This window comes from Eptesicus fuscus, chromosome 8 (genome assembly GCF_027574615.1).
Source record: "Eptesicus fuscus isolate TK198812 chromosome 8, DD_ASM_mEF_20220401, whole genome shotgun sequence".
Taxonomy (NCBI): Eukaryota; Metazoa; Chordata; class Mammalia; order Chiroptera; family Vespertilionidae; genus Eptesicus; species Eptesicus fuscus.
In genome coordinates this window covers 27,081,025-27,225,203 of record NC_072480.1, presented here as the reverse complement: position 1 = coordinate 27,225,203, position 144,179 = coordinate 27,081,025, and the positions used below count along the sequence as shown (strand labels likewise).

The following is a 144,179-nucleotide window of genomic DNA, read 5'->3' as shown; positions in this document are numbered from 1 at the left end:
CCACACAAGCCATAAACCGTTCTTTAATTGTACACCCAAAGGGCCGTTGTTTTGATTTTGTGTCATACAAAAGGGAAGCTGGGTGGAGACCCCTGTGTATTTATACATTCTTGCCCCACCCATGGACCTCCTGGATGACCAAGGTGTTTGCTATTATTAGTGACTACATTAGTCAGGGGATCAGCCCACGTAAGGGGTCTTACCCATGAAGGGTCAGCAGCATAAGACCAAAATACTTACCCTCTTGTCCCAGGTAAAATTAAAGTACATCTGATGATAGATAGCGTGGCTAGAAAGGCGTTCTCAGGCATTCTTGGGTTTCTGGTTACCTCACAATTTCTCCACTGGGTTTGACATTCTGATTGATGTTTCTCTGTTTCTGGAGCTATCTTTTCCCTATCAGTTTATGTTGTTCATTATATTCCACAAATGAGTGAGATCATGTGATATTTATCTTTCTCTGTCTGGCTTATTTAACTAAGCATAATGTTCTCTATCTCCATCCATATTGTTGCAAATGGTAAGAGCTCCTACTTTTTTACCGCAGCATAGTATTCCATTGTGTAGATGTACCACAGTTTTTTAATCCACTCATCTGCTGATGGGCACTTAGGCTGTTTCCAAATCTTAGCTATGGTGAATTGTGCTGCTATGAACATAGTGGTGCATATATCCTTTCTGATTGATGTTTCCAGTTTCTTGGGATATATTCCTAGAAGTGGGATCACTGGGTCAAATGGGAGTTCTATTTTTAGTTTTTAAAGGAAACTCCATACTGTTCTCCACAGTGGCTGCACCAGTCTGCATTCCCACCAGCAGTGCACGAGGGTTCCTTTTTCTCCACATCCTCGCCAGCACTTGTCATTTGTTGAGTTGTTGATAATGGCCATTCTGACAGGTGTGAGATGGTATCTCATTGTTGTTTTGATTTGCATTTCTCTAATGATTAGTGATTTAGAGCAGGTTTTCATATGTTTCTTGGCCTTCCTTCTGTCTTCTTTCGAAAAGTGTCTATTTAGATCAGTTGCCCATTTTTTGATTGGGTTGTTTATCTTCTTTTTGTTAAGCTGCATGAGTTCCCTGTAAATGTTGGAGATTAAACCCTTATCGTTGACATCATTGGCAAATATGTTCTCCCATGAACTGGGCTTTCTTGTTGTTTTATTGATGGTTTCTGTTGCTGTGCAAAAGCTTTTTATTTTGATGTAGTCCCACTTGTTTATTTTCTCTTTAGCTTCCATTGCCCTAGGAGCAGTATCAGCGAAGAAGTTCTTTTGGCATATGTCAGAGATTTTTCTGCCTGTAGATTCCTCTAGTATTTTTATGGTTTCCTGTCTTATGTTTAAGTCCTTGATCCATTTTGAGTTTAATTTTGTGTATGGTGTAAGTTGGTGGTCTAGTTTCATTTTTTTGCATGTATCTGTCCAATTTTCCCAACACCATTTATTGAAGAGACTGTCTTGACTCCATTGTATGTTCATGCCTCCTTTGTCAAATATTAATTGAGCATAGTGATTTGGATCGATTTCTGGGTTCTCTATTCTATTCCATTGATCTATATGTCTGTTCTTGTGCCAATACCAGGCAGTTTTGAAAACAGTGGCTTTGTAATATAGCTTGAAATCTGGTATTGCGATCCCTCCTACTTTGTTTTTCTTTCTCAGGATTGCTGTAGCTATTCGGGGTCTTTTTTTATTCCAGATGAATTTTTGGAAAGTTCGTTCTAGGTCTGTGAAGTATGCCATTGGTATTTTAATGGGAAGTGCATTGAAATTATAGATTGCTTTGGGTAGTATGGACATTTTGATGATGTTGATTCTACCAATCCATGAATATGGTATGTTCTTCCATCTGTTTATGTCTTCCTCTATCTCTTTTTTCAGTGTTGTGTAGTTTTCCACGTATAGGTCTTTTACCTCCTTAGTTAAGTTTATTCCTAGGTATCTTGATTTTTTTGGTGTGATAATAAATGGGATTGGTTTTTAGTCTCTCTTTCTGTAAGTTCATTATCGGTGTATAGAAATGCTATAGATTTCTTAGCATTTATTTTGTATCCTGCTACTCTGCCGAATTCATTTATTAAGTCTAATAATTTTTTGATGGAGTCTTTAGGGTTTTCTACATACAGTTTCATGTCATCTGCAAATAAGGACAGTTTTACTTCTTCTTTTCCAATTTGGATGCCTTTTATTTCTTCTTCTTGTCTGATTGCAATGGCTAGTATTTCCAACACTATGTTGAACAGGAGTGGTGAAGTGGGCATCCCTGTTTTGTTCCTGTTCTTAGGGAAAATGGTTTTAGTTTTTGCCCATTGAGTATGATGTTGGCTGTGGGTTTGTCATATATGGCTTTTATTGTGTTGAGGTATGATCCTTCTATTCCCAGATTGCTGAGAGTTTTTATCAAGAAAGGGTGTTGAATTTTGTCAAATGCTTTTTCTGCATCAATTGATATGACTATGTGATTTTTATCTCTCAATTTGTTTATGTGATGTATCGTGTTTATTGATTTGCAAATATTGTACCATCCTTGCATCCCAGGGATAAATCCTACTTGGTCGTGGTGTATGATCTTTCTGATGTACTGCTGGATTTGATTTGCTAGAATTTTGTTGAGGATTTTGGCATCTATGTTCATGAGGGATATTGGCCTGTAATTCTCTTTCATTGTGTTACCTTTATCTGGTTTTGGTATTAGGGTGATGCTGGCTTCATAGAAGGAGCTTGGAAGTGTTCCTTCTTGAATTTTCTGGAATAGTCTGAGGAGGATAGGTTTTAGCTCTTCCTTGAATGTTTTGTAAAACTCCCCTGTGAAGCTGTCTGGCCCCCGGGTTTTGTTTTTTGGAAGCTTTTTGATGACTGATTCAATTTCTTCCATAGTTATCAGCCTATTGAGATTTTTAGTCTCTTCCTGAGTAAGTTTTGGAAGGTTGTGTTTTTCTAGGAATGTGTCCATTTCCTCCAGGTTGTCTAGTTTGTTGGAATAGAGTTGTTCATAGTATTTTTTGACAATCCTTTGTATTTCTGTGGGGTGTGTTGTTATTTCACCTCTTTCATTTCTGATTTTGTTTATTTGGGTCCTTTCTCTGCTTCTTGATGAGCCTGGCTAGAGGTTCATCAATCTTGTTTATCCTTTCAAAGAACCAGCTCTTGGTTTTGTTGATCTTGTGTATTTTTTTTTTTTTTTTTTTTTTTTTTTTTTGGTCTCTATGTCATTCATTTCTGCTCTGATCTTTATTATTTCCTTTCTTCTGCTCACTGTGGGCTTTTCTTGTTGTTCCCTTTCAAATTCTTTGAGTTGTTGAGTTAGATGATCTATTACCATATTTTCGTGTTTTTTGAGGTAGGCCTGTAGAGCTATACACTTCCCTCTCAGGACTGCTTTCATTGTGTCCCATAGGATTTGTAATGTTGTGTTTTTATTGTCATTAGTCTCCAGGATGTTTTTACTTTCTTCTTTGATCTCATTGATAACCCAATCATTGTTTAGTAGCATGCTATTCAGTTTCCAAGTGTTTGAATTTTTTGGAATGTTTTTATTGTAGTTTATTTCTAATATTATGCCATTGTGGTCTGAGAAAATGCTTGATATGATTTCAATCTTTTTGAATTTGGGGAGACTTTGCTTGTTACCCAATATGTGGTCTATTTTTGAGAATGTCCCATGTGCACTTGAGAAGAACGTATATTCCCTGGCTTTGGGGTGAAATACTCTGAAGATGTCAATTAGGTCCATCAGATATAGTGTGTCATTTAGAATTGCTGTTTCTTTGCTGATTTTTTGTCCAAAGGATTTATCCATTGATGTCAGTGGTATATTAAAGTCCCCTACTATGATTGTATTGATGTCGATCTCTCTCTTGATATCTTCCAGGAGATTTTTTATGTATTTGGGCACTCCTGCAGTGGGTGCATATACGTTACCAGAGTTATATCTTCTTGCTGGATTGCTGCCTTTAGTATTATGTAGTGGCCTTCCTTATCTCTTATTATGGCCTTTACTTTGAGGTCTATTTTATCTGATATAAGTATCGCAACCCCAGCTTTTTTCTCATTTCCATTTGCCTGAAAAATGTTTTTCCATCCCTTCACTCTCAGTCTGTGTGAATCCTTTGCTCTAAGGTGGGTCTCTTGTAGACAGCAAATATATGGGTCATGTTTTCTTATCCATTCAGCTACCCTATGTCTTTTGATTGGTGTATTTAATCCATTTACATTTAATGTTATTATTGATAAGTACCTGTTTGTTGTCATATTTTTTTCTTAGTGTTTGTTTTTCTTCTTGCCTTTCTCTTTCTTCTTTTTACAGCAGTCCCTTTAGCATTTCTTGCATTGCTGGCTTGGTAGTGATGAACTCTCTTAGTTAACTGTGAAGCTTCTGATTCCACCTTCAATTTTGAATGATAGCCTTGCTGGGTATAGTATTCTTGGATTCAGTCCCTTGTTTTGCATCACTTTGTATATTTCATTCCATTCCCTTCTGGCCTGGTGTATTTCTGTTAAGAAATCAGTTGATATTCTAATAGGAGATCCCTTGTATGTTACTTTCTCTCTCTCTTGCAGCCTTTAAGATTCTTGCTTTGTCGTTGGTGTTCATCAATTTAATTATGATGTGTCTTGGTGTCAGTCTTTTGGGGTTAACTTTGTTTGGGACTCTGTGTACTTCTTGGACTTGGATAGTTTTTTTCTTGCCAATATCAGGGAAGTTTTCTGTCATTATTTCTTCAAACAGGTTTTCTATTCCTTGCTTCTCTTCCTCTCCTTCTTTTATCCTTATTATTCGAATGGTGTTTCGTTTTGTGTAGTCACATAGCTCCCTTAGGCTCTCCTCTTGCTTTTTAAGTCTTCTTTCCAGTTGTTGCTGTGTTTGTGTGTTTTTTCCTACCTTATCTTCTAATTCACTGATGCGGTCCTCAGCCTCTTCTACTCTACTCTTTAGGCCTTCCATTGTGTTCTTTATTGCAGCTATGTCGTTCTTCATCTCCTCTTGGTTTCTTTTCATGTTGGTGACATTTTCATTCAGCTCCTTATAGTTCTCATTGAGTTGTGTGTATTTGTCATCCATTCGCTTAAATATCCTTATACCGAATACTCTGAATTCTTTCTCTGTTAGGCTGCTAGCCTCAAGTTCATTTAACTCCCTTTCTGGTGATTCTTCTTTTTCTTTCCTTTGGGAATTTCCTTTTTGTCTCTCCATGTTTTCCTGTAATGTTTTAATTGTTGATCCTGTTGCTTTGCTGCCCAGGTTCTTTTGGGGATGGTGCTACTGGATTAATGTCAGTTTTCCTGGGTTTGTTAATCTAGTGTAGCTCCTACTCGAGCTATTTGGGTTCTTTTGATGTAGGCCTGCGAGCTTGAGAGGCACAACTGCGGCGTCTAGATGTCAGCAGCTGTGGGTGGGAGTGTCTCAATTTTTGCTGTCTTGCACCCTTAATTGTAATCACACATGCCCAGCAGGGACTCACAGTGGCCCCCAGCTACTGTCTGTTGGGGTATTGGGGCTCAGGGGATCTGATCTTTGAAAGGCGTGGCTGTGATGCCCTGAGATCTGCAGTCATGGGGTGAGCAGACCCAGCTTTTTCTGTTGCACCTCTGGTGGATAGGTGCTTACTCCCAGCAGTGTTTTACAGGAGCACCCTTGGTACTTTTGCCAGTGAGGCACACTGAAGGGCTCTGAAGGGCCCTGGCAGTGTAGCCGGGTAATTGGGGTGCCTGTGGGCTGGTATCCACAGTAAGTGAATTCAAAGATTCTACTGCTGGAGGGGCGTGTGCCCCCTGCTTGTTCAAGATCACACCCAAGGAGAGCTCACAGTGGCTCCCACTAGCGCCCTGTGGTTGGTTTGGCTCAGTGTGTTAGTATCTGTGGAGGCACACTCTCTGGTCGCAGAGCTCTGATGCTCTCCGAGGGGTCCTGGCACTATGGTTGAGTAGCTGGGGTTAATGTGGGCAACCCTCCAGGAAGAGGGAATTCAGAATTTCCACTAAGGGGCCGCGCGCCCCCATCTGAGCAGAATCACACCCTTGGGTGCAAACCCTGAGCAAAGTGACCTGGGGCTGAGAACGTGCAAGTGAGTGCGCAGCTGGGGTTAATGTTGGCAACCCTCCAGGAAGAAGGAATTTCCACTGTGAGGCCTTGGGCCCCCCGTCTGCACAGAATCTCACCCTCAAGTGCAAACCTAGAGTGAATTGTCCTGGAGATGAGAGCGCACCAGTGCGTACACAGCTGGGGGCAGCTGGGGGCAGCTGGGGTTAATGTGGCCAACCCTCAGGGTTGGGGGAGTTTGGAATTTCCACTGAGCACTCCCCTGTCTGCGCAGACTCACACCCTGGGGTTTAAACCCTAAGTAAAGTGACCTGGGGCTGAGGACGCGCAAGTGCGTGTGCAGCTGGGGTTAATGTGGGCAACCCTCCAGGAAGAAGGAAGAAGGAATTTCCACTGCAGGGCCGGGGGTCCCGTCTACACAGAATCTCACCCTCTGGTGCAAACCCGGAGTGAAGTGTCCTGGGGATGAGACCACATGAGTGTGTGTTTGTGTGCACGCGGGCGGGAACCAGGAGTTCTGCTGTTGGGGAGGGGGAGTTGCACTTACAGCTGTGGAAAGCTGTGTCTTTGGAGGTGGAGGTCCCAGGTTCCGAGAGTCTGCAGCTGGGGTAGCAGGATATTGGCTGGAGTGGGTGCTGGGTCGCGGGGCAGTTCCAAGGCCTGTCTTGTTGGTGGTGTTGATGAGTTTCTATGTAAGGCCGTTCTCCGCTCAAGATGGCGTGGGCTCCCTCTGTGGTAGGGTCCCACCGTCCCAGGAGTGCCCGCAGCAGTGGTAGTCTCTCTTTGTCAAGGAGAGGCTTTCTGCCAGCCCCTGCTGCTCCTGCGAGATTTAACTTTCCCTCACTCACTCTCACACACCCCACGCACAACCACACACTCTCCTTTTATACCCTCACTCACTCACTTCCTCTCTCTCCACTTCGTCTTGCCTGCTGCCATCTTCCCATCTCTGAAGTTTTTTTCAATAATACTCTCTTTAAAAAAAAAATCTTTTAAAATCCTTCCCAAAGAAGGCCAAACATATTTTAAACAATTACAACTATACTCACAATTTCCTTTCTACAAGAAACTAAAGAAATTGATCACTTCACTTCCTCTGTTCTAACTGGCAGTTTTATCATTTGATGCTTATTTAGGTATAGTATACTATTTTTGAATGGCTGTCTGTAACTTAGCAGACAGTGTAAAACAGACTTACACAAAATACCTATCATTGGTGTTACAGAATATAAACATATTTTAAAAGATCAAAATCATATCATTATCCTCTTCTTTTCCTTATTCTTAGCTTCTGAGAGGTCAGACATCCAATGTGTGGTCACAGGGACAAGTTCCTGCTTTCTTCTCTTTCCCACATTTCTCCCTTGGGATTCCTTCCTCTACTCTACTATCACACCCCTGCTCTGCATTCTTTTGTGTTCCATTTGGCCATGAATATGGAGCTTCTACATATCTAGCTTTAATATGATTTAAATCAGACAAGATGCTGTAATAGTTCCTTTTGCTGTTGGTGTGAGTGTGTATAAGAAAAAATAACTTACAGTGTCTTCCTAGTAAGGTTATGTGGGAGATAATTCATGAAACATTGAAGATAATGTTTGAAAATGCCCTATATTATTTTTTCTGTTTAATATATGAATAATTTTAAATGTGAGTTTTACATTAGCTAAATTAATAATATATATTTAAACCAAAAATGCAAGATTTTCCAAATTCTTGCTAAAAAACTTTAAATTTCCAATAAAAATTCAAATGCTTTTAATTACATTATAAAGCCAGAATTTTCTGACCACCTCCCCCTCCCCCCACAAAAAAAAAGAAGTGACCCTAAGTCATTGACCCATTACTTGTACTTTAGAGAAAAAGTTCCTGGATAAAAACATTGTCTTCTACACATTCTGGCAATGTTTGCTTGCTCTTCCTGTCTGTACCCAGCCAATATCCTATTCAAAGATTTCTCTGTAAATCATTCCATAATTTAAATCATACAAGATGTGACAGCAGTGCTATTTCATATACTGATGACAACCTATGTAAAGATGAGAGTAAAGATGTAAAGATCATAGTACACTTTGATAAGTGTTTCTGGCACAATTAAGGTGCCAACTTTTTTATTAGGTTTTAAATTTTTTAATTTTAGAATTTTTCTTTATATTCTAGAAATGTCAATGCAGACATTTCTCTGCACTGACCCTGGACATATTTCCTTTGAAAACTGAGAAGGTCAGGGGAAGATTAAGGACTACAATTTCAAAAAGACTTCAGAGAAATGGTGCGCTTCTCATTAGTGTCGAATATCACACCTGCATTTCTCCTGGTCCTTTATTCTAGTTTTTATTCGTTGACTTATTTTTTGTTTCTTTGTTTGTTTTTCAGTTTTTACTGTTTTTATTCTTGATTAATTATTTTTTTATTTTATTTTAGTATTGTCTTAAAAACATTTTTGTTAGGGAAATTTTCAAGTATACACAAAAATAAAGTAGTATCATGAACTCCCGTTTACTCATTAGCTATCTTCAATAATTATTAATTCACGGCCAATCTTCTTTCATTTATATCCCTAAACCATTGTATTTTTTTAAATTTATCTTTATTGTTCAAAGTATTACAGATGCCCCCTCCCTTTTTTTTCCCATTGACCCTCTCCACCTTGCACTCACCCCTCCCAGGCCTTACCACACTATCATCTGTGTCCATGGACTCTGCATATATGCATATAATTTCACTGGTTGATCTCTCCCCACCCATCTCCCAACCTCTCCCCCCACTTCCCTCTGAGATTCCTTAGTGTATTCCATGCTTCTATGTCTCTGGATCTACTTTGTTCATCAGTTCATTTTGATCATTACATTCCCCATATGAGTGAGATCATGTAGCGACACATTTTACAATAGCTAAAGTCTGGAAACAGCCCAAGTGCCCATCAGTAGACAAGTGGGTAAAAAAAATTTTGGTACATTTACACCATGGAACACAATGCAGCTGTAAAAGAGAGTGATCTTTTACTCTTTGAGACAGCATGGAAGGACCTGGAGAATATTATGCTAAGTGAAATAAGCCAGTCAGAGAAAGATAAGTTTTTCTTGACTCTGGCATATTTTCCATTCTGCCTAGTCTCCTCTTTACTGATTTCCTGCCAAGTTGATTATAAATGTAAGTTTTAATCCTTTTCTTTTCCAAATTCCTGATGTTGACATTTCTCACTGTGACCCATGTTAAGCTATCTATTGCCTATGCATTCTTCCACAGGTCCCTTTTGTCCCTTATATACATACACCAGTCATCCTCACTGATTTAAGATGAACCAAAAGGGAATATTTGAGAATGACTACAGAAAGGAGTGGGGAAACTCACTGTGAGTATCCTGCTTATGGTTGTGATACACAGTCACAATATTTGTCTGCTAATGTCTTTACTATGTTCATGTTCCAGCTTCTTTACAAAAAATGTTACTATTGATTAAAAGCAATAGGGAAGAAGTGAGACCATTAGGAAAAGTTGTATATGACAGTATTCCTACTTCAACTTTAAATTATTTTATAGGTAAATATTCAAAATAGTCATTTAAAGATTACCTAGAATGTAATTGAGTGTTTTACCATATACAGGGTAGGGCAAAAGTAGGTTTACAGTTGTGATTAGGTAAAACAGTTTATTCTTATATTATTTATTAATGATTGTATTAGTTTCCATATAGACAACTGTAAATGTACCTTTGCCCCATCCTGCATTGAAGTTTTGAGACATTTAATAGATCTGAGCCTAAAACAGCCTTTGACTAACAAAGAAATTGAATGTGAAAAATTGAATTTATAAACTGAAAAAAGCCAATATTCTTTCTACTTTATTTGCAGGGGAGAACTGGTAAAAATGTGGACTAGAGATTTACCTTCTGCCTTATTTTTTTCCAACATGATTTTTTAGCCTCAGTTGTATAATGTGGTAATTTTTACTAAGGTAATTCAACCATTAGAATGTGCATTCTGGAGGTTTATTTGTTTTTCTTTCAGCAGTTTAAACAACACTTTACAGGCAATAGAATCACCTTTACCATCTCCTCACTAGTTTGAAACCTAAAACAACAACAAAAAGATTAAACCATAATGGTAAAATGTGGTAGAGAAAGCAATATAAAAAGTCAAGTGAGTTCTAACATGTGCCGAAAATGTAATATTCTTTGAGTCCATGCAACTCAAGCAGACCATAATAACCTGTTGGGGTTAGAAAAGTTCATGCCAAAAACGAATGATTTCCCTAGAGCCAATCAAAATGATGGAAACATTGGTGCAAAATCACAGCTGAGCAGGTTTAGTCCTCTCTTCACTAGCCACAGATGGCATGTAATTTAGGAATGCCCATTTGGTGAAATTTACCAGTTCCTCTAGAGATCACACATATGGGTTTGCATTTAAAAAGCAATTGCACCACCAATAGCTTTTTAAACAACAGATGTAAGCATTGACAGTAAAAGGATGTCCAAAAAGCAAAGTCTGTCCACATAAGATAAAAGAGAGCTAATGCTATACCTCACAGTACTTTAAGAGGCCTCTTAACTTAAAAAAAAAACAACAACAGAAAATAATTATGAAATCAATGCATACAATATTTGTCAACCCATAAATTAGATACGATATTTTGTCTTCACATTACATTACTTTCTGGTATTTTACTCCTTTTTCCACCTTTATACTATATTGCAAACACACTCTTCAATCCCACAAGAATACACACGTGCCTTAAGAGGAGTTTGAAATCTTTGAGTCAATCTGAGCTCTCTGATTTTCACAGCATTTTTATTTTGTTATGTTTTTTTTTTTACAAGAAATTCACAATGGCTCTGTGAAAACTCCATCGTCATTTAAAAATTGAATGCCCTTGTGTAAGCATACACAAAGGGAGCTATATGTGTTTGCAGATGTGTGCACTAGTTAGTAAAGGATATTAGTTATAAGTTGTGAGGTTTCCAATTGCCTGTCCTTTATTGCTTCCTTTAAAGAAGGAAATTAATTGTGTGAAATTGCCTTGCTAGTAAAGTGATTCCAGATTGCAATGGCAGCATTGACCTAATCTAGCAGTAAAACAGGCAATCACATCCTCAGTGAACACTCATGGAAATATTTAATTTCAGGAGTGTGCCGGACCAAAGTTTCCCTTGAGAAAAACACACATATTTTCTATTCTTGTATTCAAAAGTAGTTGTGTTGTGGGTTTCTCCTGTATAGTGCAGACTCTTCTTGTTTTCATTGAAGGATAAGCCTTTGTACCTCACAGTGAAATCCCATATGGGAGGAAATTATAATTACAAGGTTAGGTTTGGACATCAGGCTCTTGACACTGATTGTTTCTTGATTGAATAAAATATGATGTTACTTTTTCTCATTCTCTGATGCAATAATGCAATAGAATACTAATAGCTATGCAAATGGTGACATTAACAGGAAGATTCCATTTTTTTCTGGCTGCTTATGACTAGCATCAGGTGAAAAATTGTGGGAGATTGGATTGCTTTTGTTTGGAGGTGCAAAGATGGGCAAAGTACTATCCCAGGAAGCAATGAAAAATGAAATTGCTTGTACAAAGGGATGAAAAGATTCAGATTAGTACTCAAATATTCATAACACCATTAAATGAATGTAGTAAGAATGCAGAATATGGAATGCCCATAAAGTATATATTCAAATAAGAGAACTGTTATTATCATGCATCTTTTTCTATATTCAGCTTTATTTTAGTACAAAGAAATGACATTGCTCAAGCTGTATTAAATTTGTATATTAAATTAATTCAAGTGTTTTCTTATTTCACAGAAGAGACTATTTTCGAAGTATAAATGCTTGTATATACTACATAGTTAACCATAAATGGAATTGATTATTGTATTCCCACAGTATGCTACCTGCAACTGTGCAGTTAGATAAAGGGCTCTTATTTTAGAAATTTACAATTTGAGAATACAAAGAAACTAAATGAGGTTTTTTTTTTCTTTAAGTGCAAAATTATCAATTGTTTTCATTAGATACAGAATAATTTATAGATAATTTCTTACATGCAAGAATGTGCATTAAAGCCAGTTTTGGGAGAAGAAAATGTCTAGAGAGAGGCAGACAAACTGATCATTCCAGGCATACAGAAAATTCTGGATTATATACATAGACCAATCGAATGAATACTTAGGGAGGAGAAATGGAGGTGAGAACAGCTATAACATAGTTGTTCCACTGTGCTCCATATGCTGCAAGGGACGTGGTGGAGCATTTGAAGGTCTGATTTTTCCTTTACTTTGATTACTCTGGGCTCTCTCCATTGCTTAGAGGCAGGCTGTCAACGAAAACGTGAATACAGCATGTACATTTTAGAAATTTTAGAAATCAAAACTGGCATAAATACAGAAAATTAAAGAGGAAATAAAGGTGCTGGCGTGTATCCCTGAGAAGAGATCATGCACCCGACCACCGTGGAGAAGGGGAAACCATGGCTCAGGAAAGTAGAGTATAAGGAAAGACAAGTAGAGGGCAGCCTCGCAGAATCTGTCTGCTCCTTGATGGGGAACAAGGAGAGAACCTCTTGTTTTCATGCCTGGATGCAGCCTTATTTTCTCATATCCTTTCAGCTAAGATAAGGAAACTTTGGATATTCAGACATTTGCCCCCCAGGTCACATAAATACTCCGAAACTATTGATGAAATTTATCCTTAATCAACTGGGGAAATTCTCATCCAATTGAATTTATGACAAACAATGATAGTGTAATATTGTTTACTATACTACAGTGTATGGTATAGGCCACTAGTACTGTGAGCATTTGGAAAAAGGCATAATAGTAAAGATTAGAGTTCACAAATGACTCCTTGGAAGTTCTGAAAAAATGGCTACATTTTTATTTTTTTAAGTATTTTTGATGATGGAAGAAGGACAGAAAAAGGATCGCAGGGAGACTAAACTGTATTGACCATGAGGAAAAGTACCATGCCTTCTATTAGACACTGTCATCAATACTCAGTCTCAGTCTAACATAAGGTGGGGGGGTGAACACTCAATGAAATGTATTTATTGGTTGATGCTAAAATATGATCACTATAAATTCCAACTACAATGGAGTAGTACAGGATTCCTCGAGGTCTTCACCACTAACATTTGGGGCCAGATAATTATTTGTGTATGCAGCTGTCCTGTGCATGATAGCATATTTAGCATTATCTTTGCTTCTGCCCACTAAACACAAGTGACAACTAAATGTCTCTCTGAAATCATGATAATACAAAATGCCATTGCCAAATGTCTCTTGGGAGGCAAGATTGCCAACCCATTGGCCTGAATATAACCTGGAAAGGAAATTAGGAAATGTAGTATGATTTCAATCAAAATTAGCTGAATATACTTTCATAGATACAGGTTTACATGTTTTATTTGACCTTTATTTCTTTAAAGGTCACTGCTTTATTTCTTCAATGTGGCAGCATTTATTGAATTCATAGTCTGTCAGGGCATTTTATTAAGTGACTTATACTAATTATTTAACCTCTGAAATAGGCATTACTATCTTTATTTTTTCAGACAATGAATTGCCAAAGTCACACAGTTAAGATTTGCACCCAAATCTGTCTCACTAAAAAGCCATATTCAACAGTAGGCTATACTGTTGGTCTGTAGTACTATAAGCTTATGGTATTGTTAGATTTTTAGATAATATGTTTATAAACATATAGGTATATCTATAGATAAATAGATGATAAACAGATGAGCTTATCTGTAATGAGTTGTGTATTTCAATTATTACCTGAGCCATATTAATCTTGCTTTATTAAATTTTAATACAGTGTTGACTAACACTTCAATTAGTTCCAGTTTGCTTGATTTCACACCCCATAAAAGTTAATGCTGGCTGTGTCCACACAAGTAAAGTGGAGATAAAGTGGTTACTGCAATATCATAAGTAGCAAACACATATTCTGTTATTGAAGAAAGGTAGCCTGATAACCCTGAACTATTCAGATTGGCTTTCCACATTCAGGATATAATATTAAAAGACAGAAATATGTTAATTGACTCTTGGTGATCCTTAGTTGCATTGTATTTATTTCAACAACAACAAAAGGAAGAAAAAAATTAAAGATTATTTCCCATCCTACCTTACAATAATTCTTCAAGTAAAACTATACTAAATCTCCTATTAAAATGAAAAAAAAAAGGAGTTTTAAGAAATGAAAGTGTTTAGAAGTCTCCCTGAACTGCATAACCCTGTTTTACTCCTGAGCTGCATTGAGCAAGATGGCTGCTGACTCCTTCAGTTACTTTGAAGACAATGTCTTCAAGATCCTCAGGCCTCAAGGTCAGAAAATTTAGTGTTTTGATGCAGAGTGACTACGTAACATTTTTTGTATAAATGACACAATAGTCATTTGCATTGGAAAGTAAGAAAATGGTACTGGGCATTGCAGCTCTCTGACTTGAGTTCAGAGGGCTCAGTGATGCTGTCCTTGAGTCCTTTACTTAGTTCTCCAGCTTTTTCCTTCAAGCAGTGAATTGGATCAGCATTTGTTGCAAACTCCAAAATAGCCACCTTATTTATCATTCTGCTTTTATTTGCCTGTTAGTCTAAACTGGTTATCATGTTGCTAATCTTCTATCACCTCTTCCATAGCAGTAGTCATACAGAGTTTCACTGGGTAGATCCAATGGTGGGTTCACCCTCATTATTTGTATACTAGAGGCCTGATGCATGAAATTCATGCAAGGGGCTTGGCCCACGCAGCCCCTCACTGCCTCAGCTAGCTCTCAGAGCCCTGGTTTTGTCCGGAAGGTCATCCAGATGGTTATTCTGCTGTTCAGTCTAATTAGCATATTAACTCTTTATTATATAGGATCTTTGAGCAAGTTATAGAAGCTCTGAACTTCAATTTTATTCATTGATATGATTAAAGTACTAATAATACATAACTACACAGGAATATTGTGAATAATAAGTATCTGGATAACAACAAAGCACTTGTAACAGTGCCTAGTATATAGTAAACCTTTCCATAGCATTTGATATTTTATATTGTATTATCCTATATAACAAAAGCCTAATATGCAAATCTACTGAACAGTGGAACTACCAGTGGAATGACCAGTGGAATGATTGTTTGCTATGACACACCCTGACCACCAGGGGGCAGATGCTCAATGCAGGAACTTCCCGCATCCCCCAGGCCCCAGGTCAGCCAAGGTGAGTGCCAGTGGGGACTCCTGATTGCCCCACCAGTCACCCCGCTGAGGGAGGCAACCAACAGCGGCAGGGGGTGGGGCCAGCTGGTGAGTGGGCTGGCACTGGCCCCTGATCACCTTGCCAGTTGCCCCACAGATCAGCTCTGATTGCCAGCCAGGCCTAGGGACCCTACCCAGCCACGAATTTCATGCATCAGGCCACTAGTAATATTAGAAAAATAGAAGTTCTAGGGCAGAGATACATAAACAACTGAAGAGCTAAGAGGACAAATATTTCACATTATAAGATTACTAAGCTTCAAGCCCATACATTATTATCTTTTTCTTTCTATTCCAACATATTTGTATATATAAAACCATTTTATAAACTTTAAAAGCTATGAAAGTTGATTCAAAAATACCAATTATTTTCAATACCCTAGAAAGTGCTAACACCTCACATTCATTTTTTTAAACAACCACTTAACTGACATAAATATACCTCCTTCATATTCTTCCAAATGCCTTCAAAAGATGTATTTTTAGGCAAAGTGAATAATATAGGTATTTTGTTATTTAATAAACTGTTTTTATTAACCGCGTTCTTTTTATTCAGCTCACAGTTTCTCTAAAACCCATTTATGAAGCGTAAATTACAACACTTTTTGTTTTTGTAAGGAAGTTCCCAAGGTTACTGGTCTATAAAAGAGGAGACAATTTTCTTATTTATGAAATAAATATGTGAGGAGCTTTCATAGTGCATAAGAATTCAGGCACTTAGTAACTCCAACTCATGGCTTGCTTATATTATTTTGATGCTGTTATAATGAACTTAGTTATTAACAGCAGGAAAGGAGCAAAGGGGGAAGCCAGGTATTATAGGTATGTCATTGAGCAGCTTCACAAGGAAGCTACAACGTCACCCTCCCAGGAGTCCAACAAAGGGTAGATAGATGCATACCCAGTAAAGTTGGTGGGACTAGTGAAAGAGCTTACTGTCAGTCACACCTGAGACAAAGGTCATTGGCTAGAAAGGGCATGGCCACTGCAAGGGCACTAAATTTGGGATATTTAATCCTCTGAACAAAGGTGATCACGCTCTTGTTCTCTTGTGCTTTCATGAACATTGGGAATCTTTTTTTTCTTTTCTTTTTTTTTATTGTTTAAAGTATTACAAATAGTAGTACTTATGTCTCCTTTTTCCCCCATTGACCTCCCCCCAGCCTGCCCCACCCCCCAGCACATGGCCTCATCCCCTAGTAGTGTCTGTGTCCATTGGTTATGCTAATATGCATGCATACAAGTCCTTTGGTTGATCTCTTACCACCGCCCCCAACTCTCCCCTGCCTTCCAGCTGAAGTTTGACAGTCTGTTGCATGCTTCTTTGTCTCTGTATCAATTTTTGCTCATCAGTTTATGATGTTGTTTATATTTCACAAATGAGGGAGATCATGTGATATTTATCTTTCTCTGACTGGCTTATTTCACTTAGCATAATGCTCTCCAGTTCCATCCATGCTGTTGCAAATGGTAAGAATTCTTTCTTTTTTACAACAGCATAGTATTACATTGTGTAGATGTACCACAGTTTTCTAATCCACTCATCTGCTGATGGGCACTTAGGCTGTCTCCAAACCTTAGCTATTGTAAATTGTGCTGCTATGGACATAGGGGTGCATATATCCTTTCTGATTGGTGTTTCTGGTTTCTTGGGATCTATTCCTAGAAGTGGGATTAATGGGTCAAATGGAAGTTCCATTATTAATTTTTTGAGGAAATGCCATAATGTTTTCCATAGTGGCTGCCCCAGTCTGCATTCCCACCAGCAGTGCATGAGGGTTCCTTTTTCTCAACATCCTCACCAGCATTTGTCCTGTGTTGATTTGTTGATGATAGCCACTCTGACAGGTGTGAGATGGTATCTCATTGTTGTTTTGATTTGCATCTCTCAGATGATTGTGACTTTGAGCATGTTTTCATATTTCATGTTTTCTTGGCCTTCTGTATGTCCTCTTTGGAAAAGTGTCTATTTAAGTCCTTGGCCCATTTTTTGATTAGGTTGTTTATCTTCCTTTTGTTAATTTGTATGAGTTCCTTGTAAATTTTGGAGATTAAACCCTTATCAGAGATAACATTGGCAAATATGTTCTCCCATGCAGTGGGCTTTTTGTTGTTTTGTTGATGGTTTCATTTGCTGTGTAGAAGCTTTTTATTTTGATGTAGTCCCATTTGTTTATTTTCTCTTTAGCTTCTATTGCCCTAGGAGCTCTATAGGTAAAGGTATTGCTATGGCTTATGTCTGCTATTTTGCTGCCTGTGGCTTCTTCTAAGATTTTTATGGTTTCCCATCTTACATTTAAGTCCTTTATCCATTTTGAGTTTATGTTGGTGCATAGTGTAAGTTGGTGATCTAATTTCATTTTTTTGCAAATATCTGTCCAATTTTCTCAGCACCATTTATTGAAGAGACTGTTTTGACTCCATTGTATGTTCTTGCCTCCTTTGTCAAATATTAATTGAGCATAATGGCTTGGGTCAATTTCTGGGTTCTCTGTTCTGTTCCATTGGTCAATATGACTGTTCTTGTGCCAGTATCAGGCAGTTTTGAGAACAGTGGATTTATGATATAGCTTGCTATCTGGTATTGTGATCCCTCCAACTTTGTTCTTCTTTCTCAAGATTGCTGTGGCTATTCGGGGTCTTTTTTTATTCCAGATGAATTTTTGGAGAGTTTGTTCTAGGTGATTGGTTGGTATTTTAATGGGGATTGCATTGAATCTGTAGATTGCTTGGGTAGTATGGACATTTTAATGATGTTGATTCTACCAGAACATTGGGAATCTTGTTGCTTGGGGAGCACTCCCCTGCATTCACCCAAATGGTTCACAGCAATGTGTTCCTCACTCACAATGGACTAATGGAGGGTAACTAGACTGATACTGAACATGGAAAGGAAACTCTGGACATTAGCTTTGCTTCTAGCTCAAGAAAGGAAAAAAAGAGGTAATATAAGTAGTATTTGTATTCATTCTCCATTACAATTATACAATAATTTAATAAATAATAATATAAGAATAAACTCTGTTTTTTTGTACTCACAACTATAACCTATTTTTGCCCCACCTTTGTATATCTAAAATCCTTTTATATTAGTCATCTTTTTTTTATTTTACACAGGATCTAGCATATTTCCTTAAAACTCAATAAATGCTTTGCATTTGTAGTAACTTGAATAGTAAAAAGGATGTCCTAATACCTAATAATCAGCACTATCACTTAAAAAGAAATTAATATGAGCCAGCCACTATATTATATGTACCTTATATACCAAACATTATCACTTCTATCTTCAGAGTAGCCTAATGAACTAGGCACAATCATACAAATGAAAAAATATAACTCAGATAATTTAAATAAATTGCCTAAATTCACCCAATTTGCAAGAGTTTGAAATATATTGGCATATATATCTCTCTAATTTCAAAACCTTAATAGATGATCTCTAATTATACATCTTACATTTGAACTAGAGGCCTGGTGCATGAATTTGTGCACAGGTGGGGTCCCTTGGCCTGGCTGGTGATGAGGGCCAATCAGGGCTGGCCAGCCAGGGGGAGGGACCTTGGGAGGTTGGCCGGTCAGGGGGCAGGACTGCAGGAGGTTGGCTGGCCATGGGAGGTTGCTGTGGGAGTGCACTGACACCAGGGGGCAGCTCCTGAATTGTGTGTCTTCCCCCTGGTGGTCAGTGTGCATCATAGCTACTGGTCATAATGGTCACATAGGCTTTTATATATATACTAGGGGCCCGGTGCACAAAATTTGTGCACTGGGGAGGGGTCTCTCAGTCCAGCCTGCCACCTCTCACATACTGGGAGCCCTCAGGGGATGTCCTACAGATGGCTTAAGCCCGCACTCCATTGGGAGTGGACCTAAGCTGCAGTCTGGCCTCCCTTTGCTTGAGGGAACTGAGCTGATCAGGGGAAGGTGCCAGCCCCATCACCCTGCTGCTGCCAAGGTATTTTCATCAACACAAATTCCAGTCCCTTCACCATGAAAAAATGACAACTTTCTTTAAGCATTTTCAAGATGTGTCTTTCATAGGATATGACATTTCTTTCTTTATTTTTCTTTTTATCCTCACCTGAGGATATTTTTTCATTGATATTTTCCCCTTCCCTCCAATCCCAAGCTCAGCCCCTTCCCAAGCCATAAGCCTCCACCCCAGGTTTAGGCTTGGGAAGGGATCCTGCCCGCCCCCCCCCCCCCCCCTCACCTCCGATCGCAGGCTCGGCCGCTTCCCAAGCCTAAAGCCTCCACCCAGGCTTTAGGCTTGGGAAAGGGTTCCCCCCACCCGACCTCCAATTGTAGGCTTGGCCCCTTCCTAAGCCTAAAGCCTAAAGCCTCCACTTACCCCCCAGGCTTTAGGCTTGGGAAGGGGTTCCCCTGCCCAGAACCTCCAATCACAGGCTCGGCACCTCCCCAAGCTTAAAGCCTCTGCCCAGGTTTAGGCTTGGGAAGGGGTTCCCCCTAGGACCTCCACAAGCCTAAAGCCTCCACCCCAGGTTTAGGCTTGGGAAGGGGACCCCCAACCCTCCGATCGCAGGCTTGGCCCCTTCCTAAACCTAAAGCCTCCACCTGATGGCTGGCTGGGAGTGACCTGGGTGCCGAGGAGGTTCCCCAGACCGAGGTATGTATGCAAATTAACCGCCATCTTGGTTGGGTTAATTTGCGTACTCACTCTGATTGGCTGTGGGCATAGCAAAGGTACGGTCAATTTACATTTTTCTCTATTATTAGGTAAGACTAGAGGCCCAGTGCACAAAATTCGTGCATGGGGTCTGTGTCCCTCAGCCCAGCCTGCACCCTCTCCAATCTGGGGTCCCTCGAGGGATGTCTGACTGCCCGTTTAGGCCTGATCTCGGTAGAATCGGGCCTAAACGGGCAGTCGGACATCCCTTTTACAATCCAGGACTGCTGGCTCCCAACTGCTCGCCTGCCTGCCTTCCTGATTTCCCCTAACCACTTCTGCCTGCCAGCCTGATCACCCCCTAACCACTCCACTGCCAGCCTGATTGATGCCTAACTGCTCCCCAGCCAGCCTGTTTGCCCCCAACTGCCCTCCCCTACCAACCTGGTCACCCCTAACTGCCTGCTCCTGCCAGCCTCATTGTCCCTAATTGCTCTCCCCTGCAGGTCTGGTCCCCCCCAACTGCCCTCCCCTACAGGCCTTATCACCCCTAACTACCCTCCCCTATAGGCCTGGTCCCCCCCAACTGCCCTCCCTTGCAGGCCTGGTCCCTCCCAACTGCCCTCCCCTGCTGGCCTGATCACCCACAACTGCCCTCTCCTACTGGCCTGGTCCTTCCCAACTGCCCTCCCCTGCTGGCCATCTTGTGGTGGCCATCTTGTGTCCACATGGGGGCAACCATCTTGTGTGTTGGAGTGATGGTCAATTTGCATATTACTCTTTTATTAGATAGGATAGATTAGAGAAACTTTTGGATGAGAAAAAAAGGAAAATAAATGAGCATTTTAGGACATCCTATATAATAAAAGGCTAATACGCAAATTGTCCCCTCGGGAGTTTGACTGACCGGAAGTTCGACTGCTTGCTATGAAGTGTGGTGACCACCTGGGGGTGGTGCAGAATGAAGGAAGGCTCCAGCCAGCAGCCGGCAGCTGGCAAAAGGAAGGCCCCAGCCGGCAGCTGGCAACCAGGGGATGGAAGGCCCTGATTGGCCCTGAATGCTGGCCATGTCTAGGGACCCTACCTGTGAATTTCATGCACTGGGCCTCTAGTATTACATAGTGAATGTCAAATATATTTATTGTGCTCGTTTGCCTCTAGCCTAAGTGATAGGCCTTGTGAAATAAATATATGTATATATTCTTATAGCTCAAAATACATAAATATGCAAATTCAATATTTGTATAAACTAATTATATAGAAGAAAAACAAAAAATTAAATGTATAGGGCAAAGAGAGAAAAAGGAAATATGCACAAAAATTTATCTCATAAACAAGATCCCATGGCACCAAGACAATGATAGCGAGGTTATAATTTTTATAGCATACAATATTTGATAGAAAACCTAACTCATAACACAATGCACTTGTTTGGAATAAATTTTTTTTTTCCTAAAATGTTCTCTTAGGAACAACCAGATCTGTTTTCAAACACTGCCACCCACAACCAAACATATCATCTTCTCTGCCAGTGTTTTTTTTTTTAGTTTTTTGCTTTGTGTTGTTGCTTTGTTTTTGGTCATCATGTAGACCATAAAGAACCAATGTGTATGCACCCAGATATCAAAAAATTATGTATGGCATATAAGACATAACTTCAGAAAAAGGAGTTTCAATCAAAGTGTAATTGGGGAGTTCTTTCCATATTCAGGACATTTGAATTCACTGCTGGTTACCAAGTTTCTTAGTAAGATGAAGTAAGGCCCTGTAGAACCTAGATAATTAATTCAAACAACACACTTGGAAAACATGCTAAAGTATCACTTCCTTTTTAAGGAAATCATTTATTTCTTTGGGAAAATGTCTGTCTTCTTGGAATAACTCTTTAACTCCAGTTTTAGCACATCGTTTTGGCAGTTTATTAAAACTTTTAGTGGGAGTCATGCAGATTAGTCTCAATATCTTATTTTGCTTTAACACTAAATTTCAGTTAGAACAGTTCTTTATATGCTTTCATCATTTGACCGTGAGGTGGCTGTAAGCCCAACACAGTCAACACTTGTGGAATATATGGTAATTAAGAGTAACAGAAAATTACATTTTAAGGGTTTATCAAAGTGAGAATGAGAGACTTCACTACCACTTCTTACTTTCTTGTTAGAAACTTTGCCAAAATGGAGAAATTTAAAGATTTGTTAAGCAGCACCTTATCTCATTGACCTTTCTTCATTTGGAAGATTTTCACTTCACCTAAACTCATTCTCATGTTGTGGAGATTCCCTGGACGACACTAGTTTGCTTGTTTTTAACTGAATTATAGATAAAGGGAACGACTCTACTTACATTCATGAATTCAAATACAATTGCTAATGGTGAATCAGTATTTCATTATCTTTATATAGCACATTCTATTGCATCTCACAATTTAATGCTTACGTTGTGCATTATGAGGAAAATATTATGAGGAACAGGATAAGAAGAACAAAAAGAATTTGAACAAAAATAATCTTAAATAACAAAAAGACCACCACAAAATCCTTCTATAACAGTTTCTCTCATTTAGGACTCATGGTCTCTGAGATATGTAGATACACCTGTATCCATAGTTTCACTTACTATGGTTTAAGTTACCACAGTAAATTGCAGTCTGACAATATTAAATGAACAATTAATAAGTTTTCAATTTGAGCTATTCTGACTAGCTAGCATGATTAAACTTCATGCCAACTCCTCTCAGTCCTGTCAAGGATCTGAATCATCCCTTTGTCCGGAATACCCATGCTGTATATTTTACCTACCCATTAGGCAGTTAGTAGTATAGCTCTCTGGGTTTTCAGATCTGGTGTTTGTGTTCAAGTAACCCTTATTTTACTTAATAATGTCTCATTCATCTCACTTCCTTTATCATGTAGGCATTTTGTCATTTCACATGACAAGAAGCGTGAATGCAATACAACATGATACTTTGATTTTTTATTATTTTTTATTTTTTGAAGTATTACATGTCTCCTTTTCCCCCCATTGACCTTCCCTTGTTCCCACCACACCCTCCAGCACACGCCCTCAACCCCCTAGTGTCTGTGTCTATTGGTTATGCTTATATGCATGCATACAATATGATACTTTGAAGGAGTGAGAGAGCACAGAGCACATTCATATAACTTTTACTCCAGTAATTGTTATAATTTTATATTTTATTATTGTTTCTCTCATAAGCCTCATAACTTGTAAATTAAACTTTATTATCAGTATGTATGTTTAGAGAAAAAAAGCATACTATATATAGGGTTCAGCACTATCTGCAGGTTTAGGCATCCACTGGGGTCTTCAAACATATTCCTCACAAATAAGAACAGTCTACTATGGTTGAATATCAGGACATTTTCTACCAGAACTTTCAAAGTGTAGGCTTTCAGTTTTAAAATTGTAGAAAATTTAGTTATTATATTCATTTACTATATTCTATTTTTATTATATTATATTTATTATTATATTATATTCATACTATATTTATTGCAGTACGCTAAAGAGGAAATAGAGACAGGATTGATAGGTAAATAAAACTTTCATCTCCAATGGCATCAAGGTATGTATACTAATGAATGTTTTACAGTAGATCAAAAAGAGATAAGTGGTAAGAGATTTATGACACTGTACGATGCACAGTAGTTTAGCAATGCCGAACTTAAACCACCTGTGGTCAGTCCCTAAACAGAGCATTGTTCCATATTCATATTCACATTTCAAGTGGCAATTTAGTTTCAACAAAACACAATCATTCATCATCTTAAATTAATTATAGTTAATTTGAGTTTTATTGGATTTGCATCATGTTTATATACAAACTATATTTGTTTCCATTTAGCAACCACCAATTATGGAATTCGCATTCAAGTTTTGTATTTATTCTTGTACACATTTAATTAACATAATGTTACAAATAATTTGTTAATGACAGGAAACTTCTAGATAGGTTTTTCTTTGAGCAAATAGAGGTGCTCCAAGGGAATACAGAGAAATCTTCCTTGATACCAGACTTGCCAAGAGAACATTCAATGGGCTAGTAATTTTTTATAGCAATTAGTCATTCTAGTACAGAGTTTTCTATTAATACCTAGATTTTTAAACAAGTCACTATCTTTCAGGCATCCGGGTTTGTATGTGCTGTTTCCATTTCCTAGAATTCTATTCTTTATACCAATTTCTCCATCTCTCCATTCACTATACAGACTTCTACTTAACCTTTAAAGCAGCTAGGTAGTTACTTCCTATGGCAACTCTTGCTGAATATGATTTGGAGAACATCTTATACATGCCTTACACTCAAAATTAATTCAGGTTACATTTCTCAATATGGTCCTTAAATGTCCTAAACCAAAACTGCCATTAAACAAATTGGCCTTAAACACTGGCAATATTAGGGTACATCACTTGCATTTGTTATAAATCTCCAAAGAAACATAGCCAATTGGAGAGAGAGATAGATGATAGATAGATAGATAGATAGATAGATAGATAGATAGATAGATAGATAGATAGACAGACATATAGATAGATAGATAGATAGATAGATAGATAGATAGATAGATCAAATATTTTGTGGAATTGACACAAAACATCATAGTCTTTTATATATTATTAAACATAAAAATATTATGAAAACAATATATTGTAAGAAAATATAATAATTATCATATTCTCTCCATAATCAATTTGATCCTTTAAAGAATATCATATATGAAAATTACTTCAAAACTTCTTATTTTCATACCATTGCTTTGCTAGTGTTCTTTATTTTATTTTTATTTTTTCCTTCTTTATTAAGGTATTACAAATGTATCCTTATCCCCTCATTGCTCCCCCACCCCCACTCATACCCTCACCCCCCTGTTGTCTGTGTCCATTGGTTAGGCTTATATGCATGCATACAAGTCCTTACCCCCACCCTCTCCTACTTTCCCTCTGAGATTTGATGGTCTGATCGATGCTTCTCTGTCTCTGGATCTGTTTTTGTTCATCAGTTATGTTGTTCATTATATTCCACAAATGAGTGAGATCATGTGATATTTATCTTTCTCTGACTGGATTATTTCACTTAGCATAATGCTCTCCAGTTCCATCCATGCTGTTACAAATAGTAAGAATTCCTTCTATTTTACCACAGCGTAGTATTCCATTGTGTAAATGTACCACAGATTTTTAATCCACTCATCTGCTGATAGGCACTTAGGCTGTTTCCAAATCTTAGCTATGGTAAATTGTGCTGCTATGAACATAGGGGTGCATATATCCTTTCTGATTGGTGTTTCTAGTTTCTTGGGATATATTCCTATATCCCAAAGCAATCTATAGATTCAATGCATTCCCCATTAAAATACCAATGGCATATTTCACAGACATAGAACGAACTCTCCAAAAATTTATCTGGAATAAAAAAAGACCCCAAATAGCTGCAGCAATCCTGAGAAAGAAGAGCAACGTAGGAGGGATCTCAATACCAGATATCAAACTGTTTTACAAAGCCACTGTTCTCAAAACTGCCTGGTACTGGCACAAAAACAGACATATAGACCAATGGAATAGAATAGAGAACCCAAAAATGGACCCAAAATACTATGATCAATTAATATTTAACAAAAGAGGCATGAACATACAATGGAGTCAAGATAGTCTCTTCAATAAATGGTGTTGGGGAAATTGGACAGATACATGCAGAAAAATGAAACTAGACCACCAACTTATACCATATACAAAAATAAACTCAAAATGGATAAAGGGCTTAAACGTAAGATGGGAAACCATAAAAATCTTAGAAGAATTCACAGGCAGCAAAATCTCAGACATATGCTGAAGCAATATCTTCACTGATACAGCTCCTAGGGCAATGGAAACTAAAGAGAAAATAAACAAATGGGACTACATCAAAATAAAAAGCTTCTGCACAGCAAAAGAAACCATCAACAAAACAACAAGAAAGCCCACTGCATGGGAGAACATATTTGCCAATGTTATCTCTGATAAGGGTTTAATCTCCAAAATTTACAGGGAACTCATACAACTTAACAAAAGGAAGATAAACAACCCAATCAAAAAATGGGCAAGGGACCTAAATACATACTTTTCGAAACATGCTCAAAGTCATTAGTTATCCAAGAGATGCAAATGAAAACGACAATGCGGTACCATCTCACACCTGTCAGAATGGCTATCATCAACAAATCAACAAATGACAAGTGCTGGCAAGGATGAGGAGAAAAAGGAACCCTTGTGCACTGCTGGTGGGAATGCAGACTGGTGCAGCCACTGTGGAAGACAGTATGGAGTTTCCACAACTAAAAATGGCACTTTCATGTGACCCAGTGATCCCACTTCTAGGAATATATCCCAAGAAGCTAGTGTTCTTAAGTCTACTTTACAGGGAGATCTAGCATTGGATGTACCATTTACATCTTACACTGATCTCCCAAATGTAGACTCATTAAGTTTTCAAGTACTTAAAATTAAGTTGTGAACTGCATGTCAAATTTAGCTCTTTTTTTTCTTTGAGATCTCTGAAATAAAACAGTAATGAGAATTGAATAGGTATAATTTCCTGAGAAAAACCTAAGCCAAGGAACTGAAATGGAATAAAGTAAAACAGCAAAAGAATCTAAACTTTATTGAAAGATAGCATATGGGATTTGTAGTAAATGACTCATATTGTCAACATATTTAGTAGAGTCTGTTGGTGGATATTTAAAGTGCAATAATATGCAGGGTCTTTTTTTGTCAGGTAAGATGGGGAACTCTGATTTTACTTTGTAACACAAACCTCTCTGTCCCTCCCCTCAATATTCAATAATGCCTAAATATTTTCCGTTGGCAGAGATGAGAGCATTATAAGAATGAAAGGAGAGTATTTGGGGGAATATGGGTTTTCTTTGGTAGTCTTTTATTTATTTATTTATTTATTTATTTATTTATTTATTTATTTATTTATTGGATATCTTGAGATTGAACTTGAAGGTATATGCATATGTACATGGAGACATTTATTTTTTAAGAACAATTTAATCTTAAAAGAAGTAGAAAGAGCTACTTAGTGAGTAGAAGTTTTTTCTAAAAATAAGTGTGTTCTTAAATCTAAATTATGCTTTAACTGGTTTTGCTCAGTGGATAGAGCATTGGCCTGGGACTGAAGGGTCCCAGATTCGACCCTGGTTAAGGGCACATACCTAGGTTACAGGCTTGGCCAAGGTTGGGGTTCATGTGGTAAGCAACAAATGATGAGTCTCTCTCACTATGTTTCACTCTCTGTTTTTCCCCCTCCCTTGAGCTCTCTCTAAAAATCTATGGAAAAAATATCCTCAGGTGAGGATTAACAACAACAAAAAAAATCTAAATTATGTCATATTTTCAGAAGGTTATTTTTTATATTTGATCTACTTTTTAAAATACTATTGAAGCTGTATGGTTGCATTACATTTTATATTTGTGTTAAAGAATCTTCAACTTAACTAACTTTTCATTTTTATTTAAAGTAAGTCACATAAATTGCCCCAAGATGAGCTATTACTATAATTTCTTCTGTGGTATCCTAAATTTCAGGTGTGCTAGAAATAATTTTTATGGGCATTTTGTTATTTCTGAATAAGATTATACACATTATTTTACTTTCCTTAGAAAAACACAATGAAACAAATGCTAGCTTTTAGGATTTGGGGGAATCAAAAATCAAGTTGCCTTTTCTGGATTAGATACTAATATTTTTTAAAATAATGCTTACTTACCCATGGAAATTAACTTAATCCTATGCCATTGCTTTATATAGTCATTTAAAACAGTTTTAATGAGCTTTGAGAGATAGGGTAACTAAGCACTTGCATTTTTTTCCTGGAATTTTTCCTCCCTTAGCATATTTTCTACTTCCTTAAAAGTAATTTCATTGACCTCCGAGAAAACTTACTAAGCTTTTTCTTTGGAGCTATTTTTTTTAAGAATTGAAAATAAAGAAATGTTCATTTTACTTTTATAAATTGTCTCTTTCTTGAACATTTACCCTCCTCATTTTCAATTCTAAGCAGGTGTTTTCAAGTTGTTTTCACATTTGCCACCTCATTCATTTGTGATCCCCTTGCAATTTCCAGGTGCTGGGTTTCATTGGTTGCATATGCTACACAAAAATGAAATCATGTATAATCAAGTGCTTAATGCAGTACTTTAAGTGGAACACAATTATATGTGATTTTGAAAATAATCTGAGGAAAGGTCAATTCATTATTTTAAATCAGAAATAGTTACAGTGGTGATACATAGTTTTCTAAAATTTCATTAAAATAATATTCTTTTCTGCCTGTTGATTTCACTTTTTTAAAAAAACAGCATGGATGGAACTGGAGAGCATTATGCTAAGTGAAATAAGCCAGTCAGTGAAAGACAAATACCACATGATCTCACTCATTTGTGGAATATAAAGAACATTATAAACTGATGAACAAAAATAGATAGAGGCAAAGAAGCATCAAACAGACTGTCAAACTACAGGGGGAAGGTAGGGGAGGGTTTGGGGGGTAAGAGATCAATGGAAGGACTTGTATGCATGCATATAGGCACAACCAACAGAAGCAAGACAGTGGGGAGGGGGGGTGAAAACAAGTGTGGCGGGGGGAGGGGAGGCAGGGGAGGAGGTCAATGGGGAAAAAAAAGAGACATATGTACTACTATTTGTAATACCTTAAACAATAAAATAAAAAATTTAAAAAAGCTATAGTCTTAGCAACTATCTGAGTTATATAACAAGATTCAATTACACCAGGTGGTATTGATTAATGTATTTAATGTTGGAATGAAGATGCCAACCATGACAGAATTGTTTAGTTCTATGTTATGGCAAAATGCCACTTCTTTCACAAAGTTGGCCAATAATAAGTATTGCTTACAATGTGATGAGGCCTGTCAAGTAAGTTTATGGTCTGCACAATTCTAAGCTTTCAAGTGTTCCTTTGAGATTGGCAGCATGGGCAGCCTATAGTGTGTTCCCTGTCTGTATAAGAAACAAACAAAATGGAACGGAGGATGGGCTGGCTAGTAAGCAGTCCACATTATAATTGATTAATTATGAATATTTCATATTCTATATCTATATTTTCTCTAGAATGTTCTTTTTTGGAGAGTTCTATATTTCCCATTCAATTTTTATGTTTACTTGCAAGCATCTCTGGCCACACATTTCAAAGAGAGTCTGTTGAAGGGGAAATTAGAGGCTGTGATTCAGAATTCAGTGAGTCTAGTCCCTGCAGAAACTTGGCTGAGGATAGAATCAGTTCTTGGGATGCCAAATTTAGTGGCCCTGGGCCAGAGGCTAATTTTGAATGCATGGCACACATCACTTTGTTTCCTGATTAAGCCATGTCTGTGAATCCCATGCAAGCAAAGGAACAGATTTTAGTCAACACATGTATTAGCTTTAAGCACAACATAGACTTAATTCTGGCTTTACACATGTGACAAAAATTACTTCCTAACATTATAAATTCCTCCTCTGAAAAAAATGAATAAGGAATACTAATTGACATTTTTATGTTAATGATTCCTTATTTGAATTTCAAGAATACCAATTGTGCTTATTTCTTATACTAGTAAAGGCATATTCAAGAAGAAAGAAGTAATCTTACATAAATATAAAAGTTTAACAAATAGTTAAAATTATTTTCCCCTCCACTTCTTGCTTCTCTAATATATATTAGGTAGAAATGTATTCATGAAATTAGATTTATTTTTTAAACTAATTCAGAAGTATTAAAAAAGACAGAAAAAATATGGAGCAAAAAAAACTAAATATCAATGTATAAGATTGGATGAAAAGTTTTATTTATCAATATATTCACCTTCCTTGAGTCATACTGCTATTTTATCATCTAGATACCTCACCAGAATGCTTTCCACATTGGGAAGCGAACCTAAAGCTTTCAGTGTATCAGAGTCTGCAGAAACACGACCCTTTCCATAGAAATACTTGTGGCATTGTTCTAGGTTGAAGTCATTTGTAAATATACGTACATATGTATGTTAAATGTAGAAAAATAAGTTACTAATATAGATTTTTATAAGTGGGAGCTGTTGCTACTGAGTGATAGAAAGGATTAATGTGCTTCCTTAATGGACTGACCTTGAGCTGTGCCAACTTGCTTTGTTTTCAGTCCTGATTAAAAAGACCAGGATGAATCACATTCAGCTGGCTCTAAGAATTATAATGAAATACAATATTCTTGTAAATCTATTGTCTAAGAACTGTATACAACAGCCTTCTATCTATACTAATAACTTTTTTTTAAAAAATCAACCAATGTATGGGAAACCCTTTTATACAGAGAAAAAAAGTCTACTAGTTAAATGATTGATTTTGTGCTCAATGTTTGTTCTCTACAGCATTTTATTTTCTCTCTGTGTTCCTTTTTAGTGTGTTCATGCAACTCTGAGTATTTATTCACCACTGGATACTTAAAAAAGAAAGGAGAGGAAAAGGCAAGAACCAAATTAGAATCCTTTTGAATTGTTGGCTCTTGTTCCAGCCAATCTTCTTCTGAGTCGGAAATGATATTGCTCTTTTTGGAATTAGAGAGAGAGAAAAAGAATTCAGTGTAAATTATATTGTTATTTTACAACAGGCTTGCATTGGCCTAAGGGAAACACAAATTGAAACAGAAGAAATTTTGAAGCACAGGATGAAAATAAATCTTGTTTTCACCCAACACGGGTTTGACTTTGAGTGAATCTGCTGTAGATTGTGGGTACCATGGTTGTATATAATGGAGATGAGATTGGGGAGGCCTGACATCTCTTAATTTATGTAGTCTGCCAGTGTAATGCTAGCCACCTCCTGTTTTTATTATACTAGTTTAATGCCAGCCATTTCCTGTTTTCATTAGACCATTGTAATGCTAGCCTCCTACTGTTCTCATTAGTGCAGGACTGTGTAATGGCAGCCACCTCATGTTTTCATTATAACAGAGCTGTATGGTGCCAGCTGCCACTTGTTTAACTTTACTGAGAAGCATTTGACCATGGACAACATAGTCCTACAAGCTAGTGGCAAACCAAGGTAAAGGTGTCCAGAGTTCTGGTGAAATAGTGGTTACGTGCTTAAGTGACTCATCAGCTATTAAACATGCAAGGAATATAGTTGCTGGTTAATATAACTATTTTGTTATCACTGTTGTTTTGTTGTGTTGTGTTTTAGAATCATTTGTCTGACAAAGACCTTTAACAGGATATTGAAATTATCTGTTGTGGTTATGTGTGGAGATTTTTATATTACTGAGAAGAGTCAATTTGCAATAATGAAGAGCATTCATTGAAGAGCATTCATTGTGTCCAAAATGCATCTAAGCTCTTTATGTATTATCTCATTTATTTCTTATAGTTATCTTAGGAGTTAGTTACTCTCATTCACATTTTACAGATGGAGAAACTGAAGTACGTGGTGGTTACATAATGCAGGGCTGGCAAATTTCCTCTGTAAAGGAATGGACAGTAATTATTTTCTGCTCTGTGGGCCATACAATTTTGTCCTAACTACTCAGCTTTCCTATTGCACTGGAAAACAGCCATAAACAGCATGTAAATGAATGAGTGAGGCTGGCTTCCAACAAATCTTTATTTCTAAAGTAGGCTGGGGGCTGGATTTGGCCTGAAGTCCATAGTTTGCTCACTCCTGATAAAGTCCCAGAGCGAGAGAGCAGTAGTGAGAGGTGTCACTCTAAGCAAATCGCTAGTATTCAGTTGCACAGCCTAGGGTTTTCACCACCATCCAGTACTTCCTCTGTGCAACTTCTTAACTGGAAATACTTCCAATTCCTTTTATTTGGAAACCTTTCATTGTGCTGTGATTAAAGTTTTCAAAAAGAAAAACAACTTTGCCTAATTATGTGCTTTTAAAACTTTTTTTTGTTTTATTATTTATATTTTCATAGTTTTGTCCTTGATGCTTTTATTTATGAAGCATCTAATACTTCTTTTGAATAATAACCTAAATAGAAAATGAATTATGGAACATAAAAGAAGCATTTTCTATGCACAAAAAATAAATTTTCAAATATATTTTAACCTACATTTTTTCTTTATGTGAAAATGTTATGGGATTTTTTTTTTAAATCCAGCACTTTGTCACCCTCAGATTGCTGTATTATTATCTTACTGAATAGGGTAATTGACAGATGTGTACAGTTTGTTGAAATGATTAAAAACTGTTGAGAATTGTAACCTGTCAGTGTTCCCTGGGAAACAAAGTCCTATCCATCTGTTAGGGGACTCTCTAAATAACTGTAATGAGTCACCTTTAAAATGGCAGCTGTCACCCTAAGATTTGAGCCTTGAAGCACAAAAAAAAAAAAAAGGAATGCGTTATATATAATGATGCATGTGCTTCAACAAAAAGGGGAAAATATGTCCCCAGATTTCATGTGTTTGATCACAGAAGGGGTCTGAAAGCAATGCTTTGTTTTATTAGTCTGTGATCCACAGTTTGTACTCCTGTCTGAGGCCAGTAAAGACAGGCAAGCAGGAGTGACGCTGAAGCTGGGTGAGGCATTCTACCTCTGCACATACCTTCTCACTTGCCTTTAAGATTTCTCAAAATGAATACACCCTCACAATGAACTTAGCACAGCTCAGCATCACCTCTGAAAATTACTTTTATTGAACTGCAACAGTGAAGACTTAGGAAGAGGCAGAAGATTGAAGCAGAAAGCCAGTACTAGTTGTGAGAGTAGGAAGCACCTGAGTGCTTCCTGTTCTCTTGGGCTGCTGGGTTCACTGTTGCGAAGTGGGGGTGGGTGGGTGAGAAGTTTCTTACACTTACTCTCTCCTTTCACTTCCTATTTTCTCAGTTTTATCTAAAATAGGGCAGGTGGAGTCATAACATTTGCTGTGAAATAAAATGCAAATTCCACTATGCAAATAGACCATTAGAAAGTAAATTAGCTTGAACAGTAGTGGTATTTCAGCAATTATGCTGCTTTTTAATATAGAAAGATTCAGCATAAATAAAACCCAGCAAGTCTGTGTATGTGCTGGGGAGGTCACTGAGTCTCCACGGGAAGAAGGACCGATAAGGCTGTGGCTGTGGTTCTCTCTTCTCTTGAATGCTTTTCTAAGTGTTCCTGGCCTGCTGGCATCGCCACCATTTACTACAGTGCATAACAACGATATTTTTTAACACATTTAGTGCATATTTAACCAAGTTATAACAAATAAGTTCTCTAATGTGGATTGGCTATAGTAATTATTATTTATATTAATTAGCCTGTCACCGTGCAGACTTTCCACTTTGCTACTGGGGTTCCTGTCACCCTTTTAACACATTACCATTATTATTTTTAAACCAGAGTCATTTCAAGTTCAAATTCATAAAATGTGCATTGGAACCACCCACCCTGTATTACAGATGGGTAAAACAGAATATGTGTCAAGAGAAATAAAACTTTTGAGAAACCATTTGCACTCACCTTCCCCTCACCTCATTTAGAAAGTCAATTTGACATTTTTGGGAATTCCACATATTACTTTGAAAGGATTAAAGTCAGTACTTATGGCAGGAAGAAGCCTGAGAGATCAATAGAGACATCCATTCTTCTGCATACAGGCATGTTTATGGTCATCTAGCTTCTGCTCAAATGTTGTCATTCCTTGATCTACCACGTTCCCAACCATCATCACCTTGTCCATTCTGGCCCCCACAGACTCCTAATGTCATGGTAGACACAGATTCCGCATACACATTAAGGACAGATGACTTGAGGTTGGAGGATGTGTTGATCCTGTGACCTCTAAGGCAATAGTGGACTAGACTCTCAAGATAGTCCCAGAGGCAGACTCTTCGCCTCCCTTTATAGCTGGGGAATGTGTTTCACCTGCCCTCCTTAGGGAATTAGCTTTAAACTGCTTTGGTGGAAGTGAACAGCCATCCCAACCAACACTTTTCCATTCCATGGAGATTCTTCCAATGCATGTGCTATTGGAACTGATTAGAATCTGAGATAATATTTTCAGCTGCAAGAAGCAGAATATACCCCCAAGAAGTTGGAAATAGCTCCTTATGCTAACTAATTTAGAAGTATTTTTAGGACTCCTCCCAAAACTCTGGAAAAAAACATGTCAATCCATTTAGTATCCAATGCCCATTATCTAAACCCAAATGTTATTCACTACTCTTTTTTAAAATATTTTCTAAGGCAGGATTTTTCAACATGGACATTATTGACATTTTGACAGGATAAATCTAGGGGGGCGGGGTGGGAGCTGTACTGTGCATTGCTGGATGTTTGGTTACTACTTGATGACAGTAGCAACACAGCACCCCCACCTCTTGACAACCGAAATTGCCTCTAGGTGCTGACAAATATCCCTGGAGGTCAAAATTGCCCCTGGTTGGAAATCATTAATCAAAAGTCATTATTCCCAATTTTATTGCCTAAATAATCAATAATTGTAAGCTCCTCTACTGATATGCATAGAACATTATGGAAGCATAAGATAGGACACATTATCATCAGCCTTTGGGTTCCTGGGACACTGAATACCATGAAAAAATTTCTAGGAATCAAATTATTCTGCCCAACAGACTTCACATAGCAGATACCAGGACATGTTTGGAGAATCTTGGAATATTAAAGAAACAAAACTCTTTTTCAGAGATGAAAATCATCCATACTCTTGATCTGCACTTTTTTCTTCTGTCTCGCTTTGCCTCCCAATGTTCCGAACACGATTACAGATTTCAAAGGAAAAATTATTTCTGGGAAGCTGGAAACATACACATAAATACTCTGCTGAAGGCTTGAAGCTGAGAATTGCAAGATTCAGCAAAGTTGGCATCGCCTTTAGATAGTTGGATGCAACCCAAGAACAAGGTGCTATTAGGCAGCATCTTATAAAGAATGGCTCACCAGGCAGCAGCAAGCTGTCCTAGTGTGATTTTCCTGAATTCACATTCAGCTTGGCAAGCCTCTCACAGAGCTCCCCCAGCTAGTGAGCCTAATTCAGGTGTTCCCGAGTCTCTTCTTCCTTGGAATAGGCATGTGTGTGACATCTCATCTCAGAATTTGGTACAATTTCCAACTGGACCTATCACACCATTCAACCCTCTCTAATTTCTGACCAGAAAATATTCTGACTTATTTAAATGTTTTTGCACACACTGCCTCTCTTCTTCCCGAATGTATTTCCTGTATATCTCCACTGCCAAAATCCTGTCCCACCTTAAATGCTCAATTCGAATGCTGCCTTCTCTAAGAAGCTGTTACTGATTCCCTCAGCCACCTCTCGTTTCCTCAGCTGAAAGGACTTGCTCTCTCTTTTTTTTCTCCCACTGCAAGTTGTACTTCTCTCACAGTACCAACTACAAACTGTACTTGTGTAAATATATTTATTTCCCAGAATATTTAAAATTCTGTAGAGACAGAGGCTGCATTTTGTTAATATGTATGTGCTCCATTGTATTAAAAAACACAATGCATGCTCCATAAATTACTGTTGAATTGAATTGGATGGAATTGGATGTCACATTCCCAGAGAAGCCACATTTAACCCATTCATTTATTTCCATTCTTCCTCTGTATTATAAACAGAAAGTAAATTTTAGTAGTTATCCAAAATGAAAGTAATGATGAAATATGTATAAGCTGAAATTGAGAAGTGGCCAGGGAAGAGATGCAGATTGAGAAATCATGAGCACATAATCAGAGTTAAGAGGCTTTTCTTATCTTCGATCAACAGCAAATATTTCACATGATAAGATATTAAAATGAATATTTCTTAACATATAGAAATTTATGATAGAGTAAAATTATTCACTTTCAACCTTTCAATGAAGTAGCTAGCACTCTTGCATAAAGATTTTAGCTAAGATCCTGCATCCTTACCTATTTACCCTTTGCATCCCTCTGTTATATCTTATTATGCATTTTGTTAATTTTAATACTCCATGTAGGTTATACCTAAAATATGTTATTAATTTTCCTATAGGTTAATAAAACAATTTGGACATTTTACACCTTATGTAATTTTGGGGTGAGACCTCTAACCTTAATATTGATCCATAAGCCTAAAGACATATGGAAATACATATAAACATGAACACCAATAATAGAAAAATAGATAAGAAAAACTACATAATAGTTGATATTGAGATAAAATTATTAAATAAAGGTAAAATAAGAAAATAGTTACAAATAAGACAGTAGACAAATATTATAGAATGATTAACATTATTAAATGGATATAGATAAAAACCTGATTTTAAAAGAGAAAGGATAAGATTAAAAATTTAAAAATCATTATCTCTAACCTAATTATTATATTGCAAACCTAGTCTTTCAGCTGCAATAGTAGGAGAAAATATCAAAATATGATTTAATTTGCTAAAACTGTAGAAATGAGATATTCAGCCAATCAATAGAACAAGTGAATATCACATCCCACCTATTTGAATTTAGATTTCCAAAATATAAAACTAGCTAATTACTGTTAAAAGAACTTTTGAATTTATTTCTGGATTTCTTCAGAATAAGGTTGGTTTTCTGTAAACTGTAAAAAGAGATATGAACAATGTACTAGTAAGTTAAATTTAGGCAGAATCAGAAAAAAATTCATTAACCAGCCTGAAAATGGCATAACTGACAATTGTGATCTCTCATTTTCATAGGATCATTGAAGAATTGAATGATGCAATATTGTATCCAATGTAGTTGGGGCAGGTTATAAATTTTTTAAAAATATGTTGTTCATTCCTTAGCCATATTACTACTGCTGAAATACCCACTCTCCTTAATTTTATGATACTGGTTTTTGGAATATTTGACTCTCATGCCTGTATATGTAATATTAAATCACATGTAATGGATGTAATATTTTAAAGTTTCTTCAATATTACTAGAGTTTATGTAATTCTTTCTAAGAAGCCAATTAATAACCCTATTAGTTTAATATATGCCAAATGATGATATAAAGGAATTCCATAAAGTCTATATGACTGCTTTCAGGTGAAAATATATCAAGTTGATGGAAAAAAATAATGTTTCATAATATCATTTTAGAATATTTTGGAGAACATAACACCAATGTAGAAAAGTTGAGGGAATCCTAAAGGAAGCATGATTCTTATGTCATTACATTTTCTTGGAAACTGTCATTCCTTTTCTCTGCTTTTTAATTTCTTTACTACTGTTATGAATGATTAACATAGAGGCTAAATTCTATGATGTGACTTAATTTATAGGGGGAGGAATATTACTAGCATAATATAATTTTTCAGACGATAAATTTAAGACACTAGAGAGGCAAAATATTAGATAGAACAAGATTGCAGATTCATAAAATCTGAAACAAACACAGCAACAGGACTTTCAGTTCAAGTGTGGTCTTAAGGCTTCCTAGCTTAATGTCCTTGGATAAGTGCACTTGCCTTTTTGAACTTCAGAATCCTGAACTCTGTACTATCATAATTTTGTGAAAATGCTCTGTAAACTGGAAAGTTCTCTACAAGCAGAATTTATCAGTATTAATTTATATTTGTGTAACTGCCTGGTGCTGAAAACCCTTAGGGAAGTAAGAATGATTTTCATGTAAGCAATGATGAATACCAATATTTTCCACAAAATATGACAATCTGTATAAAGTGAACAGAGAGAGGGTTCCAAATTTAGTTTTTGTTTTTTAACAATCATAAAAAAATATTTTGAAACAATTTGACTGAGTAACATAACTTCAGGCAACTGGATTTTTAAATATAAATCATACTCCAAATTTCATTTATTAAAATGCTACAGGTAATTTAATGTGTATAAAAAGGAGTGGAATAAATATTAGGTCCCTCTTAAAGTGAAGTGTTTTATTTGTAAGACAAAAATAGAATAGTTATCTTGATCTAATGGGTAGTGTTAACTGGTGTGATACAGTTTGCAAATGCTCCCTGAAATCTTCCCCCCTTAATCCATCTTTGGATGTAAGATACTCATTACCATTTAAACTAGTTTGGGGAAAAACAGTAATATTTTATGACTCTAAAATACTAAAAAGGGAACCCTCCTTTAAGAATATTGAGAATTTAATTTCTAATGTACAGTGGCTCGTCCAGTATTACAGTGTCTAAAATGAGCAGAAAATGATATATTTCCTTGGTGAACCATGTGCAACCATCTCAAAAACACATACTGAAGAGGTTTGAGGATCGTCCATTAACTTGCTGATTTATTTCTGTGTGCCATATCGATGAACTTTAAGAATGAGTTCTGTTCATATTTTACAAAGAGTCATTGTCTACAATTATCGATTAATTGTAACTTGTGAACATATCTACTTAAAAAAACATAATTGAAGGGACTTCCATAGATCATTGCCATGAAGTAAGCCTGTAATATATATTTCATTCATCACTTCCTCCTGATTGTAGCATGGCCAGGTAGGTTCTTTGTTTCAGCAATTCAGTGCTCCCGCAACACTGATCAGATGGTTCAATTGAGTCAATGAACAGCTTGTTCTCAGTTCACTCTTGAAAGCAGTGAATGGCATAATAGGCATGTGGTTTTTGTTCTTCTTAAGAATGAATTTATTTTAATTATGCAAAAGTAATGTTGTCATGGCAACATAAGGTCAATTTCTATTTTAGTGTATATCACCTAGGCACAAGCTATAAGTACTCGGAGGGTAAAATGTAATTGGTTTAGTTCTTTGTACCTCAGGGTCTTTGTGAAGCACCTGATACCTAAGTGTTGCTCAATGAAAAAGAAATAGAGAGGTTGACAAACAAATGAGCAAAAGACTGAGTAGGTAAGCCATGTAGTCTATCCCAATAACTGTAAAACTTAAACATCTTCTTAAATATGAAAAAGCAATGCACTTTTCTTGATATAAGTTATACCCTCACAAGAAAATTAAAAAAAAAATATATATATATATATAAATGGGCAGACTATTATGTTGATTTGTAATTTAGGAGATGCCCCTCACTGAGAGTTAGATTGTGGGGTAACTGAGGAAAATGCAAACAACTAAATCCAATTTATAAACAGTAATGTGTATTAGAATTTATGTATTTGTTTCTCTCACCAGGCTGTGACCCAGGCATCAATCCTTTTTTACTGTTTACTCTTGGGGCATAACAGCCCAGGGCAAACACACAACAGAAATTCAGTAAATGTTTGTTGAATGAGTAGAAAGAAACACTTATTATTTTAAGTTGCTAAGATGAACATGTATTTGCTTTAAATTGTCATTTATAAATACGTACTTTCATCAATAATGTAAGATTATGAGAGGGCTTATAAAAATGACTTTTCTAATGTCCTGGAGTAGTAGGATCTTATACCAAACTAGAGGCACAGTGCACGAATTTGTGCACAGGTGGGTTCTGGCTGGCCCTCCCCGATTGCGGTGGGGGTGGGGGGGCTGACTCAGGGGGGTGGGGCTGGCTGGGGGAGGGGCTTTGGGTGGTTGGCCAGCCACCCCTGCCCCCTGTTTGAACTCCCAGTCAAATTCCTGGTCGAGGGAAAATTTGCATATTAGCCTTTTATTAGATAGGATTACCCTAAAACCAGTTCTAAATATTAAAAACCACAAGTTTCTTTATAGTATGAATCCCTGGTAATTATTTGATTAGTCAATTTATCTAAACAATCTGGATGACTGTTAACCATTTCTGAGAGAACCTAGTGACATTATTGGTACATTTTTTTTTAAATCTTATTTTACTGTCAAACAAATAACTAGCATAAGCAGTTGTGCTGCCACAGTTGCTTTCCAAATTAATTATGACCAGGGTCCGTGGGGGCATGCAGTGTGTAACACATCACTTGTGTGTTAATGAATCCAAGGGAATGCAATGCCACTATTAGTAATAGCTTTTTATTCGGAGTCCTCATTTTCCAGATAGGTCACATAAACACAGCCATTAAACAATAGCATTGAGATAAATCCATAAAATGTATGCTGCTTTTGATGTTGTCTTTGTTCACCAATCACTGGGTGCAGCTAAGAACCTTATGGTGTGATGGAGTTGATATATGGGAATAGCCCACCTTCAAAACACTGGGGCCAGGAAAGTCAGGTCTCATTCAATTATGTTTCAAAACAACACATCCTGATAGCCAAAACTCTCATTTGAATTAATGATCTAATAAATGCTGTCTGTTGTCAAAATAATATAATATAATTAGACAATAGTGAGTGGGCATATATTATGCCAGACCTCAGTTTCCCAGTTGACCTCAGCAACTTCTACTCCATTAGGCAACGAACAGTTTTTAACCTGGTTCTAATAAAGCATACTGTTCTCTTAATACATGGCTATATTTTTATGGTGTCATTTTTTAAATCAAGCAGTGCCTAGATCTTTTACAGGGAAGTCATATTTTACAAGATCTCTGCTAATTTAGGGAAACAAAACAAGTCAATTTCCAAACCAAGAATTCAATTAATTTATAGAGCAGTGAGCCAATCTTTGTATACTGCCTGCAATTGGATGTCAGGTTAAGAAATAATATGAAAGCACTGTTTGAAATTGTGAGAAATGTCTCTTTAATGTTTACTTTGGTATAGTATAACTAAGACTGATTCTTACTACTTTTAACTTTGATGAAAAGATCTTTCATCATTAGCATGTTGTGGAAAGATTTTGTTAGTGATTTTCTTAGTTCATCAGTAAACAATTTTTAAAACTTTGACTTTCTATGAAAATTTATATAAACTATTATTCTGTGCTTGACATCAGTTATTTAAGAACCTAAAAGAAAAAGTATCATCAAAGTATTCATTTTGAAAGTGTGAAGTTTTTTTGAGGGTTAGTTAATGGAGATGTGAATTAATTTTTTACATTCTGAATGATGCTGAAACCCCTTGAAACATCTCTGTTTGATTGTGTATCACCTCTTAGAGCAAGTTGCTCCACAAAAGGGTGATTTTGGCATCTCATAGACTTCCTTGGAAGTCAAGCACCAGAGGTCTGTGATAAAGGTAGTTGCCAGCCAAATGAATAAAAGCAAGATTCTCTCAACTCAATTTTAAAAGCTTAGAGTCCTGACTGCTGAATTACCACCAACTTGAAAATAAATAACCACTACTAAATGCAGATAACATGTTAAACAGCTAACACTAGTAAATCACTGGTGACAGAGAACCTAAAGGGAAATCCCTCACACATTGGCACACCAATTCTTAAAGTCTTATAGCATTGTAATGTCTTCAGACACATATACTAAATTGAACAACAGGTTACTCAAAGTTAAGAATGTTTTAAAAATAAACCCTACTCTCTTTTTTTATGTCATTTACATACTGCCTTAGATTTTACTAAGTGGCTATCTGTCTAGTAAGAGAGAGGCAACACTTGGTAAGACTAAATGGAAATCCATCAAATGTCTGCTATCAAGCTAAATCAACCTGTGGTCTCCCAGCATAAAGTAAGATCATATAACAGAGACAACACATTTCAGATACATAAATTGTCCAAAATATAGACCGTCAATTCAGTTTCACATGTACAAGATCCCTTCTTTTCTAATTTAAACATTTACAAATGATAAAAACCAATAGTAGAGCTTTGGAAAGGCTGTTACTAGGAACCAAATACAGTTCTCCAGAGAATAAGGCTGATGGGAGTTGTTCACTCTTCCTTTCAAAGCAATTTTCAAAGGAGGTACAGTCTAAAATCTTGACAGCATTTGAGGGAAATATTTTCAGTTGAATTTGTTGAGGTTTAAAATTACAAAACTTAATTGAGTTCAGTGTTTGTTTTTACTCTTGTTTTTGTTAATCTAGGACTTTATGACATTTATGCTGTTTCTACACTGGCTTGGTGGCCAGAAAAGAAGGCACAGAATTCTCCACCAGTTTGCAAATAATGCATTTTTCTGCTCCAGTGCATAAACAGCCTTTATGTAACTCAGCGCCACGTTTTCTAAGGTATGGGCTGGAAGCTGTTTGTCATGAAGCTGTAAAATGCCAAAAATTTTTAACACTGAAGGAAAATGTCAATCAAGGCATTTTCCCATCTGCTGCTACTTCTGCAAGTGCTAATTTTATTTTTCCCAATTCCTGAAATTTGAGGTTTCCTAGCCTCACATGGAAGTAAGTTTGAAACTTGCTAAATGACACAAGAAAAAAGGTGCAAGCAAATGAAGGAATAGAAGGTGTATTTTTCTCAAAGGACACCAATAAAAAGAGGCAGAAGAACATTGAGAAAAATGGAAAACATTCTGTTAAGACCCAGACCTCTTGAAAAACACTACACAATGCAAATAACCAGGGCTGGTATCACACATGCATTAAAGCATTTTTCATGGTTTTGAAATAAATGGGAACACACATCTTGAACCACATAAGATACTTTTAAAACCAATCAACAGTATGATATCTACAGAGGCAGAAACTGTGTGTTATTGAGAAAACATGAAGAAATTTCAGGTATTGGTACAAATGCAATTCTTGTGATTTAGCATGACTTTAATAGAAGCTTCTACAAGGACTTGCACATAACCATGACTGACAGATGTATTTTTTTGACCTTTCAGATAGCTCCATCGGCTCACTCAAACACATTTTGAACAGATTATGTACTGTAGTACTTGGTAGACTATACATTAAACAAGAGACTTTGCTCTGAGGCACTGCTTCCCACACTCCATGGGGAAAAGGAAGCAGGAAAAAACAAAACTCATAGAGTTCGACAGCTACTGAGGCAACACTTGCCATTTACAATATAAGCCCAAATATTTTTGCAACACAACTATATATTAATTTAATAAAATACACAATATAGCTCTTATACACTCAACAATTTGGCTCATATGCACTGAATCTGCAATAAATCAATAAAAATATGTCATTTGATGTAAACACATTGAATCTTCTTACATTTGCACATAAAAATGATCATGTGATTTGTGTATGTCTAAGACATTTTCCCTTTTCTGAGCTATTTTAGTGTCCACAAATAAGTAAAACACATTAATCATGTTAATTTTCTCTAAATAGTATTACTCAATGGTAACTTTTTCAGAATCTTTCTAGGTCAAATTAAAAATATACTCATCATTATTTATATGTTTGTTGGACACTAAAATGCTAAAGAGAAATTTTAAAACTTCAAATTTTTCTCCTCTTTTAATGAAGTGAATTAGTCTGTGTGTGTGCAGGACAAAATGGACTATATCTTTTTACATTTAACTTTCATACGACATGAGGTGTCTTACAAATGACCAAGTATTTAAAAATTTTTTTTTCAACTAATGATATGGAATGTTCTTTGTGTTTATATGTGTGGCAGGTAACTTTATACAGAAATGCTTACCACAAATATGTATTAATGTTTGGTGTAGCTTGGACTACTGCAAGGTCTTTGCGGGACTTTCAGTAGAAGCCTGCGATGACTGCTAAAAATCCACCACAGATCACACATTATGACCCTGCTTTGTATGGGGTTTATAGGTAAACAGCGAAGTCAGCATAAATCACGGAGGACAGTCTTACAGTGATCGGAAATACTTCACTCCTCACACGGCATACCTTCCTAACAGATTGTCAAAAGGTATCTTGCCTCCTCATCCTCCTTTTTCTTCTCTGTTTTTCTTTCCTCTTTGAGCATCATCAATTCTGTCCTAATATAAGTTTGGTCAGAACAAAACCATTGTTATCTCTGGGGAAAAAAAAAAATAGCAGTGAAAAGGACATACTTGTGGGCACTTCAGATGTTCACGGAAAGCCTTAAAGCAGCATTGGTCTCTCTTCATCCCTATAAACCAGGTTGTCACCTGGAGGGATCATTTTTAAATCAACAGAAGAGATAAGAAAATGCCAATGCTTTTTTTTTTTTTTTTCCCCCTCTCACTTTCTCACAGCCACAGGGTCATTTCCCCGACAGTCCTGCAAAAGCTTATCAATTTCTCTCACGACTTCCTCCGCATCCACCGACTCTCGGCCCAGATCCCTGTTGGGGTGGTCAAGCTGCTCCAGAACGGCCCCCATCTCGCTGGAATCGCGGCTGGCTCTGGAATGTACATCTGCGAAGACCCTTGCCATCTGATCGGAAGCCATGAAGGGAGGGTCTCTTGGTTGCTTACTTGGCGACAGATACTGACTGTCAGTGGGCAAATACTGGCTGCTTGCTTCGGCCAGGGCTCCTGGTTTTGCTTCGCAACCATCCTGGGAGCCTTTCGTTGAGGTGCAAGGCTCCATGCATGCCTTGGTGGGGCTGCTTGATGCTGAGGGGACCTCTTGGAGGAGAGGGCTCAGGGCACGTTTGGCTTTTAAATAAGGTTTAACGTTGGCAATGAGAATAGTGTGCTCTCGCTTGTCTTTTCCAAATGTACAAAAGGTCTTTTTCCCAGTGGGATTCACAGTTTCGTAAGTCTCAGTCTCAACATTAGCTTCAACTGTGGGTACAAAGAGATTTGTGCGGTAATCTGCATTTTCAGCCTGATTGGCTGCAGGGAACTGTGGCATCCAACACCTGTCAGAATGACCAAGCACTCGGCATTCATCTGTGCAATTAATGCACTCTTCTGGTTCTGCAAGACAAAAGAGAAAAAGCAAGTCCAATCATTAGAGTTGCCTTTACATTTCTACCAAGACTCTCTCAGCTCTCAGTGGGCCTGCTTGACCTCTGGTCTCTTAATTAAAAAGGAAAAGAAAACAATAATTAATACATTTCAGGATGGTTGCATAAACCTGCTGTTGGAGACAATGGTTTTATTTAAGTCTAGTCTCTAGATATTAACGAATTCCCATAGCTGGGAAGAAGAAAAAGTGGCCATTGGAGAATCACTCTCAGTAGAATAGAACATCACTGTAAACTACTTTCCTTGGGATATCAGCTAGTCTTTGTTCTGTATAACCCATCCTGGAAACAATGAGCTTCACAAAGGATTACTCGGATTAATTTTTCAAATCAAATAACAGGGCAAAAGCTGGATTGCAGACTTCTGTAACAAGTCCTAAGCTTATTTTTAATGTTTTATCCCTATTTTCCTTGTAATTGTTATTTTGGTGACAGTCATAAAATAAAAGGTTTCCTTTAAAAGCCTATTTTTCCTGCTGAGAGTAGCAAATGGAAATTTCTATCAGAATGTGTTATGAATAAGCTTGTCAAAAAGTGCACATTTCTATTTTATTAGATATGGGTATGGATCATGTAATCAGTTTTCTTCACTTTAGGTTTTTGTTTTTGGTGTAAGTAGGTGAAAATGGATTTAGTCAACAGATATAGTTCAGAGTGAATGACGAATCATGATTTCCTATTTTAAATGAAAGTGCTTTCTGTGAGAATTTTTGCTTACCTCTTATGCCAATAGAAATATAGATAATCTAAATAAGCTTTTTTAACGATCCTATTTCAAAGATGCTGAATAAGAAAACATGAAAGAAAATGTCTTCATTACGACAACAGCTGCATACTTCCATGACCACAATATTTTAAACTATAACTTTGAACTTTGTCTTCCTAGTTGTCCTTTTCATCTAAAATAGCTATTCCCCTTAATGTTTAATGATCCTTTAAATCAGAAACTTTTTTTAAGGAGAGGATATTTACAATTTACCTCTGTGTGATGGAAATAGAATTCCCTACATATTTAAGAACCCTTGGGATTGACACTAAATTGACACGAGAGGATCTTGACAAATTTATAGTGTCATGTGCAAGGAGAAAAATGTTCAATAGGAAGAAGCAAATTTAATAGCATTGATAAATTTATACAGTTACTTTCCAAAGCCATAAATAAAATCTTAACTCATATTTAAAATACATAAATAATTCCCTCTCCAAAAAAAGAAAAAATATACAATACAACTCAATTTATCTCAGAAGGTTTTAAGATGAAGTAATTTCCTATGACATTAACATTTTTTAAAGTTATCTAAATACTGTTATGACAGAAAAAAATACTGTGGCATTACATAGCATGTATCATTAACACGTGAAACATTTAAAACATATTTAGGTATGCCATATTTTGCCATGTTTTTTAAAATATATTTACCTGTGAATAAATTAAATAAGTTCAGTTTATTATGTAATGCAGGTAAGTATGTTGAAATGCAGTTTCCAACTGAACTTTCACCCAGAGACTGGAATATTATCTGACATGAAATTGTTAAACAGATGAACACAAAGAGAAGCAGGAGGATACAGAAACATAAAATTTTCTCAAATGCCTTCTTGTATAGATTTAAAGTAGAGTAGAAATTTTATAGAAAAGAATATCCTGAAAAGTTTAATATCTGGTATCTATTTTCTTTACCTATTCTGAATGGGAATCATAAAAAATACTTCCATATATGTGCCAGTAAGTGTTAGGGGGAGAAAAAGGTATTATTTCATTCAACCAATTTTTCCTCCAAAAATACAGTAGAACACTTTACTACCTATTTCACTTGGTGATACTTTTGAATCTTTTAGAGTCAAAATTTTTTAAAAATTCATTTGCAATCCATACACTCTCTTTGAAACATAATAACATAGTTTTATATTCCAATTGTGACTGGCCTTCAATTTCAGCTATTTGGATAGTCTAACACTGAATAAATTCAATATGAATTTAAAAAGAGAGTGAAAGTGATAGAATAATGCAGATATATGAAAGTGAAAATCGACCTTGATTTTCAACATGAAATGATTGTTTGCACTTTACTGCTGAAAATCTGCAGCTTTTTACTTGTCTCATTCATGTCACATCCTAGGGAGCAAATTTTGAGTATTGATTGTGATACATTATAAGCTGTTCACCTTGTGATTAGGCTGCAATTTTGACGGCAGCAGTTCACAGGTAGTGAAGAAAATAGAATGGACACTTTTGCACTAGCAGCAGAAACTATGAGCATAAAGTAAACAATAGCTGCAGGGGTCAAATAAGAATTTATGAGAGTAAAATTATTTTTGAAGTCACATCAATAAAAAGATAAATAGGTAGGTACTGAAAAGAGACATATAATGTATGATTAGCTAGACCAAAAAGGAAAAAAAAAATCAAAGAAAAAGAGAAGAGAAGCTAAGTGAAGGGAGAGAGGCAGAGGAGGGAAGCAGAGAGGGAAGAGGAGGGGAAACGTTTTAAAGAAAGGGAGTTGTATTAGGAGGATTTCTGCCATGTGTATCTTTCGTCATACATTTGCAAAAACCCCTCAATAACCTAAGAGTGTATAATAAAGAATAATACTGTTGAGTGTTTTCTCAAGCCCTAGAACTATAAATGAAGGTAGACTTCTGCATCTTAGAGAAAATGGATCCCAGAATAGATATATTGAATTAGAAGCTATAGAATTTTTTTTAAAAGCAAAGTATAAAGATTGCCCCTACTTGCATAAATTAGTGTAACCAAAATCAAATATTTGTATTAGAAAACAAATCTAGAGACACTGGGCAGAAGAAATAAAAGCAAAAATAATTGATCTAAGATTTACTTTTTTCTTCTGGAACAATCTGGGATTATAAGGGAATTGTTTACTTTATTTTAATGCTGTACTCAATGTAACATGATTTCCCTTCAACAGAATGCACCCTCTACCAGAAAAATGGACTAATCCAAATGGTATGCAGATGAGAAAAATTGAGAAATAAGATGTTTATATTGCAAAGACAAAGCAATTCTGAAGACCAACAGCTAAAAATCTAGACAGTTCCAATGTCTAATTTTTTAAAATGTATGATTGCCTGAAGAATCATGTGACAATCAGATAAACTGGAATACTTGTTTAGTATTAAGAATCATTTTCTGTAGTCATATAGCCTCATCTAACTATTGCACAAGCACCCATAGGGAGGAATCTAAATACTGTCATCCTAATTAGTTTAATTTTGCATCTTAATTTGTAAGATATTTTTTCAAATGATATAAAGTCAATCAAATGACTACAGTATTGCAATTCATTCTGTGCCAAAAATCTCTCTCTCTCTCTCTCTCTCTCTCTCTCACACACACACACACACAGATCTTTGTTTGTATGTGTGTGTGATAAAATTGAGCTTTTCCCAGGATACATAGTCCAGATAAAATTTAAAAACTCAAATACATAACCAATGCATTCCTGAAAATTAACTATCAGTAATTGCCATAAGCAATGTACAGGTGAATCATTACAACCTACAAGAATGTTCTATATTTATAATATGAGTGATAACATAAATATATGGTGTCCCAAAAATGTATACACACTTTAACAGCTGATAGTTCAATTTTGAAAATGAAATACATGTTAATAAACACTGCCTTTATAACTATTCAAAGTGTGTGTATACATTTTTTGGATATTCTCTATATAAAATATAAATATATATATATAAAGCATCACAAATATAATGAATATATGTATGTATAATTATTTCTATCTAAAAATCTATCATTGGCCCAACAACTTGATTACCTCTGATTTTAGAATTTTATACAATGCAAATTGATTTAGACATAAAGATGTCTGAAATACACATATTCACATTGGCTGACATCTGAAAGCTCTCTCTCTTTTTTTAAGTATGTTTTTATTGATTTTTTTAGAGATAAAGGAAGGGAGAGGGGTAGAGAGATAGAAATATCAATGAGAGAGAAACTTCGATTGGCTGCCTCCTGAACACCTTCTACTGGGGATCGAGACTGCAACCCTGGCATGTGCCCCAACTAGGATCCAAACCAGTGACCTCTTGGCCCATGGGTCAATGCTCAACCACTGAGCCACACCAGGCGGGCTGAAAGCACTCTCTTTGTTAATGTAGCTTAATCTGTTTAATAACTTAATCTTAGAGATAGTAGGTAAGCAATCATTTTGTGCCAAATATATCTTCAAAAGAACTGTCATTGAGGAAGTTACTAGTATGTCTATGTAAGGGAAAATATTTAGGCAAAACATCAAATGATCTGATCTTAAATGATTGGATTTTAACAATCTTCCATAAAGGACACCATGTTTAATGCTTACAATGTGATTTTAACATTGTAAAATCACCATATTATTAGGAATGCATGGCCATTTCAACAACGGGTAATACTCTTTGCATGTTATGACTCCGTGGTGCTCATTGCAAATGAGACATGTCCAGAAACCAGTCAGTGAAATTTCTTACTTCAGAGTAAATCTACGTCTTTATTCTAATCTGTCTCATTCTCAGGCGAGAATTTATCACAAATCAGAAGTTAAGTTTGTTTTCCCAGTCTTGGAAACACTAAACCACACCACCCAAAGAGAGATGCTTGGCAACTAATTCGTTACCACTTAGGGAAATATTAGAAAACATAAAAGGATTTCCTCTCCTTAGTTTCAAACTTGCTTTCTGCCTCAGGAGCCCACACATTTGTAAATCTGAAAATATGCATATAGTTTCTATCATTAGAACTTCAGATATGCATCTGATTTAATTTTTAAAATTAGGAAATAATTGAGTCTTAGAAATGTGAAAACCAAAATCTATAAGTCAGGGCTTGAATGAGCAGGTTCTAAAGTGCTGTGGCCAGGGGGGAAGGACATCTGAGAGTTTTCTCTGCTTAATGACTGTTAACAAAACGGCTTTATTTCTGCTTTAAATAGGAATTATGCTCCTCTATTAGTGCTGTTGTGGTGGTTAATGTTTCTAGCAGCATCTTAAAATTAGCATTGTTTCCAAGTAGACAACTCTATAAATGGAAGTCTGTTTTTTATTTGTTCTCATTTTTCTTTTTTATTTCAAATTTACCTTTTTTTCACTAACATAAGCTTTCATAACACCTAATTAGCTGTCTAGAAAAGCAGGGAGCAGAAAACATCTCCACTTATGGCTGGCACAATTGTTCTGGAGATTAACTCTACAGAATGTAAACTAGGCACCCATCGCAGATTATCTACCCTCAGACAGATGAGCCCAGAATGTAGACTGGCAGTTCATTTATACTACGTTCCTACTAAAAGGTTCTAATGGTGTAACAGCAGTTTGCTTTTACTGCCCTTTTCTTCTTCAGCACACACATACACACACACTATACATGCACACACACACACTACACATGCACACATACTTCCCTATAAGCACAACAAATTGTGATTTACCCAAATATATTCTAACATATCAGAGAGAAAACAACGATACTAAAATAAAGATCTAATCAGAATAGAGTCCAACAAAGCTCTAATGAATGCTTCAGTAAGTTGATATAATTTGCAACATTCTGTGAACTGACACTTTTGCAACCAACAGTTTTTCCTTTTTTTGGTGATGCTGATTATTATTTACTTATTACACTTTACCATCTTATAAGCCCCTTATACTTGTTATAATAGGGTGAGTCATTCCATTAAAATAGCACCTTACCAATCTATACTCATTCAAATCATTCCCCTTTGTGACTTCTATGTCCCATTTACTAGCATATTAGTTAAAAATAAACCTGATTTTACTCTATCTGACTATAAGAGGGGTAAAAATTTCACTTTCAATATCATTTCTAGAGACAGTGTCAGAAAGTTGTCTCAAAACTTTTTTTTCCACTGTATCAGAATAAAAAGAAATGAGTATCCCAATATTACAATTTTATCACACACTTTTTTTTGCCTGCTAATGTTCACATGCCTGCCAGCCTTAATATTAGCATAATTTTAATAAGCTTGGTGTAATACCTTATGGAGGGAAGGAATCATAAGGAAACATAGTCACATCTGAGGACCAGTCACGTTTTTTAGCTAAGTAGTATTTCATCTATTACATTGTATTTCCTGTGTTTCTTACTTGTGCTCAGGGATCTATGTTGTTTTACTAATCAAGTAACTGGTACACAAATACACAGATGGGGGATGTCTTTTTCCTTCCTTTATTTCCTAATGTGAGGGGAATCATGCATTTTGTTACAATATGCTCATTTGTCATTTTATGAGGATGCCTGTTCCCACCGGCAGTGATATAATGATGAAACACTAGGCATAGGACTGCAGAAATATAATTTTTCCTAATAATTGCCCATAATAAATCATAATTTAGAAACATAATACACAATAAAAATGCTGTGAGACAAACATGTATTTTCAGGAGGATGCACTGCAAATCTGGCTTCTCGATTTTACCTCCCTCGGTTGTGAAATGCCATTCTATCTGTTTTGATAAGTAGAGAGCACATGTTGAAGAGGAAGTTATTATAACACTATCAATAGTCAAGCAGTGCAGCTCTGAAGTGCTAATCCTCTAGCGTGCCCCTGGATCGCACAATGCTTCTGTATGTATTGCCAGGGCTGCATTCAGACACCAGAAACCACTGGCCTGTGTCATGTTCGACTGAATCCCACTGCAGCTGTGTATTTGGGGGATTGGCACGTTCGCACTCACTATACAGCCCAGCTGTACACCTTCGGGGTGGTTTTCAGTGTTTGGAACCCTTTGGACATAACAACATGTCTACCCGAGTGAACTTTTTGGCATATATATTGGTATCATGAAGATAATACTCTGAGATAAAGAAAACTTAAGTTAAATGGAAATTTATGTTAAGCAATAAAAGCAAAATGATAAAAAGACAAACTCTCTCTCTCTCTCTCTCTCTCTCTCTCTCTCTCTCTCTATATATATATATATATATATATATATATATGTGTATGTGTATGTGTGTGTGTGTGTGTGTGTGTGTGTGTGTATAATGAACATACAGAGAGAGAGAGAGAGAGAGAGAGAGAGAGAGAGAGAGAGAGTCTAAACCATGCATAGGGAATCTATGACACAAACATAGTGATTATGTCCCAAAGCACACTGCTCTGAGATTAACATTCAAAATTCAGCTGCCTGCCTCCCCCAGTCTCATACTGTAGTTTCCGCCATCACCTGGGGCAGCAGCAGATGTGTGGAAGTTCAGGCCCAGATAAATGGGGCCATCTCTTTTTTAACAGGTATCCCGAGGAGAACTGGCTCTGAAGCTCAATACTATTCTAATGGAGCAAGTTTTTGTTTTGTTTTGTTTTTGAGAAAAGGACTCTGAAAGAGCCTCTCCAAGGAAAGAAATACAGCTCAAATGCCTGAGCCGAGTAAAGACAGCTCAAATTCAGTGGGGACATTAGATGTGTGTAGTTCAGCAGTTAGTTTAAAGAAGTTATACTCAATCATCCATAATGCAGTTTTCAAGGAAAGGCATCTTGAACAGAATATAGTAGAATAGGTGTTATGTCAAATAGAGGTATATGGTAAATGAACCTAAGTCTATCCACCTAAAATCCTCTAGTCTCGCCCGGCCGATATAGCTCAGTGGTTGAGTGTCAACCTATGAACCAGGAGGTCTCGGTTTGATTTCAGTTGGGGCACCAGGTTGCAGGCTTGATCCCCGTGGGAGGTGTGCAGGAGGCAGCCAATCAATGACTCTCTCTCATCATTGCTGTTGCTATCTCTCTCTCCCTTCCTCTCTCCAAAGTCAACAAAAAATATATATTTTTAAAAATAAAATAATTATATAACCAGTCTCTGATTATATCTCTTCACCTAGGAGTTTACACTTCAATTGGAAACTAGAAAAAAAAGCTTTGAAACCATCATAGGGGAAATAACTCATGATAAATTATATTTATCATGAGTTATATTTTATCATAGCAAAAACACAGATAAAAGTCACCTATAATATGATAAAAGACTTTGTACAAGAGGTGGTGTCTGATTGTAATTCAAAGGATGATCAGAGTTTCAACAGACAGTGGAGAGCAGGCAGAGCGTGATCCAGGTGAAAGGATTAGAAACTGAAATACTCACCACACAGAAGTATGCATCTTTCAGGGTAATAAGAAATCAGCTTTGCAAGCCAAAGGACATATGTTGCAATGCCAAAAAAAAAATAAAACAGTAATGTAGGGGGAACTGGCTAGGATTTACAAGAGAATGGAAAAACTCTAATTAAATGAACAAATTTAATGTAGCAGACAATGGAACACTAATACAGGGATTTGAGCAGTTTATTGCATGTGTTAGAAACAACATCCTGGTACTTGATTGCAAAGGTACTGGGCAACTTTTATGAACACACGAACCTGGGATGAGCCACAAGGCAAGTAGTATTCAAATCTGCATTATTTCTAAATAGAGATATCTAGAGGTTTGGTGCCAAACAAGGATATCTCCAACAGAGCACAGTAGGCCTGGCATGATTCACTGGCTTAGTCATTCTGACCCCAATGCCACCCCATTCTGCTTGCATCTCATCAGACTTTTCCTAAACTACAGAAAGCTTTAATGTATATTCATTCAATTGACATTTTATATTAACAGTATAAATCTTGAATTTTATAATTCTGTATTGGAAAAATATATCTTCTTCCTACATCTAATGTATCTTTCTTGCCTCTTCCTCTACTTCATTATTTTTAAACAAGCATAAGAATGCATATGATCACATGTCTTAAAGATTAGAGAATTCCTTCAGAAACCCAGAAGAGGGAAAATCTGAGAAAGAAGATCCTTTTAGGTGTCTAGGAGAGAGAGATAATAAATATTCTTAAAAGGCACAGAGAATGACCACAAATAATGTAGATATTGAATCTATGAAACTCTTCAAAGTTTATTCTGGATATCAAGAAGAATTAATAATTAAAGAAAAGCCCTAATAATTTCCTCTGAAATAAGCATTTCTGTTTTGGATGAAGATAATGTCACCATTTTCCATTGATTTGTATATTTTTGCATTCCAACATAACTCTTAGTATTTTTTAGTCTCTTTGCCTCTCACTGAGATCTTTATCACCCTTGGGGTTCAGACACTGACACCATGGTATGTTATTTCATGATCAATCCCTTGAGTACACAGAACAAAAAATTCACTTTTCTGAATTTGAACAAAGTACTGTAATTTAAAAAGGTATAAAATATTATTAGCAACCTACACTGAGTGGCCAGATTATTATGATCTCTGAATGCATAATAATCTGGTCACTCAGTGTATCTCTTATATAATAAAAGGCTAATATGCAAATTGTCCCCTCGACCAGGAATTCGACCATCAGGCAGACCGGCCAATCAACCGCCCATGTCCCCTCCCCCTGGCCAAGCTGGCTGGACTCCACCCATGCACGAATCCATGCACCAGGCCTCTAATATATATATATATATGTGTGTGTGTGTGTGTGTGTGTGTATATATATATATATATATATATATATATATATATATACACACTGAGTGGCCAGATTATTATGCATTCAGAGACCATAATAATCTGGCCCCTCAGCGTATAATAGAAGTGACTCATTTCAAATCCATTCATATGAGGATGTAATGTCAGTTACAATTGACACATACAGTAAAGTAACATCAGATCTGTCTGTTAAATACCATGTTTATATAAAAATCCAAAGTTCTTTATTTATTATTGAGGGTACCATTTTAAATACAATAAATCCTGCCTGTCATATATCCCCCTAAAACATAGAGGTCAGAGTATTTTCCCCTGAAGAAGTTTCTTAAACCAATGATACTTTTATTAAAATTAAAGCTTATATTTTAAAAAATCACCTCTTTATAATTTTTAAATTATGGAAAACAGTGAGCATCTTGAAAAACTACACCTCAGCATCTATAGGTATGTTTCTTCTCGCCTAGCTTTTCTTTTTATCCTGTTTTGATTCTACTGCATTGTCATGTCAAATGTGTCATTTTCTCTCTTGTTTTAGTTAGCTGCCCTTGTATCTTATACTTTATCTGGCAGCTATCATCAACATAAAAATTAATTTAAAAACCTTGTAACTTCAAAGTCTTGAAAGGGTTAATGCAGCTTCCAAAAGAACCTGATCTAGATGCAGTGAGAAACCTATGCTCTGGCATGCAATAGTTAGTAAAAGCTGTTTGGTTTACAAGGACAAATTTAAAATTCTAGCAACTTCACACTGTGAATTTCAGATCCAAGACTATTTAAATATGCCACTATTCTTCATCTTCAGAGAGGACATTTTCCTTATGCTTTTATTGCCTGTGAAAGCTAACCCTATCTCTGATAATGACACCATTTTTGATGACATGGATGAATATATGTAAAATTTAAGTTATCCTCCTAGCAAAGTGGTAATCCTGTAAGGAAGGTCAATGAAAACATGCCTATTAAGCCAAAGTCTGTGTAAGAAGCAAGCAAGGTAGTCTTAGTGATGTTCTCTCAAGCCTGCTATCTTATTTCTACTAGAATGTACATCTATTTACCAGGTTAATCCCCTCGTTCATCTTGTTTCTAGCACTTGTTTGTTTTCAATTGCTAGAGATAAGTAAACAGAATCAGGTATCATTTTTGGTATTCTCAGAAAAAAGTTCATTCAGATGCAACTAATCCTTCCCTACTTATTATTTAGTAAACAATAGGATTTGGGAATCCCAGAAGATAGATTTTTAAAAAGATTCTAACATTTTTATATTTTAATGACATTCTAATCTCCAAAGGCTATTCATTAAATTTATAGAACTCTACTCTAGAAACAGACCTAAAGTTTCAATGAAGTTATCTTATGGACATGGTTCCAAAATTAACAGATGGGTGTGTTTTTCATATCAATTATATACACATATATTACATATTTAAAGAGAGAAATAATACAGAATACATTTTATTTTAAGAGTTAAAGAATGCCGAAACCAGTTTGGTTTAGTGGATAGAGCGTCGGCCTGAGGACTGAAGGGTCCCAGGTTCGATTCCGGTCAAAGGCATGTACCTTGGTTACGGGCACATCCTCAGTAGGGGGTGTGCAGGAGGCAGCTGATCAATGTTTCTCTCTCATCAATGTTTCTAACTCTCTATCCCTCTCCCTTCCTCTCTGTAAAATATCAATAAAATATTTTTTTTAAAAAAAGAGTAAAAGAAGTGGAAAACATATATGAAACTATGCCTCTCCATAAATGATTCCTACAAAAATTACTTCTATTATAATTAAAAATAAACTGAAGCTAAATGTCCTCAATGTGTATGCATACACACACACTACAAGATAATATGTATTTTCACCAAAGATGCCTCTTGTCAAATGAAGTTTTTCCTATAGAACTATTAAAATTAATAGTGTCCCAAAAATAACTTTAGAATAAAATACAGGCAATTTGACCCTGATTTTACTAAAACAATTCCTACCACTAAGCTGCTAATACTGTTACTATTATTGCTATTATTATTATAGATAGTTTTAAAATACATAAAGAGTAGGAAAGATAACAGACATTTTAAATAAGCTGTTCTGGAAATTACTTCTCTAAAACCATTATGCCATTACCTTTAGTGTGCTGTAAGTTTGCTGAAAGCTGTTTTTTATCCTGTATGATTGGGTCATCCCAATAATGAAAATTTGAGCAAAATCAATAAACTCAATATCCATGTTCTAGAGTAAATACACAGAAGTGTTTCTTGTAATGGGTTTTACTGGCAATGACAAACCATTTTTCTAGTAACAGCTTTAATAATTTGTAATCATTAAAACACACAGAAGCCATGAAGAAATTGGGAAAAGAGGTCAGGAAACACATATAGAAAAACAGGAGATTGGCCCCCTGGATCACCCTGTTATGTAATCAAACCAAGGGTTGCAAAGCAATTGGACATGGCCATCCTTAAATCAGAACAAATATAAAAATATGCTTTTAAAAGGTATAAAAGCCCACCCGTACATAATGCAACATGAAGATCAAAGGGTGTCAGCAGTGGTGCTTAGAATACATTCTAACCTTAGAGTGTACTTTCGTGACTGAATTGATAATCAACTGCTCCCAGAAAATGAGCAGACAATAAAAGTGAAATGTATTGCTCATGAGTAATAATAACAGAGGAAAAATATAAGCATAGAAGAACTAATTTTATTTTCGCACTTATAATCTAAATCTAATCTGGAGGAAATTCATATTGACATCCCAGGGAAAATTCATTGAGACAGCCTTTTTAAACTCTGGCATGGTATAGTTGAGTACTTCCATTTAAAAATCTGCATGCTCAGTCTCAGAAAGAAGTGATGCTTTGTGCTGCCAAACTTACTTTTGAGTAGCTGCTTAACAATTTCCTTTGCCATTGATGAAAAAGGTTATAATCTGAACTGCTCAGTTTAGTGTACAAAACCCTCCATAATCTGGACCAAATAAATTCTTCAGGCAATTCTACCATATAAGAAAAACAAATAAATTTAAATTCTAACAAGTTAAATTTGTACACTTTCCTTTACAGCAAATCACGTTGTAATCTTTAGGAAAGTGGCAGTGCTTTTCTGATTGAACTCTCTCATGCCTTTAGAATATTGAAGGATTTAAGTCAGTTGGAGAATGTGTAACCTTTTACATAGTTGGCATCACAGTGTCTGCACAAAGGGGAAAACAATTTAAATTTGAGCAAGTCTCAGTCTAACCTTCAATTATAAGTGATTTATTTTAAATTCAGGTTCAGATGAGTGTATGCCTTGATCTAAAATTATCTACTATTAAATCCAAGGTCTACCTAGAAATAGAATAAAAATTTAGTATGTGATTTGACAAATTAAAATATATACATATATTTTTGCCCTAGCTGATTTTACTCAGTGTATAGAGCATCAGCCCGTGGACTGAAGGATATTGAGTTTGATTCTTGTCGAGGGCACGTACCTTGGTTTCAGGCTCTATCCCCTGCCCTAGTCATGCAGGAGGCAACCAATCAATGTCTCTTTCTCTTAGTCACTCCCCTTCCCTTCCACTCTCTCTAAAAATTAATGGAAAAATATCCTCAGGTGAGGATTAACAAATGTATATACTTGTTAATGTTTATTTGTTTAATGTTTTTTTATTAAATAAATAAAAATGTACATAATCACAACAGAAAATTATCTAGCTAAGTATTATTGTAAATATGGTCATTTTGGTAAGCATTTGGTAAGCATATTGCATAATGGAAGAATCATTAATATAGAACTACTTAAAAAATAGAAATGTCCTATCTATTGGGTCTAGTTGTTTTATTATTAAAAACATATATCTGCACATAATTTTGTATAAAAATTACAAATATAAATTATGTGTTATAAGATTGGTTATTTGTTTTAAAATAGTATACTATCTAACATATTTAACTCATTGACCTACTTATTATCCATAAGCATAAGGATTATATCTATATGAACCATATGTTTGTGATATAGTAGTGATTTAAATAAAAATATAGTTATTTTGATTATTTTATAACAGACATATAAAATTATTATATATAATATTTCTAGTATAATAATAATCAAATAAATATATATAAAGATTGCACTGAGAAAGCTCTGATAATTGAGTTCTAAATTCAAGAGTTTCATTATAGCATATATGTTAATGAAAAATATCCACAAGATTCACTATCTTGATACTTTGAAAATAAATATGATAACTTCCAATATGTTAGTTAACTATCAACAAAGAAATGCATCTAAAAACCAAGCATGCATATCCTTACGTCCATAACCACTGTACGCATTACAAAACACATCCCTAATCTAGATGGGAATGAATGGAAGAAGCTTTGCCTAAAAACAAAATTATTCTAGAACCATTTCATAAATATAAAAATAAAGGCCTAAACCTCTAATGACAGCTTCTAGTTTCCTGAGGTTCAGTTACAACTCTCAAATAGCTTTGTGTTTTAGGTTGTTAGACGGTCATGGGAAAGCAGAGGTGTGCACATGCACAGACATATACATGTACCAGGGAGCATACACATGTACATGAGAAGAAAATGGATGTCAGATAGAGAGAAAGATTTTCAGGAGCACATAAAATATTGAAAAGAAATGTATGCTCTAAAATGCTTTGTTGTTATCCTTGAATTAAATTTCTACAAAATTAGAAAATAACTCCTTTTCCCAACTGATTATAATTTAATGAAAGTGAACTCATAACTATTTAAGTTAGGTAGCAGGAACATTCATTGCATGTGTGTGTGTGTGTGTGTGTGCACGCACACATGTTAAACTTTCCATATCACCCCAAAAAACACTAACAAGTATAACTGTCCTAACTCCAATATTATTTAAGAATTTTGCTCATATTTTCTCCTCAGTTTCCATTCATTTCCATACAGAAAATAAGGCAAGCTCTTCTTTTTATTCTGGCATGAGTAAAGCCACACAATTATAACAGTGATTGTCAGATTGCTATAACATACATGCATATATTTCAAGCACAGCAACAACCGGATGTACTGGTTTTCTCAACAGGCTTGTTTCTCTTATGTAGGGATTAAACTACTCAGGAACCAAACAAATCTCTCTAAAGCATTCAAATGACTCAAAGACTTGGACTATAGAGTCTCCAGATACAGAAAATCATGTGGTGAGTTAAAATTTCACCTGAGATAGATACTCCTTCCTGCCTTTCACTTAATCCATCCAGTTATTTCAAATTTCAATGTGTTTTCTCAGAGTATCTGTCACATCCAGAGCATACTTAAGAGATTAAAATATATTGGCAAAATGTATTGAGTTCGGGAATTTTAATATTGAGCTTTATTAACTATTACAACTCATATGACTTTTGTTCTGCCCTGCTTTAGGAATCTATATTAATGTGGTGTGTAAGGATTTTACAAAGTAATGTGCAAAAAAGTCTTTAATATATTTCCACAAAACAACACTTGTCTAATATGGAGTGTAATTGCCTGTTCAAAAGAAAAGAAGAATTTGGGGACCCAGTTTGTCAGGTGAAACACAGTTCTTCAGGTTGAAACAGTGAAGCAGGCTGGCTGCTTTATACCCACAACTAATATCTAAAAAAAAAAATAAAAAAAAATCAAAACCCTTTCCTGTATCAGCCAACTTTTCATTCCATGAATTTTTCTTTAGCATTTCCTGCACTGTTTCCAAAGTGAAATTGCTATGAGTGAAAGATTTTTCATCTTGAATAATTGAGAATCGAGCCACTTAAAACTCCTTTAAGAGTAATAAGCTTGGAAAGCCTCTATGTAAATGTTTAGATTCTCGTTTCAATTCCTAACACTACACAGCTTTTCCTGAAATATTAATAGTACCAAAGCAGGTAGAGTAGAATAAATTTCTTAATGATATTTTCCTTTAAAAATAAAGTCTACAAGTTCTGCATGGCTATATATAGAGAAAGCCATTTTTTTTTGTGCACATATTCTTATGAGTGCCATCATCTATCAAGTAAAATTCAGATCACAGAGAAGAAAGCTAACAGATGAAGAAATTGCTCACCTGTAGGAAGCAGATCAACAGACTGAAGTCTACTTGTGATGGTGTGTAGGGTGAGGATAGCAAAGGAAAGCAAAGTCGGGAATGCTTGAAAAATAAAATATTTTTAGTTAACAAATAGAAAAACCAAGTGGGAAAAAAGGGCCAATTGAATCATGAATATTTTATTGATTTCCAATTATCTTTTAAAATTCTTTAGATTGACCAATTCCTAAAAAAATAAGGTCATTTGGCATTTCCCCAAATAGATAAGACTTATACTTATTGGAAGAAAACAACTGTTTTGGATAATTTCAGTTTAGATGAGATAGAAACAGTACAAAGTAACTACAGTAATGCATAGGTTGATGGGAAAAATACTTTAGTGATGATGATGGATTCATTTATCCTAAATAAAATAAAAACTTTTCAGCAATAGTGGGTAGATGTAAACAAGCAGGCCAGCAATATTAAAGTTGTAAACTGTCTATTTTTTAATTTCCTTAGAAAGCAAGGCTTTAATAAAAACATTTACTGCATCTTAATTTACTTACACAAATGTATATTGTCTGGAACTTGAAACAACAGACTACTTAAAATTTAATTCTTTAGTCAATCACATAGAAACCTTCAATTTTTAAAAATGTATTGACTTTAGTAATGAGAAAAAAAATTTTGTAACAATTTCTACTCTATTTTTACCAAAAAAAAAACATTTATGTAATATAAAAGTAAGGAAATATTACATTTTTTGTTTTGTTTTTTATGACCATGTAAATTAGGTGCAGCATAGATATATATAATTGATCAATTCCTTAGATTTGAAAAAAGAGAACATTTTGTTTGCATTGATCTTATTTATATGTGTAGTGAATATATGAAATTGATTACTGTCTAAAATGCTTCCAAAAAATGTCTGTCAGTGAGCAAAAGTAGCTCTATATTTTAAATACTCTCACTTTCTTATTTTCAACCTTATTCAACATCTGTTGTTTGCTCCTCCCCTGGAATGTAATTATGCAGGATTCCAATGTAAAACAGGTTGCGTAGTTAATAACAAGAGCTCAAACATTTTTCCACATTGTTGGCCTACAGATGTTTCTTTCATTATTTTTCTGTTATCCCCTGGCTTCTTGTTTAATTTGTGTATGTTTCTCACCTATTCTTAAAGTATATTCCCACAACAGATGGAAACACCTGAAAATAAGTCTGCCTCATACACATGTTTAAATGATGCCTATTGTGATATTTAACATTGTAAAGAGAGTAGAGGATATCCAGAATATTTGTTTAGGGGAAAGGAAATAACTAATATGTAAATTACCCTGTTACTATGCTCAATTCAAAATTCAGAGGAGATAATCTAGTTCTTGCCAAAGACATATGAGGAATATAGTCTACAACCTGTTTGTTGTTTCTTTTTTTTTTTTTTTTTTACCAGACTCACTTTTCTTTTTCTGCATTTGACACAATACTCTTAAATTTTCAGTCCTACCAGAAATTGAAAATTTTCTACCCATTGCCCTTTTTACAATGCAAAAGGCACTTTACATTCTCTTGATAATAATCCAAATTCAGAAATCAATATTTAAAATATTTTAGATATATTCAAAATATGCCATATATATGTATATAAACACATATATGTATATATATTAGATTATATATATATATATATATATATATATATACACACATATATATATACACACGCATATATATTAGATAATATAACCAGAGTCACATAAGGTATAGAACCCCTTTAACTCAGAAAAAATATATCCCATTCAAGTTGTAGCATAAATAAATGGAAAACAGTGTAGGCTGAGCACTGGGTTGTATATTATCTCCCCCAGTAGTCATATCCCCTGTAACAAAAGAATATGATCTTATTTGAAAATAGGATCCTTGCAGATGTAATTACTTAAGATGATGTCATATTGGATTAGAATGGATCCTGATACAAAATCTGGTGTCATTACAAAAAGAATAAACTGGGACAAAGAGTTACACCGGAGCAAGCCACATGATAATGAAAGTAGAGATTGGAGCCTTTGTCTAGGCTTGCTGGCTGGGACAGGGGAGAATTCTCCCTGGAGCCATCAGAGACCATGGCCCTGCTGATACCTGTATCTTATATTTCTGATCTTCAGAATTGGGAGAGAATAAATTTCTATTTTTTTAAGCCACCAACACAGTTTATGGTTTTGTTTTTTTTTTTATTATTCTGGCAGTTCTAGGAAACCAATACTGATTTTGGTACCTGGAAGGGAAGTGAGGTGCTATGACAACAAAAACCTAAGACTATGGCACTGACTTTGGAATTGGCTAATGGAAATAAGCTGGAAGAGTTTTGAGATGCATGATTTTTAAAAGCCTTAATTGCCTTGAGTAGACTATTAAAAAATATGAACATTAAAGGTGATTCGGCTGGTATTTCAGAAAGAATAATAGCTGTAGAGAAAAGTGTCTATCGTCTTAGAGAATAAATTTATGGCTGTATTATCATGAACAGAATGTAGATAGAAATGTGAATGTTAAAGGTGATTCTCCTGAGGTCACAGACGGAAATGCTAATGGACACTGAAAGGCAATCCTTGTTATAAAGTGGCAGGAAACTTGGCCAAATAAATTGTTGGACAGGAAGTGGAACTTATCAGTAATGAACTTGACTATTTAGCTGAAGAAATTTCCAACAAAAGAGTGATATGAGCAGCCGGGTTTCTCTTTGTTGGTTACCGTAAAATGTGAGATAAAAGAGATTAATTGAGGAATGAACTGTTAAGCAAAAAGAAACCAGTATTTGATTTGGAAACTTTTCTGTCTATCCAGTAATCATGCTCTGGGAACAAGGACAAAGGTGTGGCTGGACAGTCATTTTGTATAATGATTAGACATGCGACTCAGGGCCCAATCAACCAGCTCAAGAAAAGTCAGGGTTACAAATGGGGTCATTGAGGAAGAATCTGGGGAGGATACTCTTGTCTAACGGTGTGGATTCCCTGAATGTCCACAGAAGACAAAGTTATTAAGAGTTTTATACTAACAGAAACACTGCTACCATGGACTGAGAGGAATAGAGATGGGAAAAAATGAAATAAAAATGACTCCAAGAATACTGATGTAGAAACCAGGAAAGGCAGGTTACTGACCCAGAGTGACAAGTGAGTTTAACGTAATAGAGAAAGGTAAAACATAAAGAATTACTCTCAGGTCCTGGTCAGTGTGGCTCAGTGGGTTGGGCATGGTCCCGAGCACAGAGGGGTTGCCAGTTTGATTCCCGGTCGGGGAATATGCCTGGATTATGGGTTCAGTCTCAGGTGGGGGCGATCAGTGTGTCACTCTCACATCAATGCTTCTCTCTCCCTCTCCCTTTCTCTCTCTCTCTCCAGAAATCAATAAAAATATTTTTTTAAATATTAGCATTACTCTCAGGCCTTGAAATCTCATGAAATTTGCCCAGCTTCCTTTGGACTAGTAACCCCTGCATTCTTTCCATTTTCTCCCTTTCACCGTGAGAATTATCTATCCTACACCTGTTGCACCATTGTATTTTGGAAACAGGTAACTTGCTTTGTAATTTGATAGATCTGTGGAAGGAACAGAATGTTGTCCCAGGAGAGACCCACACCACACCTGATTTAGGTGGTGAAATTTGGGACTTTTTAAGTTAATATTTAGATGAGATTTTGGACTTAAGATTTCATGCTGGAAAGGGTTAAGATATTTGGGTGATGTTGGGAGGGGGTGAGTGAATTTTGTAAGTGGGATGGACATGAGTTTGGGGGTCCAGAGGGTAGACGGAGTTGAATAGAACTCCCTCAAAATTTATGTCCACCTAGAAAATAAGACCGTGATCTTATTGGAAAATAGGGTCTTTGCAGATATAATTACTTAAGATAAAGTTACTTAAATTAATAGTTGGGTGTGTCCTAACCCAATGACTGCTGTCCTTATAAGAGGGTAAACGAGAGACAGAGACAGTCACGCAAGAACACCGTATGAACACAGAGTTTGATGAGGAGCAACCACCAGAAGCTAGGAAGGGGCATGAAGGATCCATTCCTGGAGCTGTGAGAGGTCATGGCCCTGCTGATACCTTGAATTTGGATTTTAGTTTCCATAACTGTGAGAGAATAAATTTCTGTTATTTTAAGCCACACACTTAGAAGTATTTTGTTACAGCAGCCCTAGGAATCTAATACAGACTGTCAAAAAATAAACTTCACAACAGAAAATATCCAGGTAGCAAAGCATTACTGTCCTGAGTGAAAATGGGACAAATTAAAAAAGGAAATTCTAGGAAAGTAAAATGAGATTAATGTGACTAAATTAAAATGTTGTCTTCTATATTCTGACTCATAAATAAACAAAATTTGGCATACGAGATAAGTACACATGCCAGTAAAATTGATGCTGCTGCCACTGGGCGTAAAACTCAACTGATCTCTTTTTTTGTGGTGCCTTTAAGGTTGTAGGTCAAGCATGTCAAATTCATGAGGCATGTGGCCCGCTGGCTGCGAGTTTGCCATGCTGGCTGTAGGCTGCTTCAGGATGAAGCTAACCATCTCTTTCCCAACCACTGGCTGCAGAAACTCATTGAAGTGGATGATGAATGCCACCTTTGTAACTTTGTTTGAGAAGCATATGGCCATAGAAGTTGCTGCTGACACTCTGGGAGAACAGAAAAGTTATGTGGTTCTAATCAGTGGTGGGAAGGACAAACATGGTTTCCCCATGAAGCAGGATGCCTTAACCCATGGCCATGTCTGTCTGCTGTTGAGTAATGGGCAGTTCTGTTATGGATCACAGAAGACTGGAGAGAGAAAGTGAAAATCTGTTCAGGGTTGCATTGTGGATGTCATTCTCAGTGTTCTCAACTTAGTCATTGTAAAAAATGGGGGAGAAAGATATTCCTGGTCTCACTGTTACTACTGTGCCTCCTCCTCTAGGGCCCCAAAAAGCTAGCAGAATCTATAAACTTTTTAATCATTCTAAAGAAGAAAATGTCTGCCTCTAAACAAAGAAGGTAAGAAACCAAGAACCAAAGCATCCAAGATTCATAGCTTTGTTACTTGCTCCACATGTCCTGCAACACAAATGTTGGTGTATTGCCCTGAAGAAACAATGTACTAATAAAATTAAGGCTCTAGCTGGTTCGGCTTAGTGGATAGAGCATCTACTTGAGGACTGAGGGGTCCCAGGTTCAATTCCAGTAAAGGGCATATACCTAGGTTGCAGGATCAATCCCCCACCAGGCAACCAATCAATGTGTCTCTCTCATATCAATGTTTCTCTCTCTCTCTCTCTCTCTCTCTCTCTCTCTCTCTCTCTCTGTTTCTCCCTCTCTGTTAATTCTCTCTAAAAATCAATGGAAAAAGTATCCGCAGGTGAGGATTAACAAAAAAAAAAAAAAAAAAGGAATAAAGAAAGGAAAAATAAGGAAGTGGCAACAGAATATTCTAAACTTGTGGCTAAGAGAATGAAGAAGGCCAAAGAAAAACGCCAGAAACAGACTGCCCAGAGATGTAGGCTGATGCCTCTAAGAGCTTCTACTTCTATGTCTGAGTCTATAAAAATGAGATTTTCTGCCCTGACCGATTTGGCTCAGTGGATAGAGTGTCGGCCTGCAGACTGAAGGGTCCCAGGTTTGATTCCGGTCAAGGGCATGTACCTTGGTTGCGGGCACATCCCCAGTAGGGAGTGTGCAGGAGGCAGCTGATCGATATTTCTCTCTCATCGATGTTTCTAACTCTCTATCCCTCTCCCTTCCTCTCTGTACAAAATCAATAAAATATGTATTTTTTTAAAAAAGATATTTTCTAAGAGTAATAAATAAATCAGAACAAACAAACTAACAAACAAAAAACTAAAATCACCCACAAAAATTGTGTTTATATGATTGTTCCAAATCTTACCAAATACTTAGAAAGAGACTATTTTCTTAAAATACCTGCAAATTAGTTGCTCTTGTGCTTATTTTATGACTAGAGGCCCGGTGCATGAAATTCGTGCATGGGAGGGAGGGGGTCCCTCAGCCCAGCCTGCACCCTCTCCAATCGGGGACAACCCTCTTGCAATCTGGGACTACTGGCTCCTAACTGCTCACTGGCCTGCCTGCCTGATCTCTCCTAACCACTCTACCTGCCTGCCTGATTGCCCCTAATCTCTCTGCCTGCCTGTCTGATTGCCCGTACCTTGCCCGCCTGCCTGCCTGATCACCTCTAACTGCCTCTGCCTGCCTGATCACCCCTAACTGCCCTCCCCTGCCGGCCTGATCTCACCCCCAACTGCCCTCCCCTGCAGGTTTGATCTCACCCCCAAGTGACCTTTCCTGCCAGCCTGATTTCGTCCCCAACTACCCTCCCCTGCCAGCCTGGTTCAACCCCCAACTGCCCTCTCCCCTGCCAGCCTGATCTTGCCCCCAACTGCCCTTCCCTGCTGGCCTGGTCACACCCAACTACCCTCTCCTGCAGGCCTGATCACCCCTAACTGCCTCTGCCTCAGCCCCCACCACCATGGCTTTGTCCAGAAGGAAGTCGGATGTCTGGAAGATGGCCGGTCAACTGAGTCTAATTAACATATTACCCTTTTATTAGTATAGATAATTGACTTCTCTTTTCAGTTTGTATTATATTTTATTTTATGTATATTAATCACATTTTTAGTGCCATCTGCATAGAAACCTTACTTAAAATTTCCATGTATAGCCTGATTGGGTGGTTCAATTGATGGAGCATCATCCCACACAGCAAAAGGTTGCAGGTTCGATTCCCAGTCAAGACACATACCTAGATTGTGGGTTGAATCCCAGATCAATGTCTGTCTCTCTCTCTCTCTCTCTCTCTCTCTCTCTCTCTCTCTCTCTCTCTCTCTCTCTCTCTCTCTTTCCCTCTCTCTGTCTCTCACTCTCGCTATTGCTCTTTCTCTCAAATCAATAAAAATATATTCTTAGGTAAGGATTAAGAGAAAAATTCCCTATATACTAGTGGGCTATTAAAGAAAATGTGTGTCTGTAGGTATGTGTACATATGTGCATGAGTAATTGTATTATCAATAAAATAGTCTCTTATAAAGGGAAAACTTATCTCCATTTTTGTAAATATGACTTCAAATTACATGCATGTTTTTAGCCAGAAACTTACTATAGATAAAATGGAGAGATGATTCAAATGCACAGAGATTCAACCCAAAAAAAAAAAAAAATCAAGGTATATGTTAATGCATTTTTCCATTGTTTAGGGGGATAAATGCACAAACATTAAAATACTCATTTTTTATACATTTAGTAGGAGACATTTGGCTACATTTTTAATTTAAATAAAAAATAAGGTAAATATATTTCCCTTAAGAAGTATGATAATAAATTTCACCAAAAATATATTGTACATCAGCAATAGTTATATGCACAATTACCAAAATCATTTCTTTTTTACATTAATTTAGTACACACACACATACATTGTGTGTTATTTTGGCCTTTATATTAATATTAAATCATCTTTTTTCTGTGAGACACTTGTCTTGCTCCATTGGGCTGCTATAACAAACTACCATAGATTGGGTGCTTGTAAACAACAGAACTTTATTTCTCACCATTCTGAAGGCTGAGAACATGTCCAAGCTCGAGGCACCCACAGATTCTGTGTCTGGAGAGGACCCACTTCCTGGTTCACAAAGGCAGCCCTTTCCCTGTATCTTCACATGGTGAAAGGGAGCCACTTCCATAAGGGCACTAATCCTGTGCCTGAGGGCTCCACTTCTATGATGTACAATTATCACCTCCCACAGGTCCCACCTCCTAACACCATCACACTGAGGATTGCCTTTCAACATATGAATTTCAGAGAGGTAGAAACATCCTATATAATAAGAGAGGAATATGCTAATTATCTGTTTTGCCTTGAGGCATAATGACTGACCACCTAATGACCAGATCACGGATCAGCAGGAGGGTGGGGCAGTGAGCTACAAGCAGCGGGCAGAGAGCTACAGGAGAGGGCAGGGCAGCAAGATATGAGGGGGGCTGGGGAGAGCTACAGGAGGGCAGGGCAGCGAGCTAGGAGCAGCAGAGAGCTACCAGCGGCTGTGGGCGGGTGGCCAGCTGAGGCAAGCGGCAGCAAGCTACTAGCGCATGGATTCGTGCGCAGGGCTACTAGTTCAGTTAATAAAAACACTCTACTTAATAAAAGAAAACAAATGCCGTGGGAAGGGAGAAGATTAAATGTCAAGTAGTTCTAAGAAGAAATTGAGTCAAATTCACAACTGGCCTGTTTTGGAACTACTTAAGAATAAAATAAATAAATAAATAATCACCCCAAAACTGGATACATAAGCATGCATCTGTGTCTGTGTGGATATACATGTACATATACACATGTGATTTATTGAGTATTCATGTGTCCTTTGCAAGTGGAAAGTCTAAAAATCAACCCCTCCAATGTACACACTAAATCTGCGTGTAAAAACTGACAGGATCTTATACACAAATGCAAGAAAATATTTCTTATTATTTTGTTATACTGTTCACAGTATACTCTTTCTATCAAGTAATTTCAGTTTCTTTAAATGAAAAAAAAAAATCAATTCATGCTTTATTGTAGCATAGCAAATTACACCCTGTCACTTTGTTTCAAATAATATCTTCAAAGTGCCATGCTTACATCTTGGGTTTCAGTGGGTTCTTGCTAGGGATTTGAGTCACTGAGCCAGGCTTTACAATAGGAAACAGCTATTAACTTTGTTTTTCTTGATATTTAGCTCTCATTCATTATGCTGACCCAGAAAAATAATGCAAAGTTAGATTCTAAAAACTGACTTATATTATCAGAACTATAATCAAAGTCGAAAATGCTCAATACACTTTGGGTTTTATACAAAAATTTCTGCCGACTACTAGACTGCTTTAGTGAGCAGATTTTGTAATCTGTACTGCTTACCAAAAAGCCAGAGAGACATAATAAGCCATATCATCATCATTTTCCTTGACAATGGCTAAAGAGAAGAGGGAAATCATTTAATCCACATTACTTCAATGTCAAAACAAAATGGCAAACTGACAGGTACAGGCTGGGTTTTTATTAAATTTCTAGAGATTACAAACCTATATAGCTGAATTCTCATTCATTTTAGTCTTGAATTCAGAGGATAGGTACCTAAGAATATTAAAACAAACTAATTCAGAAATAATTTTTTTCTGAAAAAAAATTCTGTGAATGCCCTAACTCAACACATTAACAATAACAGTAAAAGAAAAAGATAACTCACTATTCTTATGACAGACAGCAAATATCACTAGTGGTTTATGCAATCAAAAGTACCAAACTTATATATTCCACAATAAACAATGAGTTATGTCCTGTAAGTTTATTCATTATTCAGACTTGGAACATTCAAAATGCATTTTATTACTTTAAAAGTCATAGTGCCCTGGCTGCTGTGGCTCAGTTAGTTGGAGCATTGTACCATGCACTGGGAGGTCATGGGTTAAATTCCCAGTTGGGGCACCTACCTAGATTTCTGGTTCAATTCCCAGTCAAGGTGATTGCAGGAGGCAATCGATTGATGTATCTCTCTCACAGCTCTCTCTCTCTCTCCCCCTTCCTCCCTCCCTCCTTAAAAAAATCTATTAAAAAAAGTCATAGTAAAATAGATTCTTAGTTTAATATAGATAAACCTGCTAAACTCACAGGGTGTCGGACTATAGCATTAAGAATACTAACTCTGGCTTTAATTTGAAGTCCTACTAACAGGGAACAATAAAACAGTGGAAGTGCTCCCTCCTTCCCAGACACAGAAGTGATTCTATGGATATATGAAATAAGAATTTGTTTTACTACATCTCCTTTGCTCTCCCTTCCTTATATTTCCTGTGCTTAACACTCTCTTGTCCCCCATAGTTCACTATGCTCCCAAATCACCTAAAGACTTTTCCTCCCTCAAGAAAACAAGCAGGAAAGATAAATATCACATGATCTCACTCATTTGTGAAATATAATGAACAACAGAAACTGATGAACAAAAACAGATCCAGAGACAGAGAAACATCGATCAGACCATCAAACCTCAGAGGGAAGGTAGGGGAGGGTGGGGGTAAGGGAGAGAGATCAACCAAAGGACTTGTATGCATGCATATAAGCATAACCCATGGACACAGACACCAGGAGGGTGAAAGCATGAGTGAGGGATGGGAGGGGGTGTAATGGGAGAATAAGGACACATATGTAACACCTTAATCAATGAAGAAATTTTAAAAAAAGAAAGTATATAGAAAAGAAAACAAGCAGATCTTATCGGATTGTGTTATGCATACACCATGGATGCAAAGCGATTAAATCATATTCACATTCATGTAATAAACCCCAAATTTTCCCAAAATTCAGAGAAAAAGAAGGCATCTTTTATGAAATCTTTAATGAATTTCTTGGCCAAAGAGTTCACATCTTTATAAAATGGAGACATTTACAAAATGAGTTAACTGCTTCATTTGTGAACTTTTAATAAAAGTAACCTGTTAATGGGAAATCACAATTAAGGCAGAACACACAAATACACACATGCACCTGCACACACACACATAAACACTTCTGCGAAGAAAAAGGAAGGCCGGTGTCATGTGGGAGCCTGCCAGCACCCATCGCTGTGCCTGCTTCCACTGGCTCTTTCCTTCCCCACGTTTCCAGGGCACAGTGAGCAGCAGGGGCTCAGAATGTGTCAGACAATGAGGAAGGGACAGTGTCCTTCTGTGTATGTGGGTCATTCATAAGTCAGGCACTGCCTGTCTTGCTACATGCAGCTGCGTATTGTACTGCCAGAGAGCACATTGGAGGCAATGAGGGGGCAGTCATAACATTTTTTTTTTTTTACTTTAATCATCTGTTCTGTTTGGGGAGCTTAAAATTTCAATATCTCAAGCTGGATGCCTACAAATATCAATCATGTTGGGCACTTAGAATATTGCGGTAAAACGGAGACTGAGCTTGGCAAACTCCACAGTTGGATCCAAAATACTACTACATGTGTTCTGGGTCAAATTGCTTAACTTCTATATATTTCACTTCTTTATCTTAAAAATGGGGATATCCTCATAGGCCTGTTGTGAGGATTAAATGAGCACAGACATGTAAATTAGCACTTAGAACAGTTTGTGAAAACCACGGAATGAATGTTACCAATGGGTTATGCTAGGGCAGAAATGGCAAGTCAAGGAAGTACAATACAATTTGAACACACACTCAGTTTGAATACAGAGCCTCTTGCAAGTGAAAGCCATTCAATTTGGAACTCTATGTTTTAGCATCAGAGAGCAAAACACAGTTATTGCCATTGCTCTTTTTAATATGCTCAATATAACATTTCTCACCCCACACTTAAGCATATAATGAGTACCATACATAATTTTGGGGGGTTGTATTAATTTACATTTTAGGTTAAAAGATCATAAATATACTATTCTTTCCATGTGGGGCATTTTTTTGTAGCAAATTGAATAAAAATTCCAGAGCTGTTGATTTATCTGTTTCTCTTTCAGGAAAGTGTTAAATATACACAAAACAAAAAGTAAACAAGATACTTTTTCCTGAAGAATAAAATTTCAAAATGGAAAATAATTGAAATCATTATTTCTCTGTTAAATCAAATACTATTATAAGACAGAAAGCAAAATTGTGGGTATTTTTAGCAGTTGTTAGAAGACTCATGAGTATGCATTTACTATTCTCTGTGTTTAGGGATCCCATCGTTGAAAATCTGAGCAGTAACAGAAAGGTAAGGGATTCTGACTTAGCCCCCACACAAATCAGACATAGATTAGGGCCCTGGCCAGGGTGGCTCAGTTGGTTGGAGCGTCCTCCCAGACACTGAAAGGTCGTGGGTTCCATTCTCAATCAGGGCACATACCCAGGTTAGGGTTTAATCCCTGGTCAGAGTGCATATGGGAGGCAATTTGTCAATGTTTCTCCCTCACTTCGATGTCTCTCTCTATCTCCCTGTCCCTCTCTCTAAAAGCATTTTTTAAAAATAAAAATAAAAAGGAATGAAGTAGGATTAGAACACATTCCCTTGTCTACTATACAAGTTCTTTTGCCACCCTCCAATTCCACAAATTATGTAACAAAAATCTCAGAGGCAAAGAACAAAGCAAAACTGTGACAAGGTAAACTGAAAAGTGATGCAAGGTTTTGTCTTTATTTGATTTTTTAATAAACAAAATTCAGTTTTTAAAATGTTTCCATCAGATCTTAATACTAGAAGAGAAGAATGAAAGGTTTATTTTTAGATTGGCCTTCTATGTGTAATTTTCATATTGTTTACTCATATTCAAAGAAATGGTGGCACAAAAAAGTACATCTGATCTAACTCTTAATTGAACACTGTGGAGAAAACCCTATTTTCAGAAATGCTTGGCCTGAAGTTTTCTTAGAGGTTCAGGTTTCCGTACGTATGACTCACTGTCATACTATGAATAATAGTTTCATTAATTATCTTATATTTTCTAAGAGTATTTTGACAATATCAACATAACTCTAAACAAAAGAAAGCAAATATTCATCCAGATATCCAGGTCATCTCTTAAATCAAGTATATCCATCTAATCATCTTTACTTGCAACTCTTGTTTATATGCATGCACAATCTTTGTGTAGCTTGAATCTCAAAAGAGATGCAACTATGTGTGATACTTTATATTTTGGGGATGAGAATTTTTTTTTTATTTCTTTACTAGTAGCCCATTTGCAGGAAAATCCTGCAAGCGGCTGTTGCACCCGCGTGCGCTGCCACTGCCGCCACCTTTACGGCCACCTTGCCTGCACCCTCTCGCCATTGCCGCCTGCCCCGCCCCGTTCCGTTCCGCCCTGTTCCACCCTGCTCCGCCCCGCCCGGGCTTTCCCTCTGGCAGCCACCTTGCTTTCCGCTTTTCCTCCCTCTTCCTTCTAAGTTGTCTTCAGTCTTCACTCCTCCCTCTCTCAGTGTATGCAAATTCACCGCCATCTTTGTTGGGTATTTTGCATACTCGCCCTGATTGGCTGGTGGGTGTGGCTTTGGCGGGTGGGCGTGGCTTGGGCATAGCGAAGGTGCGGTCAACTTGCATATTACTATTTTATTAGGTAGGATTGATTGAGGTGTTACATATGTGTCCTTATCCCTCCATTACCCCCCAGGTCACCTCCTCACTCATGCCCTCACACCCCTGTTGTCTGTTTCCATTGGTTAGGCTTATATGCATGCATACAAGTCCTTTGGTTGATCTCTCCCCCTTCCCTCCACCATCCCCTACCTTCCCTCTGTGGTTTGATAGTCTGATCAATGCTTCCCTGTCTCTGGATCTGTTTTTGTTCATCAGTTTATGTTGTTCATTATATTCCGTAAATGAGTGAGATCATGTGATATTTATCTTTCTCTGACTGAGAGAGAGTTTAAAGATCATGCAATACAAAGTCTTTATTTTTTAGGTAAGAAAATTGAAGTTCAGAATAGTGGCAAAACAAAAATGATTCTCCTTATCCCAGGTATAGCTCTTTTCCCACACTACATGTGTCTAAATATTTCTCTTTTTATGTTATTTAGTTGTATTCATCCATATCAGGATGACCACATAATATATTGTCCAAACAAGGTGTGTTTTTTTAAATGATAGAGGCCACCTTTAATAATCATGCCTGGACAACAGGTAAGCAGTGAGTAGAAAACAACACATAAATATAAAAGAAGAATAAAGCACATTATATTCAGAATGAATATACAAGCATGCAAAGAGACAGTGTGAATTAATCATACAAAACAGAAAGAGGAACTACAATGCATAAATTTAATGAAGGGATTCTGGTGGTGCTCACTTGAGTAATCAAAGAATGACAGATCAATAATTAAAATTAGATAGATAGCTGAGAGAATAGTTTGCTTAAAATTCAGGAAATTAATAGAAAGGAACTTTCACCCTCTTTTTAATTTGGGGAAGAAAAAAAACAGAGATATGAAATATTTCCCTCTCTCACACACACATACTTTAAAAACACAAATCATTGAAATGTAACTAAATATAGACCTCCTAATATCTTCTTTGACACAACATCAATGCCTACAAGGGAATGCACACATTATAATAATACTAGCAGAAACCATTCAGATTTACCATGGCTAGTAATTATCTAGGACACTGAAAGATACCGGCAAAAGTCAATCCAATAAATCTGCCATTATCTCTAATACTTCAGATCTGTGCCTTGAGCTAAGCAGTTGTCAAAATGGAGCTCTGTTTACATAGAACTGAATCTGAGTTGGGGGAGGGGGGCAATATGTCAAGGCTTTTCTATTTTTTTTCCTTTCAGTTGTTCACATAAAATGATTAGCTGGTATTTTCTGATTTTCCACAAGGTGCCAAAGATCACTTCTTTTTTCTCATAAATATTCACTACCTAACGTGAATGTAAAGGTGACTGTTCATTTGACTTCTTTGGCTCTGAAAGCGGGCTCTGGCAGTGTGCAAGGCCATTCTGCAAGGCAATGCTTCTGATTATGGTGTCTCCATTACCTGAATAAAGCTGAGTAAGTTTCAGAATAAGAGACACTATTTTGGAATATCTTTGGGAGGTTCACCTAATTCAATGAATTTTTGTAAAACAAGTAAAGTCATTTTGCTAGATAATAATCAGATTAGTAATTGAAATGGTGAAACACAGTATGCTGCTATTTGGCACTTTCAGTCACATGAGCAGAAAAAAATGGCTGGATTCCATTATTGGCCTGTGTCTCTCAGGAAGATTAGAAAAAAAACCCACAGAAAAACAATGTGATCTTTACAATCTACTGAAGACCAGTATTTGAGCCCTGATTTTCCTTCAGAACTGTGACTCTATACAAATATGCCTCAATTTCTCTATCAGGTCAACAAGTGAAGCTTCTTCCAATTAGTATCTCCCAGTAACTTAAAATAAACATACAAGTAAAGAATCTTATGTTATTAAAATAAAAACTAAAGAAAACAAAAAAAACTCCTCTTTCCATATATTTCCATATTCATATATACAATGCAATCAATTCAATGAACTCAAAATATTTTATAGGCCTATGACACTGCAAAATACACCACCTCAAGGTAAAATCTTAATTGATGAAATCTCTTTGTACACTCTTACACCAAAATATAATTTGGCTACTCTATCGAGATTATAGGTTGTGACTCTCATTTAACTCAGACTCTCTATAGCTATGACTTAGCTATACATGGAAGACACTGAAGAATATCTGGGATGCTGAAGAATATTTTAATATATTAGGAAGAACAGTGGAAATCTTATATAAAATTATGATCTATTTGATTTCATATAATAAAGGTAATATAAATTTATTTAATATAAAGCATGTCACACTTGGAGTTTTGGTTCTCTTTTGTTTCTGATCTCATTTCAAACTTTCTTTATGGCCTTAAAAATAAATCACACTGTCTTTGAGCTGTAGGATGAGGGTGCTAAACATATAGACTCTGTGTTTTGTGTCATTATCATTATTCTATAATCTTTAAAAAAAGTTCTAGAATGGTTGACTTTGGATGCTATATACGGAGCATGTAGAGACAGGCATTGCATTTGTTTGTTTGTTTGTTTGTTTGTTTGTTTTAATCCAAGCAGTACGATTTGGTAACAATGGGTGGTTCATAGTTCACTTTTGGTAGAAATGTGGCATCCTAAAACCTAAATGGCAGAGCTATTCATGTTGGATATGAGAAACGGTTGACTTCTCAACATCATTTTCCCTATTTTGCTTATTTGGCAAGATCTCTGCATTCTATTTTTCAATGAGTTCTATATAGTTAAACATATTAACATAAATTTTAAAAGATGGTTTAGAAAAACCTAGTACCTCTTCAAGAATAAAGATAGTCATAGATTTCTAGCACAAAACACTCAAGCAGAAATTTGCTAAGTCACTGTTATGCAACATGGCTAATAATCATCTTATTTTATGAATAAATAAGAACTATTCTGCATAGCCATAAAGGGCTAAAAAAGAGTAAAAAGCCAGCCTAACTTCATGGGGTTTTCACTTAATGAAACAAGAGCAAGCAGCTCAATGAAGAGAAAGTTATCTGAAAATTTAAGCAGATGCCAAAATGAATAAAAGATTGTTTCCTTAAAAGCAGGACCCCCTTACCATAAAAAAGCAAGTGGTGCCTCTAAAAAAGTAGTTTCAATAATAAATAAATAAATAAATAAATAAATAAATAAATAAATAAATGGTAGAAGACAAAAAAAGAAAACCCAACAGATGTTTTCACTTGATGAAAGTATTTACTAATAATTTATTCAAATTTACTTTTAATAATCCCCAAATTTAACAATTATTTAAAGCAAATCAAGTGGGCAATTATCAGTTTGCTGAGAGTGTCAATCAACAGTAGATGTGGGAGGAATTTAAGTAGAGGGAAGCACTTCCAACCTTTATATTTGACTTCTACTGACACTGATAAAACTTCAGCAGTTTCACTGCCATTTAGAAGCAAAAATGATTTATTCCACATCGTGAATTTTAATTTATAATTATTTTTAATTTCTATTGTTATTACTCAAAAGGTATGAAATTTCATGCCTTGCTTGAAAAAAGAACCACCAACTTCCTCTATTCAGTGTAAAGGATAAAAATAAATTTTAATCTCATTATTAATTCTTTGAAATATGTAATATTTTGCTGGATCTAGGTTAAGATAGAGTACAAAGAATTAATTCTAGGGCATTTAAAAACAATCCATTATTTTCCTCATTTTTTGTTTGCAAAAAAATATATATATTTATATTTTTCTTCATTAAATTAATCTATTTGATGTAACTGATATCTTCTACAGGTAACCTATTTTAATATGTGTCTATTAATTTAATGTGTGCTTTTTCTTAACATGTTTGGACTAAATACTATTATTTTGTATGAAATTATAAATCCACTTTTTGAAGATTTATAAAATAAGAAAAATTTGACTGTCTAAATCTGATTTAAATAATTTTATACCATCTACAATTTCCTTTTTGTATTTCAGACTCATAATATTTTAATAAAATATTGTTTGTTGAAAGTTAAAAGTAATTGGCTTTAAAAATCAAAGTAATAGTCTAAAATAAAATATAAAAATCAACCATCTATTCCTATTTCTTATTCAGAACAACGGTTATAATAATATATACATATAGAGTTATGAAGTTTACACATTTTTCTCACATGTATCAATACACTTGAACTTTATTTCTAAAGAAGGTGGGATTTACATGTAAATTGTTATCAGTTTTGGATTTCAAGAGTATACTAAAATACAGAGTTAAAGGGACAAGTGGCAAAAATAAACTAGAATCCCAGTTTTCTGCCTCATTGTCTACTTCTATATGAAACAAAATACATTTACTGGCTTGAAATATAAGAATGCTTGCTGAGCAATAACCTAGTTTTTAGTAATAACATCTAAATTGCATGATTTTCTTTTAAGACACTGATGATAGTTGTAAAGAGTTGACACAAAATAGGGACATGGTAAATAGCAGATTGATATTCCACCATACCAGCCATGATAAAATCTGGCCCAATTTTTCTATCCACAATTAACTTAGTACTTCAGAAAAGCTTAGATTTGGGAGGGAAATATGTCAATCACAAAACTATAATTTAAAAATAAGTTTCTTTCCATTGAAATAAATGAATCAATACTATATCTCCTGAAGACATAATTTACCTTTAGAAATCATGTTTCCCTTCCTTCCCGTGCCTCCCTCCTTCCCACTTGCATCTTTCCTAATTTGTAATCGCAATTTTATATTGTATGTTTTTATATGAAAGCCTTATTTCTGACAGCACCTCAAAACCAAGGCTATTGTTAAATAAGCAGCAGTCATTTACAAGCAAACTAAATGTGACTATGTCCCTCCTTTTTTAAAAACTACTTGATTTCTTTAACATGTAAATTATCAATATACTTGGAGCCATTATTTTATACCAGATACTCTACAACAGAGAAAATGCAACTCAACTTTCTCTTCTTCTCCATACACCTCGTTTTAATTTATTGGAAAAGGAAAAACATAGTTGATTTCATTTCTTGAGGCTGTGGGAATCTTTTCTCAAAATTATATTAAATTGGACAATGAGACTTTCACTTTCTGGAACAAAAGTGTGTCCTACTTATCAGATATACTGAGCAGCAATCTAGTGGTTAATAAAATACAAAACATTAAAATCTATATAGCACAAAAGACCAATATCTTTCTATATCTCATAAGGGAATTGTAGAAACATCCTGACCCAGCTCCTTGAACACACAGGAGTTGCCATCCTGATTTGGATCCTTGATTAATATACTCTAGAATGATACATCTGGCAATGGCCTACATAAGGTCTCTCTGAGGAGTGGGGGAAAAAATAGACTCTATGAAAATGGAACGATTATATACCTTATACTGCAACTGTATTTTTGGTTTTCAGCAAAATAAAACAAAACAAAGGTTACAAATTTTAAAATAATCAAATGCTGATCTCAAGGGAAGAGACTTCACTTCAGGATAGTGTTAAATAAGGCCATTTTATCTTTACATAGTTTATTTTAGAGACTGAAACTAGTATCAAGTGAGTTTATCAATAATAAATGAACTCACACAGATTTCATTTTGAAGGTTAAAGTGAAACTTCTGAATTAGCTAATGATTAATAACATTTTTCCTAATACTGTACGCACCCTTTCCACAGGGAAATCCCTACATGTAAGATGAAGACTCAATATAGGACAGTCTTTCATTCTCACCAAAATATTTTCATATTTATTACTTATTGGATTTTAATAATTGCTCTCCAGGATAAGAATGCAAGGTATTGCTGACAAAATTTTATAGAAAAGATGGTAGCTATTATAATGTATCAACTTCATTGTGCCCCCAAAACTACTGCAGAGATACCCCTCTTCACCAGGCATTTTCAACAACAAACACCTCTGGCTGAGAAAACAGCATAAAATTTCATACAGGGGCTGGTTTAGTTACTTCTAGCTTTCACATCTTAATAACTAAGTCAAGATCCAACTTTTGCCATATCCAGGTAGGATTGATTTCATTTTGCCTCTAACTTTATCCAGAAAGAAAATATAAAACATGGCAATGAGACATCTGAAATGTGTTGCTATCAATTATCTGGACCTCCCTGCTATGCCATAGATTGCCTTGAAAAATACTTCACTGAATGCTGCAATATGGCCTTAAAATTTATATATCTACAGTTCATAAATTGGAAGTAGTCTTACAAATTACTTTGACTTTAATTGGTCTCTGAAGACATGGCTTGAATTGTTATAAATGTATATAGGATATAAAACTGTAAAAACGTAATAGTTCGTTAGATATTTCTTAAATTGACAATGTATAAAGCTGTATTAGATTTTTTTCTGACAATATGTAGACCCTCCAAAGACAATAAGGTATCATAAAATGTGAAAAAATAACAGAAAAAGCTTTATATAATTAAGAAAACTATTAGATTGAAGAACTGTACTGTGCAATAATTTAAGCCTTCATATAAAAGATATCTCTGAGTAACTGAACATTAAAAAATAAAGCTATGATGAATTACTGTGTCCCTCACCCCAATACATGAAAAATAAGATCCAAATGATTTTAAGTAATTTGACTTCATTTACCATTTTCAAATGAAATATATAGGATCCACTTCCATTCTCATCTACCTGCAATTCCTTTAATGATATTGTTGAAACTTAACATAATAAAATATTAGGGAATAATGAAAAATATTAGTAGATATGAACCTCACAACTTGAGTATTATTTGAGAAAATACATTTTGTGTCCTAACCACTAATATGCCTATGAAAGTACGTAAACACATCAGGTTCCTTTTGTTTTTATGTGTTTGTTTTTTTTTTACTTCAAATTCTATTTTAATTCAAAATGAACTATCACACTGAAAAAAAAAAAAAAGTTGATCTGACTTCAACTGTTCACCTGCACTACTTCAAGAGCTTCCTTGGTATTTGAAAATGTGTAAATATCTTAAAGAGGAAGTACTGACAACAGGCACATCCCTTGAGGAGTCAGGAATTACAACCTCCAGTCCAAGCTGTGTCATGGATTTCTTTACAGTGAAAGAAAAGCTGAGAAATTCCAATGTCTTTATTTCTTTATTTGAAGAAAAACTTAAATCTCTTAAAATTTTATTTATGAGAGAAATGGACATTTTAAAATTTGAATATAAAATAAGTTCAAATGAATATAAAATCAAATGTTGTATCATATAGATATTACTGCCAAATATGTTTATTATGTTTGCTTTTTAACTGATATGGTAAATTTGAAAATGAGATTTACTTTGATAAGCTGAGCTGGAAAAAATTAAATAAGCAGTTTCCCCCTCACCTTTGAAAGAGGCAACATGAAAAGAAGACTAAAAGAAAAGAAAAAGAAAGAAAACAATCTAGAGTAAGTTAATGTCAAATACAATTTGTGGTCTTCCCTTCTGCTCTAGATTATATTAGTTCATCTAGCATTGTTTTATTTCAATATAACTAAGATTGCCAAATATCAGCCTACTTAACTTCTAAATGTATTACAATATTTAAAAAGTAAGAGTTTAAAGTAAATTAATTCTGATATAACTAACTGTTGATAACTAAGAGAACAACTAGCTAAAGTAACATTTATTTGATGTAGAAAAAATGAAACTGCCAGTATGCTTTCTTGGGCACAGATGAGAATTGGATAATCTCTCACTTATTTATCCATAAAATTTCAGACAACTTAGAAATAAGTATAAAACTATTATTCATAACACGAAAATGCTAAATATCAATGTCTGGATTCCAGAAAATACAGAATAAAACAAAAAATGGTAGGAAAAAAATTTTATCAGTCTGCACCAAAAAACATTATCAAGTTTAAATTATCTCCGTAATTTTTATAACTTTCTGTTCTCACTGACATTTATTAAACCACTCGAGGCCCGGTGCACAGATTCGTGCACTGGTGGGGTCCCTCAGCCTGGCCCATGGGGATCGGGCTGAAACCGGCTCTCCAACATCCCCCGAGGGGTCTGGAATTGAGAAAGGGTGGTTCTCGGGTGATGCACCCTGGAATCGGGCTCCCTCCTCTCTGGTTCCTGGTGCGCCACCCAAGAACCACCACTGCCAAGTTACTGCAGCTCAGCAGCTCCTGCATTAAGCATCTGCCTCCTGGTGGTCAGTGCACATCATAGCTACTGGCTGGTTGGCCGGTTGCTTAGGCTTTTATATATATACTAGAGGCCCGTTGCATGATATTCGTGCAAGAATAGGCCTTCCTTCCCCTGGTTTCACTCCCAGCCTCCAGGGAGCTGTCAAGTCCCCGCTCCCTGGCTGCCCGGGAACCAGCACCTCCTTGCTCCCAGGCCGCCTAGATCCGGCAAGTCCTCACTTCTGTCTGGAGCACCACTCCAGTAGCTCCCTCCGCTGCTCCCCCTTCCCCTCATAGCAGGCTTCACTCCGCTCCGTGCCTGCATATGCAAATTAACCTCCCTCTTTGTTGGGTTAATTTGCATACTCATTCTGATTGGCTGTGGGTGTAGTGGAGTGATGGTTAATTTGCATGTTTCTCTTTTATTAGGTAAGATAGATAAGTAACCTTAATTGGTTTATGTGTGTTAAAATTTTATAAGCTCTAGTATACATTTAAAATAGAAAGACATAGTCTGATATGTATTCAAAAATAGATTTTCCATTAATTCAAAAATAAATCACCTTTATTAATTGACATAATATTGCTAGGTTTATTGATTTAGACAAAGGCAAACATATAAAGACATTACAGTTTCACTTTGGCAGCAATTAAAATTATTCTAGATAGGCCATTTTATCTGTGAATTAAATTAAATTTTAAATAATTTTCTTTCTAATGAATTCCATTTCAAGCAACCCATTTCAACTTCTAAATATACAAGGGAGATGTGTAAAGCTATCTGTAAAGCCATTAAACTTTTAATTGATTGTATACATACTATATCTGTAACAAAAATAGCTTGCATTTTTAAAGTTAAAATGTTTTAAACATTGTAGCAATAAAAGATAATGGCAGAGGGGCCGAAAAGAACAATATTAATTTTATTTCTCACTTTTTATCCCTCTATTGTACTTCTATTTTGATTTTCTTGAAAAGTCACTGTTTATGCCATTATTTTTAAAAACCCTATATTAGGCTGACCATAGGTTTAGATTGACCCTGAAAAATCTGACTCAGGGAAAGTATTAAAAGTATTTCACCCTAGCCAAAACCGGTTTGGCTCAGTGGATAGAGCGTTGGCCTGCGGACTGAAGGGTCCCGGGTTCGATTCTGGTCAAGGGCACGTACCTTGGCTGCGGGCACATCCCCAGTGGGAGGTGTGCAGGAGGCAGCTGATTGATGTTTCTCTCTCATCGATGTTTCTAACTCTCTATCCCTCTCCCTTCCTCTCTGTGAAAAATCAATAAAATATATATTTTTTTAAAAAGTATTTCACCCTAAAAACAAGCAACTTTGGATAATAAATAATATGTTTGACCTACTAAATTATGTCATTAAGTGCTGTTAAAATGGTTATGAGTTAAGAAGTTAATGAAATTCATTTCAAATGACATAAAGTTTGTTTCATATTCTTTCTATACATATATTTTTATTTAATGAAATATTGGCTGAAATCATTAAATGTCCATAATTTCTTTATGTTCCACTTTGGAACACACTTTTGATTAATTAATTGGTAGTCACCAAATAATTATTAATTTATTATACTTCTAATAGCAAGAGCAGATGAAAAAAAGATATTAGAGATATTTTTCAGAAAATGTAATTTTTAACTCAAATGCTTGTAACTTAAATGCCTGCAAAACGATTCTACCAAAATGTTGAAGCTGCATTTAAAAATCACAAAGGACACCATTTTCAAAGGTTACACAGTTACACTGTTCAATGAAGGACATACAATATAGTTAATGTAATTAGCGAACATGCTGTGGATAGATTATTTTGAGCCATTGTAAGCAAGTTTGATTACAATCTATAAATTGTACCTGGCACAGATACAGACTACACAGTTTACATATTATACATCATCACATAAATGAGATCATGAAGGATTTGTATTATGGCTCATGCATTGAATCTTTTATTTTCTACCTATGAGAATTTGGGGGTTTTATTCAGAAAGTACATCCTCTGATTATAGCTACATACTCAATAAACTATTTAACCTACTAAAAATTCATGATTTTGTTCATTTTCACTTTTTTCATTCAGTTTCAGTTGCATAATTTGATAAAACAAGGTATATTGCTTCATTAACATTATGGTCATAATTTTAGGTTTTCTAACTTGCTGAATCTAAAACTTAACTCCCTTACATCTTTAAATGATCGCTTTACATTCTGATTTAAATCAGAATTTTAAACACAATTTCCTAAGCTCTATTACATTAAGTTTATATTATAGTATTCCCTAAAACTAATTTGTGAAAACAGTTTTGCCTAAATAATGCCAACTATGTAATAAAAACCCAGCATGATTATGGTTAGGGTGCTGTTATAAAAATTAAAATAATTATTTTTATACATGATTTCTGAAACCTAATTAAATATAAAATATAAAAAATCTAATTTAATTTTCTTAAGAATATTTTCTTTATACATACTTGGCTGATTTTGCATGTCAAAATTTTGAGGAATCTATAGCTTGTTAATTTTATTTTAAATTACTATGAGGTTTTAGATTCTCTCAAGAATCTTTAAAAAGGTTTGTACTCTTTGAAACTATAATTTCACTCCTACAATCACTTCCTAAAGAAATAATAAGATATATTATTATTATAAATGTCATCTTTAAAAGTTCATTATCTGTGAGAGTAATTAAAATAGCCAATTGTTTATAAAAATAATTATAAAATATGTGTACGAGTATATGAGTATTATATGTAATTTTTCTAAAATACAAGCATGCTTCAATAAAGAATTTCTCAATACTGAGTCTGAATATTGAGTTAAATAAGACTAATGCTTATGAAGACATTTAGAGGTTAGGAACATGCTCAGCATTAAGGGAAATGTACAAATTACATATTTGGAATGACTCCAATTGTGGAATATACTGTATATATTCACACACAAATACCAGTACATTCAAGACAACTATTGATTAACCATGCAAACGTCTTTACAAAGGTTATCTCTAAGCAAGTTTGATTACAATCTATAATTCCCACAAAGTTTGGTGTTTTACTCTAAGAGAACAATAGATGACTCTTTCAACAAATAAATCAGAAACATCTTCAGTAAGATAATTAAGCAGGAATTGTGTCCTTTCCACTTTCTCTGACTATATGGCCCTATACTATCTATCTACTGTTTTCTCCCTTTCCTATGATACCTTCTTTTCTCTCAAATTCACTTCCTCTACTCCAGCCATGCTACACCTTGTGCTTTTTATTTAATACTAGAGGCCCAGTGCATGAAATTCGTACACTCGGGGCATGGCCCCCCAGCTTGATTATGAGAGTGCACAGGCCAGGCTGAGGGACCCTGCCAGTGCACAATTGGGGTGGGGATGGATGTGGGAGGTTAGCCAGCCAGGGAGGGACCACAGGAGGGCTCCAGGGTGTGTCTGGCCCATCTTGCTCAATCCCGATCGGCCGGACCCCAGCAGCAAGCTAACCTACTGGTTGGAGTGTCTGCCCCCTGGTGGTCAGTACACATCATAGTGACTGGTCGACTGGTCAGCTGTCTGCCCCCTTAGGTCAGTGCACATCATAGCAACTGGTCAACTGGATGACTGTCTCCACCCTGGTGATCAGTGCACCGTCATAGCAAGTGGTTGAGTGGCTTTAGCATATCATTAGCATATTATACTTTGACTAGTGGCCAGGTGCACAAAATTTGTGCATGAGGGCATCCCTCAGCCCATCCTGAACTATCTCCAATCGGGGACCTCTTGGGGGATGTCCAACCGGCAGTCGGACATCCTTCTCGCAATCTGGGACCACTGGCTCCTAATTGCTCACCTGCCTGCCTGCCTGATCACCCCTAACTGCCCTCCCCTGCCGGCCTGATCTTGCCCCCAACTGCTCTCCCCTACCGGCCTGATCTCATCCCCAACTGCCTCTGCCTGCCTGATTGCTCCCAACTGCCATCCCCTGCTGACCTGATCTCACCCCCAACTGCCCTCCCCTGCCAGCCTGATCTCCCCTAACTGCCTCTGCCTTGGCCCCCACCACCATGGCTTTGTCCAGAAGGAAGTTGAATGTTCGGAAGATGGCCAGTAAACCCAGTCTAATTAGCATATTACCCGTTTAGTAGTATAGATAGATTATATAGGATAGGATTGCTTAAATGGGTGGGGTGGGGGGGGGGGGGCTTTTTCATCAGAAGGAGATGCTCTTGGCAGACAAAAATATATAATCCCTATACCTGGACTGATAGCCAGCCATATGCACTATACTGCCAAACTGGTCATTAAAAAATTACACTGCTTTCTTACACCTTACACCAAACAGCTGTTGCCCTTAAAACCCCTCCTCAGCCCCCACCTTAGGTTCTGCCTTCACACTTCACCCAGATTTGGTTCTGATTGGTCAGTTTCTATGCCAGTCAGTGTCTCCGGGCCTATCAATAGGCCTGATCAGAGAGGCGGGACTGATCAGCAGCCCCAGGGTAGGCCCAATAGAAAGAGAGGCATGACTGCTGGCCAGGCCCCAAGAGAAAGAGAGAGGCAAGGGCTGATCAACAGCTGCCACAGAGGCTATGGATCAGACACTGCTTCTCTCTCCAGGCCTCTCTTTGGGCCTGATCCGCAGCCCCCTCAGCAGTCAGTACTGGGTCCCAGCACCCACAGCAGCAGCCGTCAGTGCTGGGTCGCCACAGCAACCCAACACTGACTGCAGGACTGATTTCCAGTAGGTCAAGCCTTCAGTCATTTTGGATGTTACAGACCCTGGGTTTTTATATATTAGGATTGGTTGAATCGCCAACTGGCTGACATGACACTTAGCACAGTAGTATTAGGCTGTTATTATAGAGGATGCCAGGCAAGCAGGGACTGCACTGGGAGAAAGAATCTACTTGGGACTTTCTCCACAGAAAGCTACCTGGTTGTACTTCCTCACTCCCTTCATGGCTGTCCCTCTTCATTACCTTCATACATTAACTAGAATGCCATATTCTCCGTGAGGAGTCCTGTCTACAATATATCTGGCTTTAAGTGAATGAACCTTATTGCTCAGACATTGTTTCAATTATTAACATACTAGAGGCCCGGTGCACGAAATTCGTGCATGGGGGTGTGTGTCCCTCAGCCCAGCCTGCAACCTCTCCAATCTGGGACCCCTTGAGGGATGTCCAACTGTCTGACTAAATGGGCAGTCGGACATCCCTCTCACAATCCAGGACTGCTGGCTCCCAACTGCTCACCTGCCTGCATTCCTGATTGTCCCTAACCGCTTCTGCCTGCCAGCCTGACAACCCCCTAACCACTCCCATGCCAGCCTGTTTGCCCCTAACTGCCCTCCCCTGCAGGCCTGGTTACCCCTAACTACCCTCCCATGCAGTCATGGTCACCCCTAACTGCCCTCCCCTGCAGGCCCGGTCGCCCCCAACTTCCCTCCTCTGTCAGCCTGGTCACCCCTAACTGCCCTTCCCTGCAGGCCCAGTCGCCCCCAACTTCCCTCCCTTGCAGGCCTAGTCCCTCCCAACTGCCCTTCCTTGCTGGCCTGATTGCCCACAACTGCCCTCTCTTGCAGGCCTGGTCCCTCCCAACTTTCCTCCCCTGCTAGCCATCTTGTGGCAGCCATCTTGTGTCCACCACAAGATGATATAATGTAGTTTTATATAGAGATAATGTAGTTTTATCCTTTTGTTTATAGATAAGGCATTTAAGACTTAGACTGTTAAGGTCACAGCCAAAGACATAGATATGTAGCTAGTATTAGTACTGGGCCAAAGTTAGAACCATGTCTGCTAATTCCTGATCTAATATTCATTACAGTGATGTGGAAAGTATCAAGTCTTCTGTGTATATGACAATGCATTAAAGCAACTTTGCATAACAGGTAGGATTTCTGCAGACTCATGCAACTGTAGCTCATACTTAAATTTTAGTAGGTACTTGTAAAAAAAACAAAAACAAATTTTGAATTAAAAAGAAAAATCAATCTCAGATATAATAATCTCTAACCTTGCTCTTTTCTGACCAGAACAACAAATAAAAAGCATTAGTATGTGTTGATTAGAATAAAAATTGAAATTTTATTATACTTGCTATATACAATCACAACTTTTCCTGAATAATTTTTAAATGCACTAAATGTCTAACTATACCTAGAGAAAAAGCTCGTGATCGTTAAAGATTTCAGAAAAAAAGTGTGGTGGGGGTAGGAGAATGGTTGGATTAATCTTTTTCAGCAGGGGACATAATTTTCAAAGATGTTTATATTTCACTGCACTATGACTGATCTAGGTAAACAGTCCCTCTCTACATAGGTTTTCCCAACCAAATGCTCTTACAGGATCCCAACACCTGAAAATATTTGCCCTTGATGGGTGAACACAATCTATCATGTTCCAGGACTTTGTTCCCTTCTGGGAGCTTCTCCAGAGCTTCAGCCTCAGACAACACTGGTAGCAAGGCAGGAGAAAACTGTTCATCACCGAGGAATATACATCCTCTTGTGTGGATAAAAATTCCAATATTATTTTTAGGTATTCATGGTCAAGTTCGTGGTAAAATGTATATATCTTTTATCCATTTTAATCATAAAATTATGTCACACGCTATTGAATCAAAATAAAAGCACTGTACACAGCAACAATAAACATGGGTTTCCCTCTCCTACCCAGTGAACTACTTCATAGCTATACTTTTGATGATGCAATGTTAGATTTTTTTTTTTAATGAAGAGCTAGTTTCTTTTTAACAATGACACCAAAGGGCCAGTCGAGTCTATAAAATGCAAACGTAAATCCAGTTGAAATTGTGTTTAATTTAATAGTTATTTTTAATTTGAACTCTTCAAATCACCTACAAAAACATTCTAGGGACCTCCATTAACATCAAGAGGACTGTTCTACACAATAAGAATACCTTTCATATCTCTCTCGCTCAAGTCAGTACTGGTGTGTTGTGGATCACTTTCAAATTTGATAATTCCAGCCATTTACCCTTCTTTAAAAGTTTCAAAAGTAATTTACTTTTCACTTGTAAAATATGGGACATGAACTTATTTTTAATAATCAAAAGTAGAGATGTAAATGAGAACAAAATAGAAGTTAACTACTTAAATCTCATCAAATAAATTTGGGATTGTAGCAATGTGCAATTTTTAGACTTTTTTTTTCACCAGTAATTACTATTGTGAACAAATATTAGAGATTACTGATTAAGTGATAGTCTGGAAGCTGCATTAAGAGGATGTGGCTTACAGTGTGCTTATGAAAAATGTTAAGGTTTCAAATTACACAATAATCATAACAAAATTATTATGAAAGAGACTACAGTGACATTTGAGGCTCAAATTTCCAATCATTCCTATTCACTGGTCAAAAGGTTTCAAATTATTTAACCATGCGACATTCCTGGAAGATATGATTAAAATTTCATTTAGCCTTGGAAACTCAAATATATCGTATTTACCTTGTCTATTTTAATCACCAGCAAGTCCAGTTTCTAAATCTAAAATTATATTATTTCCCTACTAGAGGCCCGGTACACAAAAATCCATGCACTGGAGGGGTCCCCTCGGCCTGGCCTGCTCCCTCTCACAGTCCTGGAGCCCTCAGGGGATGTCCTACTGATGGCCTAAGCCACAGTCTGGACTCCTTCTGTGGGAGGTGACCAGGTTGATCAGGGAAGGCACCGCACTCATCATCCTGCTGCTGCTGCTGCTGCCACTGCCAGCCGCAGGGGCTGCAAGGCCTGAGCCCTGGGACTCGCAGCTGCCTGAGCCCACGGCTGTCTGAGCCCACAGCTGCCTGAACCCATGGCTGCCATGAGCCCCAGGCCTCGCAGTGGCCTGAGCCCAAGGCTGTCTGAGCCCCGGGCCTTGTAGCTGCCTGAGAGCATGGCTGCCTGTGCCAATGGCTGCTGTGAGCCCTGGGCCTCGCAGATGCCTGAGCCCACGGCTGCTGTGAGCCCAGCGCCACGCAGCACCAGCCCCGCTGCATGTGTCCGCTCTGGGGTTGCCCGAGCTGCCCCCCTGCCTCTGTCTCTGTCTCTGCTCTGGGCCTCACCTGTGCTCGCAACCTCCTCCAGTCCAGTCGTGACCCATTGGAGTCCCGGCCTAATTTGCCTATTAGCTCTTTATATAGAGAGATTCTATATCCAGTTTATCATGCTGTAAATCTCTTGTCTAAATCACCCCAACTTTGTTTCTCCAACAGACTTCATATCCAATAAATTGCCAATATTGTTAATTAGCTTTTTATACTGTATCAAACCTTAAACTTTTCATTATACTAAACACTACATGAATCTCATCTTTCTCATTTTATATGGAAGCTTATTAAATCATATTGCTCTCCTTGATGCCACCTTTCCCTTCTTACAATTTATCTGTGCAGACATAGAAAAAGTTTCCTTAAATGGCTGCATTAATTATGCTATGCTCCTGTCCACACATTTTAAATAGCTTCTTCCTAATCATTAAAAATGCTCATATTCTTATGTTAACATCCAAGATTCTGCACAATTTGGTCTGCTCTATTTTTTTTCTGCTGAACTTTGTAATTTTTAAATAAACTTTAATATTTAAGTAGTTTTAGATTCACAAAGAATCTGAGACGATACTACAGAGAAGTCCATGTACCTTGCACCCAATTAGCTCTATTGTTAGCATCTTATGTTCATATAGTATATTTGTCACAATTAATAAAACAATATTAATACATTGTTATTAACTAAAGTCAGATTTCCTTAACTTTTGTCTTATGTTCTTTTTCTGTACAGGGATTCCATGTAGGATATCAATCATTCCTTAATATTTATATCTAAATGGATAAAAAATCCATTCTACATCTTCCACAGCTAGAGATAAGGTAAAATTTTTCCCCACTCACTTTTTAAAGTTTACTCACATATTCATTCATTTTCATATGATAGATTTAAAGTATGTGTTTTCAGACTGGTGGGTTTCACTGACAAATCAAATTAAATTTTTATAATTTTGTATATTAATGGATGGTAAGTAGACTTTGTTGTAGCATTCATTTTGCAATGTGTACAGAAAAACAAATCATTATATATATATATATATATATATATATATATATATATATGCTTGAAATTAATACAATGTTATATGTCAATCATAATTCAATTTAAAAAGTCAAATTAGATGTTGATCTAAGAACTTTGAATAACACAAACCTCTACTAGGGTAAAGTTACAAGAGATCAGGACTTAATTTGTTTTGTGCATAATTTCATTTTTTAGCACCTTATACAGTCAGAGTCTGGCACAAAGAAATGTTGAATCATTTAATGCAGACTATATTTGTATACCACTTTGAAACATCAATAGTGTTTATACATCACTATAATTATTACTGAGTAGATATTTTACCTTGTCCAATATTTTAATAGATATTTCTCATTAAGAGCATGAACATAATTATAAAAGGATATTTATAGTACTAGGAGAACAAACTACTTTTAGTCTTCCTCAAATCAATTAGAAACAAATTATAGATAACATACTAATTACTATCTAACATATCTATTCATCTTTGAAGATTTTAATAAGAATTATATGGCAACATACTATTGACTCTATTAGAATTGCATACATCTTTGAATCAAAGCAGAGATCTGACTTTTTTTAAGTAATTCATGATGCAGATAGGTCCCCCAGATAGAATTAATGATGGTGCTCTATCTTAAAGTGAATTTGAGTACTGCACTGATAACAGAGAAAATAGTAACATCTGAAGAAAATAGTAACAGATAACTCAAACTGATGGTATTAACAAACGTACCCAGAGTGTTCAAATACACTGATAATATGGATGCAATAAACATACTGAAATGATGTACATATTTATATTTATAACACCATAGTTATAAAAACTAATTAGGCTAAATATGAAATCACTATCAATAAATACATATCATTCATAACCTAGAAAAAATAAATAACTTGCCTTATGGCTTTTTAAAAAAAAAAGTTTTATTGGCACTGTCACAAAAGAAAAAAAAAAAAAAAAAGCTTTAGCCCTGGCAGGTTTCTCAGTGATTAGAGCATCCTCCTTGGACCAAAGGGTCACAGGTTCAATTCCCAGTCAAGGGTATATTCAGGAGGCAACCAATCGTGTCTCTCTCATGTCAATGTTTCTCTCTCATGTGGATATTTCTCTCCCCCCCTCCCCCACTTCTCTCCCTTCCACTCTGAAAATCAATGGAAAAATATATTTAGGTAAGGATTAAAAAAATAAAAAAAAGCTTTAAAAGGCTTTTTCTTTCATTCTTTTCAACATTCAAAAAATTTTAATAATGGTTAATAAAATATTGCCATGTGAACACATAAATAATTTGGTTGTTAATGGGTTTTGAATAGTCTTGTGCTAATATGTCTATGTAAAATGCATTATTATATTATATATTGTTTATACATTCTGTGATTTTAAGGACAAGTCTCTAATAACCTGTTATAATTTCCAGGCACAATTACACTTGAGAAGTTATTGATATCCTGGTGTATTTAAGCTAAGTGTAATTTAAAAAATAAAAAGAGCTTTTGCTGTTCAAATAGTGAAGGTAAATATATGTGTATACATAAACTCACATATGTTTTCATACATATATGTGTGGGTATATAGCAGAAAATAAGCTTAGTAATCAAAATATAGAAAGTCAGCTATAGCTCATAAAAACCAGTTTCATAGATGTGTTTTCTAACCTGTTTAGTTTTACAGACCCTAGTTTTGTCTGTCTGTTTTGTTTGTTGTTGTTTTTTAATCTCAATATTTTATAGAAGAAAGAGGAACCAAAAACATAGCAATGCCATCCTCAGTAAAATGCAAGAAAGAAATCTGGTAAACTTTGCCTTCTAAAAAATTGTTTTTTTAATCTTTATTATTTTAAATACATATTCTTCTTAAAGTATAAACTCAAGGGAATCTCACATCATGCCCTGAAGAGGTACACTTATCCTTCTTTTTAGAAACTATTTAATATATGAGTACTTTCCTTCTATCCATATATATATACTAGGTGTACCGGTTAATAATGTGTTTGTGTATATATTGATTTCAGAGAGAAAAGGAGAGGGAGACCGAGGTAGAAACATCAATGGTGAGAGAGAATCATTGATTGGCTGCCTCCTACATGCCCCACATTGCCAGCAACCCAGGCATGTGCCCTGATAGGCAATTGAACTGTGACCTCCTGGTTCATAGGCCAAAGCTCAACCACTGAGCCAAGCCAGCTGGGCCTTTCCTTCTATTCTTATACTTAACTAGAGGCCCAGTTCATGAAAATTCATGCACTGGAGGGGGTGTCCCTCAGCCCAGCCTGCCCCCTTCTCACAGTCCAGGAGCCCTCAGGGGCGGAAGGTGACCCGGCGATCAGGGGAAGGCGACGCCCAATCACACTTCTGCTGCTGCCACTACTGGCAGCACAAGCCTTGGCTGGCCCTGGTTACCTGAGCCTTGGGTGGCCCTTGGTGGCTGGGCAGCCACCATCTGAGGCTTGCCTGTGCCTCGGGCAGGCCCTGGGCAGCTGGGAGGCTGAGAGGACTGGGAGCCTCCAGAGGCAGGTGCCCCAGCGGGACTGAGGGGACTGGGCGCCACCATCTTGTGGTTGTGGGCGCCACCATCTTTGAGGGAGTAGCAGTCAATTAGCATATTCCCTCCTTATTGGCTGTGGGTGCCACCATCTTTGCAACAGCGTGAGGGTCAATTTGCATATTTCCTCTTTATTAGATAGGATGTTGTCTATTGTCCATTTTGACAAAACTTTCATTTTCACTACACCTCTTCCACTTTAGATGAACTTATCTAAATTGATGATATTTAAAACCAGTCCATATATATATAACAAACTGTATAAATAAACACTACTGTTTGGGTATTCAAATCTAATTATCTACACTAAAAGAGAAAGATGCAAATTGACCATACCTTCATGATGCCCACCAGCCTATCAGGAGTGAGTATGCAAATTAACCCAACAAATATGGCAGGTTAATTTACATACACAGGTGTTCTGCACCACCCCAGCCGCTCCGGGTCTCTGGGCAGTGTGGGAAGGCGGAAAGGCGGCTCCAGGCTGGAGCAAAGGCAGAAAGGCGGCTCTGGTCTGGAGCGAAGGTGCTGCTGGCAGCCAAGGGAAGGAAGGCCCATTCTTGCATGAATCTTCATGCATCGGGCCTCTAGTTTTATTGTAAGCATGGATTCTGGATCCAGTAATATGTAAGACTACCCCTGAGCCCTGTGGAATCTTTACCTGCCTTATCTAAGGTTCTGCATTGCATTTAATTGTAATATGGTTTCATTTTATTGAGTTGTCTTGTGTGTTTCATACTAGCAATGCTTTACTCTTTTCCTGAATGTGTCAGTTTATCCACTTGCTCTAAATTGTGTATATTCTTTATGTAACCCAAATTTATCAAATTTTCCCTCACTATTACAGGATATTCTGAGTGGGTGTAGTCACGTATTTCAAGTGCAGCTGCCACATATTTCAAATAGACTGCACTCACATTTGCATTGTCCCCGTCTCTTCACCCTTCCCCATTACACCACATGCTTACTCTGCACTTCACTTTAACCAGCCAGTACTATTCAATACCCCAACAATATTGGTAAGGCTTGATAGAAGTTTTAATACTAAAAACTTTCTCTCTTAATATTCAAACTCTCTTTATCAAGATGTTAAGGTCTTTAATGCTCTAAATATAGCCATCCCAATGACTTCGTTAGAACTTTGCTATTTCTCATGTAACTATTGCCACTACTAGAAGGAAACAACGGAAAGACCCATAAAATTAGACTTAGGTACCTCAGGCTAAAAGTTTGGATCAGCCACATAGGAGCTCTGTGACCTTAGATTGCTCATTTTCTCTATTCAAAACGAAAATGGCCATGCCTATCTTATAAAATTATTCAAAATTGTACTTTAAGTGACATAATTTAAGTAAATGTGCATAATTCAGCTCTTTGAGTTATTAAATGTTTGTTGGATCTGTTTGTAACTGCAACAGAACTGGTTTCCCTATAGATTAATACAGTCTGTTCTTTACCCGATCAAGATCCTTTAACATTTACTAATGACTTCAAGTTCTCTAAAATCTTCATAATCTGTGGTTTTCATCCTTAATAACCCCTCTGTTAACTGAACATTGGGACTACATTAGAGAATCAGAGAAGCATCTCCTTTGCACATGCAGTATGCGGACTACTGGGGGAGACGAGTTTGTGCAAAAGAGGTCTCAGCACTAGGAACTCTGTCTTGAGAAAGAAAAGAAGAAACTCCACAGCAGGAGTACAGTGAGCTAGCAGGAGAGTGACACAAGAGGAGGGGGCAGAGGGCAAGGTTAAAAGTTCAGATATTTCTCCAAGTACTTTGTGGTTTTAATTGGAGGAAAATTATTGAAATTCCATTACAAACATGGCAACAAGAGAAGCAGGTGACTACCTACGTGGAAGGGTGTTGTGATGAAAAAAAAGAGGTAGCATCCAGGGTGGGTAAATATATTGGAGGTAAGTGAACTGAAGAAATGTCAAATAGAATTGGCTGGTGTTAACAGCATGATCTAATGATGCATGCTGGGATAAGGAAGAAAATGGAAAAGAAGAGTCCCTTTGTTGCTAACTGGGGTGACTAGGTAGACGATGGTACCATTTAGTGAGATTAGAATGGAGCTGGCTGTGGACGGCTTGGGAAAGTGGAGGGAAAATGTTGGAAGGTTTTGGATGGAGAAAGAAAATAAGTAAAATTTACTCAAGTTTTTTCACCATTTTTATTGTGCAAAACTTTGGTCAAATAGATGTTGAACTGTGAAATGTATATGGACTATAGTGTTTTGCAAATAAAATTAAATTTTTGTATCTAACTTAGATATCTCCGAGTAACTGTCATAGTTCTAAAAGTAACACTAATGCTAGAGCTTAATACATGCAGTATTGCTTAAAAACAACAGAAGTACCATTTGTCAAACTTAAGAGGCAATGATTGGGGAATAGAATATACAACTACAACTGTCTTATATCCTACTTTTACAAGTGATTACATATTAATAAGCTAAACAGGGATGACTCTTGGGAGTATATGGAAAATAAATTATTTTTCAAATAGTATCAGTGTGTTAACATTGGAAGTTTTGTACTTTATGTCCATTTTTTAAAAGACAAGTTAGGGTTAATTGAAGAATCTGTAGCAATGAAGTAAAGGTTATTCTGCAGCTAGTCTATATAAAGATGAAAAAAAAACAATAGTCTCAGTACTAGATGCTTCTGCACAGCAAGTCAAAATTATTATTATTAATAACAATAATAATAACAAAATAAATGGCAACTAATTAGATGACTACGTGTTCTGAAAAATGCTTCATAACTCTATACACTTAGGCATAAAGAATCAGATTCAACTCTACTTTCAAAAGTAAGATATTTATTTTCAACTTAGGAATGCTAGTATATCTGCCTTGCAAACTCTCTGCTGAAGACTGTAAATAAGCAAAAATGACTAGAGTGGAAAGAACACCGACATGGCATCAGGCATAAAACTGCTAACGGCATCAACTATGGGCAAGTTACTTCGGTTCTCTGATGTTCAGGTTTTTCATCTAATAAAAGAGATAACAGTCATCTCATCAGCTTACCATGAGGACAAATTTGTTTAAAAGTGCTTGTTTCAGTGACTGACTTAAAATAGATGTTTAATAAATGCTATCTTCTTTTTAATTCCATATTACTACTAGCTGATCTTTTGTCATCTGATTAAGTTCACACAGTTAATCATATATTTATAATCTTTCAAGGATTTCATTGGGATTTATATTTAAGGTAGGGTTGCTGGCTCTGCTTTAAAATAAAAATGAAAGGAAAAGTCAACTGTGATCATTATTGGCAAATATAAATAGATGATACTTTGAAGTGTAAAATTTTTTTTGAGTTATGTTTATTACTCAGAATAATTTAAGTTGAAACTATGGGGCACAGCAATTAAATTACATGACATTATGATAGACAAAAATTAGAAAGTATTAAACCTACCTCTGTGCTTTTGAAACTGAATAAATGATCCAATTGACCATTGGGCTTCTCTAGTCCATTATTAATTGATCATTCTAACAAACTCTGAACAGGTAACTCCAATCAAAATAAAGTTTGGCCTATAGAATTATATTCAAACTCCTTAGTATGGCATTCAAGGTCTTTCATAATCTGACCCAAACCCATTCATTTGGTCCAATTTTTCTCCATTATAAATCTACACCTGATAGTCCAATAAAATTATTTCTATTATTTGCCATTCCTGGATTATATACCGATTGCCACATCTCTAAGTCTTTTTTGATCATGGTATTATCCCAGCTTCAAATACTCAATTTACCCCACATCTTATAGTCAGGTTCTGATTTCAAGTCCCTATTAAAGGCACATTTGATTTGTGAAGTAATGCTTTATTCATTTCTATAGAAGAATTAATTGTACTTACAGTATACATATATCACAATATTTAACTAATGGAATTACAGCTAGAGGGACAGAGGAGTGACACACTCAAAGATAAATACCTTGAAGGCAGAGTATCATCTATATGAGTGCTGAAACAATACTTATTGAATTAATTTATTCATGTATCAATTAATGGTGATGAGATCGGCCCCATGGGTTAAAAAAATTATCAGATACTAGTATGTTTACTTAAGATTCATTCTATTGTCTTTTGGTTTCCTGCAGTGTAGAGTAATTCTTGTGACCATCATAGTCATTCTGCATATATTAAAATTTTCTAGTGTTTTATTGCCATCTTTCCATAAATACCTTAAAAATGTTAGTTTGTAGGGATCAAAGGTCAGATATCTATGTAAATCATCCTATATAATCAAAGCAGAGTATGCAAATTGTCCCCTCAACTGGGAGTTGTCTGGGAGTTTGACCAGGGTGTGGGTCCGGCCAGGGGAAGAGAGGGAGGTCCTGGCCAGCAGCCGGCAGCCGCTAGGGACCCTACCAGTGCATGAAGTTCGTGCACTGGGCCTGTAGTATTATATAACAAACAATAATTAAAATTAAGCAGGAAATGACTTGAGACAAAAAAAATAAATAAAACAGTTTCATTCCTCAATATCAATTCTCAAAGCCTCAAAGAAAATAAAATCCAGGGCAGACAAATCAATCTTATAAAATATGTACTTTGTTTAAAAAATATACCCTGTATCAGATGCAGGGGTGCATTTGTTATCAGTCTGCAAATCCTAAAAGTACTACTCAAAATGATCTTATGAACTGTTTAAACATTTAAATGTTCCCAGATTACCCTGGCTTCCCAAAGTAAATATTTATAATATTAAAACTATTACAGGGCTAATGGATAATTTTTCCTATATTTGGTCTGAGGCAAGAGACCAACTGCACATTTCTAATCTGATTTAATAGGAAACTGTATAAAATCACTTCTCTTGGTGGTAGACAATTTTTTCATTATGTTGCTCTTTGAAAAAGCATCAGTATAATGCATTGTCAAGGCTTTAAGGGACAATAAACCACAACATGTAAATTAAGGACAAGTCTACATTGTCTATATTTTGAAACTCCCAACACATTCAGATCTGGCAGTTATTTTGTTACTCATTTGATAGCAAAAACTGACTTGAATTGTTATGGGCTGTTTAAATTATTCTTTATTCCATTTAGTATGAATATTTAGTTTTTCACTACAAAATCATCATTGTGTTTGATTGTGAGTACTGCCACAGATCCCAATAGTAATATTACATACTATATGGCATATGAATTATATCACTTTTGTAAAATCTGAAAAGTTATTAACTCTGGAAAACTTCTGGTTCTAATAATTGTAGGCCTGCACGTCAAAACATTAGCTTCTAAAAGTTCATGTTAGTTATGGAATTGAAACATACAAGAGGAGTTAATTTGAATATGTTAAATGTTTGGTTTGATATATTACAAGTTCTTATATCTTGTGTCTTAATTATGAATGAAATAATAGTTAACTCTTCGTGACAGACATGCATCTTCTGCCTCCTGACTTCTCTGACTGCCAAATTGTAATCACCAGCTGCCCCTTCTGATACTCACTTAAACGTCTTCATTTACTTCCTGAATGTTTCCCCTTGGTGACCTCACCCTGTCTTCACCTCGTCAGTAAGCTGAACTCAGTTAGCTCAGTCATAATTCTAAGATTCATTATCACACAATTTTAAACTACCTCACTGTGCTCTCGAAGTTCTCTCAAAGATCTGGTTAACTGAAGTGATTTTGTTTCTGTTTTCTCCTGGTGTTTTTGATTGGTAAATTTTCTTTAGTATGACAAATCCAGTATACAAATAAGCATTCGTCATTTAGAGAAAATGATAAAAGTTTCAAACATGTATGTGTTAATTTAATATATGTGGTATATATGTACTACATAAAAACTTAAAGGCATTAAATAATTCAAGTGTTAGTTCATTTATTTGGGTATAAAATGGCTTTTTCCTTTAGAAACCTTTACCTCAAAATCAATTTTAAATGAATACCAAGCAATTCATTATCATTATAAAAGCAATGGCATATAGTAAAACAAGTTTTAATCTTTCACTTGGTTCTATTCTTATTACCTCTTTACTGCATTGGGCCTTATTTTGTCTTGCCCTGGATTACTTCTCCAGCTTCCTAACTATATCCCTGTCTACCCAGGCATTGGCATAAAAAATCACCTCTTTAAAATGAAACTTTGAGCTATTACTTCCTGAACATCCAATGGTTCCCTATCAGTCAATCCATCACTGGGCTTCTCATACTCTCGAGAGTCTCATACCCACCAATCCTAGTCTCACACATCCCTATTTATCTGCACCTAATAGCAAATTTCCACTTTGCTTCATTGCATCTCTGCTTCTGAGAATGCTCTGTCCTTCTTCTCCCAACTTTACTCTGCCAAGTAAGCTAAACATTTTTTTTAAAGGATCAGCTCAAATGTATCCTCCTCCAGGAATTTTATTTGATTCCCCCAAATTTGGTCTGGGTGTTCATCCTCATGACATCATTAGTACTTGGGGCATACCTCCCACTGTGCAAACCTCATAGCTTATATGTCAAATTCTTTTAATACAGTCTGAGCTCCTTGAAGACCCAGCATGCACCTTAGCTCATGTTTTTGTATCTGGCATTTCCTAATTGGAATGTTTTAGCAAAAGTTATTGCTGTGCTTACTAAAAGCAAGAGAATCTCAAAATCACATTGAGTCTATAGTAAATCATGCAACACTTGTTAGGAAGGTTTTATGATGAGCAACAAATGTGAGGGTGATAAAATCTCTCTTTCATGATACCAGCTGCTGGCTCCTAGAAACAGATGTTTGCACAGGAGAAAAAAGAGATATCATTGAAACTTTTAAAGTTAGGTGAACTATAGGACAGTTGTAATGTATGGCAAGCAAAAATAAACAGTGTGTGGATCATTTTATCCAGAAAAATGGAAAAATAGCTGAATTCTGAAAGTACTGAAAAGACAGCACAGGAAGGAGGAGAAATGGATATTAAGGTGCTCTGAGATAAGTGCAGTCCAATAAAAACTTACAGGGCTTGAAAATAATAGGAATTATTGGCAACTAACACAATTTCTTAAATGCCATGTATGTGAGTATTAAAGCATCTGTGCCTTTAAAAATTCGTAAATGATTTCTTTCTGAAATTGTGTATGCAACAGTTCCTTTCCCCTCCCATATGGCAGTAAATTTCTACTTCCTAAATTATATTTACAATTAATAAATTTATAACAATATTTCCTTTAAAAATTATTTCAGCCATTGCTGGTGTTGCTTAATGATTAGAGCACTAATCCACTTACCAAAGGGCAGCGGGCACATACCTGGATACCTGGGTTGCAGGTTTGATCCCTGGCCCAGGTCAGGGAATGTGCAGGAGGCAACCAATCAATGTGTCTCTCTCACATTGAAGTTTCTCTCTCTCTCTCTCTCTCTCTCTCTCTCTCTCTCTCTCTCTCTCTCTCTCTCTCTCTCTCTCCCCTCCCTTCCTCTCTTCCACCCTCTCTGAAAATTAATGGAAAAAATATCCTAGGGTGATACAATATTTTCTAGGTGAGGCTTAACAACAACAAAAAAGAATATATATATATTACAGGATGCCAGATGGGTGTTGAGAGGATAGATATAGTCATCACCTTCATGTTCTTGCTTATGTAGAGGTGGATTTGCTGCTGCCTATTATGGGAAGGTCTGGGAAAAGACAGTGCTTGACTGAAAGGGTCAGAACTGCAGTAACCATAATGAAGAACAAAAAACAGAGCAAAAACCTGAGAATATAAAAGCACTATCCTCATACTTTTCTATTCAGTGTCAGTTCTAGGGGAAATTGCAAAGTAGGTCAAGTTTGTGTTCAGTGCCCCAACCCTCTGTCACGATGACTTCCTCCCCAATCCTGAATGTGTGGCTCTCCTCTCAGAACAGGCACCTCAGGGGGATTTAAAAGAGTGGGGCTCAGAAATTTGTCAAACTCTGAAATCATATAACAAATCCTGCAATCATTTAACTGATATAATCATCTTTTGAATATGGAGCACACAAACAAAATTCAAGCCCTGACATAAAGAAGAAAAATCCATTAGGCTTTAGTTCTCATAATTTTCTAAAATGTCCTCTGGGAAGACGAAAGGCAACCCTTAAGAATGTAATTTAGTTTTAAAATTGAAATTCATTGGAGCAAACCTGGCTCATTTGGAATTTCTATTCTTTCTCAACTTTCTATTGATTTATTTTTATTAGATTTTAATTAGGGATTCCATTGTGAAATGTTTTGAACCAGAATGTAATTTAAGGAGTCAGATTTTTCTAGCAGTAAAGAGAGAACAGTGGAAGCACAGAATTGAATGGGGGGCGGAAAAGAAAATTATTTGGCAATTAAATGAAATGAGGAAAAAAAAGAAGGTGAGCAGAACAACTCCTGAGGTTCAGTAAAGCCCTGGAATCCAGAGGAGGGACTGACAGCTGACAACGCAACACAGGAGTTAGATTCATGACTGTGACTCTTTCACTGCAATCCTTGGCATGGGTTGTCAACAGTCATAATGTATAATGATATTCCACTGATTTCTGGCTTCAAGAATCTGGTCTCAGTCAATTACAAAGATATCAAGAAAACTGATTATCCCAGACTCATAGAGACTAGGCAGACCGCTCCAGAGAGGGAGTGTTGGGGGGATGAGAAGGTAGAAGGATGAGCAAAAAAGAAAAAGAAAAAGGAAATCATGGACACAAACAACAGTATGGTGATTGTGGGAGATTGGTGGAGGGTAAAGGGGGGATAAATGGTAGTGGAAAATTAAATGAAGAAAAAAATGCTTTAAAAAAGGAAAATTGAGAGCTATCACTTGGTATTAATAAGAAGCTCAGATAAATCATCAATCAGCATTTATGAAAACTGCATAATTATTATTTTTGGAATCAACAGAAACTACTGAATTTTAGGGCAAGCTTATTAGTTTTTTAAAAGAAGAAATGTTTATTGCTAGTAATGAAAATAGTTTATAGTAGATGGAAATTCAAAAGAGCAATATTTTCTTAAAGAAGTCAAAGATTTAATAATATTCTGAGGCATAAGAAGTTAATTAACTTAAAAATGTTTTGACTTTTATTATTTATAAAACTGTATGTGACTTATTTAAATAGATAACATTATATGTATTTTCTTTTTAGTTCTTGGTATAAATTGTTTTTTCTTACTCGAAAATATAAATTCAGCAAAATAATATCAAATGTATTTTGGTCAATTTTCTGTGTAAATTTCTGATAATGCTTATTAGAAATATAAACATTTGCATCTCTAACTAAGTAATGTCCTACTATGTATGGTACCATACAAATTCTAAAACATTTGGATCCTTTTATCTATCATCCACCTACCTCTAATACTAAGTAAAGTGAGTATAGAGAAACTCTAATTGGAAAAAACAAAAACACCAAAGATAACACAAAAATGCAATTAAATAGAAAAATATAAATACTTTTTGATTGTTTTTTAAATCACACTACCTAAAATAACCTTTTTCTATTAAACAGTTTATTAACATAAAATCCTTAAAGCTATCTTCAGCTGTTGTGTAATACAGTATACTTTCAATTAACTACTGATTCCTTTCAAATATTTTTACTAAAATAATGGGCAACATATACTCCTGCTATATATTTGAGATTATTAAATTGATGGTAGAAAAATATAAACAAATATCAGGAACAAAATGAATGAAAAAAAATCTAACTGCACAAAAGAGGAGAAAAAGTAATATTTGAGCTAATAAATCAAAAGCTCAAAAAGGCTTAATCACAGGCAAAGGAAAACAATTATTAGCACAAAAGATTCCACTAAAAATGTGGAGATTATTTTTTAATGTATTTTAATTCCTAAGTTAAAGAAATATTTCAATTTAGAAATAGAACACTATTTTTCTTACTTGAGATCATTTAAATAGTGATGGAAGCCAAAAAAATATAAAACGTAATATGCTACTGGTTTCTAATTGAAATCTGTTAAAGCACTACTACACAATTTTAGTAAGAGAAAAAAAACTAATAAACAGGTTTCTTTTTGTTTAGCTTTCAGTTTCTTGCTCCTAAAAGAAAATATATTTTTGTTCCTTTATATATTAAACATTTTAATATATATTAATTAAATGAGTGCATTAGTGAATCCAATCATTCAATGAAAGATTATTTAAGCTAAGCCTTCAAGTTCATGTTTTAAAGTAGAAGTCCATATCCTATATAATTTATTGATTACCTAAGTGTGGTTTTCAGATTCATAATAATTTCCCCATATTTATTAATAAGGAGATCTGGAATCTATTTGTGTTACAGGAGATATTTCTACTGTCATTCTCACCCTTAGACTAGCAATATTTCTGTGTCATATTAATTAAAATATATGCCAAATATATTTTCTTTTAAGAACAATAGTCACCTTTCTAAAATATTGTTTTTGATGTCAATTTTTTAAAATCATGTTTTCACTATAATTTAAACTTTCAAACATAAATAACTTTCTTTTTCTAGAGAGGTCTTTTTCATGCTCATCATGTTCAGTTAGTGCATGAAAAGGAATGAAAGTATTAATGTGAGCAACAGTGTACTTGTTTATGTTGTTGATTAAGAAAGGAAAATTGGAATCTCATGAAGATAGACAATAACTGCAAACTCTTTACTTACCATATGCAACTTTACAAATAGTAGCCAAAAAAATCATCTGTTTAATTACTTATTATACACATAATTGGGTCTGTCTTATGCTATTCATTCACATATCAAGATTCAACAACCCATTATTTAAAATGTGTCTAAAAGATTTACATAATATCACATAGTCACAACCCATCAAGACATTTAAATCACGTTCAAGTAAACATTCTAATTTGCAGGAACTGTGAATATTAAGTAAGTATTTAAATAGCTTTTGTTAGCCCTAGCTCGTTTGACTCAGTGGATAGAGCTTTGGCCTTCGGACTGAAAGGTCCTGGGTTCTATTCTGGTCAAGGGCACATGCTTAGGTTACAGGCTCAATCCCCAGTAGGGGATGTGCAGGAGGCAGCCGATCAATGATTCTCTCTCATCATTGATGTTTCTCTCTCTCCCTCTCCCTTTTCCTCTGAAATCAATAAAATATATATATATATATAAACACAAATAAATAGCTTTTGTTAAAAAAAAAAAACTAATCTAAAAAAACAATATTTCTGTTAACACAGAAAATTGTGATGGTAAAAGGTCAGAAGAAAGTTATCTATCTAGCACTTATTACTTAGAAAAGAAGGCCTTGGGGAGGTCAACCTTAAAATAAATCCAGCATAATAATATTCAGTGCAGAAATATTTATATCTATGTTTACTTATTTTTGTATTAAATAGATATTTGTGTGTATATTTGTATTAAAATTTGAATATGATTAGAAAAGTTAGTAAACATTATATCTGCTAAGCTATATGTGATAGGACAGAGTGTACTACAGGCAAAAAATTACTTTCTATGAATCATCAATTAATAAATGACTTAGCAGCTATGTTCATACAACATAAATCAAGTTTCTCATTAAAAACTGAAATGATAAATATTAAATATTTAAATATTGTGACTATTTTGAAAACTAATAATACATTAACTAATGTAAAATAAATCTGTAATTCTGAAATACAACTTATAAAATAATTATTTTTTCATTTGTTATAATTGGACATTAGGAAAAAGCCTATGGTTTCTAGTTCTTACACATGCAAGTAGTTTAATTCTCTTTGGGTAAATCATCAGCAAATATTCCATTGTGCTTGAAACAATGAAGACATAAAATTTTTTAAAAAGCATATCAAATGAATAAATTAAAGGTAGACTTTTAGAATGTAAGTACTTGTTAAGAAATATTTTTTCATCTCTATCTGCATAAACAAGTTCATGCTTATTTGCTATCTATGAAGACTTCAATGTAAAGCAAAATAAAAGGAGCAAAAACTGTGGCTTAGCTATTATTTGACTCTTCAAAAACTAAAATTCACACTAAAAATACACCAACCTGCTAGAACTATACAATTCCAATCAAGTTTTCATTTCACCTAAAAGTGTTGAATCTACTATTTTAATCCTATAAATGAGTATATTAAAATGTGGGTTATAGGTAGTATATGCCATATTTTGCTTGTAAATAAAATGCAAAATAGGAAAAGTTAGGAAGCATTCATGAAGATAAGAACAAATCTAGTGACTTAATCAAGTTCTTATTTTAAGAAGATTATAGACTGCTATCTATGGCCTTGCTCTCTCTCTTGTTACAGAGGTACTTGAATAGTTGTTTTTTTGTCTGGGACAAACTTGGGATTTGCTGTTTCTTTTGATACATTAATGGTCCATTCCACCTTAAGAAACTGCACTCTAGTGCTAATTGGTTCATAATGATTGCTTAAACTTTACACTTGGTAAGCATTGGAAGGCTTCACTCACCTTGTTCAAGTGGTTGGCTTTTAGTTGAAGTAGTTTTCATCTTGAGTGCCTCCCTAACAGACATGTCACAGCAGGAGCCTTTGTTAGTGTCTTGGTCACTGTCAGCCTGATCACTGTCCCCGTGCCCACTGTCTCTCAGGCTGGCTCTTTCTGGGTCCTTAAACGTGGAGCTACTGAAATACATATAAAGAAAAAGAAGAGAAAGTGGTGTCTCTACGAGTTTGAGTCTGGTGTAGTTTCTTGCAAAGCAATTTTGACACGAATGCAAATGGGGAAGCTGAGAAAGTTATTTAATAGGCCTTACCTTTGAACAAACTGCTGCCTGCTGCCCATGTAATTGGGCTCTGCGGGAAAATTGTCTGTCTGTGAAAGAGAAGGAAAAAAATACGTATAGTTGTACACTGGACAAATCTCCTGCAGAGCAACAAGATTTCCTAGTGGAAAAATGATTAATAATTCAAAAATTCCCTTAATCTTCAGATTTGTACATTTTAATTAAATTGGAAATTGCTGACATGTAATTATGTACTCAGAACAATTAAATGATTCCGGTCCACAAATTACCTGTTAAAGTAAACAATGAGCCTGTCATAACTGGCATTCTCTCTTAGCACCAGGATGGATAACACTGTGTTGTTTCATTACTTAGATATTAAGATTGAATATTTGTGGGAGGAATAGAAAAATGACCTAATTTCTCCATAATAAAAGTGTGAATTATTTAATAATACTCATTTTTATCATAATTACATAATCTTCTGGGATCCTATGCCTTCTTTGATGTAATATCATTTTAAAGTCATCCACTCCTCAATTAAGAGATACCGATCCTTTCCTTGCAATTACCAGAGAGTAAGGAGGGTGGGAGGAGGTAGAAGAAGGTAAAAGGGAGATAAATAGTGATGAAAGGAGACTTGACGTTGGGTGATAAACATAGAATGCAGTATACAGATGATGTATTATAGAATTGTACACCTGAAACATATAATTTTATTAGCCAATGCTACTCCAATAAATTCAGTAAAAAATAAAATAAATAGATAAGCTGGGCCCATATAATTCATCCTCAACTACATCCCTACCATAAAAATTGCACTCACACAAGACAATGGAAAGATGTATTCTTTCCTGGTTATTAAAGACAACGTAAAAGAAAAATAAGAAATAAAATGTTACTTAAAACACCGAGAGTAAAGACATTGAGAAACCAGGCTTGTTTTTTGTGGTTGTTTTTACTGCCTCCAAACTGACCTGGAGATCTGCCAAGAAGAACTGAATTCTCCTTGTATCATGGAACAGAGTCTTTTGGGAGAAAGAGACTAGATCTTTCATAGATCTCCCTATACTGTACATTCATACACGTTACTTCTTCTTGCAGCTGACTCCAGGACAAAGGTTCTCCTGTTTTCTGCATCACTTCATATCACGCCATTATGCTCTGAAGCAGCTATGGGTTCGTACAAGATCATCCAGCATGCAAGTATCAGTGGCACAGGAGCATGCAATTCATGAAGCAGAGGGCCCAAGGTAAGGCTTAATGTAGTGCAATATGTGTTTTCCTTATAAATAAGGCTAATTTATGTTAACAGTACTCTTTTTCTCCCCATGTAATAATTTAAATTATTTGGCTTTTCAAAATATTCCTGGGGGTGGGGGAGTAGGCTAAGAGTAACATCTTAAAGCATTGAGTTGCAATGTCTGGTAGAAGTTTGGGGACAGAAGAAATCCCTTACAAATATCTTAATTTGTAACCTTTTGTTGTTGTTCAAATGAATTTTATCCAAAAAAAAGTAAAAATGTGGGTAAACAAGGACGATTCATTTCTCACACCTAATTTGTTTAGCTAGTAGTTGGTGGCATACATCTTTCATTGACATGTTTTATTTTTTCACAGGCTCTGTGAAGCACCTTATTTTGGTTTCAAAATAACAAACTATCAATTTTTAAGACTAAGTTAGAGATCTAATAAAGATAATGGAAACCAGCATGAGGGGCAAAAATGTTTGCAAAATCATTTTTCCAATTTTTAAAACTATAATTAGTTGAAATTCCACATTTTAATGTAAAAAAATCTAGTTCATCTTTTTTAAATATATATTTTTTAATTAATTTTAGAGAGAGAGGGAGAGAAACATGAATGTAAGAGGGAAACATTGATCAGCTGCCTCCTGCACACTCCCTACTGGGCATCAAGCCTTCAACCTGGGCATGTGCCCTGACCAGGAATCAAACTCATGACCTTTTGGTGCATGGGATGACACTCAACCAACTGAGCCACACTAGCCAGGGCTAGTTCATCTTTTGAATTGGTCAGAATATGTATACATATGCTTTCAGTTAAAAGTTCAGGATAAATGTCTTAGAACATTTCAGAAAATGAGAATTCTGAGTATTAAGGAGTAAAATGTAACCTGAAAAGCAGAAACTAGTGAGAAAATAGAAGTGCTATTAAAAGTAATCTTGTGTTTTTTATTGCTTTAATTAAATGGAGCCTTATAAGAAGTTGATACAGGGAGACACACTGGGAAAACTTTTCTTCACCTGTTCTAATCAGGATAGTATTTAAAAATGTTTGCAAATTATTAAAGTTCTAAGGAGTTTAAGTAAAATAAGAGACTTAAGCAAAAATAAATAAATAAACATGTTCTCATTGAGTGAAAAGATGTTTTTGAATATGATTGTGCAAAAGCATGTATGTGTTTGTATGTTTTATGTATGGATTAGTAGCTGATGAACTGCTACCAAATACAGTTTTGATAAAAATAGAAAAATAAGAGGAAGTTAGAAAAAAAAGGGGGGGATTTTGAAGGAAAAGAGAGCGAAGAAAAATAACAGAAGTGAGAAAAGCAAGAAAAAATAAAGAAAAAGAATAAAAAGGAAGTATATGTGTGTATATATATATATAAAGGAAGATAAATGAGGGACTTAAAATGCAGAAAATTTAAAAAGGAATTGGTTTATTATTGTAGAATTTCACAAAGAACATTTTTTTCAAATATGAAATTTAATCAGTAGCACAATAACAGAAGTTTCTAGTTATGACTGCATTCACCCATTAAAATGGATAGGAATGTGAAAGGTTTGTGTGTATTCATAATTATCATAATGAAACAGCCATTTTGTCTTAACAAACATATAATAATTCACTATAAGAAAACCACACTGGCTTTATTATAGAAAATAACATTTTCATTATCCAAACTCCAAGGATAATAACCTGAATATAAAATAACAGTATTTGCATAGAAAAATAAAAAATAGAGAAAAATAGCCATATTTATCACATCATTTCATTTAGAAGTAGAAGGGCTTTCATATATTTTTCAATATTGTACTTAAAAATTGACTTCTACCAAAGGACTTGTATGCATGCATATGAGCATAACCAATGGACACAGACAGTAGTGGGGTGAGGGCATGTGCTAGGGGGTGGGGGCGGCCCAAGAGCGGTCAATGGGGATAAAAGGAGACTTATGTAATACTTTAAACAATAAAGAATTTTTTTAAAAAAATTGACTTCTACCTGGTAAATTTATAAATTATCTTTTAAGTTTAAAAATAAAGTAAAATTTGAGGTCACGCACTTATAGTTTTCTAAGTCCCAGCAGAGTAATTAAATGTGAATATTCATAACTTCTAAAACCTTTATATTCTTCCACATAAACTATTCACTAGATTTTTTCCCTTCAAATTCAACTTGAACATAGTTTAAGTATTACTTTAAAAACACATAATTTAGTATTGAAATATATGTACCCTGAATTGGTGGGTAATTACAGAAAAGTTCTAAAGTAGACACTTTAGATATCTTTTTAATCTATTTCAAAATCAGGAATTAAAAGACAGAAGTTTGTGTTTTTTTTAGTGATTATTTGCTCATAAGATAAAGAACTTACTTATAAAACTGAATATGCACTGTTATTTTGATTTTTTCTTTCTTGTTATTTTTTATGAAGATTATAAAAAATTAGATATTATTTGTTTTTGTTTGTACAGAAAACAAAGAAATAAACAAGTTATCAAAAAACCCACAAAGTGGATATGAATGATTTCTTTTAATTATTTGCCTTTATGCTTTTCTCTAGTAGTATTCAGCAAATTGTAGTAAATTTATGTTATATTCAAAATCAAAAATTTTATCAGCAGTAGTTAATATTAAAATATCATCTTCTACAATTTGCTCATCCTTTTAGAACTATAAAGATCACATAATAATTTGAAAAATTAGTGTCTTTGAGAAAGTGGAAGGAAGCACTTACTAAAACTGAACCAAGTTGGCTAAAATTGGGAAAGCTCTTCATTTATGGAAGTTGATTAATTTGATACAGCTACTTACATATGCCTAAAGAACTTGAACAGAAAATGGATAGTAAAAGGAGTCAAAATAGTTTTTCTACACAGTAAACTAGTAAAAATAGAAATTGTAAAGACATATCAAGCATTTGACAAATTCAGCATCTATTAATGATGAATTTCTCATCAAATAAGAATTGAAAAACTTTCTCAATTGTATTAAGGGCATCTATAAAAAAACAAAGGGTATAACTAATATAGTACAGGTGAAACACTGAAAAAATTCACCACTTCTATTAATCATTGCACTGAAAGTCCTAATTGTTCAATAAGGCAGAAAAATAGATGACACACACATTAGAAAGAAATTGGAAAAAATACAGACAATGTCATTGTATTCTCAGATAATATTATGAGTTAGAAAGTAGGAAGGAATTAAAACAAAGAAAACTTCTTAGAACTAACAACTAAGTTAAGCAATGTTGCCACATTCAAGGTGTCACAGAAAAATTAATTATATTTCTATATTCTAGCAATACACTATTGGAGATCAAAATTGCAAAAGCAATACATTTATATCAGCTCCCTAAAAATCAAATACTTAGCAAATAATGATTTTAAAAACTAGTGTAGAATCTGTATTCTGAACTTTACAAAAACTGATTACATAAATCAAAAAGTTTATATAATGAAGACATATATATGTTTATTATTTGAAGATACAACATGGTAAAGATGTCAATGCTCCTCAAATAATCTATACATGTAACATAATTCCACTCAAATTCCCAGCTCGATTTCCTGTAGATATAGACAAGAGGATTCTAAAATGTATATGGAAAAGCAAAGAAACTATAATAGCCAAAATACTTTTTTAAAAAAAGAATAAAGTTGAAGGAGTAACAGTATCCTATTTTAAGACTTACAATGAAACAACCCTATCAAGACAATGCAGCATTGTTGATGAAAAAGACATATAGATCAATTAAACAGAAGAGACTTTCCAGAAATAGTTCACACAAATATGGTCAATTGATTTCTAACAAAGTTGCAAAACGCAGTTCAATAGGTAATTCAAAAGAAATGTATCTCAACCTTACACTTCACACTTTATATTAAAAAAAGAATAAAACAAAACATCCTCAAAATAGATCATAGATCTGAATTTAAAATATAAAAACTAAAACATTAGAAGAAAACCTAGCAAAAAATATTTGTGTTAGGCAGAATTCTCAGACGTGATACCAAAATCATGATCTATAGGAGGGAAAAAGAGCCAAATTAACCCAGCAGTTTTGCATTTACCTTAGAGAAATACAAACTATGCTCACATAAAAATGTGCATATGAATATTTACAGAAACTCTCTTTTCCAAAATTGGAATCAGCCCAGATATCTTCTAACAGGTGAAGAGATAAACTGTGGTACATACATACAATGGAAAAGTATCCTATATTATAAAAGTGTAATATGCAAATTGACTGGACAGTGGAACGACCAGTCGCTATGATGCGCACTGACCACCAGGAAGCAAACGTTCAACACAGGAGTTAGCCCCTGGTGGTCAGGGCGTTCCCACAGGGGGAGTGCTGCTTAGCCAGAAATCGACTCACGGCTGGCAAGCACAGCAGTAGTGGCAGGAGTCCCTCCCACCTCCGCTGCAGCCCTAAGGATGTCCGGCTTATGGCTTAGGCATCTCGCAAGGGCTCCCGGACCACAAGAGGGCGCAGGCCTGGCTGAGGGTCCGCCCCCCCAAGTGCACAAATTTTGTGCACCAGGCCTCAAGTTTGGCAAAAAGACATGAACTATGGATAAAACAACTTAGATGATTTTTAAAAGTATTATATTGAGTGAAAAAGAGCCAGTCTCAAAAAATAGCATACTATATGATTCTACTTATAAGACTTCTCAAATCCTATCTAATAATAGACAAATATGCAAATTGACCATACCTCCGACACACCCACAAGCCAGGCCCACAAGCCACGCCCACCATCCAATCAGAGCAAGTATGCAAATTAACCCAAACCAAGATGGCTACAGCCACAGAGAGCAAGGTTTCCCAGGTAACAGAGTAAGCCAAGCTTTCTGCCTGCCCTTGCAGGCCTAAGCCTCCACTCAAGCTACAAAGTTTCAATTATAGAAGGTAAACAAATTCAAACAAATGGCGGCAGAATGGAGCTTGAGAGAGCAGGCCAGGGTTGCCAATAGCAACAGGGGAAGCAAAGCTTTCCACACACCCTGGCCGGGCCTACCTGCTTAAGGCAACAAAGTTTCAATTATAATCCCAACACAAATGGCTGCGGGCCTCTGAGGGAGCCCCAGGCTTGGCTCTGCTCCAGGCTACAAAGTTTCAATTGTAGAAGGAAAATAAATTCCAGATACTAGGGCCTCCGCTTGCATTGCCAGGGGGCGTGGCCGGCCTGCAAACCACCACAGGCCCCTCGCTCAGGCCGACCCATGCCCCAAGGGAACCCCACCCTGATCAGGGACACCCTTCAGGGCAAACCAGCTGGCCCCCACCCCTGTACCAGGTCTCTATCCTATCTAATAAAAGAGTAATATACAGATTGATCATCACTGCAACACACAATATAGCTGCCCCCATGTGGTCAAAGATCCTGCCCCCATGTGGACACAGGATGGCCACCACAAGATGGCCAGCAGGAGAGGGCAGTTGGGAGGCACCAAGCCTGAAAGGGAGGGCAGTTGGAGGTGATCAACCCTGCAGGAGAGGGCAGTTAGGGGTGACCAGGCCGGCAGAGGAGGGAAGTTGGGGGCAAACAGGCTGGCAGCAGAGTGGTTAGGGGGTGATCAGGCTGGCAGGCAGAAGTGGTTAGGGGCAATCAGGAAGGCAGGCAGGCAAGCAGTTGGGAGCCAGCAGTCCTGGATTATGAGAGGGATGTCCGACTGCCCGTTTAGGCCCGATTCCAGGGATCGGGCCTAAACGGGCAGTCGGACATCCCTTGAGGGGTCCCAGATTGGAGAGGGTACAGGCTGGGCTGAGGGACAACCCCCCTCCGTGCACGAATTTCGTGCACCGGGCCTCTAGTAAATAAATAAAAAAGTCTATTATGAAAAAGAACAGATTAGTGGTTGCCAGGGGTTAAAGCTGGCTACAGAGATAGACTGAGGAAGCTTTTAGGGTAATAGAACTGTTTAGTAATCTGACTGTGATGCTGGTTTCATTTTGCCATATATGAATAAAAATACATAGAACTCCACACTCAATAAAAGATTCATTTCACTGATTACTAATAAAAGGTATTTCAAAAAATATATGTAAGGTAATCATCTGCATCTCATATATGCTGAGGATTCATTTGTTTCATAGAGTATTATAAAACTACTAGAGGCCCAGTGCATGAATTTGTGCATGGGAGGGATCCAGATGGCCCGTCCCAATCAGGGCTGCCTGGTGGTTAGCCAGCTGGCCCCACCCTCCAATGGGGGTGGGGCCAGCCAGGGAGAGGGGCCACAGGCAATTGGCCAGCCGGCCCTGCCCCTGGGTCTAACTCCCAGTTGAGGGGACAATTTGCATATTAGCCCTTTATTATATAGGATAAGTTATTTTATTAAATAGTCTCAATAAAGAGTGTGTCTAAATTTTGTCCTTTAAAATTATACTGAGCCAACTTTTAAAACCTATGTAGAAAACCCATTTTCATTTGGACAGACTACAAATGGATTCAAGATATAAAGATCTATTTAACCACACTAGCAAACACAAGCAACAGCTCTATAAGACAGGCACATTAAATATGAATTATTTAGCTAAATTTTCATTTCTTTCAAGGATTTTTTTTGTGTGTGCAGTTCCCGTTTACCCAGCCATAAAGTAAATACTTTAAATAAAGATTTCAGACTGCCTTTATTGCAAAGGAATAGCTTTTCCTTTCAGTGCAGGAAACAAACCTGGCTAGATCATGAAGCACTGAGAGCCATCCTGAGAAATTGCAAGTTTTTAAATTTAGAAATACCTTGTAAAATTGATTCTACATTTGAAAGCAAGTGAATGCATATCTTTATAAAGCCTTTAAAACCTTTTAATATGAAACGATTAGCATCTAAGATGTAGCAAAGTATATGTAAAATATTGTCAAAATAATTTTACAACTTTGAAGTAAAATTAGGATAATATTATCTAAAAATGTGTGGGTTTATATCTCATATGAGCTAATACAGGGAAATTTCTTAGTTATATAATACTAGAGGTCCAGTACACAAAATTCGTGCACAGGGGCCGTCCCTCTGCCCGGCCTGCATCCTCTCCAACCTGGGACCCTTTGGGGGATGTCCAACTGCCAGTATAGGCCCGATCCTGCCTTCCTGATCGCCCCTAACCACCTCTGCCTGCTGGCCTCATTGCCCCCTAACTGCTCCCCTGTCAGTCTGATTGCCCCCACCTCCCCTCCCCTGCCAGCCTGATCACCCCCAACTGCCCTCCCCTGCTGGCCTGATCGCCCTTAACTGCTTGCTCTCCTGCCAACCTGATGGCCCCTAACTGCCTCTGCCTCGGCCCCTGCCACTGTGGCTTTGTCCGAAAGGAAGTCAGACGTCTGGAAGATGTCTGGTTGACCCGGTCTAATTAGCATATTACCCTTTTATTAGTATACATAATTTATGTTATAAGTTTTTAATTTTTAAGCTTTATATGAAGCATAGTAATGATTGTGAAATCATAATAACTGAATAAAAGTCTGGTAAATTTTGAAACAGTATTTGGATTTCTAGAAAATTTGAGAAATTTGGGATGAGGAAAATAAAGATGTCATCATTTTGAATATTGTTTTGAATGAATTTCAATGAAAAAATATCATAATACTAGTCTCAAAATGTGTCCCTGCAAAAGAAAGAGAGAATAATGTAAACATTAGGAAACTGGGTTCTACGGTTAGTTTTCACCATCATAAATACTATTTATGTAAATGTTGCTAGGGTTCAAACTTTAATCAGTGCAATCCCTATGTGATTAATATATACATACCCCCTTGGTGCTATCTAGCCAGTATTGTTATATTTCCCATTATAGAGTCATGGAACAGTCAGGGAATTTTGTATGGAGAGATCAATTTTGGTGTTACCAGAATCATGGTTGCAAAAAGTAGGAGGCTGTAGTTTATAAACTGCTAGCATTCTTAACATCCTTTTGCCTTTCTATGTCAGTTTCTTTACCTAAGAGGACACCTTGAGAATAAAAGCCTCTTTACATTTTGAACCCTAAGTACCTCCCATGTGTCATCCTATCTCAGGCCTAAAGGAGAGAAGTAGAAGATATAAAAAAAGAGCCAAATGGCACTTCTAAAGATGAAAACTACAATATTTCAAATTTTAAAGAATAATGAATAGGCTTGACAGCAGATTCGACCCCAAGGAAGAAAAGATGCAGCATTTGGCAGCAAGTTTTAGAAACATTTGCCTCAATATTTTATATAATAGTAAAGCTAGTTTTATGTGTTTATCTATATAAGCTTTATATAATACTAGAGGCCCGATGAATGAAATCTGTGCAAGAGTAGGCCTTCCTTCCCCCGGCTGCCAGCACTGACTTCCCTCTGGCACCCAGGACCCAGGCTTCCCTCTGGCTGCCAGTAGGTACCTGGGACCTGAGCTTCCCTCGCAGCCCCAGCTTTGTCCAGAAGGTTGTCTGGAAGGACGTCTGGTCTAATTAGCATATTACTCTTTTATCATTATAGATTTGTCTCAACATTGTCTTTAGGAATTTGCAATATATTAGAAAGTAAAGAAAGGTATGTCAAACACAAAAGAATCTCCCAAAGGTTGTAATACAAATATGAAGAAAGTTTTAAATCTAGCAATATTGATCTGGAATAAGAAATATTAAGAAAAAATGAAAGTATGTATTTGAATCTGAAGTCATCATTAAGAGAGTAACTTACTTCTCACAACTAATTTGGGGTTGGGTGTGTTGTTATGGTTTTAAAATCATATCATTTTAGCTTCGAGTATAATTAGGTGATCAGTGTTTTCCTAGTCTAGGTGCATAGGGAAATGGAATTTTGAAAATTCCTTTGAATTAAGGATACCAGGTTGATTGCATATATTGGAGCCATTGGGTTGAAAAGGAAACAAAATAAATTAAACTTTCCCTTAATTCAAAGGCACTGCTTTTCACAGTGATAACAAGAATTCTCTTTCCAGCAGACTAAACACAAGGGAGGATTAAGAGGTGAATAATTCACTGTAAGCCTTTTCATACTGACACTGCTTCTCATAGCTTTTCCTTCAGCAGAATATATGGTGTGGTTCTGCCTACGTTGCTGAAGTAGGCAACAGTATCTTAAGCCACCACTTATAAAGTTATCTGACAGCGGCATTCTTTGGCATTTTTAAAGTATGTGAGGTATGGCAATAACTGTATTTATCAGTGATTTTCAAAATAATACATTTTATACCAATTTAGTGTGGTTGACATTTGTGTTTTGTTACTAAAGGCACAATAAAAACATGAGAAATCTGTACCACATTTAGCAAAGACTAGCATTATTTTAAATTTAAAATGGGAGGACAACAAATCCACATCTTTAAGCAAGAATTTAAAATCTACTGCTCAGGATGACTTAGTTGATTTTTCTTGTTTTCCATTTTATTTTATTGAATTTATTGAAATTAATAAAATAATACAGATTTCAAGTGTACAACTCAATAAAACATCATCTGCATATTATATTGTGCACTCACCACCCAAAGTCAAGTGTTCTTCCATCACCATTTATCCCCGCTTTGTCCTCTTCTACCTCTGCTCACACCCCTTTCTCTCTGGCAATCACCATACTGCTGTCAGTCTCTGCTATTTATTTATTTGTTTGTTTGTTTGTTTATTTATTTATTTTGCTTAATCCCTTCACCTTCTTCACCCAGCCCTCCCACTCTCTCCCCTCTGACAACTGTCAGTTTGTTCTCTGTATCTACGAGTTTGTTTCTATTTTATTTGTTTCTATTTCGTTTGTTAGTTTATTTTGTTCATTACATTCCAAATATAAGTGAAATCATATGGTATTTGTTTTTCTTTGCCTAATATACAGTATTTCACTTAGCATAATACTCTCCAGGTCCATTCAGAATGTCGCAAAAGATTTGCTTCTTTTTTACTGCCAAATCGTATTCAATTGTGTAAATATACCACAGCATTTTTATCCACTCATCTACTGATGAGCACTTGAGCTGCTTCCAGATAGTGGTTATTGTAAATAATACTGCGATGAACATAAGAGTGCATATATTCTTTTGAATTACTGTTTTGGGTTTATTTAGATATATTCCCAGAAGTGGAATCTCTGCATCATAAGGCAGTTCCACTTTTAATTTTTTGGAGTGCCTCCAGTTTTCCTCAGTGGCTATCCCAATCTACATTCCCTCCAACAGTGCACACGGGTTCCCTTTTATCCACATCCTCACCTACACTTGTTGTTTGTTGATTTATTAATGACAGCCGTTCTGACAGGCATGGGGTGGTATCTCATTGTGGTTTTAATTTGCATTTTCCTTTGATTAGTGATGTTGAGCCTCTTTTCATATGTCTATTGGCCATCTGTAAGATCTGGCTGCCTATTAAAATATCTTACAAATGTTAACCTTCTTATAAATGACACTGATGACTTAATAATTTCTGTGCCAGAATTTAATTGTGCAATTTATAAATCTTACAGAAAATCATCTTTGACAAGAAGAAAATGAGATAAAATGTAGGATGAGTGTTACTTGTTTTCTATAAAAGCACACAAAATAGAGAATGCTGCACATTTTCTATATTTCTGCTGAAGCTCAGAGTGCAAAAGCCACTGAGTTGCCACTAAAAGCTACATGTGCTTTCTCATTGGAAATGTCAGTATGTTGTGTCATGAGTTGATGTCTTCTGATAAATATCCAAACTTACTTCCTGGGTGCTAATTTCCACCTCCTTGATTAATCCATTCTCTTCCGTGAGGTCAGCATTTCATTTCAACCCTGTCCAATAACCAGTCTCCTCTTTTCCTTCCAGGGTGTAATAGTGTTTGTGTGTGGCTGGGGGCAGCTTAGCTCTCTTTTCTCTGCTGATATTTTTCTATCTCACAGCCAGACATTTCGTCTTAGGGAAGTCTGCTTTTATTGTGCTATTGTCCATCTCTATTAAGAACACTAAAGAATTTTTCCATTGGATGCATATCTAAAACTAGATTATCTGCAATTGGACCTCCAAGACTAAAAACTCAAAGTTTTATGTAGCCAATGAAAAATTGTTACAGGTCTGAACTTCTTCTAGAATTCTAGGTATGAAAAGAAAGAGAGAGAGAAAATGTAGGGAAACAAATTGGTGGCCAATTATTTTTCTGATTATCACTACAAATGCCGAGTCTTCTGTGATACATTATTTAAATATTTTATTAATTTTAAGGAACTTGCTAGTTAGGAAAGAAAATTTTTACATATTAAATATTTAAATTCAAACCAGTTTTTACTCTAATTTATTTAAGTAATATAGACATGCTTTGAACGTACACTGCACTGAATCTAAATGTATGTAAATAATGTCATTGCATACATCCTGTGCTGGGCAATTTGAAGGATGCTGTCCTATATTAGGATCTACAAAACAGTATTATTGATATTTATTATTCATTCTTCTCATTGCACTAGGAGACAGAGTAGTGTTACTGCCCACATTTTTGTAAAACAGACAAACTACAGATAACAGACTTCCATAGAATCGTCCATCATATGCCTGATTCATTGGAGAACAATAACACTTGCCATAGAGTGCCAGTCAGTTGTTGTACTGGCTCTCTAAGAAAGAGAGAAAAATAATGCTCTATCTCCATATTTCATATCCCCATATAAATAAGTTAATAAGAAATTAATGTAGCTTATCTTGAAATGCTTTAAAAAATTATTATCACATACTAAGCAAAAACAGTACTACTATCACCCTAATAACAAGATGGTTCTATGAAACAGTCTGCAGTTTTGCCTTTCTATACTTTAATGTTGTTTTTTTAATAGGCTGAATACTTTATATGTATATATAACTCCAACAATTAGATATTTCCTTTGGTCAATAACATAAAAAGGTAATAATGGCATTTATTATTAAATGTTCTAATGCATGTAGTATTACTAAACCATCATTCTAGTCACATAAATTATCAAAACAGCATCTTCTCAAAAAACAACTCTTGAAGTGCAAAAAAAATTTGAGGTATTACATTTAGTAATCCTACCTAATAATAGACAAATATGCAAATTGACCGTACGTTCACTATGCCCGCGATTGGCCAGGAGGAGCGGGGGGAGCAGGACTCGGAGTGGCCGGGGTGGCCGATTGGGCTGGCGGGACGCTGAGCTCGCGTCGCCAGAGGTGACTCGAGCTCAGTGTCTGCGCCATGGCTGTGCTGCGGCACAGAAGGGGCCTCTAGGGCAGCGAGCTCACGTCCCACTGTGGACCATCAAAAGCGGGGGAGCTGGGTGCCTGTCACCTCAGGCACCAGGCCTTTCAGAAGCCTCCGCCGCGCTGGAGGCTTCTGAAAGGCCTGGTGCACCAGCGGACAGGCACCCAGCTCCCCCGTGATCTAAAGCGAAAGCGTGTAGGGGACCCTACACGTGCATGATTCAATCATGCACTGGGCCTCTAGTCATTATATAATATTCCCAAATAACTAACTTAAAAGGTGAACCAATCTGTATATCTGTTATCCATTTTATCAATTTATTTTTTCACAATACACTAAAACTAAAACTTTATGAATGCAATGATTTAATAAACACAATTCACCAGTCTTACTCCTCAAAATATTAAATTGTTAATCAGAAGATACAGTCAATTATTTACATAATGAGTTACATTTCAAAAATGAAATAAAAAGTGATGAATAAGATCAGTTTCCTGTCTGATTTTGCATCAGCCTGTATAATAGGTGCAGTCTAATTTCTAATAGAAGGAAAAAAAAAAATAGAAGGAATTTAAGGTGAATTGAATCATGCAACACCTTTCTAATTTTTCTCCTCTACATCTTGATAGGCACAGAGAATGTTTTAACTCTTTATAATTATATGCAACATTTTAGCCAACCAGCTAAGCAAACAATATATTTTACAATAATTAGTAAATACTTTGGGGGATTTTTAAGTCTCCAATCTTTTGCATGGGTTTCAAAGATAATTTACTAACCCTTTCCAAAAAACAAAGCAAAACAAAACAAAAATAATGTAAAAATTTTAAATTCCAAAATAATTTACCCATTGGATTTGAATTTCTGGTTTGAAAATGAACTAGAAATTAAGAATACAATTATAAAAATTTAGGAGATAATATGCAAAGGATTTGGAAGATTTGTCCTCCAAAATGATTAGTACAAAGGAAAGGGTGTCCCTAAATTTGAGGAAAAAATTAATTATTAATCAAATCTACGAGTATTAGATTACCAGAATATTTATCATTTCCCCCTAAAATATAAGAATAAGTATTACATTTTAAATGTATTATTCAATGAAAATAGTCTAATTTAGGCTGGCATTCATACCTGAAATTAAAATAAAGCTGAGTGACTTTATTAACGTTAACATATTTTTAATTAAACATTAGCACCAAATGAAATGAAATATCTTTGACTCTTTATCACACTCTCACTTAATACCTAAGTCAAGCATCTCTGGCTCTTTCTTTGCTTGAAAAGTTTAATTAGAAGAATTTTTCTCTTCTTATAAGAGAAGCAATCTTACCTAGACAATCCCTTCATGAGATAATAGGCCTGTATTCTTCAATCTCTAGTTTTGACATAGCAATCACTTTGATTTTATTGGAAACTGTTTATAATCTACATGATGCAGTGTTTTACAATAACACAAATGGAAAAAAAATAGAGATATTGTTAAGATTTAGTAATGCATTACAAAAGTGGTTGGAGAACTCTGGCTGGTGACCCACTATCTGTTTTTTAAAATAAAGTTTTATTGGAAGTCAGCCATGTGCTTTTATTTACACGTTGTCTATGGCTGCTTTCATGCTTCAATGGCAGAGTTGAGACAGAGACGGTATGGGCCATAAACCGTAATATATTTACTATCTGTCCCTTACTAGAAAAAGTACAGGCTCCTGGATTAGGAAGACTAAATCTCAGTTCTTAACTTTATAATTAAAAATTTTTCACTACTCACTCCTGTAGATAAAATACTAATGAAGCATTTTAATATATACAACATGCTTAATTAGGTTATCGTTTAGAAAAAACACAAGTCATTTTCAGCCTCTGTAGAAAACAGACTTCCTTCATAGTGTATGCATTTGAAGTGTGCCTGATTAAAACACTATTCATATATTTTTAAATGGGTTTCTGTTTTAGGTGATTTTTAGTATGTTTATATTCAATTCCAAACTACTTAAAACCATGGAAATAGGACTATCATGGGAACACCTGAAAACAAAATGCACTTCGATATATGAAGCTTCCTGAAGTACATTATAAATTTCTTCCAAGTGTGCTTAAAACAAAAGTAATTCATGTGTGTGTTTTTTTCCCCTAGGGGAAAATAATCTTCATTTCTTTTGTCTCCTGATCTTCCTTATGTATTTTACAGGGTAACCTTGTCATTATATTTTAACTCTTCCAAATATATTATTTCCTTTCAACCTTAGAAGCTGGGGCTATCATAATTATTTCTATATCATGGATGGAAAAACTGAGTCCTGTGGAACTCATGAAAAGCCAGCTGGAGGTCCAGATATGAGTAAGTAATAGGAAAAAGTTACTCTTGACTCAAAAGTCTGCACTCTTTCAAATAAAAAATCGGCAAATATTATGTGATTCATCTCACTTTTGTGTGTACAGTTATTTGCTTTCTAGTCTATTCAATTTATCATTGTCTGGTTTATTTTATAGATTTATTATTTTCATTCTAATTGTTAATCAGTGCTTCCTATGGAGTTCTAATACCAGGATACACTCTCTTGCATGGCTTTTTCCTATAACTCTTCAGTTCTTAATTAGTTTAAACACAAACAAAAACAATGAGTTCTACGGGACAATTCTGGTTAGAATAAAAGAACCCATCTGATTCTATGATCAAATCTGAGAATCCTGGGCTGCTCTGGATTCTCCAAAATTTGGATTTATTTTACTTTACAGGACCAAGCCATATATCTGCTTAAAACTATTTCTGGTTTCTCAATTGCAAGATCCTGTGGCAATGTGTTGTACATAGGTCCCAGCAGAGTTTTTTATGCTTACTATGTGGAGGCCTTAAAGAATTCTCTTCCAAATGGACCTACAGTCTAGGAATGATATTGCAATACATACTTCATACCAACAATTATGCATGCTATAAGATGTTCTCATACTCCATGCACACCACACTAGAAACGCATGCCAAATGTGATATCCCAACTAGTGTAGGAGCAAAATACCTAAACTTTGGGTCAGATGACATTAGTTCTCTATTCCTAGCTAGCTGTAAAAACCTGAATAACATTTCTTTGCTATCATTTTCTCACATGAAAATAAGTGTAAATGCAATAAGATATTGTCATATGTTTCTAACTTTCTGGTATTCATTGCGTTGCAACAGTTCTTTGTAGAATCAAGGTTTCCTTGCCTTAAAAAGCATAGTTCTTATGGAAGACTTCATAACATCTTTCTATTTGAGAGTTAACTTTGGTAATTTAAGAATTTTAAGATATCTGGAAACCAATGTTTGCAAGATTGTCTATCAAAAATTGATCCCTTTTTAACATGTCTATTTAACATACAATACTAGTCACCAATACTGGTTTAGAGAGGTAAAAAATAAAATCTGCAATAAACTAAACCAGAATTCCAGTAAAATTACTGTTTTATAATCATAAGTACTGTGGAATAGAATTGTAGTCTTATATAATTACTAACACTTATGTCAACTGAAATAATTGTTTTCACAGCTGTATCTAAAATTTAACAGCACCAGAATATTTTATGCAAATTGCTGCTAACAACAATAATAACGATATGTGTATATTTATTAAGCATAGAATATTCTTCATATTCTTTATGTGCATAATCATATTTCATCTTTAATTTTTATGACAGTCTTATGAGCAGCAAATATTATTACACCTGATTTTAAAAAGAAAACAGAAAAATATGAGTTAGCAACTTGTTCTGGACTGAACAGCTAGTTTATTTTAAAAATCAAAAACTGTGGGAATAGAATCGCACTGTAAAGAATTTGTCAATCAGAGAGTAACTGACTAAAAAATTAAAACATACCTATTAATTGGCCCAGAAATCCACCATTGTTAAGAGAAGAAAGAAAAAAGATAATATGAAACTACATCACTGACATGAGAAAATACTTATATTTATATAACGTTAAGCAAAAAAAACAGCTTAATACATTATGTTAGCATATGCCACCTGTTGTAAAAACGATCTAGTTTGTGTGATAGAAATATATATGAATTCACAATCCTTTATTCAAAACCCTTGCATCCAGACATGTTTTGTATAATCTTTCATATTTGAGAAAAACATTTTGTTGTATATTCATGTATTACCCATCTCAGCAGGGACTGGTTGGAACAACACCGCATATTAAACATGTTAATATTTTTTCAGTAAAAAAATAATGTTAATATTAACACTAAGTGGAATAAGTCAAGATTTAAAATTACCTTGAATCAGTTTAGGTCTGAATTCTTTGGATTTTTTAACTAGAGAAGGATGGCAGATCTGAAAGCAAAAGGTTTACAATAGCTACCTCTGACTATAAACAAAAGGTTTACAATAGCTACCTCTCAGGTTGAGTGCCCAGCCTGTTTTGTCTTCCCAGGGAAAGTATATTGTCAGTCACCAGTGACTGACTGGGCGCTTAATATGTTAAATTATCAGCAATTACAATTTCTTAAATGCAACTTTTTCTATTTTCAGTTTACAAGCATGTAATAAGTTCATACTACATACCAGGTGCTGTTTTAGGTATGGGTTTTTAGTAGAATTTTTGCATTAAGTATGAATTTATCTTTAAATTAGGGGAAGATATAATCATTTAGTTTTTTAAAAAATAAAAAGGGTGGTGTTGGGGGGGCAGGAAGAGATTAACCAATAACATAGATGCATATATGCATACCCCATGGACACATACAATAGTATGGTGAAGGCATGGGGTTGGGTGGGGGCTGGGTTAAAGGGAGCAGGGATAGGAAACATCTGTAATTCTGTCAATAATAAAAGAAAAGAAACAAAAAAAAAAAAAGAAAGAAACTTAGAGACACATATAATGAAAAAAACTTGAAATTCTTTTAATGCAGAAACTCGGATTTTGCGTATTGGGGTTTTATTGTTTTTCCCAAGAGTAAAGTATCTTCTAGGGAAACTATCAACTTGCCAAAAATCAAACAGAAAAGGAGTATCTGGCCCTGCAGTAAAATGTAGCCAATTCATCCCTGGAGGCTGACTACAAATTCCCCAGTTCAATGATAGAGTGGTTGAAATCCAAAAGACACTAGACTAGCAGTGCCTGAATCTCAACTATATAGGTCTAGAGGCACAGTCTCAGGGGAATAACTTCCTCTTTGGAATACCTGTCATAGAACACACACACACACACACACACACACACACACACACACACACCAAAAAAAAAAAAAATCAAAGGTTTACAAATCTCATATATTTATATCTCAATTGTTCTTGAAGAACTCTTCTTTATAGATCATCTATCTATATTGTTATTAAAAATATTATGTCTTCTTAATGTAGAACTAGATACCTTTTTGTATTAATATTAAATGAAAAGTAGAAAATTATCTTCCAAAAGAAATGAAAAGCAGCAGAATTGTTCTCTTAGCTGATAGCCTGCTTTCTCCTTCCTTCTTTTCAAAACAGGGAATCGGGCTGTCATACATAGTTGGAAAAATAGGTTTTGCCTCTCTGTGAAGGAGCATGAGTTTATTCAAGCCGAGTCAGGTAGTTTCTAAAAGCTACACACTTAACATAAAAAATGACGAAGTATTAAACTCTTCCGTAAGTCTAATTTGATTTAAGGATCCTGATACCCTTTTCCTTGAGAGGCCAGAACATCACAAATTTGAAATGGTGCACCTGGTAGCACAGCATATGAATCGATCATGCTGAAAGCATAACAATAAGCTCTCCATCTATTATTGCAGAACCAATAACTAAGCAAAATTAAAATCATGACACATTATTACATTATTCTATATTGTCTCTCTTCCTTAAAAAATGATATGGGTGAATTTAAAATAATTTTACATGTCAAATGACAGTAAGCCTTGCAATTGAGAGGATGCTGAAAGGAATATCGGTATAAAGGGCAGATACATGGTCTTATGTGGTTTATATCAAGATTATGATAGAAGTATGAAGAATCTGAGAAATAATTACTTCATAGAAAAATGGCAGTAGTATAACATCCAAACATGTACATCATTCACCTGTGCTTTGTATTTTTTATATTATAAATTCAATAAAAACACATTTAAAAGCTTCAAAAAATTCCTTGTCATTTAGGCCTAGATGGATTTTATTTTTTGCAGTTTCCCTGTTGATTTTATATACTAGATTAGATTAACAGCACTGGCTTATAAATAAGGAAGCTCTGAATCCTATTAATGAAGATATGCTGCCAAAATAATCAGCTTCATACTTAACAAGTTTCCAAGTGTTTGGAAAAGCTGTGAAATAGGATTATAAGGTTGAGCTCTGTACATCTGGCTCATCCCTACATAAATATTTCAGAAATTTGATCTCATAGACGAAGAAACACCTGTCTAATCATGACTCATTTCCAAGTTACATGAACTTCAGTGAGCAGAGCAATACACAAATGCTGACAAGAAATCATTTCAATTTACTTAATCTGCTTCTTGTGTTAGGTGTATAATTTTATCATACATCATCTTTCTGAATGAAGATATAAAAAACATTTTAGGAAGGTTCTGTGGTATCCTACTGAAGGGTGCCAAAATTTTTGAAACTTGGGATAACCACTTGAAATATCAAATATTGCTTTATTTACCTCATAGTATGTAATTTTAGTGTAATTGGATGTTGTAAGTATAAATGTAGTGTAATACAGACCCAGATAATAATTAATGTGAAGCAGGAGTTGTACATAAAATCACAGTAAAAAGTTCAGTAGGCCTTCTAGTTAATCGAAATCTTAATGAAGTTGAACATTAGCTACTTTAACCAGATCTAGGATTAAATAACTATGCTGACTTTTTGTCTAATATACACCAGCCCATTAAACCTGATTTTTTTTCCATTTCATTCAGGTAATTGCGTTGAAAGTGTACTGAATGTGACTCTTATCAGATTAACTTCAAACATCCAACTTGAAAACATAGAGTTCGAAACTGTGGTCCAAACTGGCAGCTAGAGGTCAATGAATCAAATTTCCAATTATATTTCCTGGGAGCAGATGGGTGCAATGAAATCTAATGATTGAATTTTAAATGCTTTCATTTCTCCTTTTATGTTTCCCAACATGTTGATTCTACCTTAATGCTCTAACAAGATAATAGGTTTATTACAATTAACCAACTAAAATGGTATTTCCATTTTCCAATTATTTATATCATGTTACCTGGGGATATTGAATCAGAGCTCCTGTCCTTCTCCCACCCCCAGTGCCTTTCCATCACCATAGCACATTTCCACCAAAAAAAAAAACAAAAAAAAAAAAAAACCCAAACTATAATATCATTAAATAACAGATGTGTCCTTGGAGATTTGATTTCTCCAGTAAAATAATGAGAAAAAATAAAGCTCAAGTTCACTGAGGATCAAAGAGAAATTTCAAACGAAAATAATTTTAAGGAATTTGTTGGCTAAATTTATAAATTTCCTTTCCTTATGCTATAAAATGATATGTTAGTTTATTTCTCTGATCTGCATAGGCATAAACATATAAAGAAGGTTTATCAATAGATAAAAACATAAAATTAAGCAGTCTAAGGAGTGTCAGGTGGGGGACTTAATCTCTACTATATCTCAATAGTGCACACTCTTGCCTGAAGAATAAGAAGAGAGCATCATCTGCAGAGGTTCATTTTAATGCTTTTATATAAAAGAAAATAAACATTTTACCTATTAAAATATGTACTAAAGTTTGTATTAAAGGAAATCTAAAAAGTCTTTATTTTAACTAATAAAAATGTTTCTTGCCTATTAAATGCATTTAAATACAGCTAAACATGATATTATTCAAACCAAACCATCTCAAATCTAATCTAATCCTAAATAGCTCCACTGTGTCATGTCGATATATGATTATCAGATTCAAATGTACATATAGTTAAATATTAATCTGGTGGTAAACACCACCATGGTCTCATCAACATAGATATCTAATTTTTTAAAATATATTTACATTAGATATAAATATACAAGGTTCTTAAGGTATCTCTGTAAAAAAATATATTTTCTGAATGGATATCACAGAAGAGACTAGATGGTAAGAATAAGAAGAAAGAATTAGAACAAGTCGGTATAAGACAAATACTGCTTTGTTTTTGCTTCACTCAAATTATGTGTTTTGTGATGCTTTTTAAATATTTAAACAACTTTTTGAAGTTTTTAAAAAATGATACATGTTTTAGGTTATATCGTTTTGTGGGAAGACTAATAATATAAATGCATAAAAATTGGTATAATTGCAAAACATTAACATTTTTAGCAACATTGTTTGAAAATCACATTTCCAGTACATTTCTAAGCTGTATTTAAAACAGCGATTTTCAACTGGTGTGCCACAAGCATTTTTAAAACATGCAATACCTGACTAGTCAGGAGCACAGATCCCTTTTCCCTTAGGTTGTCAGATAAAATGACAAAAGCCAACACAACCATAGCTGTTGGGTGTGAATGCCCTATCTTGAACCATAAATATACTAGTATAGGTCAGATAATGAAATTGCATGTTAGTGGTCATGTGGAATAATAGGTTAATTCTTGGTACCAAAAATCCTTATATACAAGTTATAGGCACCTGAATCTTTTAAAAGTCACTTTGGAGCAAAAAGTGTAGGTAATTACTAATATTATTTTTAAAACAATCAAAATTATATCTATTTTTGTCAGATCAGCAAAAGATATATTTTTTGGTGTGCTGCAAAATTTTAGTAATTACTTTACATGTGCCATGAAATGAAAAGGGTTTAAAATCGCTGTTCTAAAAGAAAGCATGTGTGATCGTTCAAGAAAAAGCACATTCAGAGAAATGAGTAAATTTCAGACAGGTTTTGGAATACTATAGGCTGTCTGAGAAAATACCTGCCTTTCCTAGTGACATGAAACCAAGACTTGGCTCGGTAGCCCACCCAGAGAGGGCACCCACTGCAGATGTGACTTCTTTCCCCAGATGATAAACATTCCAGGGTGAGTTTCCAGATGGACGTGAACTATAATATTTAGATAATTGTGGGTGCAAATGTCCCCATTGAGAACTCACTATTTGTCTGCTAATCATATGTAATATTGGGGGGAGAGGGAGACTTACGTAATACTTTAAAAATAAAGAATTTAAATTAAAAAATCATATAAAATATTTAACACTATTTGTTTAATCTTTCAGAGAGTCTTTCTCATATTTTTGAATGTTTTGACAATGAACATAAATTGCTTAAATTTACATTTCTATGCTCCTTTCTATTATATTGTCCTTCGCTTTGTATCCCAGATACTCTGGCATGTGGAATAATTAAATCTTAATACTGTTTAAAAGCTCATTCTACTTGAAGCCTTTATTCTATCAGCCCCCTCCCCTCTTATTGTTTGATATAGATTTTGCAATTCAAAATTTAAATTCAGATATATAGTGATTAAGTCTTAGAATAGCTTAAAAGTAGTAAATTATTTTAATTACGGGCTTTTAAAGTCATTTCATTTTTAGTAATTGAATTAATGATTATGGATTGAACTCTGCAGGTAGTAGATTTATTTTAAATAACAACACTGAAATGGGTATTATATTGTTGATAAGAGTGCTTGGCGCATGTTTCCTCAATAGGTGCCTGACAATTTCCTACCACCTATACAACATAGATCCAGAAAATTTGAATAGAATTTTGTAAGTTGCGTTATTATTATACACATGTGATAATTATCCATGGTGATTTTATTTTCCCATTATCAGATGCAAATCTAATAATCACTTGGTACCAAAGTGAATATCATAAAATTACATATCAATAAATATAAAAAAATGTAATCCCAAGATAACTATTTATGGCATATATATAATTTCATTTCATTAAAAGTCATATCAAAATAAGCATTAATATTACGGAAAGTCTTCATAAGAATAAGAATCTTAAACTTAAATATATAAAAAGGATAACATTGATTGCTTAATAATTTACTAGAGCTGAGTGGTCTTAAAGCCTTAACAAATAGTCATAACATCTGAACTACATAGTTTCAATACTTTATAAACCACACTAAGAAACAGAACAAAATATAAAAAGATATGTCCTTACCAACACTATTTCCTCTTGAAATATTCTATATACATTTATGTATATATACATATACACATATATATCTGTGTGTATATATATACATATATATATATATAAAACACAAATTATGTGAAAGTTGATGCTCATAATTATGACCCTTGATCAAGTTTTATTCATTAATTTTTAATATGACCAATAGAATTCTATAGGAATTTTTATTGTAGTTATTTGAAAGGTAAAAACTATACTTAATAATTATCAAAATAAGTCATCTTCAAATAAATTCTTTTCCAGCATGTAATTATTTCAGCATTTTATTGTAAATAATATTTCAGACTTTGGCCTTAGTAATTTTGGCTCTGGCTCATATTTGATTACTGACCATAGGAAATTATAAAGAATTCTAATTTTTAAGTGCCTACTATGTTTGAGAAACCATACTAAGTTCTCTCAACTATAAAAGCAAACAAGAGAATGTGGCCCATGTCCTCAAGTGTTCTGCTATCTAAACTGCTTTGTGACAAATTATCTTCACTGCTGGTTATAACACTGACTCAGAGGTTTAAAATTCTTCAGCCTGAATTACACACATTATTTGTGTGTAGATCAATTAGATCTTTATTAAGAACAGAGACCATACACCACAATCCAAAGAAGGAATAAATGGAAATTGGTAGCATGTTAAATCACCTATTATCCAGTCTCAATATATTCATTAGGGCTTTTTAAAATTCTTATGCATTAAATAGCTTTAGGATCAAGCATAGAATGAAAATAGTTTCATTGATTTCTGCTGATTAAATCTTACTTCATATTTCAAAGAACTGCACTTTTCTTTTTACCTACTAGTCTAAATCCTTCTTTCTAACACTGCTAAACGGTCCTACTACCATTTACTTCAAACTTAACCAGGCAACAGAGGAACATAATGAAAAATATTATCTAATTCTTTGTTAAGATTTTACTTAAGTTGTCAACTTTTCACCTAAGGCAAATTTTAATAGTTGACATGTGGATCTTTATTCTAGAGTTATACTATAGAAACACTGACATAACTTTTAACCACAGCAAACAGAGCCACTCTAATAAGCAGTTGACACCAAATCCAAAAATGCATGAGGAACAGAAAGATCCTGGCAGGAATTAATCTGCCATTTTCACACATCTGCCCAAGGGAGGTATTGTAATTGCAAAAATTTACTCTAAGACTGCTGAGACTCATAGTAATTATGTTTCTCTTTTTTTTAAATAGAAATAGCCACAGGTAGTAACAAATTGGGTTTTGAGGTGGGGAATTGGGCATACATTCTAATTTAAATTACTGTGTAATTGTCTTGATTATGAAAAAATCATGGAACATCTATTGCTCAACAACAAAAAGAAGTTTCCTTAAATGTATGCCTTGTCTTTTATTTTCTCTCCAATTAGGCATACTGTTTCATTTGTTGATATTGGGGGCTATATCTTATATTAGGGGTTCACTGTAGAATAGGCTTTTGCCAATAACCCTTAAAATTCCTGTGAGTATGATTTGCTTAATAGGATAGTTCATTTATTTTCTGCCTTATTTTCATCTAAAATAGTAGCTTTCCTAGAAGGTCAGGACTCGGAAGTTTAGCTGATAATTACTACTATCCAGGCATCTACCAATACTAAACCTGCAAGGTTACAGACTTTCTTTTTTCAATTTGTGTGTTGCATTAAAATGTTTGCTATTTTACATATATATGTATGCTCTCAATAACCCTCCATCTTATTACAATTAGGCTCATGCATTAACAACAACAGATTTTCACTGGTTTTGTACAATTATAAACCAAGCCAAGGAAGAGTTAATGTGTATCATCATTTTTTTAAAATCAGGAAATTCTGATTTAATCAACCAAGTTTAAGATAAGAGATTAGACACTGGTTTAAAACAAAAAGGAAAAAAAAATACACCACATTTTATTAATGTAACACAAAGTGATGTAAAGATTAAAATAATAGTAAAACAATCAAGTTTTATGCCTTGATGTGAAGTTTTATCCTAATGATAATGATAATAAAGATAGATCATTGATTCTCTTTATTTTGCATGACATACAACTTCTCTTATTCACATTCTTAATGCAATAAGTTGATTTGAAATAAATTGCTTAAAAATAGATGCAAAATTGGAAAAAAAAAATAGGAAGCAAGATATTTATACCCCAAGAAGAGACTGATTATAATTCACTAATATTTAGACAATATTCATCTTGGGTTGTTTTTTGTGGGCTTTTTGTTTGTTTGCTTGCTTGTTTGTTTGTTTGATTTTTTGCTGACAAAACTATAAAATAAAAATAAATTATTTTTAAGGTTGCTCAGAAAGTTATGACACTATATAAAGATGTGTCATTAAGCAATTACCAATTTTGAGTTTGAAAATAATCCCTTTTGAAGTTAATTCCTTTTTCTCCAAAATGTTAAATAATATTTTTTGTAGCAAATTTTACTGATATTTTAAGCATATTATTTCTCAAACAGTCTAATTTCCTATTGTCATCTCATCTACTGAAATGAGGACATTGGTAAAAGCATATAGCAGCCACTTTACACTGTACTTAAATAATCCTTCATGATAATCATAGGTGAATTATTTTTATAAATATCTGTTCTACATGTGCAATTGCTATGGCGAAATTGTAAAAAGAAATTATCAAATATTCAGTCATAAAGTAATAACAGTGTATTCTGATATAATATGCTATGTGCAAAATAAACAGCTTAACAAAATAACATGAACAGCTTTCAGCAAAGGTACTTATATTGGGGTCTGTGAATTGAAAAGAAATGTTATATCTATAGTTTTAGGATTCAAAACTGATGTATGTGTATATAGTGCAAATAAATAAAAATGTAAGACTTTATCTAAGTCATTTATAGTCTAAGCTTGAGTTATAAAAATAAGAAAATATATTTGGAACCCAACCATTTCTACCTACAATAAAATACCTGTTGCATTTCTGCTTTATAAAATTAAACTTTTGGAATTCAGGATATATAGCTGTATTTCCATTTGAGTTTTATTGAATTGGAGGACACAAAAATTATAGGTAAAAGTATAATTAGCCATTAGTTAGTGGAGTCAGATAGAAATACTATAAAGAAGTATGCTAAATGGTGACTTACTGGTATGCTTACATTACATTTTAAAAATTGCATCACTAAAGAAGCTTAAGAAAATATATCTAAAGCACCAAGTTATTGAAAATAAATTACTTAGTCACATTGTAAATTAAATCTGTTATTTAAATATATATATGTGCCTTGGCCAGGTGGCTCAGTTAGTTGTAGTATTATCCTGTACACCAAAAGGCCGCGGCTTCCATTCTGGTCAGGGCACATACCTAGTTTGTGGGTTCAATCCCTGGTCAGGACATGTGTGAGAGGCAACCAATAGATGTTTCTCTCTATCTTCCTTTCTCTCTCTAAAAATCAATAAATATATCCTTGGGTAAGGATTAAGGAAATATGTGTATATGGTATATGTACATGTATATATGCTATTAGAAGAGTATTAGAACCTTTCTGCATGTAAAGTCATTATCTATATTATGTGTTAATATAATTTAAAAACATGTACCCAGTGTCTCTTAATAGCAGTATATATTTATTAAACAATATAAATGTGAGCTTTGAAAACTTGAAATAGAGTTTTAATGCTCTCATTTTCAAATTCCACAAAGACTGCTGTTAGCTGATAAAGAGAATAAGCAAGAAATTGTCCTTCAAGTGGTCCCTTTAATGTGTTCCACCAATTAAAAGTCATTCAAAAACATTGCAAGTTTAAAAAATAATAAATATTGCTCAGACAGGGTATATTCCAGAACCAAGCTTACAGGGTTACATTTATCTTTACCTTGCTTATTTTTCATCCAATGTAAATATGGTGCATGACTATATTATTAAATAAGAACATAAATAAAATAACACAGATCTTTAAAGATTTCAAAATGACTGCTGTAAAATGCATTTCTAATATCATTAAATTATTTTAATATATTCCATTTCTCTAATCAGACCAAAGTCTATTTATGTAAATTAGTTACATCTAAAGTCTCATTTATCCAACCTGTATTTATCCTTTGATCACAAAGCTTGTTAACTTAAATTGTCCTTTATTGTTATGATTCACTTTCCCATAATTATGCTGTTTGACTATCTTATTTTTTGAATAAATATATGCAAACGTGCCAATCATGTTCAGCACAGTTATGCTAGATGCTCAATGAACTGTATGAGCCATTTCACTACAATAAAACTGCCTGGAATAGATCCAGGGCAAGGCCTACAAATACCAGTAATCAGAATGTCAGTAGGACCAGGATATACAAATGGAAGTGTGTCACATGTGTATCAATAGATTCTCTCAAACACTGTCTGAAACCAATTTACAATCTATCATTGGGAAACCCTGGTGCATACAAGTGATAGATACCACCTACACAGCCACAATTTGCATCTGTTGTCTTTTTTTTCCTTTACCTTACAAATATTGAACTTAGACTTCCGCAGTGGCAAGGAGCCTCTGGCAAGCTTCTGCTTAGTCACAGCAGGAAAGTTTGATGTCATTAAGGACTTCTTTATTATGGATAATTTATTTCAGAAGACCAAAGGATAGTAATATATCACTGTCAAAGCTGGTGGTGAAAGCTATGACTAACTGTAAAATACTGTGCGGCCATAGAAAGAAAAGCTTGTCAATGTCTCTTTTACTAAAATAGGTTGACAATAGATTAGTGTAGGTCTGATGAACTTTAAAAGCATTTTGTAGGTAGGTGGTAAAAGTCACAGTATCTTAAAATTGATAAGCAAAATGAACTTTATGCTATTCTCTAACAAATATATAGTCACTGGTTGAAGGAATTCAATACAAAAAAATAAATCCTTCCCTAATGGCCTGACTAAAATATGACTTTAAGATAATGCCCTGTGGGATTTATTAAACAGAAGTATCACTGAGGGGAATACATTCTGGAGCAATGACTAATATCATAATTAGCAGGTGCATTTGTAAGAATTTACTCACTATTGAGTGTATTGCAGTACCACTCAGCATAGGGAGTTAAGTTTTACTTCCGAACTGGCATGAGCCCAGTTCTAGTAGTTGCATCTTCCTCCTCTTATTTCATCATCAGACTCACAACATACCTTGTCACAGTGCTGCCAACCATCCTACCATCCCCAGAAGAATCAAAAACTTGCAAAGTGTTGTCTTTTTCTCTTAATTTGCACAAGGTCCACTGAATGCTTGTTGTTCCTTAACTTCTTTTCTTCTCTAGAATGACTACTCTATTCTAAGGAACTTCAAACTGTTTGAAGATTCAACAGAGTAAAATCAAGTTTTTACATATTTTCAAAGGAAAACAAAGGTTTGCGCTCCTCATTAAAAAGAGAACTGACTTTGAACTAATAAAGTATTAAAATGGGCTAATGTCTGTGCTTATGTATTTGCATACATTATACTGAAAATAGAAAGCCATGTTTATATGTATTTATATTTGAATTTTGCCAAGAAGTTTTATTGTTCACATTTCCATAATTATAGGCAGAGCCAACCTTTGCTGTACTAAATGCATGTAAGCCTTCATTAATTTTAAAAATACAAAGTAGTTTCTTAATTTACACCTTTTATTTTATAGATATATTTCTATTGCATAATATTGCATAAGCAGAACTAATAGTAAAAAAAAAATTTGAAACCTGACAATGGCAATGAAACATGATAAACTATAAATATTGTATTTTTAACAAGAATTTAATATTTATCTGGAGATTTTTAAGAATTTTTCTCTTAAAAATATGTATATTTCTTAGTAATCTCATAGAGATGATATTTGGAATTATTATAATAATTTATATATTTTAATATCCTATATAAGCCTGTGCCTATGTATTCTAAGAAAAAGAAATAATGTATATTATAACATAAACTTTATAGAGAAAAGTTTCTGGAAAGTATGGCATTGAGTTTTTTTGGTGTGATTTGGACAATATAGTCACAGGCAATAGAAAAATGTTTAAAACATATAATTTTCTTCTTAACTAAAAAACATGTTGAAGCACCTGAGAGAGAAATTGTAGGGCATACTTTTCCATGGCCTGATATTTTTCATGATTGCACACAGCCTTAAATAACATAAAGATACCAAAATCCTCTGTGTAGACTTACATATACTACTAGTATTTAATGCAATTACAAAACTCACTCATAGAACCCAAATAAAATGTAAAATTATCTTGCTTTTACATTTATGAAATACTCATGGATTATCATCTCAGTGTAAGAACAAGTATTGCCTAACTAGTATTATGAAAATTTTATTGAAAACTAAAAGCTAATGGATGAAGATGTTATTAACTTATGAGTAGTTATATCAACTAATATTAAAATAAGATTTGCAGGTTTCTAGTTCATATTTTGCATTCATTTACGGTAAAATTGAGAAATGCACACCTATTTATATTGGAGCTCAGATTTTTATGGGCACACACAAAACTAAGAGTAAAAGTAACACTATATCAAGAATGATGATAATATTTTGCATTTTAAATTCTTCTGTAAATAAAGTCAAAAACACCTTAATGGCTTATTATCTTTTTAATTAAGTTTATTTGCACTTTATACTACTTTTAATATACAATAAAACAGAAAAAAGTTTTATGATTGTGTACTCATGTTAATTTAAAGCAGGAATTAATCCTACCTTTAAAAAATTAAAGACACGTGTACAAGACAGTCCTGGAGGCATGTAGTAAGAAAGAAACATTCCCTTTTTACTCAACCAACTATTACCCCTAAAAATAAAGATGTATATGAAGTTTATGGAAATGATTGCATGTTACTAATTAAACAGTGCCGAGTTAGAATAACATTGCAGGAAAATATCTTCAAAATTATAAGTGAAGAAAAAAATATTCACACACTTTGTGTTTGTTACTGAAAGTGCTAACACACTAGTGTGTAAAGTTTTGAAGATCATGATCTAGGGAAATCAGTTGGGTTCCTGTTGTCAAGAATCTCTTAGAGGATAAAGAAGTGGGACTAGAAGTGTACAATGAATAATGTTCCTAGTAAGGATACAATTTTTCTTTTACCTTTTCATAGTAAAACACTGCATTTATTGTCCATACTATAACACTTTAGTTATCTATGTCTCAATTTCATTTTTATAGACTTATCATGTTTTTAACATAAAAAAATCTAAAATCAACCTTAATGTGAAGCTCTTTAAAACTGAACTGTAAAAAACTGTGTCAGAATATATTCCTTTTAAATTTTTACTTTAGTAGATATTATTCTGCTGGCTCTATACATTTTCTTCTCTGAAAGCATACTAAGATGACTTGTAGTAGAGCTACCAAAAAATATGAAAACACAGATGTTCAAACAAATACTGGAAATACTCCCACTAGTAAGAACTCCCCAGTTTTCTCCCTCTTCTCAGCGAAGTCTTCTTTGAAAACACCTGTTGAGAAGTTTCTCTGAGTCTTAAATAATTTTATAAGTCACAATAAGCAGTTACTTGTGACAATTAGTGATTACCTCTATTTGATTTTAGATTCTAATATTAATACATGATATAATTCATATGAAAATTGTTTCTATGGAAGTGCTGTTATAAATTTTTATAATAATCTATTTGCCTTACCTACCATAAAATCTATGCTCCTATTTTTCAAAATAAATTTTATAGCTTTAAAATGAATAAAATATTTCATTATAACAATCTTATTTATTATGAGTCACGCTACTGAGGATATTTTAATCACTAGTTTATTGGTTAAACACTTCAGAGACTACTTTACTTCAGCTGAGATACTTGAAATGAAATCTCTTAAAAACCCGAAATAAAATATCTTCTCACAAAACCCTCTTTCTTCATTAGTTTACATAATTGTACTGCATCCATATTCAATAAAAATACCTTTATACCCAAGAACCTACAAATCTTAACCTTAAAATTAAGCCCTACGACACATAAAATCTTTTGATACTAAAATAAATCTTAATTTGAGCTGTAACATGAGTCTTATAAATCCTGAAGTTTCTAAGTTTTATGTCACCTCTCTCTACCGATGCATCTCCAACAATTAGGAAACTCTTTTCATTCCATCAATAGAAATACACCATACACCTTCTATATGCTGGAAAATAAGATAAACCAGGTCTAGTAGCTGTTAGAGCAAGTGTCCTCTGATGGATTAAAATTCATCCTTCAGAAATACACATGAGATTAATAGTGTGCTTTCTCAGCAGGCTGTGTTAAATACACTCACTAATAAATGCACTTGAAACAAGAGTATGGGATACCTGAACACTTTAATTTAAACATACCACTTAAGCCCGGAGTATTTGTAGCACGCTACTTTAAAAAATAAAGAAAAAAGTAAGGTAACTGTAGTCAATTTACTCTGTTCTCCAGAGTATATATTGAGAAAAACCTGATACATTTCAAAGGAAATTAACTTAGTAGGAATTTACAGAGCATCCCTTATAGGATTGCAAAAATTCAATAGAAAAAAAAAAAAGCCTGTTTTAACAATTTATATTGAGGATATTTCTAGATTTCCAGGGTAAGAGCAATATGGGAAATTGAGCCACTTTGGGCGGGGGAGGGCATTCAAGAATTTAAGACACTTTTTCTGTGTCTTTATGGTGTGGATTAAGATTCAAGAAAAAAAGGAAGGGCAAGGAAGTTTGTCCTTCTGTTTTCTGTTTAAACTGTCTCTTTCCTTCTCTTCCTGTGTGTGTGTGATTTGCTTTACCTCAAGTTTTACTGCTAATGAGAAGACTCATCATCATCATCACCACCACCACCACCACCATCCAGCCAGCCATCAAGCAATGACCAGCTTCAATTACACCATAATATAAATACAGTGTGGCCACCTCAACCCTCAAAACCTCCTGGATACTTCCATCCAAGATTGTTCCTCACTGATAGACCAAATTCATTTTTACATGGAACCTAAATAAAAATTCAACTGATAGAGCTTGAAGTGGGAGATCCAGCATTAACCCTCTGTGATACCACTGTAATGTCAATGGTAAAAATATAAGAAGAGCATTTAACATGTGTATTTGTGAAATGACTGTAAAAGATTTATAAATATATATTTTAACATCTCTATTTTGAAAGATTATCATAAATACCAGTTTTAGACAGTCACAGAAAGACTTTCATAGAAACCATGATATTTTAAGGGATAAATTTCTTATTCAGTGTTATACAAACCTCAAAAAACCATGATTACTGGTATCAGTAAACACTAAAAAGTGGAATTTAATATTAGTACAATTAATACTTTGGTATATTCAGTGGCATCAAGTACAAGAGTCTCTTTTACAAGGGCATTATACTATTATAAGAAAATAAATTTTGCTAACTTTTAGCATTTGTTACACTTGTCTCAGAAAATATAAGGTTATGAAATTTTTAAACCTTATTTTAATAATAAAAACATTACTTAATCAAGTGTCATTGAAAGGTGTTTGTTTTTGAAAGCATAAAATAATGACAAATTATTTTCATTTGCCCCAAACTAATCTTCCTCCCAAAGTGTCACTTATAGTGAAAGTTTTGAATTTCAAGTACTGCTCATCCAGAGTAATTTGTAGTAAGTCACATTCATAATAGGGGAGAATTAAGTTTTCCTATGACACAACTCAATAGTGGATAAAAGAAACTAAGCAATCAATGACAAGACACAATACAGTCACCTGCTGCTATTAAAATCTATGTCCATGCTGGGTCATTTTTTTCATATATCAAAACCTTCGAAGGATACTATCTAATACATAATAAATATCACTCAGATATACAGAAAATACACAGTATGCAAACTTAAATGCATCCTGGAATTCTTTATGGCAAGTGCCTTTAGTGCAACTTTGCTTCCTGTTTTCAAGAGCTCCAAAGCAGTCCATGACCTTATTGTGAACTTTCTATATTCATCAATGACACACACACACACACACACACACACACACACACAAAACAGACAGAATAAATTTAAACTTTTCATAGATACTCATCATTATCCAGAGTATACATTTATACAAACTTTTGAAAGATCTTAAGAGTATATGTCACATTTCCAAAGCTTAAGCAACTTAATGCATTGTGCTGCAGTTTTAGTTAAAGAGTAGATAAAATTAATGTCCTTTAAAATACTTTTTAAATATAAAGCTGACTTTGGGGGTGGCAGTGAAAACTGGCTCAGATTGATTCAGGCTCTGGAATTCTGGCTGATAGTTAACTCCTTAATATTTGGGTACACATTTCTCTCACTTGGCATCATATGTTTTAATGGACTTAAATTCACTTTTAAAGTGAATTAGGTAGAGCAAATTTTTTTTTCTATTCTGGAAATCCTTTCTTACAGAAAAAAAAAATGTAGAGCATCAAACAAAAATAAAGTAAAATAAACTATGAATACTTAACCCTGCTAACATTTTTAAAACTACAAAAATAAACTTTTTTAAAATGCAACAAAAGTAAGACATTTACATCTTGTAGATTTTAGACCATGTACATGGGAGAGGGTATGTATAGATAATGTTGTACACACGCAGTGGCCAAAGTGTAAACCATTTTCATTAAAAAAAAAAAAAAAAAATCCCCTCTCCCTGCTGCTGGCAGTGGCTTGTCCTGTAAGAAAGCTTTCAGGACAGCTCCCAACCCAGCAATAAAGTGAAGTGCCAGGGATGCTAAAAGTCTCCTACCTGAATTATGGACATCCGAGTGGCTGGGGTCTCGCTCGCATTAGTCCCTTGTCCCGTGAAGCTGGTGTGGCAGCCCGCGTGCCCCTGAGGAACAGTCAGGTTGTTGGAGGCCGGTTTGAGGTACATCACCTCCGACCGGGGCGAGCTGAGGGGCAGGCGGGTCTGGTAGTCGAAGTACATGGGGGAGGTGGCCAGGGAGGGGCTGCTCACCACGTTCATGACGTTCATGGCGTTCCGCTCCTCCACCTCGCTCTGCACCAGCATGATGTCGTTTTTGTTGATCTTCTTCTTCTTGCCCTTGCCCCCGCCCAGCTGCGGGTGGCTGTACTCGGCGATGCGGCAGTTGTAAGTGCGGATCTCCTTGTTCTCCCGCTTGCACTTGACCGCGATGGTGATCATGGCCGCTAGAAGGATGATGGAGATCGTGCTCAGCGTCACGATGAGCGGCAGGGACACGTCCCAGGGGTGCTGCTCCCCGTTCACCCGGGGGACCCCCTCGGGCAAGGAGCCGCTCACCGAGCGGATGACGAGCTTGGCCACGGCGGACAGGGTGGGCTTGCCGTGGTCGGTCACCTTCACCACGAGCTCCACCACGGGGGTCACGTCCTCCCAGAAGGGGTGCAGCGTGCGGATCTCGCCGCTGGACGGGTCGATCTCGAACAGGTGGTCGTCGTTGCCGTCCACGATCTCGTAGGTGAGGCGGCCGCTCTCGCCGAAGTCGCTGTCCAGGGCGCGCACGGTGCTCACCAGGTAGCCCAGGCCGGCGTTGCGCGGCACCTGCAGCTCGGCCGTGTCGTTCTGCAGCGTGGGCAGCACGATCACGGGCGCGTTGTCGTTCACGTCCAGCACGGTCACCCGCACCGTGGCGTTGCTCTCCAGGTGCGCGGGCGCCCCCGAGTCCTTAGCCAGCACCTTGAACTCGAAAGCCTTGGTCTGCTCGTAGTTAAAGGAGCGCAGGGCGTAGATGGCCCCGTTGGTGGGGTTCACCGACACGTAGGTGTAGATGGACACGTCGCCGATGTGCGAGGGCAGGATGGAGTAGGACACGGTGCCGTTTTGGCCCAGGTCCGGGTCCTGGGCGAGCACGGAGCCCAGGTACTCCCCCGGGATGTTGTTCTCGTGGACCTGCAGCACGTAGAGCCCCTTGGTGAACCGGGGCGGGTTGTCGTTCTCGTCCAGGATCTTGACGGCGAACGACTTGGTGGAATTGAGCGGAGGGGAGCCCCCGTCCCGCGCCACGATGGTCACGTTGTACTCGTCCTGTGTCTCCCGGTCCAGCGGGCGGTCGGTCACCACCGTGTAGAAGTTGTCGTAGTTCTCCTCCAGCTTGAAGGGCACAGACCCTCCGGACCCGCCCAGGCCGCCGCCGGCCGCCCCGCCTCCGCCCAGGACCCGGCACTGCAGCTGCCCGTTCTTGCCGGAGTCGCGGTCGGTGACCCGCACGAGGGCGATGACGGTGCCTGGCGGGGCGGCCTCGCTCAGCGCCCCCTGGCGCACGGAGACGAAACCGATGGACGGCGCGTTGTCGTTGCGGTCGATGAGCTTGACGGTGACCTTGCAGTGCGCCGGGATGGGGTTGGGACCCAGGTCCCGAGCCTGCACGTCGATCTCTAGCATCCCGTTCTCCTCGTAGTCCAGGTTGCCTTTGACGCGGATCAGGCCGGTCTTGGGGTCGATGGAGAAGAGCTCCCGCACGCGGTCGGGCACGTAGCTGCTGAAGGAGTAGAGCACCTCGCCGTTGGGCCCTTCGTCGGCGTCGGTGGCATTCAGGTCTATGACCACGGTGCCCATCGGGGAGTTCTCGGGCAGCTCCACCAGGTAGGAGGGCGCCTCGAAGACGGGGCTGTTGTCGTTGGAGTCGATCACCTTCACGTCGATCTGCACGGTGGCGGAGCGCGGCGGCTCGCCGCCGTCCAGGGCGGTCAGCACGAGCGTGTGGTGGTTCTGCTGCTCGCGGTCCAGCGCCTTCTGGATCACCAGCTCGGGGAACTTGGTGCCGTCGCCCCGGGACTTGACGTCCAGCGCGAAGAGGCCGTGGTCGTCGCGGGTGAGCAGGTAGGTGCGGAGCCCGTTCTCGCCCGCGTCGGGGTCGTGCGCGCTGGTGAGCGGGAAGCGGGTGCCGGGCGCCGCGTTCTCCGAGATGTCCATCTCGATCTGGTCGGAAGGGAAGGACGGCGCGTTGTCGTTGATGTCCTGGATCTCCACCTTGATCATGCAGATCTCCTTGTCGTTGGCGAAGACCTCGAGGGACAGCTGGCACTTGGCGTTGTGGCGGCACAGGGACTCGCGGTCGATGCGCTGCTTGGTGTAGAGGAGCCCGCTGTCCGCGTCCACGTCCAGCAGGTGCGGCGCCGAGTTCTCCAGCACCCGGAAGCTGCCGGACTTGCCGCGCCCGCCGCCGCCGCCGCCGCCGCCGCCGCGCTCTGCGGGCGGAATCCCCGGCTGCAGCCGCGCATCTTTGCCGATGTTGCCGATCACCGTGCCGGCCCCCTGCTCCTCCGGCACGGAGTAGTTAAGGTTCTTGAGCGTCAGGGCCGGGGCCCAGAGCAGAAAACAGCAACAGATGGAAAGGTACATCCCAGACCGGTGGGGTGGAGGCAGTGGCCAGCGGACTTGAGGGGAGAGCGAAGGGGTGCGCGTCAGCCTGGAGCCCCCGCGCAGCATGCGCGCGGAGCCAGCCACGAGTCTGCGGGTCGGTCCTTCCTTCCCTCCGCGCCCGGGGCCGCGGGACCCGGCGGTCCCTCCTGGCACCGCTCAAGTTCCCGAACCTGTTGATCTACAGCATCCGCACTGGGCGAGAAGCGGAGGCGCAGCGGTGCTGCGGGGGCGCGGAGCGAGAAGGCGGCGGCGGCTCCCCGCGGCTGGGGCAAGCCCGCGCGGCTTTGTCTCTCTCCGCCGCCCGAACTTGAGGCGACTCAAACTTCAGCGACGGCGCGGGGATGAAATGTGAATCTAGTCTGGGAGAGGAGATAACGAGCCCGGATTGCGTAGGCTTCCCTCGCTCCCCCCTAGGGCGCTGCAAATCCACTCCCGCCAGTGGCCTCCGGAACGCTCGCTCTTCAGATTGGGTGGGGGAGGGAGCGGGGAGGTGTGTCTTCAGGCAGATCGCAAAGTGAAATCCTTACTTGTCTCTGGTCGCCTCCGGGGAGGAAATGAATGGGGACGGGGAGCAGCGAGGAGAGAGGCGGCTAGATTCCGAAGCTTCCCCGGAGCGCTGCGAAATGCCTGCCCGCTCCTCCGGCCGGTCTGTTTCCGGGCCGTGTTTTACCGCATTTGGAGATCTAATCTTGCGTTTCTGGCTGAGGCGGCGGCGGCGGCGGGCTGCAGCTCCCAGCCAAGCGTATTTTTTTTTTTTTTTTTCCCTTCTCTCTCCTTTCCGAGCAGCCTAAGGGAGGGGAGGAAATGCGGTGCAAAGAACTAGTGTCCCGATTTGTAGTTTCCTCCCTCCGCCAAGCTCCTCCCTCTCTTCCTCCGAAAAGGCTCTCCCCCAAAGTCTAGAGAGCCACAGCCTGATCCGCGTTTGCGGTGTAAGTCTAAGGGGAAGGGTGGGGGGTGGAGGGGGGGGGGGGAGGGAGGGTGTATCGAGGTATCTCCGCCTCCGCTCGGAAGGACGCGCACTCTGATTTCTCCGCGAGGAGCCAGCAGCCGCCGCTACCATCCCATTCTCTCCCGGCGAGTAAGGACTTCTCTCGCTGCAGTTTAATTCCAGTTTGCGTCGCTTCTCGGGCGAAAGGAAATCAACAGGCAACTCATGGCTGGATGTGCAGATGATTCAAGGGGGGGTGGGGGGTGGGGGAGGCGGAACAGAAAGGCAGGGGGAGCCACCTCCCAGTCCGCGCGCACACACACACTCTCTCCCTGTCTCTCGCTAGAAGGGAAACAGTCTCCGCATTCACAAGGCTGGACTGTCGAGTGCCTCTCTTTTCTTTCTATTCAGCATCTCCTTCCAATGGCCCTGCCTCCCCCGTCCTCGTCATCTAGAAAGGAAAGGCTTGGCGAGGAATAAAAGTGGTGAACATTTGAAGCGAATAAAGTGCGGGTCTTTTTTTTTTTTTTTTCCCCCACCACCCTTTCAAAAAAAAATATTTTTAATAGTAGGGATAAGCTGGATGAAAGAAATGCATCAAGGTTTGGCGCGATGCATCCTGCAGTCTGGCTCTCAGTCTCTGGGCGACTCGGGGAGGGCGGAGGGCGAGGAGCTGCCTGCGGCCGCGCCGGTCCAGCCAGGGGCGCCCACCCCGGGGGGGGCTCCCTCCGAGGGGGTATCAGACACAGGTCCGTCTGCACATCCTGTCGGGTTCTCGGGGCGCCTGGACACTACGGGGATGACACATCCAGAAATGCAGGTGTTCCGATCTGCCGGATGAGTCAGAGGCGGCGGAACGAATCGCATTCACTCTCGCCTCCCGGTCTTCCCTGCACAGACATTTAGTTGCGGCTTCCTCCTGAGGCTTTTTCTCTGACTCACTCCACGGAAAAGAAAGCCAGATTCGTGTTTTT

At 36.2% G+C, this 144,179-nt stretch overlaps 1 protein-coding gene across 1 annotated transcript; it reads right to left on the bottom strand.

Moving 5' to 3' along the window:
• Positions 1 to 43,515: 43,515 nt before the first annotated feature.
• Positions 43,516 to 142,256, bottom strand: PCDH17 (protocadherin 17). Its single transcript, XM_008145530.3, has 4 exons — positions 139,680 to 142,256; positions 105,488 to 105,546; positions 105,184 to 105,356; positions 43,516 to 44,451 (listed from the first exon to the last, which is right to left on the bottom strand). Exons 1-4 carry the CDS (start codon positions 142,254 to 142,256, stop codon positions 43,769 to 43,771), a joined length of 3,492 nt encoding a protein of 1,163 aa, XP_008143752.3. The 3' UTR covers positions 43,516 to 43,768.
• Positions 142,257 to 144,179: the final 1,923 nt, after the last annotated feature.

What these genes read in the sequence shown, in the direction of transcription:
- PCDH17 (XM_008145530.3), bottom strand. Translation starts at nt 142,256, where the DNA reads ATGTACCTTTCCATCTGTTGCTGTTTTCTGCTCTGGGCCCCGGCCCTG. An exon ending in AGGCAGCAGTTTGTTCAAAG is followed by an intron (nt 105,357 to 105,487) that starts GTAAGGCCTATT and finishes TATGTATTTCAG; the next exon opens with TAGCTCCACGTTTAAGGACC. An exon ending in AAGCCAACCACTTGAACAAG is followed by an intron (nt 44,452 to 105,183) that starts GTGAGTGAAGCC and finishes TTTGTCTTGCAG; the next exon opens with AACCAGAAGAGTGCATTAAT.